This window comes from Durio zibethinus, chromosome 16, assembly GCF_047325235.1.
Source record: "Durio zibethinus cultivar Kanyao isolate XHJ-2024 chromosome 16, ASM4732523v1, whole genome shotgun sequence".
Taxonomy (NCBI): domain Eukaryota; kingdom Viridiplantae; phylum Streptophyta; class Magnoliopsida; order Malvales; family Malvaceae; genus Durio; species Durio zibethinus.
Genome location: NC_143177.1, coordinates 9,570,878 through 9,715,056, shown reverse-complemented (window position 1 = coordinate 9,715,056; position 144,179 = coordinate 9,570,878). Strand labels below are relative to the sequence as shown.

The 144,179-nt window shown below is 35.4% G+C and overlaps 2 protein-coding genes, 1 non-coding gene and 19 pseudogenes across 4 annotated transcripts; 4 read left to right on the top strand and 18 right to left on the bottom strand.

The window, feature by feature from the left end:
- Positions 1-29,062: 29,062 nt before the first annotated feature.
- Positions 29,063-30,836, top strand: LOC111298238 (LEAF RUST 10 DISEASE-RESISTANCE LOCUS RECEPTOR-LIKE PROTEIN KINASE-like 2.5; annotated as a pseudogene).
- A 1,804-nt stretch (positions 30,837-32,640) lies between these two features.
- On the bottom strand, positions 32,641-38,145 carry LOC111290550 (chloroplastic group IIA intron splicing facilitator CRS1, chloroplastic-like). Of its 2 annotated transcripts, XM_089745271.1 has the most exons (10): positions 37,323-38,145; positions 36,349-36,889; positions 35,838-35,966; positions 35,285-35,342; positions 34,992-35,168; positions 34,676-34,832; positions 34,208-34,500; positions 34,006-34,065; positions 33,732-33,867; positions 32,795-33,654 (listed from the first exon to the last, which is right to left on the bottom strand). In XM_089745271.1, the coding sequence occupies exons 1-3, from the start codon at positions 38,052-38,054 to the stop codon at positions 35,866-35,868; spliced, it is 1,374 nt and encodes a 457-aa protein (XP_089601397.1). In that variant the 5' UTR covers positions 38,055-38,145; the 3' UTR covers positions 32,795-33,654; positions 33,732-33,867; positions 34,006-34,065; positions 34,208-34,500; positions 34,676-34,832; positions 34,992-35,168; positions 35,285-35,342; positions 35,838-35,865. The 2 variants fall into 2 exon arrangements, with proteins under 2 accessions (XP_022737634.2, XP_089601397.1); XM_022881899.2 differs by having other exon boundaries at positions 32,641-33,654; positions 34,992-35,342.
- On the bottom strand, positions 33,811-35,855 carry LOC149514320 (chloroplastic group IIA intron splicing facilitator CRS1, chloroplastic-like). Its single transcript, XM_089744956.1, has 8 exons — positions 35,838-35,855; positions 35,660-35,791; positions 35,450-35,511; positions 34,992-35,286; positions 34,676-34,832; positions 34,208-34,500; positions 34,006-34,065; positions 33,811-33,867 (listed from the first exon to the last, which is right to left on the bottom strand). The coding sequence occupies exons 1-8, from the start codon at positions 35,853-35,855 to the stop codon at positions 33,811-33,813; spliced, it is 1,074 nt and encodes a 357-aa protein (XP_089601082.1).
- A 14,664-nt stretch (positions 38,146-52,809) lies between the features above and the next one.
- On the top strand, positions 52,810-55,774 carry LOC149514319 (25S ribosomal RNA; annotated as a pseudogene).
- Positions 55,775-66,638: 10,864 nt separating this feature from the next.
- LOC149514318 (18S ribosomal RNA) lies at positions 66,639-68,285 on the top strand (annotated as a pseudogene).
- Positions 68,286-72,079: 3,794 nt separating this feature from the next.
- LOC149514317 (5.8S ribosomal RNA) lies at positions 72,080-72,227 on the top strand (annotated as a pseudogene).
- A 5-nt stretch (positions 72,228-72,232) lies between these two features.
- LOC149514316 (25S ribosomal RNA) lies at positions 72,233-73,015 on the bottom strand (annotated as a pseudogene; the record flags this gene model as incomplete).
- Positions 73,016-73,906: 891 nt separating this feature from the next.
- On the bottom strand, positions 73,907-74,060 carry LOC149514315 (5.8S ribosomal RNA; annotated as a pseudogene).
- A 290-nt stretch (positions 74,061-74,350) lies between these two features.
- LOC149514314 (18S ribosomal RNA) lies at positions 74,351-75,591 on the bottom strand (annotated as a pseudogene).
- Positions 75,592-79,844: 4,253 nt separating this feature from the next.
- On the bottom strand, positions 79,845-82,811 carry LOC149514313 (25S ribosomal RNA; annotated as a pseudogene).
- Positions 82,812-83,040: 229 nt separating this feature from the next.
- LOC149514312 (5.8S ribosomal RNA) lies at positions 83,041-83,196 on the bottom strand (annotated as a pseudogene).
- Positions 83,197-86,400: 3,204 nt separating this feature from the next.
- On the bottom strand, positions 86,401-87,758 carry LOC149514311 (25S ribosomal RNA; annotated as a pseudogene).
- A 4,095-nt stretch (positions 87,759-91,853) lies between these two features.
- LOC149514310 (25S ribosomal RNA) lies at positions 91,854-93,194 on the bottom strand (annotated as a pseudogene).
- A 3,764-nt stretch (positions 93,195-96,958) lies between these two features.
- On the bottom strand, positions 96,959-100,345 carry LOC149514309 (25S ribosomal RNA). Its single transcript, XR_016328881.1, has one exon. It is a non-coding gene; the product is annotated as a 25S ribosomal RNA (ribosomal RNA).
- A 229-nt stretch (positions 100,346-100,574) lies between these two features.
- On the bottom strand, positions 100,575-100,730 carry LOC149514308 (5.8S ribosomal RNA; annotated as a pseudogene).
- Positions 100,731-101,021: 291 nt separating this feature from the next.
- LOC149514307 (18S ribosomal RNA) lies at positions 101,022-102,825 on the bottom strand (annotated as a pseudogene).
- Positions 102,826-108,081: 5,256 nt separating this feature from the next.
- LOC149514306 (25S ribosomal RNA) lies at positions 108,082-111,173 on the bottom strand (annotated as a pseudogene).
- Positions 111,174-111,402: 229 nt separating this feature from the next.
- Positions 111,403-111,558, bottom strand: LOC149514305 (5.8S ribosomal RNA; annotated as a pseudogene).
- A 298-nt stretch (positions 111,559-111,856) lies between these two features.
- Positions 111,857-113,656, bottom strand: LOC149514304 (18S ribosomal RNA; annotated as a pseudogene).
- Positions 113,657-120,432: 6,776 nt separating this feature from the next.
- LOC149514303 (25S ribosomal RNA) lies at positions 120,433-123,781 on the bottom strand (annotated as a pseudogene).
- Positions 123,782-136,645: 12,864 nt separating this feature from the next.
- On the bottom strand, positions 136,646-136,800 carry LOC149514302 (5.8S ribosomal RNA; annotated as a pseudogene).
- A 291-nt stretch (positions 136,801-137,091) lies between these two features.
- Positions 137,092-138,857, bottom strand: LOC149514301 (18S ribosomal RNA; annotated as a pseudogene).
- Between the last annotated feature and the right edge of the window lie 5,322 nt (positions 138,858-144,179).

Genomic DNA, 144,179 nt, shown 5'->3' with positions numbered 1-144,179 from the left:
TACTAAATAATCCCCTGTGAAATTAAGAAAATACCCTTTTTCCATTATATGATAAGAAATTGATATTTGATCTAATGGATCACTATGCCATCATACCATAATTATGAAAATAACCTTTCTTTACATAATTATTGACTAAACAATCCCTCAAGAAATTACTAAGATGCATTTTCCATCAAATAGTAAAAAATTGATATGTGGTGAAATTGACTATTATTCTCTTATATGATAATTATGAAAATACCCTTCCCTTATAATTATTTACTAATTAATCCCCTATGAACTTACCAAATTACCATTTCCATTTTATGATAAAAAGAATTAACATGTGGCAAATTAAACTATTATTCCCTCGTCCTGTAACTACAAAATACCCTTTTCTTTTATAATTGTTACCAAATAATCCCTTATTAAATTACAAAATATCATTCCCATTATATTATAAGAATTTTAGATGTGGCCAAATAGACTATCATGCCCTCATACCATAATTACAGAAAAACCTATCTCATAAAATTATTTACTAAATAATCACATATGAAATTACCAAAATATCTTTTTAATATTTGATAAGAAATTGTCATGTGTCCAAATAAGCTATTATGCCTTCATACAATAATTACAAAAATACCACTTCTTTTATAGTTATTTACTAAATAATCCCATATGAAATTATCAAAATACCTTTTCCACTACATGATAAGAGGTTACACGTGGCCATATTGACTATTATGCATTCATACCATAATTAGGAAAATGCCTTTACTCTTATAATTATTTACTAAATAATCTCCTAGAAAATTTCCAAAATCTTTTTCCATTATATGATATGAAATTTACAAAAGGCCAAATTGACTATTATGCCCTTATATCATAATTATGAAAATAACCCTTTTCTTCTAATTATTTACTAGATAATGCCCCAAAAATTACTAAAATACCATTTTCATTATATGATAAGAAATTGATATGTGGTCAGATGGACTATTATTCCCTCTTACTATAATTATGAAAATACCCCATCTCTTATAATTGTTTAGTAAATAATCCCATATAAAAATACTAAAATGCCTTTTACATTGTTTGAAAAAATATTTACATGTGGCCAAATTGACTATTATGTCCTCACATCATAATTACAAAAATACCTTTTCTCTTATACTTATTTACTAAATAATCCCCTATGAAATTACCATAATGCCCTTTCCATTGTATGATATGAAATTCATATGAGGCCAAATTAACTATTATGCCCTTATATCATAATTACAAAAAAAAAGCTTTCTCTAATAATTATTTACTAAATAATCTCTCGTGAAATTACTGAAAGATCCTTTCCATTATATGATTTCTATAGCCAAATGAACTTTAATTCTCTCATACCATAATTATGAAAACACCCTTTCTCTTATAGTTATTACTAAATAATCTCATATTAAATTACCGAAATATCCTTTCCCTTGTAAGATAAGAAATTTATATGTGGCAAAGTAGACTATTATGCCCTGATACTATAATTACAAAAATACCCTTTCTCTTATAATTATTTACCAAGTAATCCATATGAAATTACCAAAATATCCTTTTTATTATATGATATACATTAAAGAATCATGTACCAAATTAGAAAATTGCTTATCCTATTATTTGATGAGAAAGTGACATGTGGCTATATGTACTATTACACCCTAATATCATAATTACGAAAGTGCCCATTCTTTTAGAATTATCTACAAAAAAATACCCTTGAAAATTATCAAAATGCCCTTCCCATCATACAAGCAGAAATTGGCATGCGACTAAATCAACAATTTTGTGCTCATATCATAATTACTAAAATACATATTTTCTTAGAATTATTTACTAAATAGCCCTTATGAAATTACCAAAATACCTTTTTCATTATATGATAAGAAATTGACATGTGACCAAATGGACTACTATGCCTTTATACCTTAATTACGAAGATACCTTTTTTCTTATACTTATTTACTAAATAATCCCCTATGAATTACCAAAATACCTTTTGCTTTATATGATAGGAAATTGACATAAGACCAAATGGACTATTATGTCCTTATCAAATACCAAAATACCACTCTCATTATATGATAAGAAATTCACATGTGGCCAAATCTGTTATTATTTTTTCAAACCATAATTACGAAAATACCTTCTCTTATAATTATTTACTAAATATTTACTAAAATATCCCTTATGAAATTACCAAAATACCTTTTCATTATATGATAAGAAATCAACATGTAACCAAATGGATTATTATACCCTGATCACATAATTACAAAAATACCATTCTCTTATAATTAATTACTAAATAATCCCCTAGCTAATTACGAAAATGCCTTTTCCATTATATGATAGGAAATTGACATATGGTCAAATTGACAATTACGCTTTCATACCATAATTACCAAAATACCCTTCTCTCATAGTTATTTACTAAATAATCTCTTATAAAATTAAGAAAATACCATTTCCATTATATGATAAGAAATTGACATGTGGTCAAATGGACTACCATGCCATCATACTATAATTATGAAAATAACCTTTCTCTTATAACTATTTACTAAACAATCACTTAAAAAATTACTAAAATGCCATTTCAATCAATGATAAAAAATTGAGATGTTACCAAATTGAATTTTATGCCCTTATATGATAATTATGAAAATACCCATTTTCTTATAATTATTTTCTAATTAATCCCCTATGAAATTACCACAATATCATTTCCATTATATGTTAAAAAATTTAATATATGGCCAAATAACTATTATTCTCTCATATCGTAATTACAAAATACCCTTTCTCTTATAATTATTACCATATAATCCCATATTAAATTACCAAAATACCTTTTTCATTATATGAAAAGAAGTTTGCATGTGGCCAAATGGGCTATTATGCCCTCATACAATAATTACAAAATAACCTTTCTCTTATAATTATTTACTAAATAATCCTTATGAAATTACCAAAATACCCTTTCCATTATATGATATACATTAAAAGAATCCCTTACCAAATTATAAAATTGCACATCCCATTATTTGATGAGAAAGTGACACATGTCTAAATGTACTATTATGCCTTAATATCATAATTATGAAAATATCCATTCTCTTGCAATTATTTACTAAATAATCTCCTACAAAATTACCAAAATGCCTTTTCAAATTATAGTAAGAAATTGACATGTGGTCATTTGACAAATATGCGCTTATATCATGATTACAAAAGTACCCATTTTATAATTATTTGCTAAACAATGCCCTACGAAATCACCCAAATACCCCTTCCATTACATGATAAGAAAGTGACATGTGACCAAATGGACTATTATCCTCTTATACCATAATTACGAAAATACCTTTTTATAATTATTTACTAAATAAGCCCCTATTAAATTATCAAAATTCCTTTTCTATTATATGATAAGAAATTGACTTGTACCTAAATGGACTATTATGCCATCATTCCATAATTATGAAAATGCACCTTCTCTTATAATTATTTACAAAGTAATCCCTAAATAAATTATCAAAATGCCCTTTTCCGTTACATGACAAGAAATTGACATGTGCTAAAATTGACAATTACATCTTCATATCATAATTACAAAAATACCATTTCTTTTAGAATTTATTTACTAAATAATCCCCTATAAAATTAAGAAAATACCCTTTTCCATTATATTATAAGAAATTGACATGTGGTCAAATGGATTATTATGACCTTATAAAATAATTATGAAAATACCCATTCTCTTACATTTATTTACTAAATAATACCCTAAGAGATTACCAAAATGCCTTTTTCATTTTATCATATAAAATTTACATGTGGTGAAATTAACTATTATGTCTTCATATAATAATTATAAAAATACTCTTTTCTTATAATTATTTACTAAATAAGCTGTTATGAAATTACCAAAATACCATTTCCATTATATGATAAGAAATTAATATGTGGCCAACTGGACTATTATTTTGTAGTACCATAATTATGAAAATACCCTTCTTTTTATAATTATTTACAAGATATTTTCAAAAAATCTCATACAAAATTACCAAAATACCATTTTTTTAAGTGATAAAAAATTGACATGTAGCCAAATGAACTATTATGGCCTTATGCAATAATAACAAAATGCCTTTCTCATATAATTAGTTACAAAATAATCCCCTAATAACTTACCAAATTGCCCTTTTAATTATATGATAGGAAATTAACATGTAGTCAAATTAACAATTATGCACTCATATCATAATTACGAACATACCCCTTCTCTTATAATTATTTTCTAAGTAATCCCTTATTAAATTAAGAAAATATATTTTCCATTATATGAAAAGAAATTGACATGTGGTTAAATGGACTATTATGCCATCATACATAATTACGAAAATAACCCTTCCCTCATAATTATTTACTAAATAATCCTTCAAAAAATTACTAAAATTCCCTTTACACTATATGATAAGAAATTGACATGTGGCCAAATTGACTACTATGCCCTCATATCATAATTACGAAAATATTGCTTCTCTTATAATTATTTACTAAATAATCCCCTATGAAATTAAGAAAATACACTCTCCGTTAAATGATAAGAAATTGACATATGGTCAAATAGGCTATTATGCCATTATACCATAATTATGAAAATAATCCTTATCTTATAATTACTTTCTAACAATCCCTCAAGAAATTACAAAAATGCCGTCTCCATTAAATGGTAAAAATTGACTTGTGGCCTAATAAATTTTTAATTACAAAAATACCGCTTCTTTTATAATTGTTAAATAATTAATCCCCTATGAAATTACCAAAATACCTTGTCTATTATATGATAAAAAATTCCTAGGTGGCCAAATGGACTATTGTGCCTTCATACAATAATTATGAAAATACCACTTCTCCTCTAATTATTTACTAAATAATCTCATATGAAATTACCAAAATACCCCTTTCATTACATGATAAGAAGTTAACAAGTGCCCATATTGACTATTATGCCTTCATTCCATAATTATGAAAATGTCATTCCTCTTCCAAAAATTTACTAAATAATCCCCTAAGAAATTTTCAAAATGCCCTTTCTATCATATGATATGAAATTTAGATGTGGCCAAATTGACTATTATGTCCTCATATCTTAATTACAAAAATAACCCTTTTCTTATAATTATTTACTAGATAATCCCTTAGAAAATTACAAAAATGCATTTTCCATTATATGATAACAAATTTATATGTGGCCAAATGGACTATTTTGCCCTCGTACTATAATTACTAAAATACCCTTTTTTAAAATTATTTAGTAAATATCCCCTACGAAACATACTAAAATGCTTATTAAATTGTATGATAAGAAATTTACATGTGGTCAAATTGACTATTATGCCTTTATATCATAATTATGAAAAAAAATCCTTTCTTTTACAATTATTTACTAAATAATCCCCTATGAAATTACCCAAATATCATATAGCCAAATGGACTATAATTCTCTCATAACATAATTATGAAAATGCCCTTTCTCTTATAATTATTAGTAAATAATCCCATATTAAATTATTGAAAATACCTTGTCTATTATATGATAAGAATTTTACATGTGGCAAAATATACTACTATGTCCTCATACCATAACTACAAAAATATCTCTTCTCTTATAATTATTTACCAAATAATCCTTATGAAATTACCAAAATATCTTTTCCATTTTATGATATACAAAAAAAAATCACTTAGCAAATAAGAAAATTGCCTATCCCATTATTTGATGAGAAAGTTACATGTGGCCAAATGTACTATTACGTTCTAATATCAAAATTATGAAAATACCCAATCTTTTGGAATTATTTAGTAAATAATCCCTTAAAAAATTATCAAAATACCTTTTCCATATTATATAAGCAGAAATTGACATGCAACCAAATTGACAATTTTGCCCTCATATTATAATTACTAAAATACTATTTTTTATAATTATTTACTAAATAATCCCTTATGAAATTACCAAAATACCCTTTTTCATTATGTGATAAGAAATTGACATGTGACCAATTGGACTATTATGCCTTTATACCTTAATTACAAAAATACCCTTCTTTTATAATTATTTACTAAATAATGCCCTATGAAATTACCAAAATACCCTTTGCATTATATGATAAGCAATTGACATGTGACCAAATGGACTATTCTACCCTTATACTATAATTACAAAAATACCCATTCTTTTTAATTATTTACTTCATAATCCCCTAAAAATTTACCAAAATACCATGTCCAATATATGATAATAAATTGACATGTAGGCAAATGGACTATTATGCCCTCATACAATAATTACAAAAATACCATTTCTTTTGTAATTATTTACTAAACAATCTCATATGAAATTACCAAAATACCCTTTCCATTACATGATAAGAAGTTAACATGTGGCCATATTGACTATTATGCCTTCATATCATAATTATGAAAATGCCCTTGCTCTTATAGTTATTTACTAAATAATCCCCTAAGGAATTTCCAAAATGCCCTTTCCATTGTTGATATGAAATTTACATGTGGGCAAATTGATTGTTATGCCCTTATATCATAATTATAAAAATAACCGTTCTCTTATAATTATTTACTAGATAATCCCCCAAAATATTACTAAAATGCCTTTTCCATTATATGATAAGAAATTGATATGTGGCCAAATGGACTATTATGCCCTCATACTATAATTATGAAAATACTCATTCTTTTTTAATTATTTAGTAAATAATCTTCTACGAAAATACTAAAATGCCCTTTACATTGTACGATTAGAAATTTACATGTGGTCAAATTGACTATTATGCCTTCATATCATAATTATGAAAATACCCTTTTTATAATTATTTACTAAATAATCACTAAAAAATTACCAAAATGCTTTTTCCGTTGTATGATATAAAATTCACATGTGGCCAAATTAACTATTATGCCTTTATATTATAATTATAAAAAACCGTTTCTCTTACAATAATTTACTAAATAATCCCCTATGAAATTACCAAAATATCATTTTCGGTATATGATAAGAAATTCATATATACCCAAATAGACTATAGTTCCCTCATACCATAATGACAAAAATACCCATTCTCTTATAATTATTACTAAATAATCCCAAATTAAATTACCAAAATGCCTTTTCCGTTATATGATATGAAATTCACATGTGGCCAAATTAACTATTATGCCTTTATATTATAATTACAAAAAACCCTTTCTCTTACAATAATTTACTAAATAATCCCCTATGAAATTACCAAAATATCATTTTCGATATTTGATAAGAAATTCACATATACCCAAATGGACTATAATTCCCTCATACCATAATTACAAAAGTACCCATTCTCTTATAATTATTACTAAATAATCTCAAATTAAATTACCTTAATACCATTTTCCTTTTGATGCCATGAATTGATGGTTGAAATGTTAAAGATTAATTGTAAATAGAAAAACTAACAAAGAAGACAACTCACAAGAATTTGAATAATGATAGAATATTATTGTTGGATTAAAATGATAGAAGTTCACTACCAAGACTAGACACTAAGGGATATAGAAACACCACTCTAAGAATTCTAATCAAGGATACAGAACTATCAAAGTTCACCACTCTAAGAAATCACCTAAGAGACACAAAACTTGAAAATAGTCTAAAAGATTGCTTAAGGATAAAACAAAATCTATTTTGCCTTCTACAAAGAATAACAGAAAATAAATAGGCTAGAAACATCCCTTTAAGCATATGAGGTTCAAAGATTTTTGGATTGCTGAATTGATAGGATTGCCTTCAATCTGGTCTTGCTAAAATGGTAACTAAAATAATGAGATTTGCATGTGAACACAATAATTTGTAGTGTGAACACAATTAGATTCTCATTTATTGCTACAAATTATAGCCTTGTACATTGATAATGTGCTTAATATTTGGTGTCTAGGTTCATCCATGAATCTAACCATAGTCCCATCTATCTTCATGCTCCTTTTTTCCAGCTAGTGCGAACACAATCTCTCTATTCTAGTCCACCTTATTTTTACATTTGTTTAGTGGATTTAGACCAAGGATAGGCCCACCTTAATTTTGGATAAGTCATTCTTAATCTTAACCCAAGTTGTAAGATGTGTTGACACTCTGGTGTTACCTTTATATGATAATAAATTTACATGTGGCAAAATAGACTATTATGCCCTTATACCATTATTACGAAAATACCCTTTTTTCTTAAATTATTTACCAAATAATCCCTATGAAATTAGTAAAATACCTTTTCCATTATACAATATACATTAAAGAATCACTTATTAAAATACAAAATACCTATTCTTCTGGAATTATTTACTAAATTATCCCCTAAGAAATTATTGAAAAGCCTTTTCTATTATACAAGCAGAAAAGACATGCAGCCAAATTGATAATTTTGCACTCATATCATTATTATTAAAATACCCATTTTTTATAATTATTTACTAAATCATCCTCTATGAAATTACCAAAATACCCTTTCCATTATATGATAAAAAATTGACATGTGACCAAATAGACTATTATGCCCTTATAGCTTAATTATGAAAATACCTTTCTCTTCTAATTATTTACCAAATAATCACCTATGAAATTACCAAAATACCCTTTACGTTATATGATAAGAAATTGACATGTGACCAAATGAACTATTATGCCCTTATACCATAATTATGAAAATACCTTTCTCTCATAATAATTTACTAAATAATCCATCCTAAAATTACCAAAATACCTTTTTTATTATATGATGACATTTGGCCAAATGGACTATTATCTTTTCATACCATAATTATGAAAATACCCTTCTCTTATAATTATTTACTAAAAATCTCTTATGAAATTACAAAAATGCCTTTTTCGTTATATGACAAAAAATTGACATGCTCCCAAATGGATTTATGCCCTAATGCCATAATTACAAAAATTCCCTTTATCTTATAATTAGTTACTAAATAATCTCTTAGCAATTTAAATAATGCCTTTTTCATTATAAGATAGGAAATTGACATGTGGTCAAATTGACAATTACGCTTTCATACAATAGTTATGAAATTACCCTCTTATAGTTATTTACTAAATAAACCTTTATAAAATTAAAATACCCTTTCCATTATATAATAAGAAATTGACATGTGGTCAAATGGACTACTCTACCATTTTACCATAATTATGAAAATAACCTTTCACATATAATTATTTACTAAACAATCCCACAAGAAATTACTAAAATGCCCTGTCCATAAAATGGCAAAAAATTGATATGTGGCCAAATTGACAACTATGCCCTCATATGATACTTATGAAAATACCTTTCCCCTATAATAATTTACTAATTGAACCTCTATGAAATTACTAAAATACCATTTGCATTATATGATAAAAAATTGATATGTAGCCAATTGAACTATTATTCTCCCATACCATAATTACAAAATACCTTTTCTCTTATAATTGTTACCAAATAATCCTTTCCGAAATTACCAAAATATCTTTTCCATTATATGATAAGAAGTTTACATATGACCAAATAGACTATTATGCTTGCATACAATAATTACAAAAATAACCTTCTCTTATAACTATTTCCTAAATAATGCTATATAAAATTACCAAAATACATTTTCCATTATATGATATACATTAAAAAAAAATCCCTTACCAAATTACAAAATTACTCATCCCATTATTTGATGAAAAAGTGACATGTGTCCAAATGTACTATTGTGTTCTAATATCATAATTATGAAAATACCCATTCTCTTGCAATTATTTACTAAATAATCCCCTAAAAATTTACCAAAATACCGTTTCCAATATTTGATAAGAAATTGACATGTAAGCCAATGTACTATTATGCCTTCATATAATAATTATGAAAATATCACTTCTCTTATAATTATTTATTAAAAAATCCCATATAAATTTACCAAAATACCATTTCCATAACATTATTAAAAGTTAACATATGGCCATATTGAGTATCATGCCCTCATACTATAATTATGAAAATACCTTTGCTCTTATAATTAGTTTCTAAATAATCACCTAAGGAATTATGCCCTTTTCCATTGTATGATATGAAATTTACATGTGGCGAAATTGATTAGTATGCCCTCATATCATAATTATGAAAATAACCCTTCTTTTATAATTATTTACTAGATAATCCCCCAAAAGATTACTAAAATGCCTTTTTCTATTTTATGATAAGAAATTGATATGTGGCTAAATGGATTATTATGCCCTCAAACTATAATTATAAAAACACCCCTTCACTTTAAATTATTTAGTAAATAAACCCCTACAAAAATACTAAAATGCCCTTTACCTTGTATGATAAGAAATTTACATGTAGCCAAATTGAGTATTATGCCTTCATATCATAATTACAAAAATACCCTTTCTCTTATAATTATTTACTAAATAATCCCTTAAGAAATTACCAAAATGCCATTTCCATTGTATGATATGAAATTCATAAGTGGCAAAATTGACTCTTATGCCCTTATATCATAATAACGCAAAAACCTTTTCTTTTAGAATAATTTACTAAATAATCCCTTGTGAAATTACCAAAATATCATTTCCATTATATGATAAGAAATTCATGTATACCAAATGGACTATAAATCCCTCATGCCATAATTACGAAATTACCCATTTGCTTATTTACTAAATAATCCCATATCAAATTACCCTAATACCCTTTCCCTTATATGATAAGACATTTACTTGTGGTGAAATTGACTACTATGCCCTTATTTTATAATTATGAAAATACCCCTTCTCTTATAATCATTTACCAAATAATCCATATGAAATTACCAAAATACATTTTTCATTATTCGATATACATTAAAAAATCACTTACCAAATTACAAAATTGTCCTTCCCATTTTTTGATGAGAAAGTGATTTATGGCCAAATGTACTATTACACCCTAATATCATAATTATGAAAATACCCATTCTTTTGGAATTATTTACTAAATAATCCCCTAAAAAATTACCGAAATGCCTTTTCCATTATACAAGCAGAAATTGAAATGCGGCCAAATTGGCAATTTTACGCTTATATCATTATTACTAAAATACTGATTTTCTTATAATTATTTACTAAATATTGTTTTATGAAATCACCAAAATACCTTTTTCATTATATGATAAGAAATTGACAAGTGACCAAATGGAATATTATGCCCATATACCTTAATTACAAAAATACCCTTCTTTTATAATTATTTAATAAATAATCCCATATGAAATTACCAAAATACCCTTTGTGTTATATGATAAGAAATTGATATATGACCAAATGGACTATTATGCCCTTATATTGTAATTACAAAAATAGTTTTCTCTTATAATTATTTACTAAATAATCCCCTATAAAATTACTAAAATACCTTTTTCATTATATGAGAAGAAATTGATATGTAGCCGAATGGACTATTCTTTTTTCATACCATAATTATGAAAATACCCTTCTCCTATAATTATTTACTAAAATTTACTAAAAATCTTTTATAAAATTACCCAAATGCCTTTTTCATCATATGATTAGGAATTGACATGCATTCAAACAGACTATTATGCTCTAATGCCATAATTATGAAAATTCCCCTTCTCTTATAATTAATTACTAAATAATCCCTTAGCAAATTATGAAAATGTCTTTTCCATTATATGATAGGAATTTGACACGTGATCAAATTGACAATTAAACTTTCATATAATATTTACAAAAATGCCTTTCTTTTATAGTTATTAACTGAATAATCCCCTATGAAACAACGAAAATACCCTTTCCATTATATGATAAGAAATTGACATGTAGTCAAATAGACTACTATGCTATGATACCATAAATATGAAAATAACCTTTCTCATAAAATTATTTACTAAACAATCCTTTAAGACATTACTAAAATGCCCTTTCCATCAAATGGCAGAAAATTGATATATGACCAAATTGACTATTATGCCCTCATATGATAATTATGAAAATACATTTTCCTTATAATTATTTACAAATTAATCCCTTATGAAATTACCAAAATACCATTTTCGCTATATGATAAAAAATTAACATGTGACCAATTGAACTATTATTCTCTCATACCATAATTACAAAATATCCTTTCTCTTATAATTGTTACCAAATAAAAATACCCTTTCTATTATATTATAATAAGTTTACATGTAGCCAAATGGACTATTATGCCTTCATACAATAATTACAAAAATAACTCTTCTCTTATAATTATTTTCTAAATAATCCCATATGAAATTACTAAAATACACTTTCCATTATATGATATACATTAAAAAAATCTCTTACCAAATTACAAAATTGCCCATCCCACTATTTGATGAGAAAGTGACATATGTCCAAATGTACTATTCTATCCTAATATAATAATTAAGAAAATACACATTCTCTTGTAATTATTTACTGAATAATCCCTTAAAAAATTACCAAAATACCCTTTCTAATAAATGATAAGAAATTTACATTTAGGCAAATGGACTATTATGCCTTCACACAATAATTACGAAAAGACCTCTTCTTTTACAATTATTTACTAAATAATCCCATATGAAATTATCGAAATACCCTTTTTATTACTTGATAAAAAGTTAACAGTGGCCATATTGACTGTTATGCCTTCATACCATAATCAAGAAAATGCCCATGCTCTTATAATTATTTAGTAAATAATCCCCTAAGGAATTTCTAAATGCCCTTTCCATTATATGGTATGAAATTTACATGTAACAAAATTAACTATTATGCCCTCATAGCATAATTACAAAAATGCCCTTTTTTTTATAATTATTTTTCAAATAATCCCTATGAATTACCAAAATACCCTTTCCATTATCTGATATACATTAAAGAATCACTTACCAAAATTACAAAATTGCCTATCCCATTTTTGATGAGAAAGTGATATGTGACCAAATGTACTATTACACCCTAATATCATAATTACAAAAATACCCATTCTTTTAAAATTATTTACTAAATAATCCTATACAAAATTATCGAAATGTCTTTTTTATTATATAAGCAGAAATTGACATGCGGCCAAATTGATAATTTTGCATTCATATCATTATTACTAAAATGCCTATTTTCTTTTAATTATTTACTAAATAATGCGCTATGAAATTACCAAAATACCTTTTTCTATTATATGATAAGAAATTGACATGTGACCAAATAGAATATTATGCTCTTATACATTAATTACGAAAAAGCCCTTCTCTTATAATTATTTACTAAATAATCCCTTATAAAATTACCAAAATACCTTATGAGTTATATAATAAGAAATTGACATGTGATCAAATAAACTATTATGCCCTTATACAGTAATTACGAAAATACACTTCTTTTATAATTATTTACTAAGTAATCCCAATTGAAATTACCAAAATACATTTTTCATTATATGATAAGAAATTGACATGTGACCAAATGGACTATTATTTTTTCATACCATAATTACAAAAACACTCTTCTCTTATAATTATTTACTAAATATTTATTAAAAAATCTCTTACAAAATTATGAAAATGCCCTTTTCATTGTATGATAAGAAACTAACAATCACCTAAATGGACTATTATGCTCGAATGCCATAATTATGAAAATTCCCCTCCTTTTATAATTAGTTACTAAATAATCCCCTAGCAAATTACAAAAATACATTTTCCATTATATGATTGGATATTGACATGTCGTCAAATTGACATGTCGTCAAATTGACAATTACACTTTCATACTATAATTACGAAAATACCTTTTCTCTTATAGTTATTTACTAAACAATCTCCTATGAAATTAAAAAAATACCCTCTCTATTATACGATCAAAAATTGATGTGTGGTCAAATGGACTACTATACTATGATACCATAATTATGAAAATAACCCTTCCCATATAATTATTTACTAAACAATCCCCTAAGAAATTACTAAAATGCCTTTTCCATCAAATGGTAAAAAATTAATATGTGGCCAAATTTACTATCATGCCCTCATATGATAATTATGAAAATACCCTTCCCTTATAATTATTCACTAATTAACTCCCTATGAAATTACCAAAATACCATTTTCATTATATGATAAAAAATTAACATGTGGCCAATTGAACTATTATTCCTTCGTACAATATTACAAAATATCCTTTCTCTTATAATTGTTACCAAATAATCCTTTATTAAATTACCAAAATACCCTTTTTCATTATATTATAAGAAGTTTACATGTGGCCAAATGGACTATTATGCCCTCATACAATAATTAGAAAAATAACTCTTCTCTTATAATTATTTACTAAATAATCCCATATGAAATTACCAAAATACACTTTCCATTATATGATATACATTAAAAAAATCCCTAGCCAAATTACAAAATTACCTATCACATTATTTGATGAGAAAGTGACATGTGTCCAAATGTACTATTATGTCCAAATATCATAACTATGAAAATACCTATTATCTTGTAATTATTTACTAAATAATCCCCTAGAAAATTACCAAAATAGCCTTTCCAATATATGATAAGAAATTGACATGTAGGCAAATGGACTATTATGCCCTCACATAATGATTATGAAAATACCACTTTTCTTCTAATTATGTACAAAACGATCCCATATGAAATTACCAAAATACCCATTCTATTATTTGATAAGAAGTTAACATGTAGCGATGTTGACTATTATGCCTTCATACCATATTACAAAAATGCCCCTACTCTTATAATTATTTAGCAAATAATCTTCTAGGGAATTTCCAAAATGCCATTTCCATTGTATGATATGAAATTTACCTATGGCAAAATTGACTATTATACCTTCACATTATAATTATAAAATACCCCTTCTCTTATAATTATTTACAAAATAATCTTTGTGAAATTACCAATATACCCTTTCCCTTATCCAATACATTAAAGAAACATTTAACAAATAACAAAATTTCCCATCCCATTTTTTTTTATGAGAAAATGATATGTGACCAAATGTACTATTATGCCATAGTATCATAATTACGAAAATTCTCATTCTTTTGAAATTATTTGTTAAATAATCCTTTAAGAAATTATCGAAATGCCTTTTCCATTATATAGGCAAAAATTGACATGCGACCAAATTGATAGTTTTGTGCTCATATCATTATTACTAAAATACCCATTTTCTTATAATTATTTACTAAATAATGCCCTATGAAACTACCAAAATACCATTTCCATTATATGATAAGCAATTGACATGTGACCAAATGGAATATTATGCCCTTATACCTTAATTATGAAAATACCCTTCTCTTATAATTATTTACTAAATAATCTCCTATGAAATTACCAAAATACCCTTTGTGTATATGATAAGGAATTAACATGTGACCAAATGGACTATTATGCCCTTAAAATGTAAATATGAAAATACCCTTCTCCTATAATTATTTACTAAATATTTACCCAAAGAGCTCTTACGAAATTACCAAAATGCCTTTTTCGTTTTATGATAAGAAATTTACATGCACCCAAATGGACCATTATGTTACCTTTCTCTTATAATTAGTTACTAAATAATTCCTTAGCAAATTACGAAAATGCCTTTTCCATTATATGTTAGGAAATTGACATGTGATCAAATTGACAATTACGCTACCATACAATAATTATGAAAATACCCTTTCTTTTATATTTATTTACTAAATAATCCCCTGTGAAATTAAGAAAATACCCTTTCCATTATATGATAAGAAATTCACATGTGGTCAAATGGACTACTATGCTATAATACCATAATTATGAAAATAACCTTTCTTATATAATTATTTACTAAACAATCCCTTAAGAAATTACTAAAATGCCTTTTCCATCAAATGGCAAAATTTTGATATGTGACCAAATTGACTATTACGCCCTTATATGATAATTATGAAAATACCTTTCCCTTATAGTTATCTAGTAATTAATCTCCTATGAAATTACCAAAATACCATTTCCATTATATGTTAAAAAATTAACATGTGGCCAATTGAATTATTATTTCTTCATACCATAATTACAAAATACCTTTTCTCTTATAATTGTTACTAAATAATCTTTTATCAAATTACCAAAATACCCTTTCCAATATATTATAAGAAGTTTGCATGTTGCCAAATGGACTTTTATGCCCTTATACAATAATTACGAAAATAACTATTCTCTTATAATTATTTACTAAATAATCTCATAAGAAATTCTAAAAATACAGTTTCCATTATATGATATATATTAAAAGAATCCTTTACCAGATTACAAAATTGCCCATCCCATTTTTTATGAGAAAGTGACATGTGTCAAAATGTGCTATTCTACCCTAATATCATAATTACAAAAATAACCATTCTCTTGTAATTATTTGCTAAATAATCCCTTATAAAATTACCAAAATACCTTTTCCAAAATATGGTAAGAAATTGACATGTAGGCAAATGGACTATTATGCCCTCACACAATAATTATAAACATACCACTTCTCTTATAATTATTTACTAAACAATCTCATATGAAATTATCAAAATACCTTTTCTATTACCTAATAAGAAGTTAAATTGTGGCCATATTGACTATTATGCCTTCATACCATAATTATGAAAATGCACTTGCTCTTATAGTTATTTAGTAAATAATCCTTTAAGGAATTTCCAAAATGCCCTTTCCATTCTATGATATGAAATTTACATGTGGTGAAATTGACTATTATGCCCTCATATCATAATTACAAAAATAACCTTTATCTTATAATTATTTACTAGATAATCCCCCAAAAGATTACTAAAATACCTTTTTCATTATATGATAAGAAATTCATATGTGGCCAAATAGACTATTATACCTTCATATTATAATTATGAAAGTACCCCTTCTATTACAATTATTTAGTAAATAATCCCTTACGAAAATACTAAAAGGCCCTTTACATTGTACAATAAGAAATTTTAATGTGGCCAAATTGACTATTATGCCTTCAAATCATAATTATAAAAATACCTTTTCTTTTATAATTATTTAGTAAATAATCCCTAATGAAATGACCAAAATGCCCTTTTCATTGTATGATATAAAATTCACATGTGGCCAAATTGACTATTATGTCCCTATACTATAATTATGAAAATACCCTTCGCTTATAATTATTTACTAAATAATCCCTTATGAAATTAACAAAATACCTTTTTCATTATATGATAAGAAATTGACAAGTGACCAAATGGACTATTATTTTTCATACGTAATAATGAAAATACCTTTCTCTAATAATTATTTACTAAATATTTACCAAAAATCCCTTATAAAATTATCGAAATGCCCTTTTTCATTATATGATAAGAAATTGACATGTAGCCAAACAGATTATTATACCATCATGCCATAATTACAAAATACCCCTTCTCTTATAATTAGTTACTAAATAATCGTCTAGCAAATTATGAAAATGATATTTTTATTATATGATATGAAATCGACATGTGGTGAAATTGACAATTACGTTTTCATAACATAATTACAAAAATACCCTTCTCTTATAATTATTTACTAAATATTCTCATACAAAATTACCAAAATACCATTTCCTTTATATGATAAAAAATTGACATGTAGCCAAATAGACTCTTATGCCTTCATGGAATAATTAAGAAAATACATTTTCTCATATAATTAGTTACTAAATAATCCCCTAAGAAATTACTAAATTTCCTTTTTCATTATATGATAGGAAATTGACATGTGATCAAATTGACAATTATGTCCTCATATCACAATTATGAACATACCCCTTCTCTTATAATTATTTACTAAATAATCCCCTATGAAAGTAAAAAAATGCCTTATCTATTATATCATAAGTAATTGACACGTGATCAAATTGATTATTATGCCATCATACCATAATTATGAAAATAACCCTTCTTTCATAATTATTTACTAAGTAATCTTTCAAGAAATTACTAAAATGTTGTTTACATTATATGATAAGAAATTGACATGAAGCCAAATCAACTATTACGCCCTCATATCATATTTATGACAACATGGCTTCATTTATAATTACTTACTAAGTAATCCACTATTAAATTACCAAAATTTCCTTTTCCATTATCTGATAAGAAATTGACATGATGCCAAATTGACTATTATACCTTCATAGTATAATTATGAAAATACCAATTCTCTTATAATCATTTACTAAATAATCTTCTATGAAATTACCAAAATACCTTATCCAATAAATGATAAGATATTAACATGTGGCCAAATGGACAATTATTCTCACATATCATAATTATGAAAATACCATCTTATAATTATGTACTAAATAATCTCTTATAAAATTATCGAAATACCCTTGCCATTTTATGATAATCAATTGACATGTGGTCAAATGTACTATTATTTTCTTATACCATGGTTACGAAAATACCCTTATCTAATAATTATTTACTAAAAAATCCCTTATGAAGTTTCCAAAATGCCCTTTCTGTTATATGATAAGAAATTGACATGTAGCCGAATGGACTTTTACATCTTTATATCATAATTATAAAAATACCCCTTCTCTTATAATTATTTCTAACTAAGAAATTGACATGTGGTCAAAGTTACAATTACGCCCACATATCATAATTATGAAAATGCCCATTCCCTTATAATTATTTACTAATTAATCCCATATGAAATTATCAAAATGCCCTTTTCTTTTATATGATAAGAAATTGACATGTGGCCAAATAGACTATTATTCCCTCGAACCATAATTACAAAATACCCCTTCTCTAATAATTATTACTAAATTATCTCTTACTAAATGACCAAAATACCCTTTTCCATTATATTATAAGAAGTTTATGTGTGGCCAAATGGTTTATTATGCTCTCGTACCATAATTATGAAAAACCTTATCTCATATAATTATTTACAAAATAATCCTTTATAAAATTATCAAAACACCCTTTCCAATATATGATAAGAAATTGATATGTCGCCAAATAGACTACTATGCCATCATGCCATAATTACGAAAATACTACTTCTCTTATAATTATTTACTAAATAATCACTTATTAAATTACCAAAATAACCTTTTTCATTACATGATAAGAAGTTAACATGTTGCCATATTGACTATCATGCCTTCATACCATAATTATGAAAATACCCTTTGTCTTAAATTATGTACTAAATAACATGTTAAGAAATTACCAAAATGCCTGTTCTATTGGATGATATTGAATTTTCATGTGGCAAAATTGACTATTATACCCTAATATCATAATAACGAAAATAACTCTTCTCTTGTAATTATTTCATAAGAAACAAATATTATGACCTTTTGCTTTACTGGTTCTGTTAATGCAAGCTTATTTTGAATAAAATAATAAAAATTTATTAATATTTCAAAAATTAATAAGTAAAAGATTTAAAAAATAAATTTATTTACTGAGCAAATTTAAATAGTTATGACTATTTGAATAATCATTTATTTCAAATTGTTATGATATTTTGTTTTGTCTCAAAATAATTATTTCTATTCATACAATTTTATTTGAAATAAAATAATACTAATTTATTAATATTATAAAAATTAATAAGTTGGAGACTTAAAAAATATATCTATTTATGAAACAAGGTCAAATAGTCATGTCTATTTGAACTATCATCTATTCCAAATTGTTATGACACTTTGTTTTGTCGTAAAATAATTATTTCTATTTATACAAAATAATTCAGAATAAAATAATACTAATTTTTTAATAGTTCAAAAATTAATAAAAGATTTAAAAACTAAATTTGTTTATTGATAGATCAAATCGTTATGATCTTTATCTTGTCATAAAACAATTGTTTCTATTCATATAAGCTTATTTGGAGTAAAGTATTGCTAAATTAATAATATTCTAAAAATTAATAAGTAAGAGATTTAAAAAATAGATGTGCTTGCTTAACCAAAATAGTTAAAACTATTAGGATAGTTATATATTTCAAATCATTATGACATTTTGTTTAGTCATAAAATATTTTTTTAGTTCATACATGCTTATTTGAAATAAAATAATACTAATTTATTAACATTTAGAAAATTAATACACAAGAAATTTAAAAAATAAATTTGTTTACTGAAAAAGTTTAAATAGTTATGACTATTTAAACAATTATCTATTTAAAATAAAAATGACCTTTGTTTTCTCATAAAACAATTGTTTCAGTTCATAAAAGTTTATCCGAAATAAAATAATATTACTTTATTAATATTTCAAAAATTGATAAGTTAAAGATTTAAAAAATAAGTCAATTTATCAAATCAGTTCAAATAATTATGGCCATTTAATTATCTATTTCAAACCATTACGAACTTTTGTTTTATCATAAAACAATTGTTTTTCATCATACAAGCCTATTTAGAATAAAATAATACTAATTTATTAATATTTCAAAAATTAATATGTAGCAGATTTAAAAAATAAATCTGTTTACCAAAATAGTTCCTATTTGAACAATTATCTATTTCAAATCATTATAACCTTTTATTTTGTTATAAAATAATTGTTTCAATTCATATAAACTTATTTAGAATAAAATGATACTAATTTAATAATATTTCAAAAATTAATAACCAAGAGATTTAAAAAATAAATCTATTCATCAAACAGTTTAAACAGTTAAGACTATTTGAACAATTATCTATTTTAAATCGTTATGGCTTTTTTTTTTGTCATAAAATAATACTAATTATTAATATTCTAAAAATTAATAAGTAAGTGATTTAAAAAGTGAATCCGTTTACCAAATCAGTTCAAATAATTATGGCCATTTCAACAATTATCTATTTCAAATCGTTATTACCTTTTGTTTGTCATATAACAATTCTTTTTTATCATACAAGTTTATTCGAAATAAAATAATACTAATTTATTAATCTTTCAAAAATTAATAAGTAAGAGATTTAAAAAATAAATCTGCTTACCGAACTAGTTTGAATATTATGACTATTTGAATAATTGTATACTTCAAATCATTATAACCTTGTGTTCTATTTTAAAATAATTATTTTTATTCAAAAAAACTTATTTGAAATAAAATAATACTAATATAATAGTATTTCAAAAATTAATAACAAAGATATTTAAAAAATAAATTTGTTTCTCAAACTAATTCTAATAGTTAAGACTATATGAACAATTATCTATTTCAAATCATTTTTGTTGTGTCATAAAATAATTTTTTAATTCATACTAGCTTATTCAAAATTAAATAAAATGAATTTATTAGTATTTCAAAAATTAATATGTAAGGAATTTAAAAAATAAATTTATTTTCCTAACCAGCTTAAATAATTATGACTATTTGAGCAATTATCTATTTCAAATCATTATGACTTTTTGTTTTGTCATAAAACAAATATTTTTATTCATATAAGTTTGTTAGGAAAAAATTAATCATATATTAATATTTCAAAAATTAATAAGAGATTTAAAAAATAAATTTGTTTATCAATCCAATTCAAATAGTAATAACTATTTCAGCAATTATTTTTTTTAAATTGTTATAACTTTTTATTTTGTTATAAAACAATAGTTTCTATTCATACAAACTTATTCGGATTAAAACAATACTAATTTATTAATATTTTGATAATAAATAACCAAAAAAAAAATATATATATATATATATTTACTGAACTAGAGCAAATAGTCATGACTATTTGAATAAATATTTAGTCGAAATCATTGGGACCTTTTGTTTTAGCATAAAAAATTATTTCAGTTCATAGAAACTTATTCAAAATAAAATAATACTAAGTTAATAATATTCTAAAAATTAATAATTATGAGATTTAAAAAATGAATATGTTTACCAAACAAGTTTAAATAATTATGACTATTTCAATAATTATCTATTTGAAATTGCTATAACCTTTTGTTTTGCCATAAAATGATTTATTCTATTCTTACAAGCTTATTTTGAAAAAAAATAAGACAAATTTATTAATATTAAGACAATTAATAAGTAAAAGATTTAAAAAATAAATTTGTTCACTGAACAAGTTCAAATCTTTATGACTATTTGAACAATTATTTATTTCAAATTGTTATGACTTTTTGTTTTGTCATAAAACAATTGTTTTTGTTCATACAAGGTTATTCATAATAAAATAATATTAATTTATTAATATTTCAACAATTAATAAGTAAAAAAGTTAAAAAATAAATATATTTTTCGAACAAGTTCAAGGAGTCATGATTATTTGAATAATTATCTATTTCAAATAAAAGTATGCTAATTTATTAATATTTCAAATATTAATAAGTAAAAATCTAAAAAGTAAATATGTTTTCTTAATACGTTTAAATAGTTATGACTATTTGAAGAATTGTCTATTTTAAATCATCATGACCTTTTGTTTTGTCATAAATCAATTATTTCTGTTCATAAAAGCTTATTTGAAATAAAACAATACTAATTTATTAAATTTTCAAAAATTAATAAGTAAAAGATTTAAAAAATAAATCTGTTTACTAAGTGAATTTAAATAGTTATGACTATTTGAATAATTATTTATTTCAAACTGTTATAATCTTTTGTTTTGTCATAAAACATTTGTTTCTATTCATAAAATAATACTAATTTATTTATATTTTAAAAATTAATAAGTTAAAAATTTAAAAAATAAATTTGTCTACCGAACAAGTTCAAATAGTCATGTCCATTTAAACTATCATTTATTTTAAATTGTTATGACATTTTATTTTGTTATAAAACAATTGTGTATACTTATACAAAATTATTCAAAATAAAATAATAATAAATTTTAATATTTGAAAAATTACTAAAAGATTTAAAAACTAAATCCATTTATGGAACCAGTTCAAATCGTTATGATCTTTGTTTTGTCATAAAATAATTGTTTTTGTTCATATAAGCTTATTTAGGGTAAAATATTGCTAAATTAATAAGTAAAAAATTTAAAATATAAATGTGTTTGCTGAATCAGTTTAAATAGTTAAGACTATTAGAACAATTATCTATTTCAAACCATTCTGACCTTTTATTTAGTCATAAAATAATTTTTCAATTCAGACATGCTTATTTGAAATAAAATAATACTAATTTATTAACATTCAAAAAATTAATACATAAGAAATTTTAAAAAATAAATATGTTTATTAAACAGTGCAAATAGTTATGACTATTTGAACAATTATCCATTTAAAATAAATATGACCTTCTATTTTATCATAAAATAATTGTTGTAGTTCATAAAAGCTGATCCAAAATAAAATAATATTACTTTATAAATATTTCAAAAATTGATAAGTTAGAGATTTAAAAAATAAGTTAGTTTATTAAGTCAGCTCAAATAATTATGGCCATTTGAGTAATTATCTATTTTAAATCGTTATGAAATTTTGTTTTGTCATAAAACAATAGTTTTTATCATAATGCCTATTTGGAATAAAATAATACTAATTTATTAATATTTCAAATATTTATAAGTAGGTGATTTAAAAAATAAATCTGTTTATCGAACCAGTTTCTATTTGAACAATTATCTATTTTAAATCATTATAACATTAAGTTTTATTATAAAATAATTGTTTTAGTTTGTATAAGCTTATTTGAAATAAAATAATACTAATTTAATAATATTCCAAAAATTAATAACTAAGAGATTTGAAAAATAAATTTGTTTGCTAAAATAGTTCAAACAGTTAAGACTATATGAATAATTATCTATTTCAAATCATTATGACCTTTTGTCTTGTCATAAAATGATCGTTTCAGATCACGCAAGTTTATTCAAAACAAAATAAAATTAATTTATTAATATTCCAAAATTTAATAAGTAAATGATTTAAAAAGTGAATCTGTTTATCGAATTAGTTCAAATAATTATGGCCATGTCAATAATTATCTATTTTAAATTGTTATTCCCTTTTGTTTCATCATATAAGAATTCTATTTGAAAATTCAAGCTTATCCAGAATAAAATAATACTAATTTATTAATCTTTCAGAAGTCTATACGAGATTTAAAAAATAAATCTTTTTACCAAACTAGTTCAAATAGTTATGACTATTTGAACAATTGTAACCTTCAAATCTTATAACCTTTTGTTTTGTCATAAAATAATTTTTTTGTTCATACAAGTTTATTCGAAATAAAATAACACTAATCTAATAGTATTTCAAAAATTAATAACTAAGAGAATTAAAAAATAAATTTATTTATCGAACCATTTCAAATATTTAAAACTATATGAACAATTATCTATTTTAAATTATTATGACCCTTTGTTTCTTCATAAAATAGGTTTTTTTTTTGAATTTATACTAGCTTTTTTGGAATAAAATAAAATGAATTTATTAATATTTCAAAAATTAATAAATAAGAGATTTAGAAAATGATTTTGTTTACCTAAACAGTTTAAAAAATTATGACTATATTTCAAATCATTATGACATTTTGTTTTGTCATAAAACAAATGTTTTTGTTCATAGAAGTTTGTTGAGAATAAAGTAATACTAATCTATTAATATTTTAAAAATTAATAAGAGATTTAAAAAATATATCTATTTATCGAACCAATTCAAATAGTTATAAATATTTAAGTAATTATTTATTTCAAATCATTATGACTTTTTATTTTGTTATAAGACAATAGTTTCTGTTCATACAAGCTTATTCAGATTAAAATAATACTAATTTATTAATATTTTGACAATTAATAAGTAAAAAATTAAAAATAAATAAATATGTTTACCAAACTAAATTAAATAATCATGGCTATTTGAATAATTATCTATTTTAAATTGTTATGACCTTTTGTTTTGTCATAAAAGAATTGTTTCAATTCATATAAGCTTATTTAAAATAAAATAATACTAATTTATTAATAATCCAAAAATTAATAATAAAGAGATTTAAAAAATAAATCTGTTTACTGAACAAATTTAATTATGACTGTTTGAATAATTATCTATTTGAAATAGCTATTACCTTTTGTTTTGTCATAAATTTTTTTTTTCTATTCATCCAAGCTTATTTCAAATAAAATAATATAAAATTATTAATATTCAGACAATTAATAAGTAAAATATTTAAAAATAAATCTGTTTACGAAATAAGTTCAAATCGTTATGACCATTTAAGCAATTATTTATTTCAACTTGTTATGACTTTTTGTTTTGTCATAAAATAATTATTTATATTCATATAAGTTTATTCATATTAAAATAAAATTAATTTATAAATACTTTTACAATTAATAAATAAAATATTTAAAAAATAAATATAATTACTGAACAAGTTTAAATAATCATGACTATTTGAATAATTATCTATTTCAAATCATTATGATATTTTCTTTTATAATAGAATATTTGTTTCAGTTTATATAAGCTTATTTGAAGTAATATAATATTAATTTATTAATATTTCAAAAAATAATGAGTAAGAGAATTAAAAAAAAGAGTATGTTTAACAAAAAAAGTTTAGATAGTTATGACTATCTTAATAATTATCTATTTCAAAACATTATGACAATTTGTTTTGTCATAAACCAATTGTTTCTATTCATAAAAGCTTTTTTGAAATAAAATAATACTAATTTATTAAATTTTCAAAAATTAATAAGTAAAAGATTTAAAAAATAAATTTATTTAACGAGTAAGTTCAAAAAGTTATGACTATTTGAGCAATTATTTATTTCAAATTGTTATGACTATTTGTTTTGTCATAAAATAATTATTTCTATTCATACAATTTTATTCAAAATAAAATAATAGTAATTTATTAGTATTCTAAAAATTAATAAGTTTGAGATTTAAAAAATAAATCTGTTTACCGAACAAGTTCAAATAGTCATGTCTATTTGAATTATTATCTATTTCAAATCGTAATAACATTTCGTTTCATCGTAAAACAATTGTTTTTATTTATGCAAAATTATTTAGAATAAAATAATATTGTTCTATTAATATTTTGATAATTAATAAGAGATTTAATAACGAAATATATTTACAAAAACAGTTCAAATAGTTATGATTATTTAAAGAATTATCTATTACAAATCGTTATGACCTTTTGTTTTGTCATAAACCAATTGTTTCTACTCACAAAAGCTTTTTTGAAATAAAATAATATTAATTTATTAAAATTTCAAAAATTAATAAGTAAAAGATTTGAAAAATATATCTATTTACCGAGTAAGTTCAAATACTTATCACTATTTCAATAATTATATATTTTAAATCGTTATAATCTTTTGTTTTGTCATAAAATAATTATTTCTATTCATACAATTTTATTCAAAATAAAATAATACTAATTTATTAATATTCTAAAATTAATAAGTTTGGGATTTAAAAAATAAATTTGTTTACCGAATAAGTTCAAATAGTCATGTCCATTTGAACTATTATCGATTTCAAATCGTAATGACATTTTATTTTATTGTAAAATAATTATTTCATGCAAAATTATTTAAAATAAAATAATATTGATCTATTAATATTTTGATAATTAATAAGAGATTTAAAAATGAAATTTATTTATCAAAACAGTTCAAATAGTTATGACTATTTGAACAATTATCTATCTCAAATCTTTATGATCTTTGTTTTGTCATCAAATAATTGTTTCTTTTTATACAAGTTTATTCATATTAAAATAATACTAATTTAATAATATTCCAAAAATTAGTAGGTAAGAGATTTAAAAACTAAATGTGTTTATCGAACCAGTTTAAATAGTTAAGACTATTAGAATAATTATCTATTTCAAATCGTTTTAACCTTTTGTTTTGTCATAAAATAATTATTTCAGTTCATACAAGCTTATTCAAAGTAAAATAGTACTAATTTATTAACATTCAAAAAATTAATGAGCAAGATATTTTAAAAAAATAAATTTGTTTACTAAATAAGTTAAAATAGATTTGACTATTTGAACAATTATTTATTTAAAGTGTTATGACCTTTTGTTTTGTCATGAAATAATTGTTTCAATTCATAAAAACTTATATGAAATAAAATAATTCTACTTTATTTCAAAAATTAATAAGCAAGAGATTTAAAAACTAAAGTTGTTTTTTCAAACCACTTCAAATAGTTATGACTATTTGAACAAATATCAATATCAAATAGTTATGATCTTTCTTTTCTCATAAAACAATTGTTTTTTATCATCAAGCTTATTTGGATAAAAATAATACTAATTGAATAATATTCTAAAAATTAATAAGAGATTTAGAAAATAAATGGTTTGTCGAACCAGTTTAAATAGTTAAGATTATTAGAGTAATTATCTATTTTAAATCATTTTAACTTTTTATTTAGTCATATAATAATTATTTCAGTTCGTACAAAGTTATTTGGAATAAAATAATACTAATTTATTGACATTCAAAAAATTAATAAACATGAGATTTGAGAAAATAAATCTGTTTACAGAACAAGTTCAAATAGTTATAACTATTTCATCAATTATTGATTTAAAATCCTTATGACCATTTGTTTTGTCATAAAATAATTGTTTTATTTTATAAAAGCTTATCAAAAATAAAATAATACTACTTTATTAATATTTTCAAAATTAATAAGCAAAAGATTTAAAAAATAAATTAATTTATCCAATCAGTTCAAATAATCATAACCATTTAAACAACTATCTATTTTAAATTGTTATTACCTTTTGTTTTGTCATAAAACAATTATTTTTTAGCATACAAGCTTTTTCAAAATAAAATAATACTACTTTATTAATATTTTAAGAATTAATAAGAGATTTAAAAAAAAATTATTTGCTGAACCAGTTCAAATAGTTATAACTATTTGAACAATTATCTATTTCAAATTGTTATAACCTTTGTTCTATCATAAAATAATTATTTCTATTCATATAAGTTTATTCAAAATAAAATAATAATAATTTAGTAATATTCTGAAAATTAATAATTATGAGATTTAAAAAATAAATTCGTTTACCGAACTAGTTCAAACAATTAAGACTATATGAATAATTATTTATTTCAAATATTTATAACTTTTTGTTTTGTCATAAAACAATTATTTCAACTTATACAAGCTTATTCGGATTAGAATAAAATTAATTTATTAATATTTGAAAATTTTATAAGTAAGAGATTAAGAAAATAATTCTATTTACAAAACCGGTTCAAATAATTATAACTATTTGCATAATCATTATTATTTTTTGTTTTATCATAAAATAATTATTTTTGTTAATATAAGTTTATTCGAAATAAAATAATATTAATTTATTAATATTTGAAAAATTAATCAATAAGAGATTTAAAAAGTAAATCTACTTGACAAACCAATTCAAATAGTTTTGACTATTTGAATAATTATCTATTTCAAATTATTATAACTTTTTATTTTGTCATCAAATAATTAGTTCTATCTATACTCTATTATTTGAAATAAAACAATGCAAATTTAATAATGTTCTAATACTTGATAACCAAACAAAATTAAAAAATAAATGTAATTACCAAACCTATTCAAATATTTAAGATTATATGAATGATTATTTATTTCAAATCATTATAACTTTTTCTTTTGTCATAAAATAATTATTTTATTCATACAAGTTTATTTCGATTAAAATAATACTAATTTCATAATATTTTAAAATCTAATAAGTAAGATATTTAAAAAATAAATTTATTTATCGAATCATTTCAAATGGTTAAAACTATTAGAATAATTATATACTTTAAATCATTCTGACATTTTGTTTAATCATAAAATAATTGTTTCAATTCAAACAAGTTTATTCAAAATAAATTAATACTAATTAATTAATATTTCAAAAATTATTTCAAACTTTTATATTTATTTTTGCCTTTAATTTGCTGCAAATATGTCTCAAGGTTTCAGGATCCTTCCCCTTGCTAGGCTACTCACAATCTTTTTGTCTATACAAGTTTGGTGTGTTTGTTCAGCAGCGACGATAAGAAAATCCCTAGAATACAACAAACTATTTCATTGTGGAATCATCCAAAAGCTCGGTTATCCTCTTCGGCAACGGGGTAGGCCAGAGTATTGTGGCGAACAGGGATGTGAGTTATGCTGTGAGGGTGGTAATCCCACGATTACAGTTAGTTCACAAAATTACCTAGTTCTTGTATTCAATTTGTCCCTTCGATCTTTCAATGTTGCTCCAATGGATAGTTCTTATAATGTGTTTTGTCCCCGGCACCTCGTCAACACCTTTTCGAATCTTAGCCCTTTCCACACAGCTCCGAGTACCAAGAACATAACACTTTATTATGATTGTCCAACGAATGCAAATCAGTTGATAGGACTTTCAAATCATCAGTTCAATTGCACCAAGAATGGAACTGACATCATGGGCTACTTCGTGGCCACATCTGCCTTTTACAACCTCTCAACTGCAGCAAAGGATACGTTGAGATCATGTCGTAGCAGTGTTATTCTTCCAGCATTTACTTCAATTTTCCAGGTTTTGGAAAACAACCCAAGTTCAGCAACTCTGCGTGTGACCCTTGTTAATGGCTTTGGGTTTCTATGGAGTGAAAATGATTCCCTTTCTGGTATGATTGCCAACAGAACAAGAAATACATTAATAATCTGCGTTGGAGTTTTCTTTATAAAGGTAAATTACCTGATGGCCGATTGGTTGCAGTAAAAGTCCGCAGTGAATCCAAGGTAAGTGGAAAGGAAATTGTTAATGAAGTAGCTAGCATTAGCAGAACCTCCCAAGCCAATATAGTGGCATTCGTCGGTTTCAGCTATGAGATCTCAATAAGAGATCTAATCTGCGAATTCATGCCCAATGGCTGGTTGGATAAATTCATTTGCCATTGAATAAATTCATTTGCCATTGAACATCTCCGGATAAATCCCGTCAACTAGGGGTGAAAACATTGTATGACATCGCAATCGGCATTGCTAGAGGATTAGAATACTTACATCAAGGTTGTAACACTAGGATTTTACACTTTGACATAAAGCCACACAATACCCCCTAGATGAGAGATTTTGCCACAAAAATTCGGTTTCGATCTTGCAAAATTATTTGAGTGGAAGGATAGTACTATTTCTACCATAAATGCTAGAGGAACTATTGGATATATTGCTCTGGAGGTATTTTGCCAAAGTTTCAGAGTAATCTCTCGTATCCGATGTTTATAGCTATGAGATGATAGTCCTTGAAATGGTTGGAGAAAAAGAAAATATTCATAATCCTACTAGTAAAGCGAATTTTTCTTTATGGATTTACAAGCGACTGAAAGAAGCAAATTTGAAACTTAAAGAAATGACAATTGAAAATGAAGAACTAACGAGAAAGATGATCATAGTGAGTTTGGGTGCATTCAAAGTAATCTATCGGATCGACCATCAATTACGAAGGCAAAGAGATGTTACAAGGAAGAATTGAATCTGTCAATTCCACCAACACCTTTCCTGTTTTCTCCTCCAAGATCACCTGAAAACTCGCAAGCAACATCTTTGCTCGCACGATCAACTCACATGGATGACAATGAATATAGTTCATCTAGTGTATGAAAAAAAGTATGTGTAATCAGACCCAGCTAGTGAACTTCTTAAATCATATTCAGTACTAAATTCATGGCTGTCAAATATCTGGCTACAGTCTCCAATATATGTTCTGCTATTTGCAAGTTGAATTTGGATATATTTCAAGAATCTAATAAATTTCAAACTTCGGGGATTAATTAAAATTAGAGAGAATCCCTATGCACAGTTCAAACCCTTGGAACAAACTTGCCTTCGGGAACTGCTTTGAGTCAATATTCCTATTTGAGACAAAATTCTTAACAGCAATAAGCATTAATCAAGAAGCATTTAAGAAACTGAATGGAGGCATGTTTACTACTTATATTATAACAAGGCGGCAAAACAGCTGTTAGTTTTATCAAATGGAAGGTGATCACCAAAGAATATTATGTCGGCTCTTTAAATTTTTAGTTTTTCTCATTTTCTTTTTTCTTTCATTTTTCAGCCTGCAGGTACTGATTTTATGCACTCCCAGCTAGAAATCATATGGCCGGTTAGCTATGCAAGTTCTTATGGTATATAATAAGTTTGCATATAAGACAGCGGTCAACATCCATATCGATTGAGAGCCAATCCTTGGAAAATGGATATATAAATAAGCTGATCGTATTGAGGTTGGAGCAATTAAAGAACCTTTACTAAGTAAAAGCGACACCTATCAAAGACAGTTAAATCAAATTGCATAAAAAGACGAAATTCAATACTAACAATGCCAACAATCAACGAAAACCCCAACTTCCATATATAAACACTCATGCTTACTATTTGAAACAATTACTGAGAAACATAAATCAAAATATGGAAAAATAAGGTATGCATGAAAGATCTTAAACGGTGTGAGTATCGACTATCTTATCAAGTAGATTTACAAGCAACCTATACAGGTTAAGGTGTCATATAGGCCGGGCAGTTAATGGCATGATATGGCTCGGCAAGGTGTGGTTTGTGCTTGGCAAGACACGCTGTGAAGCAACCGGGCTGGGCCGAGCATGACACGTGTGCTTTGCTGGGCTATCAAGACAGTGAAATACAAAGACAAAATTCAATGCTTACAATCAACAAAAACCCCCACTTCCATATATCCTTTCTCCAGAAGCACTTCTGCTTGCCATTTGAAACAATTAATGACAAAACATAATGAGAATCTTATGAGCAAGTAATCAAAATATGGAAAAGTAAGGCATGCAAGCTTCTTACTGATACTTGAGCTGCTAGAAGGATCCTAAACAGAAATGTATCGACGAACTTATCAAGAAGATTTAAAGCAAGCTGTATAAGTAAAAGACAAGACTTCCAGCCAAAGGGGAAATAGAGTGGTTGCAAACTACCATATCAATTATGAAGAACCAATACAAGGACCATCTTCTCATGGAAATGCACCTTATATGTTAGAGCCATTGCCTACATCTATGGCAGAAATGCCACATTCCTACTATAATAAAACAGCTATTCTTAGTAAATGAATTCAGAAACACTCATGCAAACCAAGTTTCTTCTTGTGATAACTTTTTTGTAGCTATCAAACTAGACTGACTAAACCAATATCATAACAACCAAATGGCAGATTGAGAAGCCACTTTATCTTCCTACAGGAATCATCTGCAACTTCGAAGTTCATAGTTCATCAACCTATTCCTTCAATTTCCATCCCTCTCCCTTTTTCTCATTTCATAATAACAATAAATGACGCCAGAAGGTGAAAATCCTGTGATGCAAACAGTCTCCAATATGTTGAGGAATGGATTAGAATTGTTAAGCGTAATAACAGTCATGCCAGAGTCAACAATAATAATAGTAATATTGCATGAATAATTAAAGCATCAGAACCATATACCAATCAAATGAACCTAACTAAATCATAAATTAATCTTTACATAGCGGGTAAGCAGAGGACCAAAGAATCCGGGAAAATTACACTCTGATTATTCTGTCTACAAGGCAATGAAGTATCCCTTACATCATAATTAGTTATACTTAATCCAAATAATTATTAACCATTGTCATTTAGTGGCATTGTGTTTTTCGCAGGCAACAAATGATAGCAAGATTGTCAACAGGTTAACTTTGAACTAGTTAGAAATATACGAGAAATGTGCAACTGAAGCTAACTGTTACAGCATAAAGATGGGATATCAATTTTCTTCACATGTGCTTCTCCAAGTAGGAGTGCAATTCTTGTCCTAGATGAAAGTTGAAGTGTCATTCCTGAAATTGCTTCTCTAAATAGGAATGTTGTTCATTGTTCTAGCTCACTACTTAATGCCACTAAATGTTGAAAATCTACTCCTGCACCCAAAGCATGCCATCTAAGAGATGCCAAAAGCTTCTCAAATAGTCCACTGTCAGATTCAGCTCAGTTTGTGGATCTGGTGTTATATCACGATTATTCAGTGGCTACCATGATTGGAAGTGGAACAAATGTACTTGAGTGCCAGAATGGATACTGAGATACTGTCCTCTCAACTGTAGCATTTCAACATGAACCATGCAGATAGAAACCTGCACACCAACCCCTGCTGGTCCATAAGTTGCACCAGATATTGACTAATTAGTGACTTCAACCAAGTAAGAAAAATCAATTGGCTGCACGACTATATGGGAATAAGGTGTAACACCATTGAGGAACACGTGGCATAATCAGGGCTGACCAGTCCTGCCTTGGATTCAGGATATCGTGTTATATCATCACCTGAATAAGTGTTTGCAACTGTTTTTTCTGTGTACCATCTCAAGCTTAAAATGTCTGAATCAACACTTACAAGAAGTAGAAAGAAATCTTGTCTGAATTTCCCCAGGAGGGGCAGTCAAGAGCTTGGCTAACTTGCTACACTGTTACTATAGTGATGCACACAAGCATGTGCAACCATCTCATCTAGGAGTCTTTCTCCATTTTTGCCTGCATACATAATAAACTTGAATCAAGACCCAAAAATGGAATATTACATAATTCAAAATTTTCAATTTGCGAGATACCAAGAGCCATCGTCAAATAATATTGATGATTGATTACAGTAGAAACTTCCAGTGGACATCACAATTCATAGAACATCCGTTAGTCAGCAGCTTGCCACCCTTGCAGAGTACCAACTCTTCTTTTCTTTAGCTCGGCCTAAAGTTTCAGTACATCAGTTTAAAAGGTAAATAAGAAAATATGGGTAAGCTTTGCTTTACTGGAGTTTACAAGGTTTCACAAGCTATTTTAAGATGTAGGTGTATCACTGATGAGAATAAAAAACTTTATCCTTACCAGTTTGAGTTTCGAATCTAAGATTGCCTGTCGTCGTTGGTAAGCAAAAAACTTCAATGACTGATACCCAAAAAAAAAACAGAAAGAGATCATGTTTCAGCCTAGAAACGAACAGTGGACAAAGAGATTAAATAGAAAATTTCTGTAGAATGGTAAGAACAGTAAACTTGTGAGAGAGAAGAAAAAAATAAAAAGAGCTTACTCCAATTTTCTGCAATTCGATAGACCTTTGTAATGCTTCCCTCTTAGTTAGAAGATTGTCAGTCATTAGCTTCAAAGGGCGTCGATAATTTTTTCCTCGGTATATGATTATAGCATGGCCATCGTTTAGCTTCTCAATTGAAACCAAAATCCCACCACTCTCTGCTACAAGCAATTTTGCAGTATGGATGACTCGTACAAACACTCTCTGCATTGTGATTATCTTGACGACTTCTCTGTGCTTCCAATGTTGATGTACTCCTTCTATGACGCCATTAAAGACCCCACGCCGACCTGAACATATTTAAACAAAAGATAAATCAAGAGAGAGAGAAACTGATATCTGGGCAAGATCGGTGAATTTAGATGGTGGAAATATCAGCATAAAAGCTATCAAAAATTTTCAAATCAATAGATTTGAAAGCAAAAAAGATTCAATTGGCAACTAGAAGAGCAGTCTTTCCCTTACCAAGTACCAAGCAACTATGGAGTTTCAGTCCTATCTTCCGCAAGCATTCTCTCTCCTCCTCAGCAATTATTTCAAGATCCACATCCAGCTCAGCAGGTTGCCACGAAGAATTCAACTTTGCTAGCTTTTTAGCTGACTTCTCTATCTTTATGTTAAGCTGCAAAGTCAAATAAGATTGTGTCAGCAAACAGCACTCCCAAATGAAACAATATGATGTTAAGCATGAAAGCGACAAGTTTAAACAGGTGAAAATGGTGTAGGAGGTTTAATGATTCAGAACAAGTTAAAAAAAAAAACAAAGAGGAAGGGATCTTACAATTGATAGCTTGCGTTCTTGGTTCCTCAATTCCCTCTCTAAGTTTTCCTTTTGAGCTTCCAATTGAAGTTCAAATTCATTATTTTCTTTTTCCAGGTCTCCAAATTTCGCCTGGATATCATGAAAATCTGATAAAGTTCCTACAGTGCTACTCTTAGCCAAAGGTTCATCATCAACCTGAAAGGTTTCAGCCACTTTCACTCTAGCACCTTCTTCATTAAGTTGGCATCTTCTGAGTGCCATTTCTCTCTCAACTACCAAATTAGCAACACCTTGAGGAAGGAAATCCTTACCCCTATAAAATATTATTAGGAACTTATTGCGTAATAACAAAATTCCTCCTGTGAGATTCTGCATAATCAGATGTATTAGTCATCATAAATTTAATATATTTAGCTGTTCATAATCATAAATGGCAAGCATAGATGTGCATGCATGTCATGCCGATAGGGCTATACCAGATTTCAAGGCATGGAAGGCTACCAGTGAACCTTCCAAAAGCCTTAGTTTCAATAAAGACCTAAATTCACCTACACAGGGTTTTTTATGATCAAATCATAATAGCAATGCTATCAGAGCCACTGTACCCAATAATATCATGGATTCAAGCATGGGATTGATCAGAAAATTTTTATCCTTAAACCAAAAGAATTTCAAGTCAGGCTAACAAAGAGGTCCATCATATTGTTCTCTAAAGACATGACACTTAAACCACCCTGATGCAACTTAGTGATGGCACAAATCAAGTTTGTTGACCATATAAACACAGATTTGCCCATGTTTTTAATAAATAGAGCAAACTTCAGAGACCATGATTGTAACAGGTCAAAAGAATTATAGACTTACCTTGAGATCATATGCCATTTGCTCATTGTCAATATTTTGAATCCCCCCATTTTATAGCAATCTTTGCTATGAGACTTTTTTCCCATAATTTCAAGATAGCAGCCAAGCCTTCAAGGTTCCTATTCCTCCCTTCAGCAAGAAGAAGAAACCAGAATCAAGAATTTTGAAAAGTGCAAACATTAGTGAAACACAAAGCAGCAGAGCATAGCCCAGCACATCATTTGTTATACAAAATTTAAAACATCAAGAGTGTTGTCAATGAATTAGTACTAATGTATAATGTGGAATTGCAGATTTACCCTCAAAATAACTTCTCAGTAATTACAGAGGCAAATGTTTTTCCAGATAGACTAGATTATTTTCCCTTCCCTTATTGTCTATGGTAGTTACTTAATGGTAGGAATAATACATGCATATGCCATATGTCTACCACAATGCACAAATGCCCATGCCAACACTGAGGTGCATGTGTAAATTCTAGCCAATAAGTTTACAATAGACAAGGTGGTACCGAGAGCAAAATGAAAAGGTAAAGGATGAGCAAGCTTTCTCAAATATGTCAACTCTGCTTCATTCAATTTTGATCTAGTGTTTGGAGGAGAAAGCCTTAATGGAGGCCTAAATCCAGGAACCACTTCTGGAAGCAAGTCTGCATCAACTGGTAGTGGCTCTCGCATCCACCAGTCAATAAAGCGAGGTCCTAAACCATCCAATAATCTATCAGTTTCTCTCTCATACAATGACCCAACAACTGTTCGGTTATTTTCATCTCCTTTGATAGAGATGCTGGTTGGCGTAGACTCCTTTTCTCTGTCTTCTCTATACAAACTTCTCCCCAAAGCACGTAGATTAGATTTTTCTTGAGACATATTAATAGTATTGCCTGAAGTAAGGTGACTGACTCTAGATGAAGATATTTCTTGACCACTGGCAAAACATGATGAATACTCCATTAGAGAAAATTTTGAAGTCAGCCCATGTATCCAAGTCCAACCTCTGTATACAACCAGAATATCTTTCTTGCTCCATACAACCAAGCCCCCAGTCTTCATCTGTTATGAAAAGATTTAACCATCAGAAAGTTTGATATGGTTATATCCAAAATGTGCCGATTTATCTATGTTTGAAACATAACAAACAATAATCTTAAATGATTATTTATAATCGACTAATCATTAAAAAACACATAAAAATTGTTATTATTTGCATATGAAGAGAGAAAATGTTACCTTAAAATACCCTTTCATGCAATAATCCTCTTCCTTAATACATGAATATTCCTATCAAGTATTCTTTTCTAGAATTGAATTGTAATGAATCCTATTTTCATTTGGTTCTAAACATATTGTAACCTTTTCAAATTATAAAAGATATATGACCAACAATAAACAGCCTTGAAACTTCTAACATAAAACAAAAAACTATCAATAAAAAGAAGAATCCTCAAGAAAACAAAAACGCAAAAGAAATCAACAGAAAACAAACCTCAACAATTTCTCTTGCTCTATCCATATTTCTACACAAAGGGACGCCAAATTTCACCATTACAAGCTCATTCTTCCCCCAAGCCAACCTTATCTCATCAACAACAGCCTGAGTTACACCAGCTTTCATCACCTTAACCCATTTCCTCATTCTCATAGCCTTCCTTCTCAATCTCTCAAGCAAATCCTCATCAAGACTAATCTCAGCCTGAGTCAAAACTTTCTCCTTTTTCATCCTCCTAAACATAACTTTCTCTTCTTCTCTCAACCAAGGCATTTTTGCATCATATTTCTTCGCTTCTCCATCTCTTCCAATCTCCTCCAACCAATTCCCCAGCTCGAATTCTTCACAAATCCCAATCTGGGTATCTTCCAAAACAGCATTTCTTTGTAGCTTTTCCACGTTTCTAATGATCTTTTTCATCACTTTCTTCTCTCTAACCCCACTTTCCTTAGCAAACAATGCCTTGTCAGGTGCCTTAGCATTTCTGTTTGAGCACTTTTTAGTGGTGGGTTTTGAAGGGTTTAACACTTCACGGGGTTGGAGAAGGAGAGGAGCCTTCATCCACGGAGCTGTAGGCATCTTAATGGGGCCATTATTGGGGTTTTCCGAGATAGAGAATTCAAAATTTTTGTTAAAAGAGGGATTTCCTCTTAGGGTTTTGGAAGGATTTTGGTTTGAGTTCAAGGAAGAAGATAAAGGAATGAGAGAAGTTAAGACAGCGGCGAGCATGAGTGGTTATGGAAGAGCGAGTTACCTGAACTTAGATCACCAGAGATGTAAGCCCATCGTCTAAATATCGCCAACCAATTGCAATTGACTCAAAAGCCGTAATGATCATTCTATTTTTAAACGTAATTTCGTAAGTTAATATTTTCGAAATCGATTTTTTTTGAAAATTTTTCATATTATATTTTTAAAATATTTAATGATTTTTAGAGTATTCAAAATTATGAAGCATTTTCAAAAGTATAAAATTACAAAAATAAAATATTTTATAATTTGACTTTTAGGAGATTAAATTTTCACATAATTTTTAAATTTTAATTTTATATTATTTTATAATTTTTTTGTGTTTTAAAATTACAAAAATTAACACAAGAGCTTCGTTTTTCAATAAAATGATTTAAAGATTGAAAACTTTGTATTTGAGGTAAAAATAATATTTTTACTTAGATGCAAAAGTTTTAAAAATCATATCTTTGGTAATAAACAATTTTGAACGTTGGATCACATTGAAAATTTTGATCAAAAGGTAAAAGTTTGCTATTTCAAACAAAAATAAAGGTGAATTTTGGATCCTTGGATGAATTTGTGACAATAAAATTGGAACCAATGTTGATTAAAATTGAAGTTTATGATTTTAAAGTATTAAAAACTTTATTGCATTTCGAATAAGTAAAATTACCAAAATACACTTTGATGATATTTTCATAATTTAATCTTCTCGAAGCCAAATTTTTGTTAAAATTTTCTAATCATAATTGAATTTTTTTAGGATTTTTTATGCATTAAAAACCTAGATCACACCATCGAAGGTGTGAAATTACAAAAATACCTTTAAAGATATTTTCATAATTTAACTTTCTTAAGGTTGAAATTTCACAAAATGCTCTAAAGAATAGTTTACTATTATTTGATGATTTTTAGAATTTTAAAAACTTTGATTGCACCTTAAAATGTGTGAAATTATCAAAATACCTCTTAAAAGTAATTTCGTAATTTAAGCTTCCCAAGATCGATTTTTCGTGAAACTTTTCATATCATACTTTTAAAATATTTGATAATTTTTTGTAAATTCAAAACTATGGCTGCACTTTTGGGATGTATGAAATTACCAAAATATTTTTTAGGGATAATTTCGTAATTTGATATTTTCGATGTCGAATTTTCATGAAATTTTTTATATTTTAATTTCATATTATTTTATGATTTTTTTGTAGCTTCTATCACAAAAATGAACACAGGAGTATCGATTTCCAAGAAAATACTCTAAAATTGAAAACTTTGTAATAGGGATAAAATGGTCTTTTTACATGATTTAAGAGCTTTAAAAATCACTTATTTGGCAGTAAATAATTTGGACCATTGGATTACGTTAGGAATCTTGATACAAGAATGAAAATTTATTCTTTAAAACAAAAACAAATGTGAATTTTGGACCCCTAGATGAAATTGTGATAATCATATTAGAACAAATGTATATTAAGATTGAAATTTGTGATTTTGAAGCACTAAAAACTTTGATTGCACTTTGAGAAAGGTAAAATTACCAAAATATCATTTAGAGATATTTTCATAATTTGGCCTTCTCAAAGTCAATTTTTTGTAAAAATTTTCAGATTATAATTGAATTTTTTTAAGGATTTTTTATACATTAAAAACCTAGATCATACCTTGAAAAAATGTAAAATTACAAAAATACCCTTGGGGTGTTTTTGTAAGTTAACCTTTGTAAGGTTAGAATTTCACGAAATGCTCTAGATTATGATTTGAAAACCTTGATCACGTCTTAGAATGTGTGAAATTACTAAAATACATTATAAGGATAATTTTGTGATTTGACTTTTCCAAGGTTGAATTTTCACAAAACTTTCTAAATCATGCTTTTATTTGATGATATTTGGAGCATTCAAAACAATCATTGCACCTTGGGATGTGTAAATTATCAAAATAACCTTCAAGGGTAATTTCATAATTTGACATTTCTCAGGTCGGATTTTCACGAAACTTTTTAGATTTTAGTTTCATATTATTTTATGATTTTTGGTGCTTTAAAGTCACAAAAATGAATATGAAAGCATCGATTTTGAAAAAAATGGCCTAAAGATTGAAAACTATGTATTAAGGGCAAAATAATATTTTCATTTGGTCCAAAAGCTTTTAAAATCACTTATTTAGTAGTAAATAATTTGGACCGTTAGATCATACTGGGAATCTTGATCCAATGGTGAAAGTTTGTTCTTTGAAACAAAAACAAAAGTGAATTTTGGACCCTTAGATGAATTTGTGAGAATGAAATTGGAACTAATGTGGATTAAGATTGAAGTTTGTGATTTTAAGGCATTGAAAAACTCGATTGCATTTCGAGAAGTGTAAAATTACTAAACTATCTTTTAGGAGTATTTTCGTAATTTGACTTTCTCGGAGTCGACTTTTCATGAAAATTTTTAAATATGAAAAATTTCAAATCATAATTGCATATTTTTTAAAATTTTTATGCAATAAAAACCCAAATCACACATTGAGATATGTGAAATTACAAAAATACCTTTAGGGGTATTTTCATAATTTGACTTTCTCAAGATTGAAATTTTGTGAAATGTTCCAAATCAAGGTTTGATATTATTTGATAATTTTTAAAATTTTGAAAACCTTAATCGCACCTTAGAAGGTATGAAATTACCAAAATATCCTTGAAGGATAATTTCATAATTGGACTTTTTCGAGGTTAGTCTTTTGCAAAATTTTTTAGATCATGCTTTTAAAATATTTGATGATTTTTGGAGTATTCAAAACCATGACAGCACCTTGGGCAGTGTGAAATTACCAAAATAGGATAATTTCGTAATTTGACCTTTTTGATATCTAATTTTCATGAAGCTTTTAAGATTTTATTTTCATATTGTTTCATATTTTTAATGGTTTAAAATCACAAAAATGAACATAAGAGCATCAATTTTAAAAAAAAATGGCCTAAAGAACGAAAACTTTGTTTTATGGGCCAAATGGTTTTTCATCTGATCCAAAATCTTTCAAAATTACATCTTAGGCAGTAACAATCTAGACCATTGATCACATTGGGAATCTTGATCTAAAGGTGAAAGTTTGCTCATTGAAATAAAAACAAGGGTGAATTTTGGAGCTTTGGATGAATTTGTGACAATCAAATTGGAACCAATGTAGATTAAGATTGAATTTTGTAATTTTAAAGCTTTAAAAACCTTAATCGCACTTCAAGAAAGATAAAATTACCAAAATATCTTTTAGCAGTATTTTTGTAATTTGACTTTTTTGGAGTTAAATTTTCATGAAAATTTATAGATCATAATTGAATTTTTTTTAGGATTTTTGATTCATAAAAAACCCAAATCACTCATTAGAAGGTGTGAAATTACAAAAATACCTTTAGGGGTAATTTTGTCATTTTACCTTTCCAAGGTTGAAATTTTGGAAAATGCTCTAGATCATGGTTTGATATTATTTGATGACTTTTAGAATTTTGAAAACATTAATCATGCCTTGGAAGATGTGAAATTAGCAAATAACCTTTAAAGGTAATTTGATCATTTGACCTTCTCAAAATCGATTTTTCATGAACTTTCTAGGTCATGCTTTTAAAATATTGATGACTTTTGATGCATTTAAAATCATGGTAGCACCTTGAAATGTGTGAAATTATCAAAATACTTATTAGAGGTAATTTGTAATTTGACCTTCCCAATGTTAGATTTTTACAAAACTTTTCAGATTTAGTTTCATATTATTTTATGATTTTTAGTGCTTTAAAATCATAAAAAAATGAACACAAAAGTATCAACTTCCAAGAAAATGGCCTAAACACCGAAAACTTTATATTTTAGGCAAAATGATCTTTTTGCTTGATTCAAGAGTTATCAAAATCACATCTTTGGTAGTAAACAATATGGACTGTTGGATCACATTGGGAATCTTGATCCAAGGGTGTAAGTTTGCTACGTGAAACAAAAACAAGGGTGAATTTTGGACCCTTAGATGAATTTGTGATAGTAATTTATCATTTTAAAGCATTAAAAACCTTAATTGCATTTTGAAAAACGTAAAATTTTCAAAATACCATTAGGAGTATTTTCGTAATTTAACCTTTTTAAAGTTAAATTTTTGTGAAAATTTTAATATCATAGTTGAATTTTTTTTTAGGATTTTTGATGCATTAAAAATTGAGATCACACTTTGGGTGGTGTGAAATTAACCCTTAAAGGTAATTTTGTAATTTGACCTTCCCAAGGTCAATTTTTTGTGAAACTTTTCAGATTATATTTTTAAAATATTTCATAATTTTTTGTGCATTCAAAACCATAATAGCACACGAAAGGTGCAAAATTACCAAAATACTTTTTATTGGTAATTTCATAATTTGACTTTCCTATAGTCAAATTTTCATGAAACCTTCTAGATTTTAGTCTCATATTATTTCATATTTTTTGTACTTTAAAATCATAAAAGTGAACACGAGAACTTTAATTTCAAAGAAAATAGCTTAAAGACTGAAAACTTTGTATTAAGGGTGAAATGATCTTTTCATGTGATCTAAGAATTTTGAAAAGTACATATTTGACAGTAAACAATCTAGACCATTGGGTCACATTGGAAATTTGATCCAAGGGTGAAAGTTTGATCCTTGAAACAAAAACAAGGGTGAATTTTGGATTTGGATGAATTTGTGATATTCAAATTGGAACCAATGTCGATTAAAATTGAAATTTGTAATTTTAAAGCACTAGAAACCTTGATTGCACTTCGAGAAGCGTAAAATTACCAAAATTCATTTTAAGAGTATTTTTGTATTTTGACCTTTTCAAAAACGAATTGTAGTGATAATTTACAGATCATAATTACATATTTTTTGAGAATTTCTTATGCATTGGAAACCCAGATCACACCTTGGAGGTGTGAAATTATAAAAATACCCTAAAAGGTATTTTTATAATTTGACCTTCCTAAGGCTAGATTTTTGTGAAATGCTTTAGATCATGAGAGCATTGATTTCTAGGAAAATGGCCTAAAGAAGAAAAACTTTGTATTAGAGGTAAAATAATCTTTTCATTTGATCTAAGAGCTTTCAAAATTACATCTTTGGCAGTAAATTATTTGGACCATTGATCACATTGGGAATCTTGATCTAAAGGTGAAAGTTTGCTCCTTGAAACAAAAATAAAGGTAAATTTTAGACCCTTGGATGAATTTGTGATAATCAAATTGGAACTAATATGGATTAAGATTGAATTTAGTAATTTTAAAGCCCCAAAAACTTTGATTGCACTTTGAGATGGTAAAATTACCAAAATACATTTTAGGGATATTTTTATAATTTAGCCTTCTCAAAGTCAAATTTTTGTGAAAATTTGTAGATCATAATTGATTTTTTTTTAGGATTTTTGATGTATTAAAACCTAGATCACACCTTAAGAGGTGTTAAATTATAAAAATAACTTAGGGGTATTTTTATCATTTTACTTTCCCAAGGTCAAAATTTCACAAAATGGTCTAGATCATTGTTTGATATTATTTGATGATTTTTAGAATTTTGAAAACCCTGATTGCACCTTGAAAGATGTGAAATTAGCAAAATACACCTTAAGGGTATTTTCGTAATTTATCTTTCATGAAGTCGATTTTTCGTGAAACTTTTCAGATCATGCTTTTAAAATATTTGATGATTTTTTATGCATTCAAAAGCTTGGTAGCACCTTGAAAGGTATGTAGTTACTAAAATACTCATTAGAGGTAATTTTCTAATTTGACCTTTCGAGATTGAATTTTCATGAAACTTTTTAGATTTTAGTTTCATATTATTTTATGATTTTTGGTGCTTTAAAATCACAAAAATGAACACAAGAGTATTGATTTCCAAAAAAATAGCCTAAAGATTGAAAACTTTATATTAGTGGCAAAATGGTTTTTTTACTTGATTCAAGAGCTTTAAAAATCACAACTTTGGAAGTAGACAATCTAGACCATTGGAACACATTGGGAATACTGATCTAAGTGTGAAAATTTGCTCTGAGTTGAAGGTCAACTTTGAAACCAAACAAAATGAATAGGAGAAATGCTTTTTTTTTGGCAAACAAAAGCAACAATATCATGTATCCCAATGGTTACAAACTTATTTGGTTGGTACTTTGTCTAAAGAACTTATATTTTTACAATGGAGGAAGTTTGAAAGAGTTGAAAGACTAACTTTGGAACCAAACAAAATGAATAGGAGAAATGCTTTTCATGGTAAACAAAAGCAACAATATCGTGTATTCGAATGGGACCTATATATTTTGCTTGGTATTTTGTGAAAAAAAAAACTTATACTTTTAAGAAGAAAGAAGTTTGAACCAGTTAGAGGACCAACTTTGAAACAAAACAAAATGAATGGGAGAAAATGCTTTTTTTGGTAACCAAAAGCAATAAATCGTGCATCCCAATGGTAACAAACTATTTCACATGGTAATTTGTGAAAAGAACTTATACATTTATGATGGAGGAAGTTTGAACTAGTTGAAGGACCAACTTTGAAACCAAGCAAAATGTAAAGGATAAATGCTTTTTTTTGGTAAATGAAAGCAACAATATCTAGTATCCTAATGAGAACTATTTATTTTGCTTGGCACTTTGTGAAAACAATTGCCACACAAATCATGGATTTTAATAATTGATAGAATGCTCTTTTAGATTGTAAATTATGGGAAACAGTGGTTTAAATGCAAAGAGTGAATTATTGGAGAATCCCATGATTTACGCAAATCAAGGAAATTAGGTCTTAAATGTTGATTTGTTGATGGTTAACCGAAATCCCTTCTTAGATAGTAAATTATGAGTGGTAATGGTAATAAAGGTAAGAGCAAGATTAGGATCAATCAAATTCATGGATAATCCCTAAATTAGTGGAAATGTAATTGATTACTTGCCAAAGTCAAGTGTGTCCAAATTCATCTTTCAATAAATAGGCCATGCATCTCACTTGTAAATAGAGAGGATTCCACAACCCACTCTTTTCCCTTTTTCTCTTGTCTTTTCCTTTTATGGTTTCACTTAGTTTTCATTGTAAATTGACTAAGGTGATAGAATAGTCTAGATCTTTTGTTATTTCTTTTACTCTTGGCTAAGGTGACAGACTCTCTATTGTTTTATTTTCCAAAGCTATTGCTTTTAATACAAGTTTATTTTCACTCAAATCTCTTTTTCTCACTTTGCATGCCCAACTTTCTTTTGCAAGCTTTCAAGATTCAAATTTGTTCTTTTATGCTCTCTTTTACTTTCAGCCAACATTCAAGCTTTCAACTTTCTTTTATTTTCTAGTATAATAGGCCTACCCTTTAAGCTACCAAATGGTAGTTGGTTAGCTTGGCTTTTGGCCTATACATTTATAATTTCCATTCTTTCATTTTTGCTTTCAACCAATTGACCATTTTATCTATCTAAATATAAAGTAAGAAAGAACTTCATTTGGTACTTGGTTTTGCACCCTAACATAATCTGTGTAGGATCGACAACCTTACTCACATTTTATTACTTGGTTGCAACCTGTGCACTTGCAGCCTAAAAAAAAAGAGCAACCAGTAACAAACTATCTAGCTTTTTAACTTTGTGCAAACAACCTATAATTTTATGATCAAGGAAGTTTGAACAAGTTGATGACCAACTTTGAAACAAAACAAAATGAAAGGGAGAAAAACTTTTTTTGGTAAAAGAAAACATCAATATCATGTATCCCAATAGTAAAGAACTATTTTGCTTGGTACTTTATGAAAAGAATGTACACTTTTACAATGGATAAAGTTTAAATTAGTTAAAGGACCAACTTTAAAACCAAATAGAATGAAAGGGAGAAATGCTTTTTTTTTTTTGTAAACAAAAGCAACAATTTATTGTATCCCAATAGGAACTATCTATTTTGCTTGATACTTTGTGCAAAGAAATTATACTTTTATGATTGAGGAAGTTTGAATGAGTTGAAAGACTAACTTTGAAACCAAACAAAATGAAAGGAAGAAATGCTTTTTTTGGTAAATAAAAGCAACAATATCTTGTCTCCTAACAAGAACTATCTATTTTTCTTGATATTTTGTGAAAAGAACTTATATTTTTACGATAGATGAAGTTTGAATAAGTTAAAGGACCAACTTTGAAACCAAATAAAATGAAAGGCACAAATGCTTTTTTTGGTAAACAAAAGCAAGAATATTATGTATCCTAATGGTAACAAATTATACTACTTGGTACTTTGTGAAAAGGATTTACATTTTTACAACAGAGGAAGTTTGAATGAGTTGAAGGACCTACTTTGAAACCAAACAAAATGAATAAAAGCTTCTTTTGGTAAACAAAAGCAACAATATCATTTATCCCTATTATAACAAATTATTTTGCTTGGTATTTTGTGAAAAGAACCTATACTTTTACGGTGAAGGAAGTTTGAACAAGTTGAAGGGCTAACTTTGAAACCAAACAAAATAAAAGGGAGAAATACCTTTTTTGGTAAACAAAGCAACAATATCATGTATCCTTATAGGAACTATGCATTTTGCTTGATACTTTGTGAAAAGAACTTATATGATCGAGGAAGTTTGAATGAGTTAAATGACCAACTTTGAAACCAAACAAAATGAAAGGGAGAAATGCTTTTTTTGGTAAACAAAAGCAACAATATTTGTCTCCCAATGGTAACAAACTATTTTGCTTGTTACTTTGTGAAAAGATCTTATACTTTTACGATAGAGGAAATTTGAATGAGTTAAAGGACCAACTTTGAAATCGAACAAATGGGTGAAATACGTTTTATGGCAAACAAAAGCAACAATGTCATATATCCCAATGAATGGGAGAATTGCTTCTTTTGGAAAATGAAAGCAACAATATCTTGTATCCCAGGGGGAGCTATATATTTTGCTTGATAGTTTTGGAAAAAAACTTATACTTTTATGATGAAGGAAGTTTGAATACGTTGAAGGACCAACTTTGAAACCAAACAAAATGAAAGGGAAAAATGCATTTTTTTGGTAAACCAAAGCAGCAATATCTTGTATCCCAATAGGAACTATCTATTTTGCTTGACATTATTATGAAAAGAATATATACATTTACGATGGAAGAAATTTGAATGAGTTAAAAGCCCAACTTTGAAACCATATAAAATGAAAGGGAGAAATGATTTTTTTGGCAAACAAAAGCAACAATTTCTTGTATCCCAATAAGAGCTATCTATTTTGGTTGGTAATTTATGAAAATAACTTGTACCTTTATGATGAAGGAAGTTTGAACGAGTTGAAAGACCAACTTTGAAAGCAAACAAAAAAAAAAGGAGAAATGCCTTATTTGTAAACAAAAGCAACAATATCTTGTATCCTAATAGGGAATATCTATTTTACTTGGTGCTTTGTGAATAAAACTTATATTTTACGATGTAGGAAGTTTGAACGAGTTGAAGGATCAACTTTGAAACCAAACATAATGAAAGGGTATAAGGCTTTTTTTGGTAAACAAAAGCAACAATATCTTGTATTCCAATAGGAACTATCCACTTTGCTTGGTACTTTATCAAAAGAACTTATATTTTACGATGGAGCAAGGTTGAATGAGATGAAGGACCAAATTTGAAACCAAACAAACTGAAAGGGAAAAATGCTTTTTTTGGTAAACAAAAACAACAATATCTTATATCCTAATGGAAACTATCTATTTTGCTTGATCTTTTTTAAATGAACTTATACTTATATGATGGATGAAATTTGAACAAGTTAAAGGACCAACTTTGAAACCAAATAGAATGAAAGGGAGAAATACTTTTGTTTGGTAAAAAAAGCAAAAATATCATGTATTGCAACAGTCAAAGACTATTTTTCTTGGTACTTTGTGAAAAGAACTTATACTTTTACAATGGAGGAAGTTTGAACGAGTTGAAGGATTAACTTTAAAACCAAACAAAAGTACTTTGTGAAAAGACTTATGGTTTTACAATCAAGGGAGTCTGAATGAGTGAAAGACCAAATTTACAACCAAACTAAATGAATGGGAGAAATGTTTTTTTTTTGGTAAACAAAAGCAATAATACCATGTATCCCAATGGTAACAAACTATTTTTCATGGTACTTTGTGAAAAAAACCTATTCTTTTACGATCGAGGAATTTTGAACGAGTTGTAGGACTAACTTGGAAATCAAACAAAATGAAAGGGAGATAGTTTTTTTGGTAAACAAAAGTAATAATATCATGTATCCAAAAGGTAGCAAACTATTTTGCTTAGCACTTTTTCAAAAGAACCTATACTTTTACGATGAAGAAAGTTTGAACAAGTGGACCAACTATGAAACCAAATAAAATGAAAGGGAGAAATGTTTTTTTTGGTAAACCAAAGCAATGATATATTGTATCCCAATAGAAACTATATATATATATATTTTATACTTTGTGAAATGAACATATACTTTTAAGATGGAGGAAGTTTAAATGAGTTAAAGGACCAACTTTGAAACCAAAAAAAATGAAAAGATAAAATTGTTTTTTTGGTAAACAAAAGAAAAAATATTGCGTACCCCAATGGTAACAAACTAATTTGCTTAGTACTTTGTGAAAAGAACTTATACCTTTACGATATAGGAAGTTTGAACAAGTTGAAGGATCAGCTTTGAAACCAAACAAAATGAAAGGGAGAAAATATTTTTTGGTAACCAAAAGCAACAATAACTTGTATTCTAACTCTATTTTATTTGGTACTTTGTGAAAAAAACTTATACAATTACAATGTAGAAAGTTTGAAAAAGTTAAAGGATGAACTTTGAGACCAAATAAAATGACAGAGTTAAATGTTTTTTATGGAAAACGAAAACAACAATATCTTGTATCCCAATGGGAACTATCTATTTTGCTTGATATTTTGTCCAAAGAACATATACTTTTACAATAAAGGAAGTTTAATAAAGTGAATGACCAATTTTGAAACCAAACAAAAAGAGTGGGAGAAATACTTCTTTTGGTAAACAAAAGCTCCAATATCGTGTATTTCAATGGTAACAGACTATTTTGCTTGGTACTTTGTGTATACTTTTACAATGAAGTCTGAACGAGTTTAAGGATGTATACTTTGAAATGAATGTAAACTTTGTGAAAAGAACATATACTTTGAAATCAAACAAAATGAATAGGAGAAATGCTTTTTGTGGTAAACAAAGGCAATAATATCTTGTATTCCATCAGGAACTATCTATTTTGCTTGATATTTTGTAGAAAGAACTTATACTTTTATGATTAAGAAAGTTTGAATGAGTTAAAGGACCAACTTTGAGACCAAACAAAATGAAATGGAGAAATACTTTCTTGGGTAAACAAAAGTAACAATATCTTGTATCCCAATGATAACTATCTATTGTGCTTTATACTTTGTGAAAAGAACTTATACTTTTACGATGGAGGAAGTTTGAACAAGTTGAAGGACCAACTTTGAAACTAAACAAAATGAAAGGAGAAATGCACTTTTTGGCAAACAAAAGCAAAAATATCATGTATCCCAATAGTAACAAACTATTTTGTTTGGTACTTTGTGAAAAGAACTTATTCTTTTACAATGAAGGAAGTTTAAAAGAGTTGAAGGACCAACTTTGAAACCAAATAGAATGAAAGGGAGAAATCATTTTTTTGGTAAAAAAAGGCAACAATATCTTGTATTCTAATGGGAACTATCTATTTTGCTCGGTAATTTGTGAAAAGAACTTATATTTTATGATGGAGGAAGTATGAATGAGTTGAAGGACCAACTTTGAAACAAAACAAAAAGAAAGGGCCGAATGCTTATTTTGGTAAATGAAGGCAATGATATCTTTTATCCCAATGGGAACAATCTATTTTGCTTTTTACTTTGTCAAAATAACTTATATTTTATGATGGAGGAAGGTTGAATAAAATGAAGGACCAACTTTAAAACCAAACAAAATGAAAGGGAGAAATACTTTTTAGGTAAACAAAAGCAACAACATCTTGTATCCTAAAGGACACTATCTATTTTGCTGCATACCATGTGAAAAGAACTTATACTTTTATGATGGATGAAGTTTGAATGACTTAAAGGACCAACTTTGAAATAAAAAAAAAAATGAATGGAGAAATGCTTTTTTTGGTAAATAAAAGTAGAATATCATATATGGCAATGGTACAAACTATTTTGCTTGGTGCTTTATGAAAAGAACCTATAGTTTTATGATAGAGGACGTTTGAATGATTTTAAGGACCAATTTTGAAACCAAACAAAATGAATGGGAGAAAAGCTTCTTTTGGTAAACAAAAGCAACAATATTGTTTATCACCATGGCAATAAATCATTTTGTTTGCTACTTTATAAAAGAACCTATACCATTACAGTGGAGGAAGTTTGAATGAGTTGAATGACCAACTATGAACCTAAACAAATTGAAAGGGGGAAATACTTTTTTTTGGTAAACAAAAGTAATAATATCATATATCCCAATGGGAACTATGCATTTTTCTTGATACTTTGTGAAAAGAACTTATAATTTATGATAGAGGAAGTTTGAACGAATTGAAATACCAACTTTGAAATGAAACAACATGAATGGGAGAAGGGCATTCTTTGGTAAACAAAAGCAATAGTATCATGTGTCCTAATGGTAGCAAACTATTTTACTTGGTACTTTGTGAAAAGATCTTATACTTTTATGATGGATGAAGTTTGAACAAGTTGAAGGATAAACTTTGAAATCAAACAAAATGATGGGTGAAATGCTTTTTTTGGCAAACAAAAGCAACAATATCATGTATGCAAATGAATGGAAGAAATGCTTCTTTAGGAAAATGAAAGCAATAATATCTTGTATTCTAGCAGGAACTATATATTTTGCTTTGTAGTTTGTGAAAGAAACTTGCACTCTTATAATGGAGGAAGTTTGAAAGCATTGCAGAATCAATTTTGAAGCCAAACAAAATGAATGGGAGAAATGTTTTTTCTTTTTGGCAAACGAAAGTAACAATATCATTTATCCCAGTCGTAACAAAAATAATTTTGCTTGGTACTTTTTGAAATTAACTTAGACTTTTATGATGCAAAAAGTTTAAATGAGTTAAAAAACCAATTTTGAAGCAAAATAAAATGAAAGAAAGAAAAAAATTTTTTTTGAATGAAAGCAACAATATCATGTGTCCCAATGGTAACAAACTATTTTCCTTGATACCTTGTGAAAAGAACTTATACTTTTTTGATAGAGGAAGTTTGAATGAGTTAAAGGATGAACTTTGAAAGCAAATAGAATAAAAGGCAGAAATACTTTTTTTGTCAAATAAAAGCAACAATATCATGTATCCTGATGGAAACTATCTATTTTGCTTGGTACTATGTGAAAAGAACTTATACTTTTACATTGGAGGAAGTTTGAATAAGTTGAAGGACCAACTTTGGAACCAAAGAAAATATAGGGAGAAATGATTTTTTATATCTTGTATCCCAATGGTGACTATCTATTTTGCTTGGTACTGTGTGAAAAATCTTATACTTTTATGATGGAGGAAGTTTGAATGAGTTGAAGGAACAATTTGAAATTGAACAAAATTAAAAGGTTAAATGCTTTTCTTGGTAATCAAAAGCAACAATATCATGTATTCCAATGGTAACAAACTACTTTTCTTGGTACTTTGTGAGAATAAACTTTTACAATGGAGAAAGTTTGTACAAGTTGTAGGACCAACTTTGAAACCAAGCAAAATGTATGGGACAAATACTTTTTAGGTAAACGAAGCAATAATATCATGGATCCTAAAGGTAACAAACTATTTTGCTTGGTACTTCATCAAAAGAACCTATACTTTTAGGACAAAGGAAATTTGAACGAGTTGAGAGATGAATTCTAGAACCAAGTAAAATGAATGGGAGAAATGCTTTTTTTGGCAAACAAAAGCAACAATATTATGTACCCCAATGGTTACAAACTACTTTGCTAGGTATTTTATGAAAAGAACTTATAATTTTATGATGGATAAAGTTTGAATGAATTGAATGACCAATTTTGAAACCAAAGAAAATGAATGGGAGAAATGCTTTTTTTGCTAAACAAAAGCAACAATATTGTGTATGCAAATGAGAACTATCTATTTTGCTTGGTACTTTGAGAAAAATACTTATACATTTATGATTGAGGAAGTTTGAACCAGTTGGTAGACCAACTTTGAAACCAAACATAATGAATGGGAGAAATGTGTTTTTTGGTAAATAAAAACAATAATATTGTATATCCCAATGGTAACAAACTATTTTGCTTGGTAATTTGTGAAAAGAACTTATACTTTTATGATGGAAGAAGTTTGAACGAGTTGATGGACCAACTTTGAAACGAAATGAAATGTAAGGGCTAAATGCTATTTTCTTTTTGTAAACTAAAGCAACAATATTTAACAATGGGAACTATTTATTTTGCTTGGTGTGAATTACAGAATCTCATGAACCATCAAGTCTTTGAATACAAGTTGTGCCCTAAGCCATTAGGCCAAGGGCAAGCCTGCTTGGGTATCTTGCATCATCATCTTTTAACCCCCCACCTATCGGGCTTTGAGTGAGGGGTGAAAGATGGCATTCCATGATCTCGTCGATCATGGTTGGCCCAAAAGTGAGTCCTTAGCAATGATAGCACCGCGATGTCGGTGGTAAAGCTCACTGCATGCCTCATCTCCGGTGATGTGCGCTCGTTATCCATCCGAACCCCATTGTGCCCCTTACATCACTTGATTGATACTCCCATTGTGACTTTAGGTCAAGTGGGATTACCCTATTAGTTTAAGCATATCAATAAGTGTAGGAAAAGAAACTTACCAAGATTACCCTAGTAATAGTGAGTGAACCAGAAAGAGCCTAGCTTGAGAATTAGACTCCTCAGATGTCTAAATTATAGTTTGGAGAAGTATCCTCAGTGACAAACTGAGCCTAAGTCTCCTAAAAAGAGGTGCAGGAAAGGGTGAGAGCCCCATTATGCTTGGATATTGTCACACCATGAGGCACTATTTACGAGTCAGTTTGTTTGGGAATACAGCCCCAATCGAGCTATAAATTTCATCCAAGGCTGAATACGAGTAAGAGACTGATAGCAAACAAGTACTATAAGGGAAAAATGAAAAGGACTTTGAAAAAAAAGTCAAAGAGTGATTGAAATTATCGAAAGGGAAGTAGATGGGGTCGATGATACACCTCAATTGGATGTGGAATGGTGAGAGCTAGTTTTTTTATCAACTTAAGGCATGGACTGACATGGGTTATGGTAGAAGCCTAAGCCCAGGATTTTGATATGCTCGTGGAGACAGCATCACCATGATCATGGAATGCAGTATGTGCTATCTCAACATGCATTAGCACTTGCATGCTCCAATCATGCCTTCAAGCTTTCCATCTGACCCATCTTGAAACACAGACTAAAGAGTCTAACATGTGTGCAAGTCAATGGGTTAGGAAACCTATAAGGTGCATGGAAGCTGAATAGCGGGATCTATCATGGGTGCACCTGGGATTGACCTTGATCTTTTAAGAAGGGTTTGAATACGAGCATGCCTGTCAAGGCCCAAAAGATGGTGAACTATGTTTAAGCAGGGCGAAGCCAAAAAAACTCTGGTGGAGGCCCGTAGTAATACTAACAGGCAAATCATTCATCTGATTTGGGTATAGGGGTGAAAGACTAATCGAACTATCTAGTTGATAGTTCCCTTCAAAGTTTTGTTCAGGATAATTGGAGCCTTTAGCGAGTTCTATTAGGGAAAGACAATGGTTAGAGACATTGAGGGTGTAATGCCCTTGACCTATTTTTAAACTTTAAATAGGCAAAATGGTGTGGTTGCTTCGTTGGGCCATGCCATGGAATCGAGAGCTCTAAGTAGGCCATTTTTTATAAGCAAAATAGGTAATGCAAGATGAACTGAAAGTCAGGTTATGGTGCCTAATTGCACATTAACTAATAACCCATAAAGGGTATTGGTTGATTAAGATAGTAGGACGGTGGTCATAGAAGTTAAAATCCACTAAGTAGTGTGTAACAACTCACTTGCCGAATCAACTAGCCTCGAAAATGGATGGCACTTAATCACATGACCCATTCCTGGCCATCAGGGTAAGGGCCAGGCCCTAATAAGTAGAAGGGCATGGTGGTCACTATAAAACTTATGGCATGAGCTAGGGCAAAGAAGCTATCAGTACAGATCTTAGTGGTAGTAGCAAATATTCAAATGAAAACTTTGAAGGCTAAAATGGGGAAAGGTTCCATGTGAACAATGCTTGCACATGGGTTAGTCAATCCTAAGGGATAGGGGAAGCCCATCTGACAATACATCTAGTACAAACTTCGAAAGGGAATTGGGTTAAAATTCTTGAACTGAGATGCGATGACTGACGATAATGTTAATGAGTCCAGAGACATCAGTGGGGGCCTTAAGAATAGTTATCTTTTCTGTTGAATGGCTTGCCCACCCTGGAAATGACTAAGCTGAAGGAAGGGTCCAATGGATGCTCACGTAATATGATTTCTACCAAGTGTTTTGAATGTCAAAGTAAAGAAATTCTACTAAGTGTGGGTAAATAGCGGGAGTAACTATGACTCTTTTAAGGTAGCCAAATGCCTCATCCTCTAATTAGTGACATGCATGAATGGATTAATGAGATTTCCACTATCTTTATCTACTAAGCAATGAAACCACAGCTAAGGGAATAGACTTGGCAAAATCAGCAGGGAAAAAAGATCTTATTGAGTTGAACTCTAGTCTGACTTTGTGAAATGACTTGAGAGGTGTAGGATATGTAAGAGCCATCAGGCAAAATTAAAATACCACTACTTTTAATGTTAGTTTACTCATTCTAGGAATCAGAGGTAGGGCACGACCCTTTTTTTAGACCTTAAGCCAGCCTTGGTCAGTTGATCTGAGTGAAAGACATTGTTAGGTGAAGAGTTTGGCTAGGGAGGCATATCTATTAAAAGATAACACAAGTGTCCTAAGATAAGCTTAACGAAAACATAAATCTTATGTGGAATAAAGGGTTAAATCTTATTTGACTCTAATTTTCAGTAGGAATACAAACTATGAAAGTGTGGCTTATCAATCTTTTAGACCTTCAAAATTTAAAGCTAAAGGTGTCAAAAAAGTTACCACAGGGATAACTAGCTTTGGCAACCAAGTGTTCATAGCGATTTTGCTTTTTGATCCTTTGATGTCGACTTTTCCTATCATTGTGAAGTAGAATTCACCAAGGGTTGGATTGTTCACCCACTAATAGGGAATGTGAGTTGGGTTTAGACCATTTTGAGATAAGTTAGTTTTACCTTACTAATGGTAGTGTTGTAATAGTAATTTAACTTAGTATGAGAAGAATATTGATTCGCACAATTGGTCAACGCTCTTGGTTAAAAAGCCAGTGGTGCAAAGCTACCATACATTAGATTATGACTGAATGCCTCTAAGTCAGAATCCAGGCTAGAAGTGATGCATGCACCTACCACTAAATTGTTGACTCATAGTAGGGGCCCATGGGCCCCAAAGGCATGTGTCATAGGTGCAGCCCTTATGGTGGACAAGCTACGCGAACCTTCTTAGAGCTCAATTCCCATCGAGCGAGAATAATCCTTTACAAAAGACTTAAATATGCGATAGGGTATTGCAAGTGGTTGTGTGGCCTTGCTACCATGATGCTGCCATGATCCACTGAGATTTAGCCCTTTGTTGCTTCGATTTATCCTTCATCCCTCACATTTATTGAAGTTGTCTCACTTTATTTTTTTTACACCAAACCCCTCTAGGGTTGGAGATGAATGGAGTTCCCCATTGCAATTGATTCAGATCGGTGATAACATCCCTCCCTCAAGTATCTGAGTAAATGATAGCCAAATGCCCTTGGTGTTTGTTAGAAGGATGGGCTTACCCTCGGTGCAGGCACTTGCCTTGATCTTTATCGGCACATGCTAGCCCCTGGTGTGGGTTGTTGCCTCAAATGTAATCAATTGCATCTAGCCCTTGATTATTGCATGGGCAAATGCACCCAACACCATTGGCAAATGCCGTCTTGTTCTTGCCTTGGACACCATCACAAAATGCTAGCAATGTTTGAACGAGTGCTTACCTTGACCACTGTCGGCACAAATAGGCTTTTAGTGTGGCTTGTTGCCTTGGACACCTCTTTGGGGGATGTTGACACTTGGTGTAGCATGTGTACTATAACCCTCCCACCTAAGGCACTTATTAGCCCTTTGATCACCATTGGCACAAAATGATGGTTAATGCATATGTCATGGGCTCCGATCTTAAGTTGAACTCTGTGTGGCCTTGGACAGGGAATTGACTCCATGTGCCTAAGTTAGCCTATAAAACACAAGTGCTCATCATAATTCTAGCTTGTCAAAGATTATGCTGCATATTTGGCCTTCTAGAAGTCCACAAATCTAATCCTTCTAAGATTGTGTTCAAGCATGCTCACACCTAGGTCTAATCATATGCCTACACCTCGGTCATTAGTGCCCGCACCTGGGTTTGACCGTGCATCCATGCATCGCTCACTAGCACCCGCACCTAGAACTAGCTAAATTTTGCCAAACCTAAACATCATGTCTAAGCCTTTGGAATCTTGATCATGGGTTATACCACTGTTCTAGGCTTGTTCCCTATGACCTGGGCTTGCAGTAAGCCTCAAGGCCTAGTTTTCTTGGCTGTCGGCCTGTTTTGCTAGAACTGGAATTGCTCATTGACTTAGAGAGAACGTTCAAGCTTGGACTAGTTTATGGATCGTGATACATGCATATGCCTCATCCACCATCAGGGCATGTTGGCCCTTGGTCTTGGCATATGCTTTGACCACCATTGACACATGTAGGCCCTTTACGTGGTCAGTTCCCTCAAACAACATTAGCACATGCTAGGCTGCACACCACGTGAAGGTATCTTGGGCCTAGGCTATACACCATGTTCACCATGACCAGACAGTAGGTGAGTTTAAGCATATTTTCATATTTTTGCTAAGACAATGGTGTTTTTATGGCTTGTAATTTCATATAAATGCTCACTAGTGCCCACACCTGGGCTTGGCTCAAATATGTCAAACTTGAACACCGTGCCTAAGCCTCTGGTGATTTGATCATTGCCCATACTACTATTTTAGGCTACTTCCTTTTGACATGAGCCTCCAGTAAGCCTCAAGGCTTGGTCCTTCTGGTTTTCAAACCTTGTCCCACTAGAACCAAAATTGTTCATTGACTCAGAGAAAACCCCTAGGCCTGGACTAGCATACGGATCATGACACATGCACATGTTTCGACCACCATCAAGATGTGTTAGCCCTTAGTCATGGCATATGCTTTGACCATTATTAACACATGCTGGCCTTTTGTACAGGTAGTTCCCTCAAACACCATTGGTAAATGTTAGGCCACGCGCCACGCAAGGGCATCCTGGGCTCAAGCCATCTGCCATGCACCCCACAACCAAGCAGTAGGTGGATTTAGGCACATGTTCATATTTCTATGATGCCAATGCCATTTTTATGGCTTGTAAATTCATATGAGCACTCGCTAGTGCTTGCACCTAGTGCTAGCTTAATTTTGTCAAACCTGAATACTATGCTTGAGCCTCTTGAGTCTTTATTAATGCCAATACCACAATTATGAGCTAGTACCCCATGACTTGGGCCTCTAGTAAACCTCAAGGCTTGGCCCCCTAGTTGTCAAACCCTATCTCCTTAGAACCGGAGCTACTCCTTGACTCGGAAAAAACCCCTAGGCTTAGACTAGCATGCAAACTATGACACATGCACAAGCCTTGATAACCATCGAGACATGTTGGCCCTTGGTCTCAGCACATGCTGGCCTTTTGTGCAGGTAGTTCCCTTGAACACCATCAACACATCCTAGGTGTCATGAGCCAACCTTGTATAGGGCCATGATCGGGACTTAGGTTGCCATGAGCCACCCATGTATAGGGCCATGGTCGGGTAGATCCCTTGTGCTAGGAAAAGTGTCCCCATTTCAAACATTGTAATGGTTACTGGTAGTATAGCTCTAAAATCTCTAAAGCTCTTTAGAGGGGTGAGCCGACAGCGTAGTGTTAGGCTGTCTCACCAGTTGCTATGCGAGCTTAGGCCACCCACCAAGGGCTGCCCCCTGGCCCTGGTGACGGTGGGAGGTCCCGATGTATGATTCCCGTTAATAATAAAACTCACCCCGATTGAATGTCCCGATTGTTGTCTCGATATGTTTTTCTTTTTCTCGATGCGAATATGCCTTCTTGTGTGTGTGCTTGAGATTGATCTCGATATGTTGTGCCTTATTGTGAATGCTTGTGGCTAACCATGGTTTATGGTTATTTGTTCAGATATCGATCTATTGAAGGCTGACTTGGTTGGGAGTGCCCATTCAAGTGCCGCACGGTCTATTGCTTATTGAGAGAAAGCTTAGTTCGTGACACGTGGTATCAGAGCACGGTTGAGAAGTGCTAGAAAAATGGATGAGATGGCCACAAGTGGTGGATCGGATCATCAACAGAGAATTGAGGAACTTGAGGTCGCGGCGACAGCAATAAAAACTCATATGGTGATGAAAGACCGAGTGAGGGAGATCGAGACAACCCAATGGGAGTTGTCCGATACTCTCCATAATGTGAGCGAAGAGGCTAGAGATGCCTTGAACATTCTCCAATAGGAGTTTGAGGAGCTTAGAGCCTAGGTGAGCATCCTACAAATGGCTGTGGCTAGATCGGGTTCGAGCTCGATGGACAGGGGACAAAGGCCCAACATGCCAGAACCTCGATGCTATGAGGGGGCAAGGGATGCTAAGGAACTTGAAAATTTCCTGTTTGACATGGAACAATACTTTCGAGCTGTACACACGAGTTCAGAGGAAGACAAGGTGACAATGGAGTCAATGTACCTCGCAGGGGATGCCAAGCTGTGGTGGCACTCCAAGTTTGTCGATGACGAGTGCCTGATTAAGACTTGGATGGATCTGAAGCGAGAATTGAAAAACCAGTTTTTTCTAAAGAATGTGGAGTATATGGCTCGAAGGAGACTCGAGAGTTGGTGCAAACTGGAACGGTGTGAGAGTTCATAAGGAACTTTTTTACCCTGATGCTGGATATTCGGGACATGTCCGAAAAAGACAAGATGTTCTATTTTCTTGAGGGCCTCAAGCCTTGGGTGAGGACAGAACTATAAAGGCAGAAAGTGCAAGATGTGGCCACGGCTATGGCTACAGCTGAACGTCTTCACGTTTACAATGATGGCTCCTCAAAATGGAAAAATCCTCCATCAACTGGCAGTAGCTTTAACTTTAGGAGTGAGGGAAAGATGACTAGGTTGGATCGACCCTTCAGTGGGGGATCAGACAGGAGGTTCTTTGGTCGAGATAGCACCCAGCCCAAGACAAGCAACCTAGGGATTTTCAAGCCTAGGCAATCGCTAGCTTGCTTTCTTTGCAAGGGGCTACATCGAGTGACTGAATGCCCGCACCGGAGAGCCCTTAATGCCTTAAGAACCTCATCCCAAGAGTCTGTAAAAGTGCCAGAGAGCATTGAAGAAGCTGAAGAGGAGCCAGCCATGATGGGTTCAATAAGGTTTCTCAATGCCCTCCGCACCCAATTGAACACTATAAAAAAAGTGCAAAGTAGAGGCTTGATGTACGTGAACTTGACGATCAATGAGAAAGCCACCAAGGCCATGGTGGATACGAGTGCAACCGACACTTTCATCACACTAAAAGAAGCAAAAAGGTGTGGTCTTCAGATTAGTAAAGATTGTCGACGAATGAAGGCAGTCAATTCGCCAGCCTTTACGATCAGTGGAAGCTCCAAAAGTGTCACAACCCGATTAGGGCCATGGAAAGGGAAGGTAGATTTTACAGTTTCCCTCATGGATGACTTTGATGTTGTCCTCGGATTAGACTTCATGATGTTGGCTCAGGTCATCCCTATCCCTACTGCTAGCTGCTTGTTGTTCTTAGGGGAACACCCATGTGTGGTGCCAGCTAACATCTTACCAAAGAGTGGGAAGAAAATGATTTCAGCTTTGCAATTCAAGAAAGGGGTAAAGAGAGGAAAACCCTCCTTTGTGGCGGTGCCGATTTACAAAGAAGGATCAGAAGTAGAACCAATACCTGATAGGGTGGGAAAAGTGTTGGAAGAATTCGAAGAGGTGATGCCAGAGATGTTGCCTAAAGTTTTACCCCCTCGATGAGCAGTGGACCATGAAATTAAGCTCCTCTCAAGAGTGAAACCCCCTGCTAGAGCACCCTACCGCATGGCCCCGCCAGAGTTGGCCGAACTAAGAAAGCAGTTAGATGAGTTGCTACAAGTCGGGTTCATCAGATCATCAAAGGCTTCTTTCGGAGCGCCAGTGCTATTTCAAAAGAAGCACGATAGAAGTTTGCGATTATGTGTGGACTACAGGGCCCTGAACAAAATCACCGTAAGAAACAAATATCCCATTCCCCTTATAGCAGACCTGTTTGATCAACTGAGCCGGGCCAAGTACTTCTCTAAATTGGACTTGAGATCTGGCTACCATCAGGTCAGAATCATTGAGGGAGATGAGCTAAAGACCACTTGTGTGACACGGTATGGTGCATTTGAATTTCTTGTTATGCCTTTTGGACTGACCAATGCTCTTGCCACATTTTGTACATTGATGAATCAGGTGTTCCATGACTACCTAGACAAATTTATAGTCATCTATTTAGATGATGTAGTGGTATATAGCTCCACCTTGGAAGAGCATCAAGAGTACCTGTGCCAGGTACTTCAAAGATTACATGACCACCAGTTATACGTAAAAAGAGAGAAGTGTGCATTTGCTCAGACCCAAATCCATTTTCTCGGTCATATTGTCGAACGTGGCCACATTCGAATGGACATGGAAAAGGTTAGAGCCATCAAGGAGTGGACAACACCGAAGAACGTTAGTGAACTCCGCTCATTTTTGGGACTAGCCAACTACTATAGAAGGTTTGTGGAAGGGTACTCTCGTAAGATCACGGCCCTCATGGAACTATTAAAGAAGGAGCGTAAATGGTGTTGGATGAGTGAGTGCCAAGAGGCCTTCGAGGGATTGAAGGATGCTATTATGAAGGATCCCATCTTAGCTCTCCCTGATATTGAAAAGCCCTTTGAAGTTCAGACGGATGCATCCAATTTTGCTATTGGAGGAGTGCTTTTGCAATAACATCACCCGGTAGCATTTGAAAGTAGGAAGCTAAGTGAAGTTGAAAGGAAATATACAGCCCAAGAAAAAGAACTCTTGGTGGTGGTCCACTGCTTGAGGGCTTGGCGACATTACTTGTTGGGTTCACACTTTGTCGTGAAGACAGACAATACGGTCGTTAGCCATTTTCTCACCCAACCAAGGCTTACGGTAAAACAAGCTAGGTGGCAGGAATTTTTAGCGAAATTCAACTTTTGTTTTGAGCACACCACGGGAAAAACCAATCAAGTGGCTGATGCATTGAGCAGGCGAGTAGATCTAGCGGCCCTTAGAAGAATTGCCCCAATGGCGGCTAGTAGAGCCACTACAGACATTCACAAGTTGATTAGAGATCACTTAGGGAAGGACCTACAAGCTTGTACCATCCTGAAGCTAGTGGATGAAGGGAAGTCCAAGTACTTCTGGCAAGAAAATAGGGCTTATGGACCAAGGGACCTCGAGTATTTGTGCCAAGAGCAGAAGGTCTGTGACAGATGCTAATGAGGGAATGTTATGACACACCATGGGTGGGACACCTAGGTTGGCAACGCACTTTGGCGTTATTGAAACAAGGATACTATTGGCCTCACATGCGACAAGATGTGATGGACTACACAAAGACTTGCCTCATTTGCCAACAAGACAAAGTTGAAAGGAGGAAACCTGCAGGCATGCTTGAACCACTACCAGTACCCACCAGACCGTGGGAAAGCATCTCCCTCGATTTCATTTCGAGCCTACCCAAGGTTGGTGACCTTGGAGCTATTTTGGTAGTAATTGATCGGTTCTTTAAGTATGCCACATTCATTCCCGCTTATAAGTATTACACTGTGGAAGACACAGCTCGACTATTGTTCAAACATGTGGTCAAATACTAGGGCCTCCCTCAAAACATTATCAGTGATCAAGATCCAAGATTTATGGGGTCCTTTTGGAGAGAACTTTTCAAGATATTGGGGTCCCAGCTCAACATCTCCTCAAGCTATCACCCTCAAACCGATGGTTAGACGGAACGGTTCAACGGATTATTAGAGGAATACTTGAGGCATTTTGTTCAAGCCAATCAGAAAGACTGGCCTTCATTATTGGACGTGGCTCAACTCTGCTTTAACTCCAACAAAAGCTCTTCCACCAACAAGAGCCCATTTAAGGTGGTCACCGAATAATTACCAAGGCTATCCCATACTTTCTTGGAACAATATGGAGGAAAGAATTCGAGAGCCTTCAATCTCAGCAAAGAGTGGAAACAAAACACAGAGATTGCACAAGCCTACTTGGAGAAAGCATCAAAACGGATGAAGAAATGGGCAGACAAGGGTCATAGAGCTCAATAATTTTGAGTTGGTGATTTGGTTCTTGTCCGACTAGTTCCTGAACAAACCAGGTTCCTGAGAAAGAGAGATCATAAACTGGTGCACAAATATGAAGGTCCAGTAAGGGTCCTTTCCAAGGTGGGGAATGCTTCTTACAAAATTGACCCACCAAAGTGGATGAAGGTGCACCCAGTATTTCATGTGAGCAACTTGAAACCTTTCCATGCAGATCCTACAGATGCTAGTCGAAGGGAGCCAACCAGAGCCACCATCACCATGAAGCCACCCTCAGAGCGTCGAGTCGAAGAGATCTTAGCTGACAGGGAAACCAAGATATCTTGAAGACTAGTTCGGGAATACTTAGTGAAGTGGGAGGGATTAGGACTAGAAAAAACCAGTTAGGAGAGAGAGCACGACCTCCAGAGATTTCAAAGGAAGATTGAAGAATTTCAAGCCAGCAAGTCGACGAGGACGTCGATAGAATAGGTGGGGGGAAGATGTCATGAGCCAACCTTGTATAGGGCCATGATCGGGACTTAGGTTGCCATGAGCCACCCATGTATAGGGCCATGGCCATGTAGATCCCTTATGCTAGGAAAAGTGTCCCCATTTCAAACATTGTAATGGTTACTGGTAGCATAGCTCTAAAATCTCTAAGGCTCTTTAAGGGGGTGAACCGGCAGCATAGTGTTGGGCTGTCTCACTGGTTACTATGCGAGCTTAGGCCACCCACCAAGGGCTGCCCCCTTGGCCTTGGTGATGGTGGGAGGTCCCGATGTATGATTCTCGTTAATAATAAAACTCACCCCAATTGAATGTCCCGATTGTTGTCTCGATGTGTTTTCCTTTTTCTCGATGCGAATATGCCTTCTTGTGTGTGTGCTTGAGATTGATCTCGATATGTTGTGCCTTATTGTGAATGCTTATGACTAACCATGGTTTATGGTTATTTGTTCAAATATCAATCTATTGAAGGCTGACTTGGTTAGGAGCGCCCATTCAAGTGCCGCACGGTCTATTGCTTGTTGAGAGAAAGCTTAGTCCGTGACACTAGGCCTCGCACCACGTAAGGGCATGTTAGACCTGAGCCACACACCATTTGTACCATGACCAAGTAGTAGGTAGCCATATTTCTGCCATGCCAATGCCATTTTTATGGCTTGTAAATTCATATAAGTGCTCACCAATGCCCATACCTAGAGTTGGCTCAATTTTGCCAAACTAGAACATCGTGCCTGACACTTTGAAATCTTGATCACTACCAATACCATTGTTTTATGCTAGTTCCCTATGACCTGGGCCTCCAGCAGGCCTTAAAGCCTAGTCCTCCTAGCTATATAGCCATTATCCCTCTAGAACCAAAACTATTCCTTGACTCAGAGAGAACCCCTAGGTTGAAACCAGTATATGAACCATTACACATACATATGCTTTGATCACCATCTGCACCACAACCGGGCAGTAGGTGGGTTAGGCACATTTTCATATTTCTACCATTCCACTACCATTTTTATGGCTTGTAAATTCATATAAACACTCATCAGAGTTGCACTTGGGGCTATTCTGTCGAACCTGAACATCGTGCTTGAGACTTTCAAGTCTTGATCACTACTAATACCATTGGTTTAGGCTAGTTCCTCATGACTTGGGCCTCTAATAGGCCCTAAGCCCTGGTCCCCTAGCTGTCGAACCTAATTCTCTTAGAACCAAAACTGCTTCTCAATTTGGAAAGAACCTTTAGGCCTGGACCAGCATGTGAATTGTGACACATGCAAAGGCTTCAACCATCATGAGACATGTTGGCCCTTGGTCTTAGCACATGCTGGCCCTTTGTGCAGGCAATTTCCTTAAACACCATTGGCACATGCTGGGTCACGTACCACATGAGGGTATCTTGGGCCTAGGTCACGCACCATGCTCACCACGATCGGACAGTAGGTGGGTTTGAGCACATCTTTATATTTTTGCCATGCTAATGCCATTTTTATGGCTTGTAAATTCATATAACGGTCCCCTAAACATTCATGTGAAGTTTCATGGCAAGATAACTCATTTTTTATTTTTCATGATTTTTAAAATTGTTCATAGTTTGAAATTTTTTGAATTTTGTAAAAAGGAGTTTTGGCCCTAAATTTGGTATACATGATCCTTGTATTTTTGTTGGCATCCACAAAAAAAAAATTCAGCTAAAAAATTTGAAGTGTAAAAAGATTTTATGGCCATTTGAAAAATGCATCCTTATTTCAAACACTTAAATAGCTACTGGCTGCAAACCTATAAAAGCTCTTATGTTTTTTAAGGGGGTGTGAGTAATTGAGGTTCTTTGAGGGATAGAGGGCTAATATAAAGGCCAAGGACAAGCATCCATTACAAATCTTGTGCGCATACCCCCACCCCTCTTTCCCAATTGTTGGAACCCCTAATGTCACTAGTTAGATTCTCCAATGATGCTCCAACAATGGTGCCCTAGGCAAAAAAATATGGCACTAGTATATGCCTGAGCCCAGTGTGTGCATCATTGCCTAGAATCAAACTTTAACCAAGGCCTTGACCATTATTGGCATATGCTAGGACTTGGTATGGGCACATGCTTGGACTGTTATCAGTATAAACTGGCCTTTGGTATGAGCACTTACCTTGACCACCACCGACACATGCTAGTCTATGGTGTGGGCACATGCCTTGATCAACATTAGAAGAAGATGGCCTTTCATGCGAGCAGTTACCTTAAATAGCATTGGCATATGCTGGCCCTTACTATGGACACTTACCTTGAACGCCATTGACATATGCTAGGCTTGGTATGAGCACATGTCTTGACCACCACCAATACTTACGAAGCCATGATGCAAGATGTGCCTATTTGAAGAAGTGTCCCCATGTCAGACACTTTAATGTTTTCTATTAGTATATCTTTAAAGTCTTTTATGCTCTTTAAAGGGTGATTGTCAAGGCAGCCCCCTCCCTTCGTGGGAAAAATAGGTGTGCATGATGGGCCTCTCATTGCGTACATCCACGACAACATCCCTGGGGTAAAATCCAAGCCGTGCTATCTAAAAACTAGTTGTTCCAGTGACCCGTAGGAAACCATGGCTTCAATCAATTGGTACACACACAAGAAAGGTTGAGCTCAAGCTCGTGCCTGTAATTGATGTTGCCTTATGCCTCAAAACCAAGTCCTTGAATTAGGCAATGGCTTATTGGGGTGGTGCAAATAAAAGTTGTAGTTGTGAGCTTGGTTTTACCAAGTTTTTTAGGTATTTGGTAATCTCGTGGTCCCTTTTCATTGACCCTAAAAAATGCCTCAGCCTAGCCAAGCTTGTGCATGTAGCCAATGTTGCCCAAGACCCTAGGAATAAGTCCTTAAATCAGGTAATGTCCCTAATGGGGCAATGGTAGTAGAGTTTGCATGTGCAGTCCTAACCAGACCAAGCATTAGTGGCATCATGTTGTTGCCTATTAGATGGCAAGGGCAGTCTTGTGACCCTTGCTTGTGTTTTTCTTATGCCAAGCAATTATGGCATGGCCTTGTGCATCATTTCCTATGCTCGATTGTAGAGTAATCGATTGGGTGGGTTATGGACTGGTGTGCATGGATGCTGCCACTTGTATGCAATTGGCATATGAGTGGTGCTATGGTTGTGTGTGTTGGCAAACTTTATTCTCGATGCATTGGACTATCGACTTATCATCCTCTTCAATCTCTACCTATATGGTCATTGTACCTTGAAAGTGTGATCGAGATCCTATGCTGCGTACTTAAATCAATGGAAATTGGATGTCTTACAATCCCTCATCTTTCTTGTGTCTTTAGGGGCTATGGGTCAAACCTTAATTGTGCCTTATGTCCCAAGTGTGCCACCCAAACCCCTATGGCTATATTAGTGCACTGATGTTCGATTGTGCTTTCGATGAGGAATGTTTTATGGGCATGGGTCCTCGGCCCTTGTTCATTTGATGCTATGCATTTTACATGCTCGACATGCACATTGCTTATGCTCCATGTTGGCTCTTTTTGCTGCTCTATCAATGCATTGAGGCCCATATGATGCCAGCATCCCAAAGGAATGCTACCTGGTTGATCTTGCCAGTAGTCATATATGTATCTCAAAGATTAAGCCATGCATGTGTAAGTATGAACAAATTCAAACTGTGAAATTAAGAATGGCTCATTAAATCAGTTATAGTTTTTTTAATGGTATCACTACTAGAATAACCATAGAAATTCTAGAGCTAATAGTTGTAATAAACCCAACTTTTAAAGGGATGCATTTATTAGATAACAGGTCAACAAGGGCTTTACCCATTGCTTTGATGATTCATGATAACTCGATGGATCACATGGCCTCTGTGCTAGTGATGCATTATTCAAAATTTTGCCCTGTTAACTTTCAATGGTAAGATAGTGGCCTATTATGGTGGTGACAAGTGATGGAGAATTAGGGTTTGATTTTGGAGAAAGAGCTTAAGAAATGGCTACCACATCCAAGTAAGGTAGTACACACATAAATTACCCAATCTTGACATAGAAAAGTAGTGACAATAAATAACAATACCGAGTTCTATGAGTTTGGTAATTAGAATGAATACAATTTAAATCCCTTAATGAGGATCCATTAGAGGGTAAGTCTGGTGCCAATAGTCATGGTAATTCCAGCTCCAATAGCATATATTTAAGTTGTTGTAGTTAAAAAGCTTATAGTTGAAACTAGGGTTGGGTCATCCAGTTTACCTCATGGTGAGCATCAGTCTACTCATCCCTACTGCTAATGATACACTCCTAACCTTATCTAGTTGGGTCATTCCTTTGACACTGTTACTTTGAAGAAATTAGAGTACTTAAAGTAGGCCTATGCTTATATACATTAGCATGGGATAACATCATAGGATTTTAGTCTTATGGAGTTAGCCTTCGGGATCGTAGTAATGGTTAACAGGGATAGTCGGTGGCATTCACATTTCATAGTCAAAGGTGAAATTCTTAGATTTATGAAAGATGAACAACTACGAAAGTAGTTCCCAAGGATGTTTTCATTAATCAAGAATGAAAGTTGGGGGTTGCAAGAGGATCAGATATCGTCCTAGTCTTAACCATAAATGATGCTGACTAGGGATCAACAGACGTTACTTTTAAGACTCTACCAGCACCTTATAAGAAATCAAAGTCTTTGAGTTTTACGGGGAGTATGGTCACAAGTCTGAAACTTAATGGAAATGACAAAAAGGCACCACCAGGAATAGAGCCTGTGGCTTAATTTGACTGAACACGAGGAAACTTACTAGGTCCAGACATAGTAAGGATTGACAGACTGAGAGTTCTTTCTTGATTCTATGGGTGACGGTACATAGCCATTCTTAGTTGGTGGAGCAATTTGTCTAGTTAATTTTATTAGTGAATGAGACCTCAACCTGCTAACTAGCTACACAGAAGTGATGCTTCGTGGCTAGCTTCTTTGAGGGACTATGGCTACTTAGGCTAAAAAAGTTTGAGGCAATAACAGGTCTATGATGCCCTTAGATGTTTTACATCGCACGTGTGCTACACTAATGTATTCAACAAGTATATAGCCTTGGCTAACAGGACTGGGTAATTTTTGAAATTTCATCTTGATGGGGATAAATCATTACAGTTATTGGTTTTCAATAAAGAATTCCTAGAAAGCATGAGTCATCAGCTTATGTTGACTGTGTCCTTGTGTCACGTCTACAAGATGGTCTAGTCTTAAAGGTTTTCCCAAGTTAGCTAGCACTTCAAGTTCTAGCGAGATAGAGTCTAACAACTAAGGGGACTAGGCCTTAAGGCACACTAGAGGTCTAGGTCATAGGAAACTAACCGATAAAAATGGGATGGGTAGTGATCAAGACTCCAGAGGCCTAGAGAAGGTGTTTAGGTTTGGTAGGATTTAGTTAGGCCCAAGGGTAGGTGCTGGTGAGCATTGCATGGGCAACTAGTTAGACCCAAGAGAGAGCACTGTGGGTCAAGGAATGGGTGCACGGTCGGGCCTAAGTGTGGGTGAACTTGAACATAACTCTGGGAGGATTAGATTTAAGGGCTTCTAGAAAACCTAATGCTCAGCATGATTTTAGCAAGTCAGATTGGGCAGTAGCACCAAATCCCTTAGAATCAGGAATTTTATCTTAGCTTCTAGAATCTTAGGATTCAAACTAGTGTTATCCCTAGTGTTTAGTAATGTATCTTGGCACTGATTGTAATGGGGACTCAATTATAAATAGAGAGTCCCCCACCCTCATTATACATACACTAGAACCACTGAGTAATAACATCCTTACTCTTGCCTTAAACTTTCTATTGTTCTTTTACTAGCCTTTCTTTAAGCACTAGTTATGCCTTTTTATTTTATAGTGTACTAGGTGGCTAAGCCCTACAGTCTAGAGTGTTTGTGCATCATTTCTTGTGTTAGGCTAATTTGGGATGTGAAAGAGTCCATTCTCATGTCTTGGAGCCATGTGAGCTTGAAGCTTTAATCTCGACCTATGAAAAATAGTATTAGAGCCTGGTTTAAAGGAGCTAAGAGTAGGCAATAAAACCAAATACTATGAGGTATCGGAGCCTGGCTCAGACCAGAGGTGGTGACCAAAGCCTTAGTTTGGAGTGTGCAACAGATCCCTACTCGTGATAAGAGGAGCTAGAGTTATCGAGAGAGCTAGAATTGGTTGGAAAGCTAGAGTTAGCATTACAGTAGGTTAGTTGACTTGTGTGTAGGCATCCTAGTGTGGTGTACGGGCATTATGGTGAGTTATGCAAATATCTTATTGTGAGTGCGAACATTAGGCTATGTGGTGCAAGCAGTTTGCTGCTTGGTGCAAACAACCTAGAAGGGCTATTGTGCTCGTGTGCTGGTGAAACACTTTTGGTGTGCTAGGTATAGGCATGCTAGTGTGTAGGATAGGTGCTTGACAAGGTGTTACTATGTGTTATGAGTGTGCTAGGCATGATGTGTAGTTATGCAGGCTAGTACCTAACTAAGAGGTTAGTGAGTTAAGCTAGTGTCTAGACTAGTGCCCAATAATGTGTGCTTTGCTAACAGATTAGTATGTTGGTTTGTGAGAACCAGAATCTGATCACTTGAGTGCCTATTAAAGTTGAGATAGTCCTTTGGTTTGTGCATTTGTGGTATAATAGTTTGTCTATTTTATGCCGTGGCATGGCTAGGGAAAATTAGATAGAGAGCCTAAGTGAGGTGCTCGAGGAGCACCCACGTACAAACTAATGGGGAAAAGCTTCAATAGGATTGTGCCGACAAGCACTCAATTAACGATGTGTAAGGAGGCCATTCTTTAGATGATAGATTGGTTCAAGGACATTAAAAGATCCTCAAATAAGGTAATGGAGAAGCTCATGCAGCGTAATGAGGCATTAGAGTCTATGGTGTCAACCTAGTGAGAGGAGTTAGCTAGGCTCAAGGTTTACCATGTTGCATTACGAACTGCCATGGTTGTTGGTACAGGCTTGGGACCAAGAGTGGAGGTGCCTAAGGATTTTAGTGATGGAGTAAAGCCATGGGTAAGGGGCAAGACACAAAGAAAAGGTGTGCATGAGTTGAGTTAGGCAAGAGTTGTTGTGAAATTGATTGCTCAAGTTGAGTGCACCAAGTTTCCAAGGTCAAAGGGAAATGAATAGAGTGAGGGAGACACCAATGGTAATTCTTTAGGGGAGGAAAGGGTAGTGGGGAAGCCCAAATTTGGTAAGGCTGATAGAGCCATCAGCAGGGCAAATGGCACTTGAGTTGCTATTTTTGTGTCGGTACACATTAGGTTAGGGAGTGCCTAAAGCTTTTAGCCATTAAATGGGTAGAGGGGTTGTCTAAAGGCAAGAGTGGCAGAGGGGCTGTCTAAAGGCAGATGGGCTATACAACACCAAAATGAGCCAAAAGAGGTATGACCAGGTGCTAGTTAAGACTACTAAGGGGTTAGGACCTCTCGAGGAGCTGATGAAGGGAAACTAGTGGCAGCAGAGTGCCATAGCATGAGTCCCATAATGTAGCCAAAGTTTTTACAAAAAAAGGTGTTGCAAGTAACTCATAGGAAGCACAAAAAGCATTGGCAATGTAGGCAGAAGGGACCATGGCAGCAAAGTGCTAAAAAACTTTAGATTGAAAGTAATAGAAGCTAGCAAAGTACATGTTCGAGTATAAGACTGAAATGTTAGAAAATTGGTATGCAGAGCAAGAGTTGGAATTGGACGTAAGGTGGGTGCATCATCCCTCTAGCAACAAGGGCATTGTTAGAATGATAGGGGAAAATGTCACAGTCTATAAGCTAGTCCAAGCTAAGGGGTTATCTTCAAGTTGGGTAGCAGTTTAAGTTCTAGCAAGATAAAGTCTGATAGCTAAGGGGATGAGGCTTTGAGGTGCACTAGAGGTCTAGGTCATGGGGAACTAGCCAGAACAATGAAACAGGTAGTGATCAAGATTTTAGATGCCCAAGAAAGGTGTTCAGGGTTGACAGGATTGAGCTAAGCCTAGGGATGAAGACTAGTGAGCATTGTGCAAGCACTTAATTGACCCAGGTAAGAGCACTGATGGTTAAGGTGTAGGCACACGGTCGGGCTTAGGTGTAGTTTTTCTTAGACATAGCCTTAGGAGATTTAGATTTAGGTGATTCTAGAAGGCCCAATGCTTAGTATGATTTTAACAAGTCAAATTAGGAAGTAGCACCAAATCCCTTAAAATTAAGAATTGTATCTTAGCTCTTAGAATCATGAGATTCAAACCAATGTAATCTCTAGAGATTTGGAATGTATCTTGGCACTAATCATAAGGGTCCCTCATTGTGCACACACCAGAACCATTGAGTAATAACATCCTTTCTCTTTTCTTAAACTTTTTATTATTTTTTTGCTAGCCTTTCTTCAAGCTTTGGCTATGCCCTCTCATTTTGCAATGTACTAGGTGGTGCCCCATAGTCTAGAATGTCTATGCACCATTTTTTATGTTAAGCTGATTTAGGATATAAAAGAGTCCATTCCCATGTCCTAGAGCCACTCGAGCCTGGAGCTTGAGTCTTGACTTATGACACCTACCCTTTACACACACCACTCATCACTTCTTTCGATTGAATGGTCCGATGAAATGTTTAGATCATGGTGATGTGGATAGTTTGCTGCCCGTGGTGTCACAAGAAGTCCAGTGAACCTTATCATTTAAAAGATGGAAAAGTCATAACAAGGTTTCTATAGGTGAACCTGTGGAAGGATCATTGTCAAAACAAGCTCAACCAATGATCCACGAATGCATTAATGAATCATCAAGGGGGCAAAGGTGCCTTCATGCCTCGAGCCCTTTCAGCATAAAGTGTGTGTGATGGTCACTTCATTTTGCCTCCTGGGCAGATGAAATGTATAGCATCATTGCCTACAGTTGAATAATGAACCCTTGGTGCAAATCACTCTAAGGAATCAGAATGAAAAAAAGCACATGTGCTATCACCATCCCATTTGGGGTGTATGCGTGGGTGGCACCATGGCTACTTTTTTCATGAAAAACCAAAATGACCCTTAACAATGGATAACTTGGCTCTCGAATCAATGAAGAATGTAGCAAAATGTGATACTTGGTGTGAATTGTAGAATGTTATGAATGGATAACATGGAATCTTTCCTTTCTTTAGCCTTCAAAGTTCTCATTTGAATATGTGCTACTATCACCAATATCAGCATCGATGACCACTTAGCTCAGGCTCATACCTTAGGTTTTATGATGATCACCATGCCTTCCTACTGACCGGGGCTGACTTTTCCTTGATGGTTGAGTTTGGGTCGCATGCTTAATCGCCATACATTTTTGGGACTAGTTGATTCAATAAGTGAGTTGTTACACACTTCTTAGTGGATTTTGACTTCCTTGACCACCATCTTACTATCTTAATTGACCAATCCCTTATAGGTTCTAGGTTAATGGATAGTTAGGCACCATAGTTGGGCTTTTGGTTCATCCTGCATCACCAGTTTTGCATACAAAAAATGGCCCACTTGGAGCTCTCGATTCCATGATGTAGCTTAATAAAATAGCTGTGCCATCCTACCTATTTAAAGTTTGAGAATAGGTAGAGGGTGTTGTGCCCTTGATGCCTCTAATCATTTACTTTACCCAATAGAACTTGCTAAGGGCTTTAACTATCCTAAGGGAAACTTCAGAGGGAATCAATTACTAGATAGTTCAATTAGTCTTTTGCCCTTATACCCAAGTCAAATGAATAATTTGCATGTTAGTATCACTGCGGGCCTCTACCATAGTTTTTTCTAGCTTTGCCCTGTTCAGGGATAGTTCACCATCATTCAGGTTCTGATAGGCATGCTCACATTTGAACCCTTTTCAGAAGATCAAGCTTGGTAGGTAATGTACCCATGAAAGATCTTGCCAATCAACTTCTTTGCACCTTACTGGTTTCCTAGCTTGTTGACTCATACACATGTCAGACTCTTTGGTTCGTGTTTCAAGATGGGTTGGATGAGAGCCCATAGGCTAACACTGGGAGCACACAGGTGCCGAGGCATATTGAGATGGTGCATTTTGTATTCCATGATCATGATGATGATGTCTTAATAGGCATATTAAAAGCCTTGGCTAGGGCCTCCACCATGACCCGCATCAATCCATGCCTCAAATCAATCAACGAACAGGCTCTCGTCATTCTACATCTAATCGAGGTGCATCATTGACCCCCATCTACTTCCTTCCAACAATTTCAACTACTCTGACTTTTTTTCAAAGTCTTTTTCATTTTCCATTTGTGGTACTTGTTTTTTATCCTCCTCTTGCCTATATTCAACTTTGGATGGAATTTATTGCCCAATATGTGTTATATTCCCAAACAACTTGACTTGTAGATAGTGCCCCATGGTGCGATAGGGTCCAGGCATAATGGGGTTCTCACCCTCTCTAGCACCCCCTTTCCAAGGGACTTGGGCCTGGTCCATTGCAAAGAACACCCCTCCAGACAACAATTTAGATGTCGGGGGTGCCTAATTCTTAAGCTAGGCTTTTCTTGGTTTTTTTGCCTTACTAGGGGAATCTTGGCAAATTTTTTTTCCTCCATTTATTGATATGATTAAACTTAATGGGTAATCCCACTTGACCTGGGGTCATGATGCAAGTATCAACCAAGTGATATAGGGGGTTCTAAAGGGTCTGGATGGACAATGTGCACATGTTATTAGAGATGAGGCATGCAATAAGCTTTACCACTGATGGTTATAATGCTATCATTGCCAGAAACTCACTTTTGGGCTAACCATGATAGACGAGATCATAAGAGGCCATCTTCTGCCCCCTCACCTAGAGCCTAATGGGCCAAAGGTTAGGGTGGGTGATAATGCGTGACACCCAAGCAGGTGTGCCCTCAGCCTAATGCCTTAAGGTGCAACATGCATTCAAAATTCGATGGTTCATGGGATTTTTCAATTCACACCAAAATTGCATTTTCCTATGTTTTTCATCGATGTGAGAGTTGGGATGTCTATTGTCGAGAGTCATTTTGGTTTTTCATGACAAAAGGAACCGCGGTGCTGCTTGTGCATGCATTGCAAATAGGATGGTGATGCCACACATGCTGTTTTTCATTTTGGTTCTTTGGTGCAATTTGTGCCTGGGATTTGTTATTTGGCTACAAGAGATGATGTTGATCATTTCATTTGCATGGGAGGTGGAACGAAGTGACCATTATGCACACTTAAGGCTAGAAAGGGCTCAGGGCATGGAGGCACCCTCACCCCCTTAGTGTTTCGTTAACCCATTGTGGGTTGTTCGTTTAGCTTGTTTCGACAATGATCTTTCTATAAGTTCACCTACAGAAACCTTGTTACAACTTTTCCTTTCTCTAAATGATAAAGTTAAGTGGACTTTTTGCAACATCATAGGTAGTGAACCATCCGCGTCACTGCGATGGGACCATTCAATTAGTAAAAGCGATAGGCAGTGTGTACAAAAGGTAAGGACATAGTTAACGCTAGTTGATGACTAGTGCTTGCTAGGAATTCCCCATTAAAGACCAACAATTACAATGATCTATCCCTAACATGAAGAAATTTCAAAGATTACCAAGCCCTATTGGCCAAGGTTATAGACTCATAGAATACATTAGTGTAGTGCATGTGTAGGCCAAAACATCTAAGGGCAATACAGACCTGTTATTACCTCAAACTTTATTGGCTTAAGTGGCCATAGTCCCTCTAAGAAGCTAGCCACAAAGGATCACCCCCAATAGCTAGTTAGTAGGCTAAAGTCTTGTTCGTTAATGAAATTAACAAGATAAATTGCTCCATCAACTAAGAATGATCATGCACCATCATGCATAGAGTCAAGAAAGAGCTCTTAGTCTGTCAATCTTTACTATGTTTGGACCTTGTAAGTTTCCTCATGTTGAGTCAAATTAAGCCACAAGCTCTACTTTTAGTGGTGCCTTTCCATCAATTCCTTTAAGTTTCAACCTTGCGACCGTGCTTCCTTAGAACCTAAACACTTTGATATCTCATAAGGTGTTGATAGAGTCCTAAAAGTAACATTCACCAATCCTTGGTCGGCATCATTTACGGTTGAGAATAAGATGGCATTTGATCATCTTTAAGCCTCCGACTTTTGTTATTGATTAATGAAAACATCTTTGGCAAATGCTTTCATAGTTGTTTGTCTTTCATAAATCCAAGAATTTCACCTCTACCTATGAAATACAAATGCCCCCGACTGTCCCTGTTAATCATTACTTTGATCCCAAAGGCCAACATAATAGGATCAAAGATGATGACTACATGGGGGAAATTGATGAAATTGATGGGTCAATAGTTTGATGTATTGAGCATGGAGCCTGTCAACATGCACAACTATATCACCACTCTTATGCCCATTATGTATAAATGACAACATCCATGCACATTGATCCATAACCCACCCAATCAATTACTTGATGAGAAAGTGAACGAAATGACACACTAGGCCATGCCACAACTGCTTGGCATGGGAAAAACACAAGCAAGGGCCATGAGACTGCCCTTACCATCCAATAAACAATAATGGCATGACACTACCAATGCTTGGTTTGGTCAGAACTGTACATGCAAACTCTACTATCATCACCCCAAAGGTTTTTGCCTAATTCAAGGACTTGTTCTTGGGGTCTTAGGTAGCATTGACAGCATGCACGGGCTTAGCCATGCCATGGCATTTTTGGGGTCAATAAGAAGGGACCACAAGACTAGCAAATACTTAAGAAACTTGGCTAAACCATGCTCATGACCATAGTTACTGCTTGCACCACCTTAAATAACCATTGCTCAATTTAAAACTTGGTATAGGGATGTAAAGTAGGATCAACCATAGGCACAGGCTTTAGCTTGGCTTTTTTAAGTGTATGCTAACTAGTTCAAGCCATGGGCTCTTACGGGCCACTAGAGCAACCAGTCTCTAGACATAATGGCTAGAAGGCATGCACGGCTTTGATTTTGCGTAAAAGACATTGTTGTGGATGTAAACAATGAGAGGCCTATGACGCACACCTATTCCTCTTATGGGGGGAGAGGGGGTGCCCAAACAACCAACCTCTAAAAAGCATAAGAGATTTTACAGATGTGTTAGTAGTAGACATTAAAGTGTATGAACTGGGGACATATTTTTCAAATGAGCATATCACATACCAAGGGTCCACAGGTGCTGGTGGTGGTCAAGGCATATGCTTGCACCAAGGCCCAGTAGGTGCTGATGGTGTTTGAGGTAACTACTCATAATATGGGCTATCTTCTTTTGATGCTAATTAAGGCATGTGCCTATAGCAAGGGCTAGCATGTGCCAATGGTAGTGAGGTAAGTGCCTATACTAAAGGCCAGCTTATACCAATGGTGGTCGAGGTAAGTGCCCTTACCAAAAGGCAACTTGTGTTGACGATGGTCGAGGGCTTGGCTAAAATTCAATTATGGGCTATGGTGCACAAATTGGGCTCAAGCATGTATTGGTGTGGCATTTTTTTACTTAGGGCACCATCATCAAAGCATTGTCGAATAACCTGATCAGAGGCATCAGGGGTTTCGATGATTATGGAAGGGGATTAGGGGGTGTGCACACATGATATGCAATGGGTGTTAGCCCTTGGTCCTTATATTGGCCCTCTATCCCCCAAGCAACCTTTACTACTTACACCTCTTTAAAGAGCAAAAGAGCTTTTATAGGTTTGTAGCTAATAGCCATTCAAGTGTTTACAATAGGGACACTTTTTTTAAATGGCCATAAAATTTCTACACTTTGATATTTTAGCTAAAGTTTTTTGTGGATGCCAACAAAAATACAAGGATCACGTATACCAAATTTGGGGCTAAAACTCCTTTTAAAAAGTTTAAAAAAATCCTGAACTATGAAAAATTCTAAAAATCATGAAAAATAGAAAATGAGTCATCTTGCCATGAAACATCTTACAAATGCTTAGGGGATCACTATATGAATTTACAAGCCATAAAAATGGCATTGGCATGGCAAAAATATGAAGATGTGCCTAAACCCACCTATTGCCTGGTCGTGGTGTGCATGGTGCATGGCCCAAGCCTAAAATAGCCTTACACGGTGTGTGACTTAGCATGTACTAATGGTGTTAAAGGAAACTACCCACACAAAAGGGCTAGCATGTGCTGAGACCAAGAGCCAACATGTCTCGATGGTGGTTAAGGCATGTGTATGTGTCATGGTCCACATATTGGTCCAAGTTGATTTTTTTCAAGTTAAGAAAATGTTTTGGTTCTAGGGGGATGGGGTCCGACAGCCAAGAGGACCAGGCCTTGAGGCCTACTGGAGACCAAGGTCATAGGGAGCTAGCCTAAAACAATGGTATTGGCAATAATCAAGGCTTGAGAGGCTCAGGTATGGTGTTAAGGTTTAGCAAAATTAAGCTAGGTACGGGCATTGGTGAATGCTTATATAAATTTACAAGCCATAAAAATGGCATTAGCATGGTAGAAATTTGAAGATGAGCCTAAACCCACCTACTGCCCGATCGTGGTATGTATGTTATGTGGCTTCGACCCAGGATACCTTTGCATGATGCGTGGTCTAGCATGTGCCAATGCTATTTGATGGAATTGCTCACACAAAGGGCTAGCATGTATTGATAGTGGTTGAAACATGTACCAAGAACAAGGGCTAACATGTCCTGATAGTGGTCAAGGTAAGTGTATGCGTCATAATCTGCATGTTAGTCTAAGTTTAGAGGTTTTTTCGAGTCAATGAGCAATTACGGTTCTAGGGAAACACGATTCAACAACCAGTAAGACCAGGCCTTGAGGCCCGTTGAGGCCCGCTGAGGCCCATGTCATGGGGAACTAGCCTAGAATAGTGTGGTATTGGCAGTGATCAACACTCCAAACGCTTAGGCATAGTGTTTTGGTCTGATAGAATTGAGCCAGCCCCAAGTGTAGGCACTAGTGAACACTTATATGAATTTACAAGCTAGAAAAATGGCATTAGCATGGAAAAAATAAGAAGATATGCTTAAACCCACCTACTACCCGATCATGGTGTGCATGGTGTGTGGGCTAGGCCTAGGATACCCATGCGTAATGCACAGCTTAGCATGTGCCAATGGTGTTTGAGGAAACTGCCCACACAAAGGGCCAGTATGTACCAATGGTGGTCGAAGTATGTGTTGAGACCAAAGGCCAACATGTCTCAATGGTGGTTGAGGCAAGTGCATTTGTCATGGTTTTTATGCTAGTTTAGGCCCAGGCATTCTTTCTAAGTTAAGAAGTAGTTTTGGTTCTAACGAGATAGGGTCTGATAGCCAAAAAGACTAAGCTTGAGGCCTACTAGAAGCTCAAGTCCTGGGGAATTGGCTCAAAACACTGGTATGGGTAGTGATCAAGTCTTCAAAAGCTCAGGCACAGTGTTGAGGTTAGACATAATTGATCCAGGCTCAGGTGTGGGCACTAGTAAGCACTTATATGAATTTACAAGCCACAAAAATGCCACTTGCAAAGCAGAAATATAAAGATGTGCTTAAACACACCTACTACCTAATTATGGTATGCATGGTATGTGACTTAGTCCTAGGATACCCTTGCATGGTGTGTGGCCTCACATGTGCTAATGGTGTTCATGGGAGCTACCAGTACAAAGGGCCAACATGTGCCAATGGTGGTTAAAGCATGTGTTGAGACCAAGGGCCAACATGCCTTAATGGTGGTTGAGGCATATGCATGTATCATAGTCTACAAACTAGTTCAGGCCTAGGGTTTTTCTCTGAGTTGAGGAAGAGTTCTAGTTTTAGCAGGACAAGGTTTAAAAGTTATGAGGACTAGGCCTTGAGGCCTACTATAGGCCCAGGTCATAAGAAACTAGCCCAGAATAATGTATAGGCAGTGATCAAGACTCCAAAGGCTTAAGCACGGTGTTCAAGTTTGGTAGAATTAAGCCAAGCCCAAGTACGAGAGTTGGTGATGATGCACGGGCACATGGTCAAACCCAAGTGTGAGCATTGATAATCGAGGTGTGAGTGCATGATGATATACATGTGGAGGCATGCTTAAACACAGTCTTGGAAGGATCAAATTTGTAGGCTTTTAGAAGGCCCAGTATAGTAGCACGATCTTTAACAAGCTAGAATTATGATGAGTAGTTGAGTTTTGTAGGTTGACTTAAGCACATAGAGTCAATTCCTTGTCTAAGGTTGCATGGAGTTTGGCTAAAGACCAGAGCCCATGACACATGGACCAAGTGTTATTTCATGCCAATGGCAATAAAGGGGCAGACAAGTGCCTTGGGTTGGAGGGTCATGGTACACATGCTACACCAAGTGTCAGCATTTGCCAAAGAGGTGTTTGAGGTAACAACTCACACCATGGGCTCACTTATGTTGATAGTGGTCAAGGTAAATGCTCACTCAAATGTCACCAGCATCTGGTAATCGTGTCCAAGGCAACATCCTACATGAAACGATTAGCATCTACTGATGGTTTTCAAGGCAAGAACTAGCTAGCATTTGCCAATGGTGTTGGATGCAATTACCTACATAACAATCGAGGGCCTGGTGTAATCGATGGCATTCGAGGCAACAACTTACACTAAGGGCAGCATATGCCAATAGAGGTCAAGGCAAGTGTTCTCACCGAGGGTGAGCCATCTCTAAAACAAATACTGAGGACATTTGGTTGCCATTTACTTGGATGCCTGAGGGAGGGATGTCATCATCCAACTGAATTAGTTGCAATGGGGAACACGATTCATCCAAATGGCTATGGTGTAAAAAATTGAAGTGAGAAGGCTTCAGAAGGTGTGGAAAGGGATGGTGAATCAAAGTGACAAAGGGTAGAATCTTAGTGGATTATGGTAGTAAGGCCAGTTTGCCACTTATAATACCTCATTGCATATTTAAGTCATCTATAAAAGATTTTACCTACTGCTCAGTGAGAATTAAGCTCCAAGGAGGCTTACATGGCTTGTCCACCGTAGGGGCTGCACCTACGACATGTGCCCTTGGGGGCCTGCAGGTCAAAAATTAGGTGATGGGCACGTGCATTGCTTTTTGCTGGGATTCTAACTTAAAGGCGTTCAGTCATAATCCAATGCATGGTAGCTTCATGCTACTGGCTTTTCAACCAAGTGTGATGACCAATTGTGTGAATTAATGATTCTTCTCGTACTAGGTTGAATTACTATTGTGATGCTACCATTAGTAAGGTAAAACTAACTTGTCTCATGACGGTCTAAACTACACTCACGTTCCTTATTGGTGGGTGAACAATCCAATACCTGGTGGATTCTACTTCATAATGATAGAAAGAGCCGACATCAAAGGATTAAAAAGCAACATCACTATGAATGCTTGGCTACCACAAGCTAGTTATCCCTATGGTAACTTTTTTGACACCTCTAGCTTTAAATTTCAAAGGTCTAAAGGATCGATAGGCCATGCTTTCATGGTTCGTATTCATATTGGAAATCAGAATCAAATGAGGTTTTACCCTTTTGTTCCATATGAGATTTTTGTTCTCATTGAGCTCATTGTAGGACACATGCATTATCTTTTAACAGATGTGCTAGCCTAGCCAAACTCCCTACCTAGCAATGTCTTTTGCTAGATTGATCGACCAATGCTAGCCTTGGGTCTAAAAGAAAGGGTCATGCCCTACCTCTGATTCATAGAATAAGTAAAATAATGTTAAAAGTAGTGGTATTTCAATTTCACCTGATGGCTCTAGCTTATCCTACACCTCTCAAGTCATTTCACAAAGTCAGACTAAATTTAAGCTTAATAGGGTCTTCTTTCCTTATTGATTCTGCCAAGTTCATTCCTTTGGATATGGTTTTGCTAGATAGTAGATAAGGTAACAAAAATCTTGTTAATCCATTCATGCGTGTCAATAATTATATGACGAGGCATTTGGCTACCTTAAGAGAGTCATAGTTATTCCCATCATTTGCCTGCACTTGGTTGAATTTCCTCACTTTGGCATTTAAAGCATTAGGTAAAAATTGCATTATGTGAGTATTTGGAGGGATCGTCGCAATGCTTTGTTTTAATTAAATAGTCGGATTCCTATTGTTTGTACCAGTTTTGAGTGACTATTCATCACCTGAGGAAGGCTTTTAATCAAGTCATTCCCAGTTCGTACATTGATCGACAAGTGGCAACCTCCTCTTATTGCGAAAGTAGCTTGAGTAGTGCACTAGCAGTTGATGGGTTCAAGACTGGGGCTCTTATGCCCAGCCCTCAGAGCTAATCCTTTTCTCAAGGTTATGGATCCATTTTACTGACTATCTTTGCCTACATTATTCCATCAACCAAAGGCTATTCACTTTAGAGACCTGATGTGGTTATAAGTATGATTGAGTGTGGACAACACTTAGTCCTTTGAATTTTCAAGGGTTATTGGGACTGCACGAGACACAACTAGACGTACGGTACTTTTTTGGTTGCTAAACCCTACCTCTGGTTGAGCCATTGCTAAGGTAGGTAGGTCATTAAACAAAAAGGATAACTCTTCTTAAAGCCCCCACCAATGTCTTTGGATTCCTTATTATTGCTATCAGCTGTCATGCTTTGGTTTAAGATTTTTAACTTAATTTCCTTTTGAAGCTCACACTAGACATGCTGTCAAATGAGCTTCCCCTATCTCTTAGGATTGACTAACTCTTGTACAAGTGTTGTTTACATGGAACCTATCCCCATTTTGGCCTTTAAAATTCTCATTCGAATATTTGCTACTACCATTAAGATATACACTGATGGCCATTCTGCTGGGGTTTACGCATGAGTTTTGTGATGATTGTTGCATCCTCCTACTCATTAGGGCCTAGCCTTTGCCCTGATTACCAAGTATGGGTTACACATTTAAGTGCCATCCATTTTTGGGGCTAGTTGATTTGGCAAGTGAGTTGTTACCCATTCCTTAGTGGATTTTGATTTCCATGATTGCCTCGTATAAGTGTAGTTCACCATCTTTTGGGTCCTAACAAGCATGCTCATACACGAACCCTTCTCATAAGATCAAAGTCGATTGGTGGTGCTCTTGTAAAAGATCCCACCATCAGCTTCCTTGCATCTTATGAGTTTCCTAGCCTGTTGATTGGTACACATGTCAAACTCTTTGGTCTATGTTTCAAGATGGGTCGGATGGGGAGCCCACAAGTCGATGATGAAAGCACACGAGTGTCAAGGCATGCCGAGATGGTGTTTGCTATGTTCTATGATCATGACGATGATATCTCTATGGGCATATCAAAAGCCTAGGCTTTGGTTGTTGCCATGACTCATGTCAATCCATGCCCTAAGCAGATTGGTGGATTGGCTCTCACCATTCCATATCCAACTAAGGCTCATCATTGACCCCCATCCACTTCCCTCCTAACAATTTCAAGCACTCTTTAACTCTCTTTTCAAAGTCTTTTCTTCTTTCCCTCGTAGTGCTTGTTCGCTATCAGTCTCTTACCTGTATTTACCTTGGATGGAATTTATCGCCTGATTGGGGCTATATTCCCAAAACCTGACTTGTAAATAGTGCCTTGTGGTGTGACAAGGTCTAAGCACAACAGGGCTCTTACCCTTTTTGGCACCTCTTTCTAGGGGACTTAGGCCTCGTCCACCACTGAGGATGCTTGTCTAGACTATAATTTGGATGCTGGGGGTGCTCGATTCTCAAGCTAGGCTTTCTTTGATTTGTTCATTGTTACTAGGGGAATCTTGGCAAGCTTCTTTTTCTTTGCTTATTGATATGCTTAAACTCAATAGGTAATCCTACCTGACCTAGGGTCATGATGTGAGTATTGATCATGCGATGCGAGGGTTTTGATGGAGTCTGAATAGGCAATGAGCACACGTCACCGGAGATAAAGCATTTAGTGAGGTTTACCATTGACGATCATGGCGCTATCATTGTAGGGGACTCATTTTTGGGCTACCACGATCAACAAGATCATAGATGGCCATCTTCTACCTCATTAACTAGAGCTTGATAGGTAAGGGCTTGGGGGGTGATGATGCATGACACCCAAGCTAGCATCCCTTTGATTTAGTGGCTTAAGGCATACCTTACTTGCAAGGACTCGATGGTTCACGGGATTCTACATTTCACACCAAGCATCGCATTATGCTATGTTCTTTATCGATGTGAAAGTTGAGATATTCATTACTAAGAGTCATTTTGGTTTTTCACAACAAAAAGAGCCATGGTGCCGTCAATGCATGCATCACGAATAGGATGGTGACAGCACGTGTGCTTTTTTTCATTCTGGTTCCTTAGAGGGATTCCTAAAATGGGTCTTTATTCAGTAATGAGCAATGATGCTGATAATTTCATTCACTCAAAAGGCAAAATTAAGTGACTGTCTTGCACACCTGGGGCCAAAAGGGGCTTGGGGCACGAAAGAACCCTTGCCCCCTTGGTGTGTCATTAATACATTCGTGGGTCATTCATTGAGCTGGTTTTGACAATGATTCTTCTGTAGGTTCACCTATAAAAACCTTGTTATAACTTTTCCTTCCTTTAAATGATAAGGTTTAGTGGACTTCTTGTGTCATCATAGGCAGTGAACCATCCACGCTGTCACAATCCAAACACTTCATCGTTGAAGCATCATCAAAGAACCTGACCAATGGCATTTAGTGTTTCGATGATTGGGGAAGGGAGTGGGGGTGTGTACATATGATGTATGATGGGTGTTGGTCTTTGGCCCTTATATTGGCCCCTATCCCCTAGGCAACCTCAACTACTCACACCTCCTTAAAAAGCATAAGAGCTTTTATAGGTTTGCAGAAGTAGCCATTCAAATGTTTAAAATAGGGATGCTTTTTTCAAATCGCCATAAAATCTTCTACAATTTGAGTTTTTAGTTGATTTTTTTTATGGATGCCAACAAAAATACAGGGATCACATATACCAAATTTAAGGCTAAAACACCTTCTAAAAAAATTTAAAAAAATCTTGAATCACAAAATATTTTGAAAATCATGGAAAATAGAATACAAGTCTTCTTGCCATGAAACTTCACATGAAGGCTTAGGGGACCGTTATATGAATTTACAAGCCATAAAAATGGCACTGCATGGTAGAAATATAAGGATGTGCCCAAACCCACCTACTACCTAGTTATGGTGCACATGGTGCCCAGTTCGGGCCTTGGTACCCTTGCGTGGTGTATGACCTAATAGGTATAGATGATGTTCAAGGGAACTATCCACACAAAGGGCCAACATGTACTGAGACCAAGGGCCAACATGTCTTGATGGTGGTCAAGGCATGTGTATATGTTATGGTCCGCATGCTGGATCAAGCCTAAGGGTTTTCTTTTGAGTTGATGAGCATTTTCAGTTCTTGGGGGATAGGGTCTGACAGTTAGGGGGCCAGGCCTTGAGGCCTACTGAAGGCCCAGGTCATGGAGAACTAGCCTATAATAGTGGTATTGGTAGTGATCAACACTCAAGAGGCTTAGACACAGTGCTCAGGTTCAACAAAATTAAGCCAACTTTAGGTGCAGGCACTAGTGAGCACTTATATGAATTTACAAGCCATAAAATGGCATTAGAATGGTAGAAATATGAAGATGTTCTTGAACCCACCTACTACCTGATCATAGTGCACATTGTGCATGGCCTGGGACCAAGAGACCTTTGTATGGTACATAGCCTAGTATGTGCTAAGGGTGTTCGAGGGAACTACTCGTGAAAAAGGCTAGCATGTACCGATAGTGGTTAAAGCATTTGCTGAGACCAAGGGCCAACATGTCCTAATGGTGGTCGAAGCTTATGCATGTGTCATGGTTTTCATGCTAGTTAAGGCCTAGGGGTTCTCTTTGATTTGAAAAGCAATTTTGGTTTTAGTGGGATAGGGTTTGACAACCAAAGGGACTAGGCCTTGAGGCATACTGGAGGCTCAGGTCATGGGGAACTAGCCTAGAATAATGGTATGGATAGTGGTCAAGACTCTAAAGGCTTAGGCATGGTGTTCAAGTCTGACGTAATTGACCCAGGCCTAGGTATGGGCGTTGGTGAGCACTTATATGAATTTACAAGCCATAAAAATGCCAATGGCATGACAAAAATATTAAGGTGTGCCAAAACCTTCCTACTGCCTGGTCATGGTATGCATGGTATGCAGCCCAAGCCTATGATAGCATTGTGTGGTGTGTGACCAAGCATGTGTCGATGGTGTTTGAGGGAACTTTCTGTATAAAAGGCCATCATGTGCCAATGGTGGTCGAAGGATGACCAAGGGCCAGCATGCTTAGATGGTGGTTAAGGCATTTACATGTATCACGATTTGTAAGTTGGTTAAGGCCTAAAAGTTCTTTCTTAGTCAAAGAGCAATTCCAGTTTTAGCGAGATAAGGTCTAATAGCCATGGGATTAGGACATGAGGCCTACTATAGGCTAAAGTCACTAGGAACTAGCCTAGAATAGTGGTATGGATAGTGATAAAGACTCCAGAGGCTTAGTCATGGTGTTTAGGTATGGTAGAATTGAGCTAGGCCCAGGTGTGGGCACTGGTGAGTGATGTATAGGCACACAATCAAAGCCAAATGTAGGTATTGATGATAGAGGTGTGGGTGCACAGTCAGACCTAGGTGTGGGCATGCCTAAAAACATTTTTAGAAGGATTAGATTTATGGGCTTTTAGAATGCCTAATACTATAGCACAATCTTTGACAAGACAGAATTATGATGAGCACTTGAGTTTTATAGGCTGACTTAGGCACACGGAGTCGATCTCTTATCCAAGGCCGCACAAAGTTTGGCTTAGGATCAAAGCCCATGACACATGCACTAATTATCATTTCATGCCAATGGTGATCGAGAGGTGATAAGTGCCTTGGGTGGGAGGGTCACAATACACATACTTCACCAAGTGTCAACATTTGTCCAAGAGGTGTTCGAAGTAACCACTTACACCAAGGGCCCTCTTTTACTAATAGTGGTCAAGGCTAGTGCCTACTCAAACATTGCCAGTATCTAGCGATGGTGTCTAAGGTAACATCTAGCATGAAGGGGTTAGAATCAGCTAATGATGTTCAAGGCAAAAATGGGTAAGCATTTGCTGATAGTGTTAGACATGATTGTCTGTACAGCAATTGAAGGCTAGATGTGGTTGATGGCATTCGAGACAACAACCTATATCGGGGGCCAGCATGTGTCAATGGAGATTGAGGCAAGTGCGTACAACAAAGGTGAGCTGTCCCTATAACAAATACCCAAGGCATTTGGTTGCCATTTACTTGGACACCTAAATGAGGGATGTCATTGCCTGATCGAATGGGTTGCAATAGGGAACACAATTCATCTTTAACCCCATAGGAGTATGCTGTAAAAAAATGAAGTGAGAAGGCTTTAGTGGGTGCAGAGGGAGGGACAAATCAAAGTAACAAACGGATGAATCTTAGTGGATCATGGTAGCAAGGCCACTCTACCACTAACAATACCCTATTGCATATTTAAGTCATATGTAAAAGATTTTACCTGTCACTTGGTGGGAATTGAGCTCTAAGAGGCTCAGATGGCTTGTCTACCATGAGGGCTACACCTATGACACGTGCCTTTGGGGGTCATGGACCTTTACTATGGGTTGGCAATTAGGCGACGGGTGCATGCATTGCTTCTAGTCGTAATTCTAACTTAGAGGCATTCAGTTATAATCTAGCACATGGTAGCTTAGCACCATTGGCTTTTCAATAAAGTGCGATGACCAATAACATGAATCAATAATTCCTTTCATACTAGGTTGAATTACTATTGCAATGCTACCATCAGTAGGGTAAAACTAACCTATCTCATGATGGTCTAAACCCAACTCATGTTCCCTATTGATGGGTAAACAATCCAACACTTGGTGAATTCTGCTTCATAATGATAGGAAGAGCCGACATCAGAAGATAAAAAAGCAACATCGCTATGAATGCTTAGCTGCCACTATCCACTTATCCTTTGGTAACTTTTCTAACACCTCTAGCTTCAAATTTTAAAGGTCTAAAGGATTGATCAGGCTTTCATGCTTCGTATTCATATTGGAAATCAAAATCAAACAGGCTTTTACCCTTTTATTCTACATGAGATTTCTATTCTCGTTAAGCACATCTTAGGACACCTGCGTTGTCCTTTAACAGATGTGCCACCCTAGCCAAACTCCCCACCTGACAATGTCTTTTGCCTGGATTGATCGACTGAGGCCAGCCTTGGGTCTAAAAAAAGGGATCGTGGCTCACTTCTGATTCATAAAATAAGTAAAATAACATTAAAAGTAATGGTATTTCAATTTTGCCTTATGGTTTCCACTTATCCTACACCTTTCAAGTTAATTCATAAAGTTAGACTAGAGTAAAGCTCAACAAGGTCTTCTTTCCCTTTTGATTTCACTATGCTTGTCCCCCTAGTTGTCATTTCATTGGATAGTAGACAGTGATAGTAGGAATCTCATTAATCCGATCATGCATGTCACTAATTAGATGGCGAGGCATTTGGCTACCTTAAAAGAGTCATAGTTACCCTTGTCGCACTTGGTTGAATTTCTTCACTTTGACATTTAGAGCATTGGGCAAAAATCACATAATGGCTGAAAGCTTTGGGCATTCCCCGACTCTATGTGGACTGGCATAAAAATAGTAACTCAAGGCCCCTTTGCCCATAGTGGTGGCTCTAAAGGCCCTATGAAATCTAGGCTTCCTGTAGCCTTTTCCTCCCCTAAGGAATTACCACCAGTGTCTCCTCTACTCTGGCCTTTCCCCTTTGACCTTGGAGACTTGGTGCACTCAACCTAAGCAATCAATTCAGCAGCAACTTTAGCCCAACTTGACTCCTACATACCTATTCATTGCAACTTGACCTTTACCCATAGCTTTACTCCATCCATGAAATGCTTAGGCATCTCCACTCTCAGTCCTAAGCTTACACCAACAACCACGGTAGCTCATAATATAGCATGGTCAACCTTTAGCCTGGCTAGCTCCTTCTGTAAGGTTGACACCATGGACTCCAATGCCTCATTATGCTGAATGAGATTCTCCATTGCCTTATTCAAAGATTCCTCAACATATTTGAACCAATCTATTATCTATAGAATAGCCCCCTATTTAGTTTTCCCTAGCCATACCATAGCCCAAAACACATAAATTGTTAAACCACAAATGCACAAAACAAAGGATTACCTTAACTCTAGTAGGCACTTAAGTGATCTAGTTCTAGCTCCCACAAACCAACACACCAATTTGTTAGCATGGCACACTAGTATAGCACACACTATTAGGCTGTAGTTTGTACATTTGCTTAACACACCAACCTCTAAGTTTGGCACCAGTCTGCATACCCACACACCCACACAGCACGCCTAGCACACCTACAGCATATAGCAACACTTTGTCAAGCACTTGTCCTATATTCTAGCATGGTTGTACCTAGCACATCAGGAACATTTCAATAGCACACGAGCACAGCAGCCATTCTAGGATGCTCGCACCTAGTAGCAAACTACCTGCACCACACAATCTAATGTCTACACACATAGTAAGATGTTTGCATAACTCACTACAATGCCTACACACCACACTAAGATGCCCTCACGTAAGTCCTTTAACCTGTATCAATGACAACTTTGGCTTCCTAGCCAACTCTAGCTCCTCTTGTCATGAGCAAGGATCTATTACACACTCCAAACCAAGGCTTTGGTCACCACTTCTAGTTTGATCTAGGCTTTAATACCCTATGGTATTTGGTTTTATCACCTACTCCTAGCTCTCCTAAACTAGGCTTTGATACCACTTGTCATAGGTTGAGACTCAAACTCTAAGCTTACGCAGCTCTAGGACATGGGAATAGACTCTTCCATGTCCCAGATCAGCCTAACACAAGAAAAGGTGCACGAACACTTTAGACTATAAGGCTTGGCCACCTAGTGCACTATAAAAAGAAAGGGCATAGCAAGTGCTTGAAGAAAGGCTAAAGGAATAATAAAAAGTTTAAGGCAAGAGTAAATATGTTATTATGTAATGGTTCTAGTGTGTGTACAACAAGAGTGGGGAACTCTTTATTTATAGTTGAGTCTCACTTACAATCAGTGCCAAGATACATTCCCAAACTTTAGGGATTACACAAGTTTGAATCCCATAATACTTGAAGCTAAGATACAATTCCTGATTTTAGAAGATTTGGTGTTGCTGCACAATCTGACTTGCTAAAATCATGCTAAGCATCAGGCCTTCTAGAAACCCTCAAATCTTATCCTCCTAGGGTTATGTTCAGGCTTGCCTAGACCTAGCTCGACCATGCACCTACACCTTGACCATTAATGCTCTCGCTTGGGTCTGATTGGGTGCCCACGTAATGCTTACCAGTGCCCACTCTTGGGCCTGGCTCAATCCTACCAAACCTAAACACTTTTCTTGGGCCTCTGAAGCCTTGATCATTGCCTGCCCTATTATTTTGGGCTAGTTCCCTATGACTTGGATCTCTAGTACACGTTAGGGCCTAGTCCCCTTGACTGTCAAACCATGTTCCGCTAGAACTTAAACTATTACCACCTTGGAGAGAACCCCTAAGCCTAGACAAACTTGCAAATCATGACACTTGAACCCACCTATTACTCGATTGTGGTACATATGGTGCACAACCCAAGCCAAGGTTACCCTCGCGTGGTGTACAGCCCAGCATATGTCAATGGTGTTCAAGGAAACTACCCATACAAAGGGCCAACATGTGCCGAGACCAAAGGCCAACATGTCTTGATGGTAGTCGAGCATGTGCATGTGTCACGATTTGAATGCTGGTCTAAGACCAGGGGTTCTCTTTGAGTCAAGGAATAGTTTTGGTCCAAGAGGGCCAGGGCTTGATAACTAGGGGGACCAAGCAATGAAGCTTACTAGAGGCCTAGGTGATGGGGAACTAGCCTAGAATAGTGGTATTGGTAGTGATCAAGACTCGAGAGGCTCAGGCACAATGCTCAGGTTTGGTAAAATTGAGCCAACCCTAAGTACGGGTGTTGGTGAGTGCTTTTATGAATTTACAAGCCATAAAAATGGCCTTGGCATGCCAGAAATATGAAGACATACCTAAACCTACCTACTACCTGATCGTGGTGCGCATGGTATGCTACTCGAGCTTAGGATATCCTTACGTGGTGCATGGCCTACCATGTGCTAATGGTCTTCAAGGGAACTACCCACCTAAAGGGCCATCACATGTCGATGATGGTTGAAGCATGTGCTAAAAGCAAGGGCTACATGTCTCAATGGTGGTCGAGGCATGTCCATATGTCACGGTCCGCATGTTGGTCTAGGCCCAAGTGTTCTTTTTGAGTCGAATAGTTTTGATTCTGGTAAAATAGGGTCCAGCAGCTAGGGGGACTAGGCCTTGAGGCCTACTAGAGGCTCAGGACATGCAAAACTATCCTAAAATTGTGGTATGAGAAGTGATCAAGTCTCCAAAGGCTCAGGCACAGTATTTAGGTTCAACATAATTGATCCAGGCCTAGGTGCAAGCATTGATGAGCACTTATATGAATTTACAAGCTGTAGAAATACCACTAGCATGGTAGAAATATGAAGATATGCCTGAACCCACCTACTACCCACTCGTGGTGTGCATGGTAAGTGGCCTAAGCCTAGGATACCCTCGCATGGTGCATGGCCCAGATTGTGCCAATGGTGTTTAAGGGAACTGCTTGTATAAAGGGCCAGCATGTGTCGATGGTGGTCGAAGCATGTTCTAAGACCAAGGGCCAACATGCCCCAATGGTGGTCAAGGTGTGTGCATGTATCATAGTTCACAAGTTAGTCAAGGCCTAGGGATTCTATCTAAGTCAAAGAGCATTTCTAGTTCTTGTAGGATAGGGTTAGATAGCCAAGGGGACTAGGCCCAAGTCATGGGGAACTAGCCTAGAATAGTGGTATGGGTAGTGATCAAGACTCTAGAGGCTCAGGCATGGTATTCAAGTTTGGTAGAATTGAGCCAAGACCAAGTGTGGGCATTAGTGAGTGATGCGCGGGCACATGTCAGACCCAGGTACAAGCACTGATGATCAAGGTGTAAGTGCACGGTCAAACCTAGGTGCAAGAACACCTGAACACAATCATGGGAAAATATATTTGTGGGCTTTTAGAAGGCCCAGTATTATAGCATAATCTTTGACAAGCTAGAATGATGAGCACTTGAGTTTTATAGGTTGACTTAGGCACATAGAGTTAATTTCTTGTCTAAAGCTGCACAAAGTTTGACTTAAGACTAGAGCCCATAACACATGCATCGAGCATCATTTCATGCCAATGGTGATTGAAAAGCAGACAAATGCCTTAGATGGGAGGGTCATGGTACACATGCCACACCAAGTGTTAGCATTTGGCAAAAAGGTGTCTAAGGCAACAATCTATACTAAGGGCCTAATTGTGTTGACTATGGTTAAGGCAAGTGCCTACTTACACATTGCCAACATTTAGCAATGGTGTTTGAGGCAACATCCCAAATGAAGGGGTCAACATCTACTCAATGCAAAAAGGGGCTAACATATACTAATGGTGTTGGATGTGATTATCTACATAGCAACCGAGGTATGCGGTTGATGGCATTCAAGGTAACAACCCACACCGGAGGCTAGCATGTGCCAATGGAGATCAAGTCAAGTGCCCACACCAAGGGCAAACCTATCCCTATAACAAATGCTAAGGACATTTGGTTGCCATTGACTTGGACACCTGAGGGAGAGATGTCATCGCCCGATCGAATTGGTTGCAATGGGGAATACCATTCATCCCCAACCTTAGAGGGGTGTAATGTAAAAAAAAATGAAGTGACAGGGCTTCGGTGGGTGCGAGATGAGAGGGATGAATCAAAGTGACAAAGGGCTGAATCTTAGTAGATTATGGCAACAGGGCCACTCTGCCACTTACAATACCCCATCACACATTTAAGTTGTATACAAAGCATTCTACTTATCACTCGATGGGAATTAAGCTGCAAGAAGGCTCACGTAACTTTTTCTCTTGGGGGTTGCACCTACAATATGTGCCCTTAGGGCCATGGGCCCCTACTACTGGTTGGCTATTGGGTGGCAGGTGCGTGGGTCATTTATAGCCTAGATTTTAGCTAAAAGGCATTCAGTCATAATCTAGCACATGGTAGCTCTGTGCCACTAGCTTTTCTACCAAGTACGATGACCAATTGTGCAAATCAATGGTTTCTCTCATACTAGGTTGAATTACTATTATGACATTGCCATTAGTAGGGTAATAGTAACTTGTCTCATGATGGTTTAAGCCCAGCTTATGTTCCTTATTGGTGAGTGAACAATCCAACACTTGGTGTATTTTTCTTCATAATGATGGGAAGAGCTAACATCGAACGATAAAAAAGTAACATCACTATGAATGCTTGGCTGCCACAAGCCAGTAATCCCTGTGGTATCCTTTCTAACACCATTAGCTTCAAATTTTAAAGGTCTAAAGGATCGATAGGCCACACTTTCATGATTCATATTCATACTAGAAATCAAAATCAAATGAACTTCTACCTTTTTGTTCCACACTAGATTTCTATTCTCGTTGAGCTCATCTTAGGACACTTGCATTATCTTTTAACAGATGTGCCACCTCTGCCAAACTCCCTACCTAATAATGTCTTCCACCTGGATCAACTAATCAAGGTTGGCCTTGGGTCCAAAAGAAAGGGTCGTGCCCCATCTCGGATTCATGAAATAAGTAAAATATCATTAAAATTAGTGGTATTTCAATTTTGCTCGAGGGTTTCCACTTATCTTACACCTCTTAAGTCAACTTACAAAGTTGAAGTAGAGTAAAGCTCAATAAGGTCTTTTTTCCCCATTGATTCCATCAAGCCCATTCCCTTGGCTGTGGTTTCAGTAGATAGAAGATAAGGATAGTGGGAATCTCGTTAATCCATTCATGCATGTCACTAATTAGATGATAAGGCATTTGGTTACATTAAAAGAGTCATAGTTACTCCTACTATTTATCTATGCTTGGTTGAATTTCTTCAATTTAACATTTAGAACTCTACATAGAAATCACATTGTGTGAGTATCCATAGGGACCATCACAATGCCAAGTTAGCACATAGTTGAAATTTTCAATTAGCATGCAATTGGGTACTGTAGCCAAGCTTTTGGTTCATCTTGCATTGCTAGTTCTGCTTACCAAAAATATCCCATGCTAATGTATACAAGCATAGGCCTATTTTGAGCACTCTAATTTCTTCAAAGTAACAATGCTTGAGAAACAACCCAGCCAGTTAAGGCTAGGAGTGCATCATCGATAGTAAGGACGAGTAGACTGGTGCTTACTATGAGGTAGTTTGGATGAACCAACCTTAGTTCTAACAACGAGCTTTTTAATTGTAACAACTTAAATATATGTAGTTGGAGTTGGAATTACTGTGGCTATTGGCACCAGACTTACCCTCTAATGGAATCTCATTAAGAGATTTAGATTGTACTCATTCCAATTACCAGACTCTATATTGTTATTTATTGTCACTACCTCCCTATGTCAGGATTGGATAATTTGCATGCCAATTGCTTTCCTTGGATGTAGTAGCCATTTCTCAAGCTCTTTCTCCAAAATTGAACCCTAATTCTCTATCACCCATCACTACCATAGTAGGCCACTATCTTACCATTGAAAGTTGATAGGGTAAATATTTGAATGATACGTCATCGGCACAAAGGTCATGTGATCCATTGAGTTATCATGAATCATCAGAGGAATGGGTAAAGCCTACATCAACATTTTATCTAATAAATGTGTCCCTTCCAAAAGTAAGGGTTTGTTGCATGTATTAGCTCTAGAATCACTACAGTTATTTGAATAGTAGATACCATCAAACAAACTATTACTAATTTAATGAGCCATTCATAGTTTCACAGTCTGAATTAGTTTATACTTACACATGCATGGCTTAATCTTTGAGACAAGCATATAAGTATTGGTAGGATCACCGGGTAGCATTCCTTAAAGACATTAGCACTACATGGGCCTCAATACACTGACTGAGAGACAAAGAGAGCCAACATAGAGCACAAGCATTATGCATATCTAGCATGTAAAATGCATAGCATCATACAAACAAGAGCCAAGGGCTCATGCCTACAAAATGTTTTGCATCTGAGAGCACGATCAAACACCAGTGCCCAATGCCCTTGTGAGGGTTTAGGTGGCACACTTAGGACACGGGGCACAATTGAGGTCAGACCCATAGCCTTTAAGGATAAGAGGCATATGAGGGATGGCAAGACATCTGGTTTCCATTAATTTAGGTAAACAGTACAGGATCCTGATAGCACCCTAGGGTATGATGACCACATGTGGGAGATTGAAGAGGATGATAGGCCAATAGTTCAATACATCGAGCATAGAGCATGCTAACATGCACAACCATAACACCACTCATATACCTATTGTATGCATGTGGTAGCATCCATGCACACTAGTCTACAACCCACCCAATCAATTACTTGATGAGTAAGTAGATGAAATAATACATAAGGCCATGCCACAATTGCTTGGCATGAGAAAAGCACAAGTAAGGGCCACATGACTACCCCTACCATCTAACAGGCAATAATGTCATAACACCACCTATGCTTGGTCTAGTTGGGATCACACACACAAACTCTGCTGTCACCACCCTAGAGGGACATTGCCTAATTCAAGGACTTGTTCCTAGGGTCTTGGTCAGCATTGGCTACATGCATAGGCTTGGCCAAGCAAGGCATTTATAGGGTTGACAAGAAGGGACCACAAGACTACCAAATAACTTAGAGACCTGGCCAAACCAAGCCCACGATCGTAGCTTTTGCTTGCACTACCCCAAAGAGCCATTGCTCAATTCAAGGACTTGGTCTTGGGGTATAGGGTAACATCGGTAGTAGGCATGGGCTTCAGCTTGGCCTTTCCTAAGTGTATGCCAACCAATCGAGGACATAGGCTCCTACGAGTCATCGAAGTAACCAGTCTCTAAACAACATGGCTGGAATGCATGCATGGCTTAGATTTTGCTCTAGGGATGTTGCCATGGATGTATGCAATGAGAGGCATATCATGCAAACCTATTTTTTCCGTCGAGGAGAGAGGGGGTCCCCGAACAACTTCCCTTTAAAGAGCATAAGAGATTTTTGCCTAGGGTACCATCACTGGAGAACTTGACCAACAGCATTGGGAGTTTTAGCAATTGGGGAAGGTTAGGGGGTTTGCGCATATGATGTGTTATGGGTGCTAGTCCTTGGCCCTTATATTGGACCCCTATCCCTCCAACAACCTCAACTACTCACATCCCCTTAAAAGGCACACCCCCTTAAAAAGCATAAGAGTTTTAATAGGTTTATAGCTAATAGCCATTCAAGTGTAAAAAAAGGGGGTGCTTTTTCAGATGGCAACAAAATCTTTGACACTTCAAATTTTTAGCTAAAATTTTTTATTGATGCCAACAAAAATACAAGGATCACATATAACAATTTTGGGGCTAAAACTCTAAAAAAATTTTAAAAAAATATTGAACCATTAAAAATTTTTAAAATCATGAAAAAAAAAGTGTGTCATCTTGTCATAAAACTTCACATGAAAGCTCAGGGGACTATTATATGAATTTACAAACCATAAAAATGGTATTGGCATAGTAGAAATATGAAGATGTGCTTGAACCTACCTATAGATTGGTCATGGTGCACATGGTGCATGGCCCAAGCCCAACACAGTGTATGGCCTAGCATGTGCTGATAGTATTCAAAGGAACTACCTACACAAAGGGCCAACATGTGCCGATGGTGGTTAAAGTATATCTCGAGACTAAGGCTCAACATGCCTCGATGGTGGTGGAGGCATGTAGATGTATCAAGTTTTGTAAGCTGGTTTAGGCCGATGGGTTCTCTTTGAGTCGTAGTTTTGATTCTAGCAAGACAGAGTTTGACAGCCAGAAAGACCAAGTCTTACGGCGTATTGTAGGCCTAGGTCATGGGGAACTAGGCCAAAATAGTGGCATAGGCAGTGATCAAGACTCCAAAGGCTTAGGCATGGTGTTTAGGTTTGGCAAAATTAAACCCAACCTTGGTATAAGTGCTAGTAAGTAATGTATAGGCACACGGTCAAACCAAGGTTTGGGCACTGACAACTAAGGTGCAGGTGCATGATTAGACCCAGGTGTGAGCACGTCTGAACACAATTCTAGGAGGATCAAATTTGTGAGTTTTTAGAAGGCCCAGCACTGCAACATAATATTTGACAAGCTAGGATAATGATGAGCACTTGAGTTTTGTAGGGTGACTTAAGCACACAGAGCCAATTCCTTATCCAAGTCCATATGAAGTTCAACTTAAGACTAGAGCTAGTGACACATGCATTGAGCTTCATTTCATGCCAATGGCGATCGAGCGGTAGACAAGTGCCATAGGTTAGAGGGTCATAGTACACATGCGGTACTAAGTGTCAGCATCTGCCAAAGAGGTGTTTGAGGTAACAACCTATACCAATAACCCATTTATGCTGATGGTGGTCGAGGCAAGTGCCTGCTCAAACATTGCTAGCATCTGATGATGGTGTTTGAGGCAACATCTTACACGAAAGGGTCAATACTTGCTATGAGTGTTTGAAGAAAGAATAGGCTAGCATCTGCTGACATTGTTGGATGTGATTGTCCACATAGTAACCAAGGGCCAGATGTGATCGATGGCATTGAAGGCAACAACTTGCACTAGGGTCTAGATTGTGGCAATGGAGATTAAGGTAAGTACCTGTACTAAGGGTGAGCCCATCCTTATAACAAATATTGAGGGCATTTGGTTGCCATTTACTTAGATGCCTAATGGATGGATGTTATTGCCAAACTAAATCTATTGTAATGGGAAACACCATTCATCCCTAACCCTAAAGGGGTGCGATGCAAAAAAAATGAAGTGAGAGGGCTTTGGTGGGTGTAGGGGGGATGAATCAAAGTGACAAACGTTTGACTCTTAGTGGATCATGGCACCAAGGCCACTTTGCCACTTACAATACCCTTTCACGTATTTAAGTTTTTTACAAAGGATTCTACCCATCGCTTGATGGGAATTGAGATCCAAAGAGGCCCACAAAGATTGTCCACCATAGGGTTTGCACCTATGACGCATGCCCTTGGGGGCCATAAGCCCTACTATGGGTTAGCAATCGAGCAGAAGACATGTGTGTCACTTCTAGCCCAAATTCTAACTTAAAGGTATTTAATCACAATCTAACACATGGTAGCTTCATGCCACTGGTTTTTCAACCATGTGTGATGACCAATTGGCTGAATTAATTATTCCTCTCATACTAGGTTGAATTATTCTTACGATGCTACCATCAGTAAGGTAAACTGACCTGTCTCACGATGGTCTAGACCCAACTCACATTCCCTATTGGTAGGTGAACAATCCAAACTTGGTGAATTCTGCTTAACAATGATAGGAAGAGCCAATATCGAAGGATAAAAAAGCAACATTGTTATGAATGCCTGTCTGCCACAAGCCAATTATCCTTGTGGTAACTTTTTTGACTCTTTAGCTTTAAATTCTAAAGGTCTACAAGATCAATAGGCCATGATTTTACTATTTGTATTCATACTGGAAATTAGAATCAAATGAGCTTTTACCCTTTATTGCACATGAGATTTCTGCTCTTATTGAGCTCATCTTAGGACACTTGTGTTATCTTTTAATAGATGTGTTACCTTAGCCAAACTCCCCACCTGACAATGTCTTCCACCTAAATTGATAGATTGTAGCTAGCCTTGAGTCCAAAAGAAAGGGTCGTGAACTGCCTCTAATTCATGGAATAAGTAAAATAACATTAAAAGTAGTGATATTTCATTTTCACCTAAGGGCTCCCACTTATCCTACACCTCTCAAGTCATTTCACAAAGTTAGACTAAAGTTAAGCTCAACAAGGTCTTCTTTCATCACTAATTTTACTAAGCCTATTGCCTTGGAGTGGTTTCACTGGATAGTAGACAAGGACAATAGGAATCTCATTAATCCATTCATGCGTGTCACTATTAAGATGATAAGGCATTTGGCTAGGTTCAGAGAGTCATAGTTACTCTTGCCATTTACTCATGCTTGGTTGAATTTATTCAATTTGACATTTACAGCACTGGGTAGAAATCACATTGCATGAGCATCCATAGGGATCATCACAATGCTTTGTTTTAATTAAATAGTTGGATTCCTCTTATTCATAATAGTTTTGAGTTAACTGTTTGTCACTCGAGGAAAGCTCCCGAGGGAGCTATTCCCAATCCATCCCTCAATCAGCATACAATGACCCATTCTTATTGTAGAAGAAGCTCGAATAGTTCACCAGTAACCAATGGGTTCAAGACTGGGACCCATGTGCCTAGCCTTTAAAGCCAATCCTTTTATCGAGGTTAGAAATCCATTTTGCTAACTACTTTTGCCTACATTGTTCCATCAACTAGAGGCTGCTCACCTTGGAGACTTGATGTGGCTCTAAATATAACTGGGTGTGAATGGCCCTTGATCCTCTAAATTTTCAAAGGCCAATGAGGGTGTACCGAACATCAAGTGACACCCGATACTCTTCTAGCCACTGGACCCTACCTTCGGCTAAGTCATTTCTTAGATGGGTAGGTCATTAAATAGACAAGATAACTTTTTCCAAGGCCCCCACCAACATCTTTGAACTCTTTAATATTGTCGTAAGCTGTTGCATCTCGGTTTAAAAATTTTAACCTGATTCCATCTAAAAGCTCATGCTAGACGTACTGTCAGATAGTCTTCCCCTATCTCTTAGGATTGACTAGCCCATGTGCAAGTGCCATTCACATGGAACCTTTTCCCCTTTTCGACCTTCAAAGTTCTTATTTGAATATTTACTACTACCATCAAAATCTACATTAATAGCTGCTTTGCTTAGGCTCATGTCTTGGATTTTACGATGATCGTTATGCCCTCTTACTCATCAGGGCTTGGCCCTTGCCTTGACTCTCCAGTATGGGTCACCACTTAAGTGCCATCCATTTTCAAGGCCAGTTGATTTGACACATTAATTGTTATACATTTCTTAGCAGATTTCAACTTTCATGACCACCATCTTACTGTCTTAATCGACCAACACCCTTTGTGGGTTTTAGGTTAGCGCGTAGTTGGGCACCATAACTTGGCTTTCGATTCATCCTGCATCACTAGTTTTACTTACCAAAAATGGCCCACTTGGAGCTCTCGATTAAGTGGCACGACTTAATAAAGTAGCTGTGTCATCCTACTTATTTAAAGTTTGAAAATAGTTTGAGAGTGTTGCACCTTTGATGCCTTTAATGATTGGCTTTACCTAATAGAACTTGCTAAGGGCTCTAGCTATCTTGAAGGAAACTTTAGAAGGAACCAATTACTAGATGGTTTGATTAGTCTTTCACCCTAATACCCAAGTCAGATGAATGATTTACATGTCAGTATCGCTGCGAGCCTCCACCAAAGTTTCCTCTGGTTTTACCCTTCTCAGGCATAGTTCACCATCTTTTAGGTCCTAACAATCATGCTTGCATTCAAACCCTTCTTCTTAGAAAATCAAGGTAGGTCAGTGATGCACCCATGAAAGATCTTGCCAATCAACTTCTTTATGCCTAATGGGTTTCCTAGCCCATTGACTAAAACACATGTCAGACTCCTTGGCCCATGTTTTAAGATGGGTCGGATGGAAAGCCCATAGGCTGGCACCAAGATTACACAGGTGCTAAGGCATGCCTAGACTGTACATGCTACATTCTATGATCATGGCAATGATGCCTTTATGGGCATATCAAAAGCCTAAGCTTGGGACTCCACTACAACCTATATCTATCCACGACCAAAGCCAACTGGTGGACCAGCTTTCACCATTTAACATCTAATCAGGATGCATCATCGGCCCCGATCTGCTTACTTTTTAACAATTTCAAGCACTCTTTGACTCTCTTTTCAAAGTCCTTTTCATCTTTCCCTCATGGTACTTTTTCACTATCAGTTTCTCACTCATATTTAGCCTTGGATAGAATTTATTACTTGATTAGGGCTTTACTCCCAAACAACTTGACTTATAGACCATGCCTTATGGTATGACAGGGTCCAAGCATAATGGGGCTCTCACCTTTTCTAGTACCCTTTTCCAGGGGACTTTGTCCCATTCCATCATTGAGGACACTTCTCCATACTATAATTCAAATACCAGGGGAGCTCGATTCTCAAGATGGGCTCTTTCCAATTTGCTCACTATTACTAAGGGAATCTTAGCAAGTTTATTTTCCTTTGCTTATTAATATGCTTAAATTCAATGGGTAATCTCGCCTGACCTGAGGTTATGATGCAAGCATCGATTGAAATATGTAAGGGGTCTATAGGGTTCAGATGGACAATGAGTGCACATCACCAGAGACAAGGCATGCAATGAGCTTTACCACTGATGGTCATGGTGTTATCATTGCCAGGTACTCACTTTTGGTCTAACCATGACCGATAAGATTACACAAGGCCATGTTTTGCCCCTTCACTTGAAGCCTAATGGGCAGGGGGTTATGGGGTGATGATGCAAGACATTTAGTCAGATGTGCCATCAGCTTAATGGCCTGAAGTGCAACTTGCATTCAAAGACTCGATGGTTCATAGGATTTTACAATTCACACCAAGTATTGCATTTTACTATGTTCTTCATTGGTGTGAGAGCCAGGATATTCATTATTGAGAGTCATTTTGTTTTTTTATGACTAAAGGAGCCACGGTACTACTTGCGCATGCACTGTGAATGGGATGGTGATGGCACACATGCTATTTTTCATTTAAGTTCCATGGCATGATTTACTTCGAAGGTTTGTTATTTGGCCATGCATGATGATACCGATCATTTCATCTGCCTAGGAGGAATAACAAAGTGAAAGTCATACACACTCGGGGTCAAAAAGGGCTCAGGGCACGGAGGCATCCTTGCCTCCTCATTATTTTATTAGCATATTGATGGGTCATTCATTAAGCTGGTTTCAACAATGATCCTTTCGCAAGTTCACCTATAAAAACCTTGTTATGACTTCTACTTCTTCTAAATAATAACCTTCAGTGGACTTCTCATGATGTCAAAGGTAGTGAACTATCCTTGTCACTACAATTTGAACATTTCACCAAATCATTCAATCAGTAAGAGTAGTGAGAGGTGTATACAGAGGGCAGGAACATAGTCAACATGAGCTAATAACTCGTACTTACTAGGAATTCCTCATTGAAAACCAACAATTGCAATGATCTATCCCCATCGTAATGAAATTTCAAAGATTACTTAGGCTAATTGGCCAAGGCTATAGACTCATTAAATACATCAGTGTAGCGCATGTGTGGGCCAAAACATCTAAGGGAATCATAGACCTATTATTGCCTCAAACTTTCTTGGTCTAAGTAGCCACAGTCCCTTTAAAAAGCTAACCATGAAGGATCACCTCCGCGTAGCTAGTTAGCAAGCTAAAGTCTTGTTAATTAATGGAATTAACTAGAAAAATTACTCCACCAACTAAAAACGACCATACACCACCACCCATAGAATCAGGAAAGAGCTCTCAGTATGTCAATGCCTACTATGTCTAGATATGGGAAGTTTCCTTGTATTGTGTCAAATTAAGCCATAGGCTCCACTTTTGGTGGTGTGCTTCCATCAATTCATTTAAGTTTTAGCCTTGTGACCATACTCCTTCAAGAACCCAAAAACTTTGATTTCTCATAGGATGCAATGGAGTCGTAAAAGTAACATCCGCCAATCCTGGTCAATAGCATCTATGGTTGAGACTAGGATGATATCCGATCATCTTCAAGCCCCCAACTTTTATTCTTGATTAATGAAAACATCCTTGGTAAATGCTTTCACAATTGTTCATCTTTCATAAATCCAAGAATTTCACCTCTGACTATGAAATATGAATGCCCTTTATTGTCTTTGTTAATCATTATTACAATCCTGAGGGCTAACATAATAGGACCAAAATCCTGTGATTTTATCCTATGCTAATGTATACAAGCATAGGCCTGCTTTAAGCACTCTAATTTCTTCAAAGTAACAGTGCTTGAGGAATGACTTGGCTAGTTAAGGCCATGAGCACATTATTGATAGTAGGAATGAGTAGACCGATGCTCATTGTAAGATGTACTGGACAACCCAACCCCTGTTCCATCCATGAGCTTTTTAACTATAACAACTTAAATATATGCTATTAGAGCTGGAATTATTGTAGCTGCTAGCACCAAACTTGCCCTCTAATGGATTCTTATTAAGGGGTTTAGATTATACTCATTCTATTTACCAGACTCATAGAGCTCGATATTATTATTTATTTTGACTACTTCTCCATGCCAAGATTGGGTAATTTGCATGCCTGTTGCCCTCCATGGATGTGGTAGCTATCTCTCAGGCTCCCTATTTGCAATAAAACCCTAATTCTCCATCACCCATCACCACTATAGTAGGCTATTACCCTACCATCGAAAGTTAATAGGGCAAAAATTTAAATGATGCATCACCAAATTAAAAGCTATGCGTCTATCGAGTTATCATGAATCATTAGAGTAATGGGCAAAGCCCATGTTGACCTTTTATCTAATAAATGCATCCCATCTAGAAGTTTGGGTTTGTTGCATGTATTAGTTCTAGAATTACTATGGCTATTTGAGTAGTAGATACCATCAAACAAATTGTACCTGATTTAATGAGCCATTTGTAATTTTGCCATCTAAATTAGTTTAAACTTACACAAGCATAGCTTAATCTTTAAGGCAAGCAATGACTATTGGCAGGATCAACCAGGTAGGATTCCTTTAGGATGTTGGCACCACATGGGCCCAACACATTGACTAAGTGATGGAGAAAGCCAACATGAAGCATGAGCATTATGCGTGTCGAGCACATAAAATGCATAGCATCGAATGAACAAGGGTCAAGGGCCTACACCCATAAAATGTTCTACATCTAAAAGCATGATAAAACAATAATGCACCACTGTGTACACAAGGATTTGGGTAGCACACTTATAACACGGGGCATAATTGAGGTCCAACCTTAGCCTTTAAAGACATAAGGCGAATGAAAGATGGTAAGATAGCAATTTCGGTATGTAGCACAAGATCCTAATCATACCTTTAAGCTACAATAACCATATAGGGGAAGATTGAAGAGGATGATGGGTGGACAGTTCAATCCATGGAGACTACCAATACCACAATTATAGCACTACTCATGCTTATTGTGTACAAGTGGCAACATCCATGCACATCGATCCATAACCCACTCAATTGATTACTCAACGAGCAAGTGAAAAAAATGATGCACGAGGCCATGCCATAACCACTTGGTAAGGGAAAAATGCAAGCAAGGGCCATGAGACTGCTTTTGCTATCCAACAGGCAATAATGGTACAACACCACCAATACTTGGTTTGGCCTGGCCTGTACAAGCAAACTTTGCTATTACCACTTCAAGGAGACATTACTCGATTCAAAGACTTATTCCTAGGGTCTTGGGTAGCATTGACTTCATGCACAAACTTAGTCATGCCAAGGCATTTTTAGGGTCAATGAGAAGGGACCATGAGATTGCCAAATACCCAAGAGACTTGGCCAGACCAAGCCTATGCCTTCAGCTTTTACTTGCACCACCCTCGGGAGCCATTGCCTGATTTAAAAACTTGGTCTTAGGGTATGAGGCAGCATCAGTTGTAGACATGGGCTTGAGCTTGACTTTTTCATAGTGCACACCAATCGGTTAAGGCTATGGGCTTTTACGGGTCATTGGAGCAACCAATATCTAGACAACATGGCCAAAAGGCATGCACGACTTAGATTTTGCTCCAAAGACATTGCTAACAATGTACACAATGAGAGGCTAATCACACACACCTATTACCTTCGTGGGGGGGAGAGGGGGCACCTGGACAACCAACGCTTAAAGAGCATATGAGATTTTATAGATATGCTAGTAGTAGACATTAAAGTGTTTGAAATGGGGATGCTTTTTTCAAATGGGCATATCTCACACCAAAGGTCTACAGGTGCCAGTGGTGGTCAAGGCATGTACCTACACCAAGGCCTAGTATATGTCAATGGTGTGCCTGTAATAAGGGCTAGCATGTGCTGATACTGTTTAAGGTAACTGCTCGTATGAAGGGCCATTTTCTTCTATTACAAATTGAGGCATGTGCCCACAACAAAGGCCAGCATATGTCGATGGTGATTGAGGTAAGTGCCATACTAAAAGCCAATTTTTATCAATGGTGGTTGAGGTAAATGCCCATACTAAAGGCCAACTTGTGTCAATGATGGTCGAGGCATGTGCTCGCACCATGTGCCAGCATGTGTTGATGATGGTCGAGGCTTTAGCCAAAGTTTGATTCTAGATGTTGCATACATTAGGCTTGGACATGTGTTGATGCCACATTTTTTTGCCTAGGGCACCATCACTAGAGAACATGATTGGTAGCATTAGGGGTTTTGACGATTTGGCAAGGGGGCTAGGGGTGTGCATGCATAATATGTGATAGGTATTGGTCCTTGGCCTTTATATTGGCTCTCTATCCCCTAAACAACCTTAACTACTCACACCTCCTTAAAGAGCATAAGAGCTTTTACAAGTTTATAGCCAAAGCCATTCAAGTGTTTGAAATAAGGACTCTTTTTTTTTCAAATGGCCACAAAATCTTCTACACCTTGACTTTTTAGCTGAATTTTTTCATGGACACAAAAAAAAATTCAAGAATCACATATACCAAATTTGGGGCCAAAACTCATTCTAAAAAAATTTCAAAAAAATCCCTAACTACAAAAAATTTTGAAAATTATGAAAAGTAGAAAATGAGTCATTTTGCCATGAAAGTTTACATGAAGGCTTAGAGGACTGTTATATGAATTTACAAGCCATAACAATGGCATTAGTAGGGTAGAAATATGAAAATGTGCCTGAACCCACCTATTGCCTAGTCATGGTACGCATGGTACATGGCTTAGGCCCAGGATACCCTCACGTGGTACACGACCCAGCATGTGCCAATGATGTTCGAGGGAACTACCCACATAAAGGGCCAGCATGTACCAAGACCAAACACCAACATGTCTTGATGATGGTATAAGCATTTGTATGTGTCATGGCTCACATGCTGGTGTAGGCCTAGACATTCTTTTCAAGTCGAGGAGTAGTTTTGATTCTAGGGGGACAAGGTCTGATAGCTAGGGGAACTAGCCTTTGAGGGCTATTGGAGGCCCAGATCATCAGAAACTAGCCTAAAATAGTGGTATTAGCAATAGTGAAGACTTGAAAGGCTCAGGCATGGTGTTTAGGTTTGACAGAATTGTGCCAGCCCCAGGTGCGAGCACTGGTGAGCACTTATATGAACTTACAAGCCACAAAAATGGCATTGGCATGGAAGAAATATGAAAATATGCTTAAACCCACCCATTGCCTGGGCATCGTATGCGTGGTGCATAGCCTAAGCTTAGGATACCCTCGTATGGTGCACAGCCTAGCATGTGCCAATAGTGTTTAAGGGAACTAACCACATAAAAGGTTAGCATGTGTCAATGATGGTCGAAGCATATACCAAGACTGAGGGCCAACTTGTCTCGAAGGAGGTTGAGGCATATGCATGTGTCACGATCTGCAAGTTGGTTCAAGCTTAGAGGTTCTCGCCAAGTTAAGGAGTAGCTCCGATTCTAGGGGTCAAATAGCCAAGGGGACCAGGCCTTAAGGCCTAGTAGAGGCTTAAATCATGGGGAACTAGCCCAAAACAATGATATTGGTAGTGATGAAGACTCCAAAGGCTCAAGCACAGTGTTTTGGAGAAAATACTAAGTTAGGAAAATCCTAAAAAGGGAATTTCCTTAATTAGATTGCAACTATTCTTGATTTACTTAAAGGTCTAACCTAGATCTTGAAAAATGAATTTAGTGGAAGAATGGATGAAGCTAATCTAAATAGTGAAGCTTAATACATTCTCTCTAAATTAAAACTTTGTAACATCAGAAACCTTGATGATTACTCAAAAAAATATATGAGTGAATATCAAAAATTGGATGAAGAATGTTTAGCATTTTGGAAAGAACAATATTTCCATAAACTTCCCTCACCATGGGATGAATTATTTTACTTAGAATTATGGATAAAAAAGTCTAGTAATTCAAGTAGTACTTCTAATAATATTGCTTTATACAACACTCTTGGCAATAGAGTTAATTATATTCAAAAACAAGTTATAAAAAACTGTCTTAAACAAAAGGCAGCAAAATAAGTCAAAAGCAACCTTAGTGAGAAACAATGCACTAAGATTTTGGAAAATGAATTCAAATTTGGCTATAACCACAGACCAAAAATTATTTTCAAAAAAACAAAAATCATTGATATATTATGAGAAAATGGAAACCTAAAAACAAGGTTACCAAAGGAAATAAAATTGTTTTTAGAAGAAAACCTTCTAATAAACAAAAATGCAAATGATTTATTTGTGATGAACTAGGTTATATTGCACCAAACTGTCCAAAAAAAAGCAAGAGTGCAAAAAAGGTTATCAAAACTCTTGAACAATGAGATTTAGAAATTTGTTTTGAAAAAGATTTATCTGATGAAGAAATCTTTTTATGAACTAATTTCTAAATCAGAGTTGGATAGTTCTGATAGAGAAAAAGAATATATTTTTATGATAAATACTTCATCTAATCAAGATGTTGTATCAAAAACATCTTTTGTTACTAATTGGTAGAATTGAGCTAGCACTAGGTGCCGATGTTGGTGAGCATTATATGAATTCACAAGCCATAAAAATGGCATTAGCATGGCAAAAATATGAAGATGTGCCTGAACCTACCTACTACCTAGTCGTGGTACACATGATGCATGGCCTGGGCCTAGGATACCCTAGCATGGTGCATGGCCTAACATGTGTTGATGGTGTTCGAGGGAACTACCCGCACAAAGTGCTAGCATGTGCTGATGGTGGTCAAAGCATGTGCCAAGACTAAAGGCTAACATGTCTTGACGGTGGTTAAGGCATGTGCATGTGTCACGATCTACATGCTAGTCTAGGCCTAGCGGTTCTCTCCGAGTTAAGGAGCAATTCTAGTTTTAGGGGGATAGGATTCGACAGCCATGGAGACCAGGACTTGAGGCCTACTAGAGGCTTAGGTAATAGGGAACTAGCCCAAAATAGAGGTATGGGTAATGATCAAGTCTCTAGAGGTTCAAGCATGGTGTTCAGATTTGATATAATTGAACCAGGCTTAGGTGTGGCTGCTGATGAGCACTTATATGAATTTACAAGCCATAAAAATACCACTTACATGGTAGAAATATGAACATGTGCTAAACCCACCTGCTATCCGATCATGGTGTGCATGGTGCATGGTGCATGGCTTGAGCCTAGGATATCCTCGTGTTGTGCACGGCCCAACATACGCTGATGTCATTCAAGGGAATTGCCCGTATAATGGGCTAACATGTACCGATGGTGGTTGAAGCATGTGCTAAGACCAAGGGACAACATGTCCTAATAATGGTCAAGGCATGCACATGTATCACATTTTGCAAGATGGTCCGAGCTTAAGGGTTCTATTAGAGTTGAGAAGTAGTTCCAATTCTTGTAAGATAGGGTTCGATAGCTAGAAAGACTAGGCCTTGAGGCCTACTACAGGCTCAGGTCATAGTAGAATCCTTGTGCTAGTGGTTGAGGTAATTGCCCATTCAAACATTACTAGTATTTGGAGATAGTGTCCAAGGCAACATCTCGCAAAAAGGGGTTAGCATTTACTGATGGTGTCTAAGGCAAGAATGGGCCAACACTTTCCCATAGTGTTGGTTGCAATTACCCATGAAGCAACTAAGGGCCAAATGCGATCTATGGCATTCGAGGTAGCAACTCACACCAGGTGCTAATGTGTGTTGATAGAGATTGAGGCAAGTGCCCACACTAAGGGTGAGCTCATCCTATAACAAATATTGAGGGCATTTGGTTGCCGTTTACTTGGATGCCTAAAAGGTGCGGTGTATAAAAATTTGGAAAGGCTTTAGTAGGTGTGGGGGAGAGTAAGAAATCAAAGCGACAAAGGGCTAAATCTCAATGGATCATGGTAGCAATGCCACTCTACCACTTACAATACTCTATCACATATTTAAGTCATCTACAAAGGATTCTACCAGCCGTTCAGTGGCAATTGAGCTCAAAGAGGCCTAAGCAGCTTGTCCACTATGGGGGCTGCACCTACGACACATGCCCTTATTGGTGGGTGAACAATCCAACACTTGATGAATTTTATTTCACAATGATCGAAAGAGTCGACATCGAATGATCAAAAAGCAATGTCGGTATGAGCACTTGGCTACCACTAGCTAGTTATCCTTGTGGTAGCTTTTCTAACACCTTTAGCTTCAATTTTTAAAGGTTTAAAGATTAATACGCCATGTCTTTATGGTTCGTATTCATACTGGAAATCAAAATCAAATGATCTTTTACCCTTTTGTTTCACATGAAATTTCTATTATTGTTGAGCTCATTTTAGGACACCTATATTATCTTTTAATAGATGTACTACCCTAGCCAAACTCTCCACCTAACAATGTCTTTCACTCGGATTGATTGACCAAGTTGAGTTTGGGTCCAAAAAAAAGGGTCGTGCCCTGCCTCTGATTTATGGAATAAGTAAAATAATGTTAAAAGTTGTGATGTTTCAATTTTGCTTGAGGGCTCCCACTTATTCTACGCCTCTCAAGTTATTTCACAAAGTCAAACTAAAGTCAAGCTCAATAGGGTCTTCTTTCCTCATTGATTCTGCCAAGCCCATTCCCTTGGCTATGGTTTCACTGAAAAGTAGATAGGGATAATGGGAATCTTATTAATCCATTCATGCGCATCACTAATTAGATGATAAGGCATTTGGCTACCTTAAGAGAGTCATAGTTACTCCCACCATTTACCTGCTCTTGGTTGAATTTCTTCACTTTAACATTTAGGGCACTGGATAGAAATCACATTGCATGAGTATCCATAAGGACCTTTGCAATGCTTTGTTTTAATTAAATAGTTAGATTCCCCTTATCTGTACTAGTTTTGACTCGACTGTTCATTGCTTGGGAAAGGCCCCCATGGGAGCTATTCCTAGTTTGCCCTCTAGTCAACACACGGTGACCCACTCTTACTGTGAAAGTAGCTCAAGCACTGCACCAATAGCTGATGGGTTTAAGACTAAGACCCCCGTGTGTAGCCCTCAAAGCCAATCCTTTTCTTGAGGTTACAGATCCTTTTTGCCAACTTCTCTTGCCTACATTATTCCATCAACCATAGGCTATTCACCTTGGAGAACTAATGTAGTTATGAGTATGAACGAATGTAAATGACACTCAGTCTTTTGGATTTTCAAGGGCTATAAGGGCTGTACCTAACATCATGCAACATGTGGTGCTCTTCTGACCGCTTGACCCCACCTCTAATTGAGTAATTTCTAGAGTAGGTAGGTTGTTAAACAGAAAATATAACTCTTCTCGAGGCCCTCACCAATGTCTCTAGACTCTTTAATGTTATTGTCAGCCATTACATCTTGGTTTAGGAATTTTAAACCAATTCCTTTTTGAAGCTCAAGCTGGATGCACTGTGGGATGGGCTTCCTTTATATCTTAGGATTGACTAACACATGTGCAAGTGCCATTCATATGGAAACTTTCCCCTTTTTAGCCTTCAAAGTTCTTATTTGAATATTTGCCAATGATTACTTTGCCCAAGCTCGCACCTGAGGTTTTATGGCGATTATTGTGCTCTCCTACTCATCGAGGCTTGGCCCTTACCCTGACGACTGGGTATGGTTCTCACACTTGAGCACCATCCATTTTTAAGGTTAATTGATTTGGCAGGTGAGTTATTACACACCCCTTAGTGGATTTCAACTTCATGACCATCATCATGCTATCTTAATCGACCAACACCCTTTGTAGGTTTTAGTTTAGCATGTAGTAGGGCACCATAACCTAGCTTTCGGTTCATCTTGCATCACCAATTTTGCTTACCAAAAATGGCCTACTTGGGGCTTTTGATTCTATGGCATAGCTCAATGAAGAAGTCGTGCCATCCTACCTATTTAAAATTTGTAAATAAGTTAAGGGCATTGTGCCCCTAATGCCTCTAATCAATGGCTTTACCTGATAGAACTCTTTAAGATCTTTAGCTATCCTAAGGGAAACTTTGGAGGGAACTAGCTACTAAATGCTTTGATTAGTCTTTCACTCTTATGCCCAAGTCAAACAAACAATTTGCATGTTAGTATCACTACAAGCCTCCACCAAAGTTTCCTCTAGCTTCACCCTACTCAATCATAGTTCAACATCATTTAGGTCTCGACAAGCATGCTTGCACTCAAACCTTTCTCAAAAGATCAAGGTTGGTTGGCATTGCACTTGTGAGGGATCCTGCTAATCAACTTCCTTGCACCTTACAGGTTTCTTAGCTCGTTGACTTCATACATGTCAAACTCATTGGTCCGTGTTTCAAGATAGGGAGCTCGTAGGCTGATGTAAAGAGCAAGAAGGTGTCGAGGCATGCTAAAATAGTGAATGGTACATTTCAAGATCATGGCAATGATGTCTCCCCTAGCATATTGAATGCTTGAGCTTGGGGTACCTCTGTGACTCGCATTGGTCCTTAGCTCGAACCAATCAATAGATCGGCTCTCACCATTCCACATTCGATCGAGCCATATCACTAGCCCCTATTTGCTTTTCTCCTAACAATTTCAAGCACTATTTGACTTTATTTTCAAAGTCTTTTTCATCTTTCCTTTATGGTACTTGTTCACTATTAGTCTCTTGCTCATATTTAACCTTGGACAAAATTTACTACCTGATTGGGGCTGCATTCCCTAATAACCTAACTTGCAGATGGTGGCTCATAGTGTAATAGGGCTAGGCATAACAAGGCTCTCACCCTCTCTGGCACCCCTTTCTAGGGGACTTGGTTCTAATCTGCCACTAAAGATGATTCTCTATACAACAATTCCGATGTTGAGGGTGCTTGATTCTCAAGCTGGGCTTTTTTTGGTTTGCTCACCGTTACTAGGGGAATCTTAGTAAGTTATTTTTCCTCTACTTATTGATATGCTTAAACTCAGTGGGTAATCCCACCTGACTTAGGGTCATGATGCAAACATGATCAAGCCATACGGGGGGTCTAATGGGGTTTGGATGGAAAACAAGCATGCATCACCAGAGATAAGGCATGCAGTGAGCTTTACCACTGACTATCACAATGATATCATTGATGGGGGCTCACTTTTAGGCCAACCATGATTGATGAGATCATAGGAGGTAATCTGCCACCATCTCACCTAAAGTTTGATGAGTAAGGGGTTAGGGGGTGACAATGGATGACACCTAGGCTGACCTGCCTTTGACCTAATGACTTAGGGTGTAACTTGTTTTTAAAGACTCGATGGTTTGTGAGATTATGCAATTCACATAAAGTATTGCATTTTACTATGTTCTTCATTAATGCTAGAGCTGAGATATTCGATGTCAAGAGACATTTTGGTTTTTCATGACAAAAGGAGCCACGGTGCTACCAGAACACTAATCATAAATATGATGGCAATGGCAGTTATGCACTTTTTCATTTTAGTTTCTTAGTGTGATTCATGCCAGGGGTTTATTATATGGCTACAGGCAACAATGCTGATTGTTTCATCCACCTGATAGGTGGAACGAAGTAGCTATTACACATGCTCAAGGCTAGAAGGGGCTCGGGGCTCAAGGCATGGATGTACCCTCGCCCCCTTGGTGTTTTGTTAATGCATTTGTAGGTCATTTGGTGAGCTAGCTTCGACAATGATCCTTTCATATATAGAAACTTTATTACAACTTCTCTTTCCTCTAAATATAAGGTTCAGTGGACTTCTTGCAATGTCACAGGCAGCGAACTATCCATGTTACCATGATTCGAACACTTCACCAGACTATTCAATTGGTTGGAGTGATGAGCAGTGTGTACAAAGGGCAAGGATGTAGTCAGTACAAGCTGATGATGACTTGTGCATACTAGGAATTCCTCGTTGAAGACTAACAGTTGCAATGATCGATCCCTATTATAATGAAATTTCAAAGATTACCCAAGCCTGTCGGCCAAGGCTATGGACTCCTTGAATACATTAGAGCAGTGCACATGTAGCCCAGAACATCTAAGGTCATAACAGACCTATTATTGCCTCAAACTTCCTTAGCTTAAGTAGCCATAATCTCTCTAAAAAGCTAGCCATGAAGTATCACCTTCGCATAGCTAGTTAGCAAGCTGAGGTTTCATTAGTTAACAAAATTATCTAGACAAATTGCTCCACCAACTAAGAATAGCCATGCACCACCACCAATAGAATCAAGAAAAAGGTCTCAGTCTGCCAATCCTTACTATGTCTAGACCTAGTAAGTTTTCTCATGTTGTGTCAATTTAAGCCATAGGCTTCACTCCTAGTTGTGCCCTTCCATCAATTCTTTTAAGTTTCAACCTTGCGACCCTACTCCCTTTGGAACCCAAAGACTTTGAATTCTAATAAAGAGCCAATGGAGTCCTAAAAGTAACATCCGTCAATCCTTGGTCAGCATCATTTATGGTTGAGACTAGGATAGTATTTGATCATCTTTGAGCCCCCAACTTTTATTCTTGATTAATGTAAACATCCTTGGCAAATGCTTTCGCAATTGTTCATCATTCATAAATCTAAGAATTTTACCTTTGACTATGTAATATGAATGCCTCCAACTGCCTCTATTAATCATTACTCTTATCCCGAATGCCAATACAATAAGACCAAAATTGTATGATGTTATCCCATGATAATGTATACAAGTGTAGGCCTACTTTGAGCACTCTAATTTCTTCAAAATAATAGTGTCAGAGGAACGACCTGGCTAGTTAAGGCAAAGAGCACATTGTTGATAGTAGAGATGAGTAGACTAGTGCTCACCGTTAGGTAAATTGGATAACCCAACCCTAGTTCCAACTACAAGGTTTTTAACTATAACAACTTAAATATATGCTATTAAAGTTGGAATTACCATGGTTGCTAGTGCCAGACTTGCCCTTAAATGGATCCTTGCTAAGGGATTTAGATTGTATTCATTCCAATTACCAAACTCATAGAGCCCGGTATTTTATTTATTGTCACTACCTTATCATGTCAGGATTGGGTAATTTACGCTCCTAATGGCTTCCTTAGATGTGATAGCCATTTCTTAGGCTCTTTTTTTATAATCAAACCCTAATTCTCCATCATCCATACCATTATAATAGGCCACTATCCTCCCATCAAAAGTTGATAGGGCAAAAATTTGAATGATGCATTACCAGTTCAAAGGTCATGCGATCCATCGAGTTATCATGAATAATTAGAGCAATGGGTAAAGCCCACATTGACTTTTTATCTAATAAATGTATCCCTTCCAAAAGTTGGGGTTTGTTTCACATATTAGCTTTAGAATTATTATGGTTATCCAAGTAATAGATACCATCAAACAAACTATAACTAATTTAATGAGCCATTCATAGTTTCACCATCTTAATTTGTTGATACTTACACATGCATAGCTTAATCTTTGAGACAAGCATATAACTACTCGCAGGATCAACTAGGTAGCATTTCTTTGGGATGTTGGCACTACAAAGGCCTCAAACACACCGATTGAAGGACTAAGAGAGCCAACATGAAGCACAAGCATCGTACGTGTCGAGCACATAAAATGCATAGCATTGGACAAACAAGGGCCAAGGGCTTGCACCCACAAAACATTTCGCATTCAAGAGCATGACCAAACATTGGTGTATTGATGTGGCCACAGGGTTTTGGTTGGCACACTTGGGACACAGAGCATGATTAATATCTGACCCATAGCCTTAAGGATGCAAAGTGAATGAAGGATGGTAATATATCCAATTTCCATTGATTTAGGTATGTAGCATAGGATCTTGATCGCACCACTAAGGAACGATGACCATATGAGGGGAGATTGAAAAGGATGACAAGTTGATAGTTCGATGCATTGAGCATGGAGCCTTCCAACATGCAGAACCACAATAGCACTCATATCCCTATTGCATACAAGTGACAACATCCACTTACACCAATCAACAACCCACCCAATCGATAACTCGATGAGTGAGTGAACAAAATGACACATAAGGCCATGCCATAACCGCTTGGCATAGGAAACACACAAGTGAGGGCCACAAGACTACCATTTTCATCTAACGAGCAACACCGGCATGCCACCACTAATGCTTGGTCTGGACAAGATCGCAGTCATAAAATCTATTGTCACCACCCTAGGGGGACATTCTCTAATTTAAGGACTTGCTCTTGAGGTATTGGGTAGTATTCGCTACATGCACAAGCTTGGCTATGTCAAGACATTTTTAGGGTCGATGAAAAAGGATCATAAGATTGTAAAATACCTAAGAGACTTGGCCAAACCAAGCCTATGAGCGCAGCTTTTGCTTGCATCAGCCCTGGGAGCCATTACCCTATTCAGGGACTTAGTCTTGGGGTATATGGCAGCATTAGCCATAGTTATGGGCTTGAGCTCGACCTTTTTTAAGTGCACACCAATCGATTAAAGCCATGGGCTCCTGCAGGTCATTGGAGCAACTAGTCTCTACACAACATAGCTAGAAGGCATGCGCAGCCTATATTTTGCCCTAGGGACATTACTATGGATGTATGCAATAAGAGGCCCATCATATACACCTACTCCCCTTGTGGGGAGGAGAGGGGGTGCCCAAACAACCACCTTTTCAAAAGCATAAGAGATTTTATAGATATGCTAGCAGTAGACATTAAAATGTCTATAATGGGGATAGTTTTTTCAAATTTGCATATTCCACACCAAGGGTCCACGGTGCTAATAGTGGTTGAGGCATGTGCCCGCACCAAGGCCTAAGACGTGCCGATGGTGTTTAAGGTGATTGCTAGCATGAAAGACCATTTTATTCTGATGCTAATTAAAGTATGTACCTATACCAAGGGCTAGCATGTGCCAATGGTGGTCAAGGTAAATGCCCATACCAAAGGCCAGCTTGTGCCAATGGTGGTTGAGGCAAGTGCCCCTACCAAAGGCCAACTTATACTGATGATGGTCGAGGCATATGTCTACACCATGTACTAGCTTGTACTGATGATGGTAAAGGCCTTGGCCAAAGTTCAATTTTTGGTCATAGTGCATACGAGGGGCTCTGGTATGTGCTAGTGCCATAATTTTTTGCCTAAGGCTCCATTATTAGAGCATCGATAGAGAACCTGATCGATATCATTGATGGTTTCAGCAATTGAATAAGAGGGCCAAAAGGTGTGCACACATGATGTGTGATACGTGATGGTCGTTGGCCTTTATATTGGCCCCCTATCCCTCAAGCAATCTCAACTACTCACACCCTTTTAAAGAGTATAAGAGCTTTTATAGGTTTGTAGCCAGTAGCCATTCAAGTGTCTAAAATAAAAATGTTTTTCTAAAATGGCCACAAAATCTTCTACACTTTGATTTTTTACCTGAATTTTTTATGGATGCCAATAAAAATAAAAAGATCACATATACCAAATTTGGGACCAAAACTCCATATAAAAAATTTTCAAAAAATCCTAAAACATGAAAAATTTTGAAAATTATGAAAAATAAAAAATAAGTCATCTTGCCATGAAACTTTACATGAAAGATTGCTATAAGAATTTACAAGCGATAAAAATGGTATTGGCATGGCTAAAATATAAAGATGTGCCCAAACCAACCTACTACCTAGTCATAGTGCATATGGTAGGTGGTTCAAGCCCAGGATACCCTCACGTGGTGTGTGGCCCAGTATATGCCAGTGGTGGTTAAGGAAATTGCTTGTGCAAGAGGCTAGCATATGCTAATACTAAGGGCCAATATCTCTCGATAGTGGTTGAGGCATGTGCATGTGTCACAATCTGCATGTTGGTCCAGGGTTAGAGATTTTTGCTAAGTTAAGGAGCAATTTTGGTTCTAGGGGGACAAGGTCTAACAGCCAAGGGGACCAGGCCTTGAAGCCTATTGGATGCCCAAGTCTTGGGGAACTAGCCCGAAACAATAGTATTGGTAGTGATTAAGACTCAAGAGGCTTAAGCAAGATGTTTAGGTTTGGCAGAATTGAGCTAGCCTTAGGTGTGGGTGCTGTGAGCACTTATATGAATTTACAAGCCATAAAAATGGTATTGGCATGATAGAAATATGAAGATGTGCTTGAACCCACCTATTGTTTAGTCATGGTGTGCATGATGCATGGCCCAGGCCCAGGATACCCTCACATCATGCATAATGCAACATGTGCTAATGGTGCTTGAGGGAACTACCTAGACAAAGGGCTAGCATGTGCTAAGAGCAAGGGACAACATGTCTTGATGGTGGTCAAGGTATGTGCATGTTCATGGTTTGCATACTGCTCTATGCTTAGGGGTTTTCATTGAGTTGAGGAATAGCTCCAATTCTGGGGGGATAGGGTCCAACAGTTAAGGGGACCAAGCCTTGAGGCCTATTGGAGGCCTAGGTCATGGGAAACTAGCCTAAAACAGTGGTATTGGTAGTAATCAAGACTCAAGAGGCTTAGACATAGTGTTCTAGTTTGGTAGAGTTGAGCCAGCCTGAGGTACAAGCATTAGTGAGTGCTTATATGAATTTACAAGCCATAAAAAGGGCATTGGCATTGTAAAAATATGAAGATGTGCCTGTGTCATAGGTCAAAACTCAAGCTTGAGGCTCGTGTGGCTCCAAGACATGAGAATGGACTCTTTTGCATCCCAGATCAGCCTAACACAAGAAATAGTGCATAGGCACTCTAAATGCAAGGCTTGGTTACCTAGTATGCTATTAAAGCAAAAGGCATAGCAAGTGCTTGAAGAAAGGCTAAAGGAACGATAGAAAGTTTAAGGCAAGAGTAAGGATGTTATTACTCAATGGTTCTAGTGTATGTACAATAAAGGTGGGGGACTCTCTATTTATAGTTGAGTCCCCCTCACAATCAATGCCAAGATACATTCATAAACTTTAGGGATTACATTGGTTTGAATCCCATGATTCTAGGAGCTAAGATACAATTCTTGATTCTAGGGGATTTGGTGCAGCTATACAATCTAACTTGCTAAAATCATGTTGGGCACTGGGTTTTCTAAAAGCCCTCAAATCTAATCCTCCCAGAGCTATGTTCAGGTGTGTCGACAACTAGGCCTAACAATACACCTACACCTTGACCATCAGTGCTTCCTCATTGGTCTAACTTGGTGCCTATGCAATGCTCACCAGTGCCTGCCTCTGGGCATGGCTCAATCCTATTGAATTAGAACACCTCATTGAGCCTCTAAAGTCTTGATCACTACTCACCACATTGTTTTGGGCTAGTTCTCCATGACCTAGACATCTAGTACACCTCAAGGCTTGGTCCCTTTAGCTATTAGACTTTGTCCTGCTAGAACTTGAATTGCTACCCACCTTGGAAAGAACCCTTGGGCCTAGACTAGTTTGCAAGCTGTGACACCTGAACCCACTTACTACTCAATCATGGTGTGTATGGTGCACGGCTTGGGCCCAAGTTACCCTCACGTGGTGTACGACCTAGCCTATGCTGATGGTATACAAGGGAACTACCTATATAAAGAGCCAGGATATGCTGAGACCAATGGCCAACATGTCTCAGTGGTGATCGAGGCACGTGCATGTGTCATTGTCGACATGCTGGTCTAGTTCTAAGGGTTCTCTTCAAGTTAAGTAGCAGTTTTGGTTCTAAGGGGATAGGGTCCGACAGCCAGGGAGACTAGGCATTAAGGCCTACTGAAGGTCTAGGTCATAAAAAACTAGCCTAAAATAGTGGTATTGACAGCAATCAAGATTTAATAGGCTTAGGCATAGTGTTCAAGTTTGGTAGAATAGAGCCAGCCTTAAGTGCGAGTGTTGGTGACTGCTTATATGAATTTACAAGCTATAAAAATAGCAATAGTATGGCAAAAATATGAAGATATGTCTAAACCCACCTACTTTTCGATCGTGGTGTGCATGGTGTGTGGCCCGAGCCTAGGATACCCTTTCTTGGTGCATGGTCTTACATGAATCGATGGTTTTCAAGGGACTTACCCACACAAAGGGTTAAAATGTGCCATTGGTAGTTGATGCATATGTCGAGACCAAGGACCAACATCTTCTAATGGTGGTTAAGGCATATGTATGTGTCATGGCCCACATACTGGTCTAGACCCAAAGGTTTTCTACAATTTGAGGAACAATTTTGGTTCAAGTGAGACAAGGCCAACAATAGGGCGACTAGGCCTACTGGAGGCTCAGGTCTCAAGGAACTAGTCCAAAATAGTGGTATGAGTAATGATCAAGTCTCCAAAGGCTTAAGTACGGTGTTTAAGTTTGACATAATTAAGCCAGGCCTAGGTGCAGGTGTTGGTGAGCACTTATACAAATTTAGAAGCTATAAAAATGCCACTAGCATGGTAAAAATATGAAGATATACCTAAACCCACCTACTACCCGATCATGGTATGCATGGTGCATGGCTGGGCCAAGGATACCCTCGCATAGTGTGCGACCCAAAATGTGTCGATGGTGTTTGAGGGAACTACATGCAAAAAGGGTAAGCATGTGCCTATGGTGGTCAAAACATGCGTCAAGAATAAAGGCCAACATGCCCTGATAGTGGTTAAGGCATGTGCATGTATCACTGTCCATAAGCTGATCTAGGCCCACGGGTTCTCTCCAAGTTGTGGAGTAGTTCTAATTCTTGAGGGATAGTGTCCAACAGCTATAAGGACTAAGGCCTTGAGGCCTACTATAGGCCCAGGTCATGGGAAACTAGCCCAGAATAATGTTATGGGCAATGATCAAGACTCCAGAGGCTCAGGCACGGTGTTCAAGTTTGGTAGAATTGAGCTAGGCCTAGGTACAAGCACTGGTAAGTGATGCACAGGCACATGATTAGACCCTAGTGTAGGCACTGATGATTAAGGTGCGAAGTGCAGGTGCAGGGTCAAACTGAAGTGCAAGCATGCTTGAACATAGTCGTAGGAGGATCAGATTTATAGGCTTTCAGAAGGCCTAATACTATAGCATAATCTTCGATAAGCTACAATTATGATGAGCATTTAAGTTTTATAGGCTGACTTAGGCACATGGTATCAATTCCTTATCCAAGGCTGTATAAAGTTTGGCTTAGGGCTAGAGCTTATGACACATGCATTAAGCATCTCTTCGTGCCAATGGTGATTGAGGGGTAGACAAGTGCCTTAAGTGGGAAAGCCATGGTACATATGCCACATAAAGTGTCAGCATCTTCCAAATAGGTGTTTGAGGTAACAATCCATACCAAAGGCCTACTTAGGCTGACAGTGGTTAAGGCAAGTGCCCACTCAAACATCGCCAGCATTTAGTGATGGTGTTGGAGGCAACATCTTGCACAATGGGGTTAGCACCTGCTAACAATGTCTGAGGAAAAAATGGGTTAACATCTATTTTGAGTGCTAGATATGATCAATGGCGTTCAAGGCAACAACCCACACTCAGGGCCAATGTATGCTGATGGAGATCAAGGCAAGTGCCCATACCAAGGGTGAGCCTATCTTTATAACAAATACTAAGGGCATTTGGATGCCGTTCACTTGGACACTCAAAAAAAGGATATCATCACTTTATTGAATCAATTGCAATGGGGAACACTATTCATCCCCAACCCCAAAAAGGTGCAGTGTAAAAAATTTAAGTGAGAGGGCTTCGGTGGGTGGGGGGAAGGATGAATCAAAGTGATAAAAGGCTAAATCTTAGTGGATCATGTCAACCAGGCCACTCTACCGCTTGTGATTGAGGGGCAGACAAGTGCTTTAGGTGGGAAGGTCATGGCACATATGCCACATGAAGTGTCAGCATCTGCCAAATAGGTGTTTATGGCAACAATCCATACCAAAGGCCTACTTATGTTGATAGTGGTTAAGGCAAGTGCCCACTCAAACATCGCCAGCATTTGGTGATGGTGTCCCAGGCAACATCTTGCATAATAGGGTCTGTACCTACTAAAAGTGTCTGAAGAAAGAATGGGTTAGCATCTATCGGTGATGTTGGATGTGATTGCTCATGTAGCAATTGAGTGCTAGATATGATCAATGGCATTCAAGGCAACAACCCATACTGAGGGCCAATGTGTGCTGATGGAGATCAAGGTAAGTGCCCATACCAAGGGTGAGCCTGTCCCTATAATAAATACTAAGGGCATTTGGATGCCATTCACTTAGACACTCGAGGAAGGGATATCATCACTTGATTGAATTAGTTGCAATGGGGAATACTATTCATCCCCAACCCCAGAAAGGTACAATGTAAAAAAATTAAGTGAGAGGGCTTCGGTGGTTGGGGGGAGGGATGAATCAAAGCAACAAAAGGCTAAATCTTAGTGGATTATGTCGACAAGGCCACTCTACCACTTGCAATACCTTATCACATTTTTAAGTCATCTACAAAGGATTCTACCTGTCGCTCCATGGGAATTGAGCTTTAAGAATGTGTGTTGCTTGGCTACCATGAAGGCTACACTTATAACATATGCCCTTGAAAGCCATGGGCCCCTATTGGGGGTTGGCAATCGAGTGGCAAGTGTGTGCATCACGTTTAGCCTGGATTTTGACTTAGATGTGTTCATTCATAATCTAGTGTATGGTAGCTTTGTGCCATTGGCTTTTCAACCATGCCTGATGACCAATTGTGTGAATCAGTTGTTCCTTTCATACTAGGTTGAGTTACCATTATGATGCTACCATTAGTAGGGTAAAACTAAGCTATCTCATGAAGGTCTAAACCTAGCTCACATTCTTTATTTGTGGGTGAACAATCCAACACTTGGTGAATTCTACTTCATAATGATAGGAAGAGCCAACATTGAAGGATGCAAAAGGCAATGTCGCTATGAATGGATGGCTGCCACAAGCCAGTTATCCTTGCGGTAACTTTTTTGATACCTCTAGCTTCAAATTCCAAAGGTTTAAAGGATCGATAGGTTACATTTTCACGGTTCGTATTCGTATTGGAAATCAAAATAAAATGATCTTTTACCCTTTTACTCTACACAAGATTTTTGTTCTTGTAAAGCTCATCTTAGGACACTTACGTTATCTTTTAATGGATATGCTACCCTAGCCAAACTCCCCACCTAACAATGTTTTCCACCCATATCAGATTATTAAGGCCAACTTTTAGTCTAAAAGAATGAGTCATGCCCCACCTATGATTCATGAAATAAATAAAATAACGTTAAAAGTAGTGATATTTCAATTTCACCTGAGGGCTCCCACTTATCCTATACCTCTCAAGTCATTTCACAACATTGAACTATAATCAAGCTCAACAGGGTTTTCTTCCCCACTGATTCCACCAAGCCGATTCACTTAGCTTTGGTTTTGCTAGATAGTAGACAGGGATAGTGGGAATCTCCTTAATCCATTCATGCACATCACTAATTAGATGATTAAGCATTTGGCTACCTCAAGAGAGTTATAGTTACTCCCACCGTTTACCCATGCTTTGTTGAATTTCTTCACATTGACATTCAGAACACTGGCCATAAATCACACTGCATTAGCATCTACAGGGACCATCACAATGTTTTGTTTTAATTAAATAGTCAAATTTCCCTTATCCATACCAGTTCTGAGTCGACAGTTCATTGCCCGAGAAAGGTCTTCGAAAGAGCCATTCCCAGTCTATCCCTAATTCGCATATGATGATCAACTCTTGTTGTGGGAGCAGCTTGAGTGGTGCACCAACTACCGATGGGTTTGAGACTAGGATCCTTAAGCCTAGCGCTTAGAGACAATCTTTTTCCCAAGGTTATGGATCCATTTTGTCGACTTTCTTTGCCTATATTGTTCCATCTACAAGAGGCTATTCACCTTGGAGATCTAATATGGTCATGAGTATGACCAAGCATGGATAGCACTCGATCCTTCAAATTTTGAAAGGTCACCGGAGGTGGACCAGACACCATATGATGTGTGGTGCTTTTCCAAGCACTAGACCCTACCTTCGACTGAGACATTTCTAGGGTGGACAGGCTGTTAAATAGAAAAGATAACTCTTTTCGAGGCCCCTGTCGATATCTCTAGACTCCCTAAAATTGCTACCAATCATCACATCCTGATTCAAGAATTTTTAACTAGATTCCCTTTTGAAGCTTGTACTAGACATGTTGCCAGATGGGCTTCCCCTATCCTTTAGGATTGACTAACCTATGGGCAAGTGCTATTTACTTGGAAACTTTCCCCTCTTCGGCCTTCAAAGTTTTCATTTGAATATTTGCTACTACCACTAAGATCTACATTGATGGTTGCTTTGCCCAGGCTTGTGCCTTGGATTTTGCAATGATTGGCTTGCCTTCCTACTCATCGAGGCCCAGCCCTTGCCTCGACAATAAAGAATGGGTCATGCACTTAAGCGCCATCTATTTTCAGGGCTAGTTGACTTGGCAGGTGAGTTGTTACACACTCCTTAATGGATTTCAACTTCCATAACCACCATCTTATTGTCTTAATTGACCAACACCATTTATGGGTTCTAGGTTAGTGCACAGTTGAGCACCATAACCCAACTTCTAATTAATCCCGCACCGTCAGTTTTGCTTACCAAAAATAGCCCACTTGGAGCTCTTGATTTTATGGTATGGCTAGACAAAGTAGCCGTGCCGTCCTACTTATTTAAAGTTTGATAATTGGTCAAGGGTGTTGCACCCTCGATGCCTTTAATCATTGGCTTGACCTAATAGAACTCGTTAAAGGCTCCTGTTATCTTGAGGGAAACTTTGGAGTGAACTAGCTACTAGATAGTTCGATTAATCTTTTACCCCTATACCCAAGTCAAATGAACGATTTGTATATTAGTATTACTGTAGGCCTTCATCAGAGTTTCCTCTAGCTTTGCCTCGCACAAGCATAGTTCACCATCTTTCAAGTCCTAATAGGTATGCTCACACTCAAACTTTTCCTAGAAGATCAAGGTCGATCGGTGGTGCACCCATGAAGGATCCTGCCAATCAGCTTCCTTGTGCCTTACGAGTTTCCTAGCCTATTGACTCACACACATGTCAAGCTTTTTAGTCCGTGTTTCAAAACTATCATAATTTATAGATCCATAAATCTATAGCTAGACTTAATAAGAGAAGTTGCCACTAATCTTTTTTAACTAGGTGTGATTGGCCACCTATTGAACCTATCTTTTTAAGGAGCTCTTAAGCTTGACTAAGTGTCACTAAAAGAATAGATTCTGGTCTTCTAATCAAAACAAGGTTCAGGAGTTTGGTTACATATGGAGACTGTTATAGCACCCCCACATGCCAATCCAAAGGATAGTACCATTTTATTTTAAATTATCCTAAGGTCTTGATTCTAATGGTCTTAAATTTAATATTGGAAATAATTTTTAAGATTTCTCCATCAATCTGTTAGAACTCATAAAAATATTCCCTCTTCAAGAGTATTTAAAAATCCATTTATTTTTTCGAAGAGGCTCTGTCGTCAGAAAAAGGTTTAATCCTTTTTTATTTTAGTTTTTTTATTAAAAATATATCTAATTATTCCACTATTTAGGCCAAATTAGAAATATCTTCTCACCTAGAAATTTCTTAAATAATCATCCATTTGTGATTACTAAAAATTTCATCATCAAAATTTATTTTATTTTTTATTTTTTTTAATTTTCCATCATTTGGGTCAATTTAGAAATTTTTTTTGTTTTTTTTTCTTTGGAAAGAAAATAATTTGACAATTATTTTTATTTACTTTCATTTAAATTCTTCCACCATTTAGGACAAATTTAAAGAAAATTTTCACCTAGAGATTTCTTAGAAAATTTACCATTTGAAATTTCTAAGATTCTCATTCTTACATAATTGTCTAATATTTTCAACCATAATTTTTATTTGGAAAAGAATACAATTACTTTTATTGAAATTTCATCTAAATTATTCCACCATTTGGGACAAATTTAGAGAAATTTCTCACCTAGAGATTTCTTAAAAAATTTATCATTTAAAATTTCTAAGAATCTCATCCTTGGCTAATTAATATTTAATTCCAAAATTTTTTATTAAATTTTTTATTTTTATTTTTTTAAAAAATAAAAATAAAAATAAATTATTGTTATTGAAACTTTATCTAAATTATTCCATTATTTGACACAAATTTAGCAAAAATTTTTCGCCTAGAAATTTCTTAGAAATTTATCATTTGAAATTTCTAGTTATTCTATCATTGGATAATTATTATTTATTCTCAAAATTTTTTAAAAAAGAAACTCTCTAATTTTTCTTAAAATTTAATCATGCAAAAATACTTTAAAAATAAATAAAATAACTAAATAATAACTAAACAAGATCAGCTCGGCTTGATGACTGGAACGGCTTTGCTATAGACATAGATGGCAGCTCCAAAGACATGGCTTGGTAGCTCAATGTAGCTTAGCTTAGCTAAAGGACTCAACTAGAATGCGTGTCAAAAGCAGTGTTAGCATTACGGATTAGACCTCCAGGCAGTAAAATGCACGGATCTTGGGCTAAGTTAAATGCCAAAATGAACTTGTTTTGATGGGGTATAAATGGCAAAAAATCTTTTTCCTCAAATTTCTCCTTCTCCATCTCTCTTATTTTTTTTCCTCTATTCTCTCTCTAAACCTCTGATGAACTCCAATTGAATCTTCACCAGATTTTAAAAATTTAGGTCAAAATCTGGGTTGAGTCATTGAAAGTTTGCCAAAATCTATAAAACCCACCAAAATATCACCAGAATATAGATTTCTTCACTGAAAAAGATGAATCTTGCTAGAAACTTTCGTTGAAATCTAGATTTTTTCAAAAAATTTCCAAAAAACAACTTTTTTTCAAACTAAAAATTTCCCTAAAAATTTTATACCTTTTAACTGCTTTTATGTATGTTTTATTTCTTTGATCTCTCTATGTGTTTTTTTTTTTAAGCTTGATGCAAGTTTGTATTTATAGGGTCTCAATCCAAAAAACCCTAAACCAAACTAGATTTGGACTCCTTTTAAATTCTAACTTCAAACCTTAAACCCAACTCAAACTTTATAGTCCAATCAAATGAGTTCACACAAATTCAACCACCTAGTTTTTTTTTTCTTTTTTTTTATTTTTTCATTATTTATTTTTTTAATTAATAGTAATAAGTAGAACCCTGGATAGATTGGGATGTCTATAATTGCCCCTCTTTACGTATTTTTTGTGAAACAAGAATTGTGAAAAGATGCAGACAACCCAATCAAGAATAAACTCGACACATTTTTCTTTTTTCTTTTTTTTTCTTAGCATACTAAGATTTCTTGAATAACATATAAACTATTCTAAATAGAGGTTTAACACTTTAAGAAATAAATAAAGTTGTTTTAAGCAGGGGCTCAACAACTTCTGAAAAAAATAAATAAAACTCTTTTAAACAGAGGCTCAATGACTTCTGAAAAAAATTAAATAAGTCTCCTCTAAATAAAGGCTCGACGACTTCTGAAAAATAAATAAAGCTCTTCTAAGTAGAAGCTTAACAAGTTCTAAAAAATAAATAAAACTCCTTTAAGAAGAGGCTCAACAACTTTTGAAAATAAATAAAGCTCTTCTAAACAGAGGCTCAATGACTTTTAAAAAGAAATAAAGCTCCTATAAACAAATAAATAAGGCTCAATGACTTGAAAAATTAAATAAAGCTCCTCTAAACAAATAAATAAGGCTCCTCTAAACAGAGGCTCAATGACTAAAAAAAGTAAATAAATAAACCTCCTCTAAACAAAGGCCCAATGAATTGAAAAAGTAAATAAAGCTCCTTTAAATAGAGGCTCAAAAACTTTTGAAAATAAATAAAGCTCCTTTAAGCAAAGGCTTAACGACTTTTAAAAATAACTAAGGCACTTTTAAGCAGAGACTCAACAACTTTTGATAAAGTAAATAAGGCTCCCCTAGGTAGAAGCTCAATAACTTTTAATAAAGTTAATAAGGGTCCTCTAAATAGAGACTCAACAACTTTTGAAATGTAAATAAGGCTCCCCTAAACAGAGGCTCAACAATTTTGAAAAGTAAATAAGGCTCCCATAAACAGAGGCTCAACAACTTAGAAAATAAAGCTCCCTAAAAATCATGTCTAGAGGTCTTATAAATCATTAGAATAAATTACAGGAGATTATGCTCATAGGTTTTACAAATCGTTCCTAATATTGAGAAATACCTTTTTCTAAGGATTAGAACCTTACCTCAGAGGTCTTTTTTTTTTTTCAAATGAGAATTTGGAATTCTTTCATTAGAAAGTCTTCATATATATCTTCTCCATGTGGGATCTAGAAATATCGCTACTTCCTAAATTCATGCACTAGATATTCTCAAATACAATGCATACTATGCACTAGCCATTCAGAAATGCAATGCATGCTATGCAAATTTCAATTAATTAATTTTTTTTCAATTGTAGTACTTAAGTTTCTCAAGCTTTTTCCTTGGATCTTGAACTCTTCAATCTTCAAGTACTAAGACCAAATCGATTTAATTTTCAATCATCCCTCTCATTTAACTCTCATATTTTCTTATTAAAGAAATCTTTTTTTCCCTAAATTTAATGTCCTTACTAGGAACTGAACATTTCATATTTGCCTTTATCACTCTCAAACTTTCCAAGGTAATATAGAAATTTTTCATGCCATTATTCATTTATCAATCATTATTTCAATTTCAAAAAGTAAAAATTGCAATCACACATTTTTTCCATTGCAAGATATTTAAAGGAAAATCCAAGGGATGGATTAGGAGTAGATAGAAAATAGTCAACAAAAGAGAGGCACAAGGAATGAAATGAAATGGTAGAACAACTTTGGTCATTAACAAGAAAGAATGGATACAAAGATGGGTATGGGGTAACAATGCCTAAAATAAATAATCAAATAATCATGATAACATATCTTGAAGATTTTTTAAAAAATCAGTCACATAATGCACCTGACAACTTAGAGCTCATCAGAGCATGCTAGCCTGTATGTTGATGAATTCTTAAATTCAATGTTGTAGCCCCTTATCTAAGCCACTTTTTCAAATTTTCAACTTAAATAAACCTCTTTGACTTAAACTGCCCATTTGGGTTTTCAATTTGACTCATCTTTTTTTTCATTTTTCTTTTTTTTTTCTTCTTTTTTCTTTTAAACATAGTATTTCTTCATCGCATTAGAATTTATAAGATTAAGCAAATCATCTCCATCCATCTTTGCTAATATTAATGCTTCACCTAAGAAAGCTCTTTTCACTACATGTGGCCCTTCTCAATTCGAAGTTCACTTTCCTATATTATCATGCTAGCTTAGAAAAATTCATTTCAAAACCAACTCCCTTTCTTAAAAACAATAAAGTTAAACTTTTTTATTATGAGCTCTCATTATTCTTCTCTGATATAACTGACCATGGCATAGTGCTGTCAACATCTTTTTTTTAATGAAATTCAACTACTCGTAATGCTCTCAAACCCATTCAACCTTTTTCCAATTCAAACTCCTTTAGAATTTTCAAGGATGGGATTTCTACTTCCATTAGTAATACAGCTTCCATCCTATAGACCAAGAAAAATGGTGTTGCTCTAGTAGAGGTACACATTGATGTTCAATAAGCATGCAGTACAAATGGTAACTTTTCATGAGAGTCTTCATAAGTCTCGGTCATCTTCTCAAGAATTCTTTTTATATTCTTGTTTGTCACCTCCACTACCCCATTCATTTTTGGGTGGTATGGTACCAAATTATGATGGTTGATCTTATATTGAGCATATTTTTGCTACATCATCTTACTATTCAAATTTTTGCATTATCTAAAATGATTCATTTTGGAAATCTATATCTATAATGATCTCTCTTTTTATGAACTTGCAGAGTAAGATCATGTCACATATTCAATTGAAGCTACTTCCACCCATTTCATGAAATAATCTATCATCATGAAAATGAACCTATGCCCATTAGAAGCCTTTGGGGTAATAGGACTAATGACATCCATGCCCCACATAAAGAATGGTCAAAGTGGTGCCAAAACATGTAAAGTAGTCAGTGAAGCATGGATCTTATAAGCATAGATCTGGCATTTATGAAATTTTTGATCATAGTCAATGCAGTCATTCTTCATTGTTAATCAATAGTACCTTGCTCTCATGATCTATCTTGCCATCATATGTTTATTTGCATGTGCCCCATATATTCTATCATGCACTTCTTTAATAATTTTTCTCACCTCAATAGCATTTATATATCTCAATAATACTTGATCACGACTCTTTTTATATAAGACATCTCCATCTAGGAAGAAACTTATAGCTAGTCTTCGGATAACTTTTTTATCATTCTCAGTTGCTTGGTATGGGTATTATTGATTCTTAATGTACTACAATATATCATAATACCATGGTTTTCCATCTTTCTCCCCTTTTACATTAGAATAATGAATTGGCATATTCTTAACATCTAGCTTGATGGGCTGAATATAAGTATTATCATTTATTCAAATCATTGCTACCATAATAGCCAAGGCATCAGTAATCAAATTCTTCTCACAAGGCACATTATCAACCTAAATATCTTCAAACTGCTTGATCAACTCTAAAATATACTTATGATAGTAGATTGAGTTTTGAATCTCTTATCTTTTGTTCTCCTTTCAATTGATATATAACTAGCGTTGAGTCCCAAACACTTTTAATGCTCTAACGTTTCTGTCTATAGTAGCTTGTAAACCCATGACATAGGCCTTATATTCAACAATGTTATTTGAGCAATTGAAATTTAACCCCATTGTTATAGAATAATGGCATTCTTCTAAAAAAATAAAAATTGCTCCAATTCCATGTCCCAAGGCATTTGTAGCTCCATCAACGTACATTCTCCAACATTTCTCATTATGCCTCTCTTTTTCAAGTTAGGAAATAGCAATCAAATCTTCATTAGGAAATTTTAACTTTATTAGCTTATAATCTTTAGTAGCACGATTAGTGAGAAACACGATTATAAAGAATATATCCATGATATCATATTCTAAAAGCATCACTTACCATCTAGCAATTCTTTCAGATAATGAGGGCTTCTTAAAGATATATTTGATTGGATCCAGTTTCACTATAAGCCAAGTAATATGATAAAGCATATACTATCTGAATCTTTTGGCAGTCCAAGCTAATGCATAACACATTTTCTCTAAAGAAGAATACTTGGACTCATATTCTATAAACTTTTTACTTAGTAGTAAATAGCTATTTTTTTTTGTAGACTCATCTTGTTATCCCAACATATCCCATTGACTTCTTGTACACTATTAGGTATAAGATTAAAAGTCTTTTTGGAACAGATAGCACCAGCACTAGAGATTTGACAAGTATTGCTTAACTTTATCAAAAACCTCTTGGCATGCCTCATTCCATTCTTTAAGATTATTCTTACGAAAAAGCTTAAAAATGGGATCACACTTATAGGTAAGCTGAGAAATGAATCGAGAAATGTAGTTCAATCTACCAAAAAAACCTTAAACTTCTTTTAGTGTGCTTAGAGGTGACAAATTTTAAATAGCTCGTATTTTGTTTGGATTGACTTTAATCCCTATTTCACTGATCACAAAGTCTAGCAACCTTTTTAACTTTGCCCCAAATGTACACTTGGTCGAGTTCAGCTTAAGTTGAAATTTTCTCAACCTTTCAAACAATGTTTTAAGGTTGGTGACATGATCTGTGTCTTCATGAGATTTTGTAATCATATCATCTACATACACCTTGATCTCTTTGTGCATCATGTTATGGAAGAGTGTTACCATGGCTCTTTGATATGTTACCCTAACATTCTTTAAACCAAAAGGCATAACTTTATAGCAAAATGTACCCCATAAAGTCACAAAAGTAGTTTTTTCCATGTCGTCTTTAACCATCTTTATTTGATTATACCCTGAGAACCCATCCATGAAGGAAAACATAGAATGCATGGCCATATTGTCCACCAGTGTGTCAATATAAGGTAAAGAAAAGTTATCTTTTGGGTTAGCCCAATTCAAGTCAAATAATCTACATACATTCACACCTTCCCATGTTTCTTAATGATTGGTACTATGTTGGCTACCCATTCTGGATACTTAGCCACTTGTAGAAAACTTGCATCAAACTGCTTCTTCACTTATTTTTTAATCTTTAACAGCATCTCAAGCTTCATTCACCTTAGTTTTTATTGGACTGGTTTACATTTTGGCTTTAGGGGCAATTTACTTTCCACTATTTCTATGTTAAGCCTAGACATATCCTGATAAGACTAATCAAATACATCTACAAATATTTAGAATAGGTTTTCCCATCTTTATCTATTTGTCAATGAAAGTGAGGTGCCAATTTTAACCTATTTCTTATTCTTATCATCTCCTAAGTTCACCATTTTAGTTACCTCATAACGAGGCTCAATTGGTTTATTTTCTTGCTCAATTAATCTCATTAGGTCTGAAAGAAGGGCATATTCCTCAACCATCTTCATTATCAAGTTCATAAGTGTTAATCAAATTTTTAAAATTAACCCTTTGATTGTTATCATGATTATCCTCATGTTAATTTAAGGACCTGAAATTGAATGAAATTAGATATACTAGCAAGATGCGTGAAGAAAATGGAAAATGAGAGCAATAGAAGAAATTAATGAAAATGCATCATTCTTAATCTTTATTGAAATAATAATGAATAAATGGCATATGCATAAAAGATCATCCTAATGTTTTTGGGCATAAACTATTAGGATGTACAATTACATTGAATCGGTCTCAAGGATAGCAATCATTTCGATGATGCTCCAACTATTCAGCTCATACATTGGTAGACAAGGTGGACCAACATTTCTTGTTAATGCTAATTTTCATCTTCAATTGCATGAATGGACAACTCAGCACTTCTTGAAGTCTTCTCTTCTTCACAAAACTCAATTTGATAAGAATCCATATGCTTTTGTACCTTTTGGCAAAATTGTTCATAGGTTTCAATAGAATGGCCAATTACCTCACTATGGTACTTGTAGCTTTTACCTGATACATATACTCAATGATAATTACATGAACTCCTTGGCTATATTATGTCAACTTTATACAAAGCATCAAATAGCTAACTAAGAGAATGCTTGATTTCTTCCACTTTCTTTTTCACATGACGCTCTCAACCCTTACTTAAAGCATTCACATTGTGGTTAGGCAAAAGATTGCTACTAACATTAGGTGTTGCTATCCCTTCAGTATCAAAGTTTATCATTCCATCTTTGATCAATCGTTGCACCTTATGCTTTAGGGCAATGCAATTGTCAATGGAATGACCTACAATTCCATAGTGGTAATCACAATGAGCTGTAGGATCATACAACTTAGGATAAGGTGGCTTGAGTGGCTTCAGATGGCTGGGGCAATCAAGTGGTTATTATAAAGCTTTTGGTACAATTCTATATAAGTTATGGGGATTGGGTCAAATACAAGTTTTTCTCGAGTAGTTCGTAATTCTCGTGAATGATTTATTGGGCTAGTAGGATGGATCTGAGATCTTGTGGGAGGTTAAGTGTTAGGACAATACATGGTAGTTTAGGGTCTAAAAGTAGGCTAATATGTTGGTGGGTAAGATGGTTATGTGGTAGGCTGATATGGATAGGGTGAGATATTATTCACTGTAAAGTAGTATCTGGAGTAAACTTATGATGGATAAGGTTGATAACCCCTAAACTATTATTTCTCAAAACCTATAGCTTAAGCTTTAGTTTTTTTCTTTGGGTGCTTTCTTGGTGAAAGCTTCTTCTCCTTTCAACTTGCCATACTTAATGGCATTCTCAATGATTTTGCCCGAGATCACCATGTTGGCAAAATTTTTTGTTGCATTCCCTATCAACTTTTCATAATAGAGAGATTTTAAAATGTTGACAAACAACACTGTGATCTCTTTCTTAGTTAGAGGAGGCTGCACTTGAATAGTTTTATCCTTCCACCTTTGGGCATGTTCTTTGAATGATTCAATTGACTTTTTCTCCATATTCTACAAAGAAAGGCAATCAAGAGATAAATCTATGATATGCTAATATTAACTAATTAAGTTGTGGGCCTATCACTCCAAGATTGAATGCAAGTTTAGTCTAGCTGGATATACCATCTAGCAGCAGAGCTGGTAAGGCTGTCTTAGAATATATGCATTAACAGCTTCTCATTATTAGCATGAGTAGCCATTTTTTGGTAGTACATAGTAGTATCGATCTTTGGACATTTTGTACCATCGTATTTTTCAAAGTCTAGTACTTTGAACTTCAGAGGAATAACAACATTTGGGACTAAATAAATCCTAACAGCATCCACAGAACCATAAAAATCAATTCCTTCTATTGTTCACAACTTTTTCTCAAGCATATGCATCTTTCCTTTAACTATTGAGTCCTCTACCAACTCACCCCTTTTTGGTGTTAATTTTTTTTTCTTTTGGATCATCTAGATCAGGCACCTGAATCGGTTCCACTACTTTTTTAGTAAAGACAGGATTTATATAGCTCTGGTAATGCCCCAAATTTGAAGCTGATGGCATTCTGAAGTATGTATACCCTATAAGGTATGTGAATTGTTGTAGTAGTGCATCTTGTATAGATTGGGCTTGTTATGACGTTAAATTAGGAGGGTACAGAGGGCAATCACCTCTTATGATGGATGGTCTTGTTGACTAGTATTTTCTTTTATTCCCTTTCCTTTATTTAAGTTGTTCAAAGCCTCCAAAATCTTACTCAACTCACTTTCAAGCCTCACTTAAGCTTTTTCTATCTTCTTGAGATGAATGGAATTTTTTTGTTCCATTTGTCTAGCTTGAGCTCTTGTATTGTATTGATTAGTTGATTGTGTGGGGTTCTTGCTTGGTGGAGCTATCCTTGAACCTTAAGTACCATAATTGCATTATTATTAGAAATGCTATAGTTTATGTTTGGTTTTTTAATGTGTGAATGGAATGTACTAATATTATGCAGGTATGAGATCTGATTTATCAATAACTAATATGTGGCAAATATTTCCTATATGATGCAAATGCACAATGTTAAATATGAGAATGAAAATGATGCATGGAATTAAATGCTAATGCAAACACTAATTAAAATAATGTAAATGCACAAAGTCAAACAAACAAAATGGTTAGATCATAAAATGTTCCTTTTTGTGTCCTCATTTTGAGGTACATCTATCATCGGGTAGGAATGGTTCTATCTTACGGCTTGCCTCTTAAGTGTAGATTATATGTGAGGTTTAGTGATTTTGACCACTAAAGGTTCCTAAATTGTTTCTTATATCATTATCCATCACAGACTAGTAAGACATTCGAATCTTCTCCTATCACAGGATACCAACATAAATGATTAAATTTGAGTGGGAGCATTTCACTAGCCATTGCGAAGATTATCATCTCACGAGAGTGTAGGTACTTTACTCTTTCCTATGAGGGATGGAGCTCAGGTAAGGAGCTCTTGTAATACAAATGCATGTGGTAGTGTGTCTAAGGGAACATATAGGTTTCAAACCCCATACATAAAATAAAAGAAAAAAATGTTAGTAAACAAATAACGTAATCTTTACAATGTAAAACCATTAGCTCAAAGAATAGGATAAATTTAAAGTTTATGGCTTGACTCTCAACATAAACTCTAGTAGAGTTGCCAAACTATTATAACATCTGGATCTGTAAATCTATAAATAGACTTAACAAGAGGAGTCACCACAAATCTTTTTTAACTAGGTGTTATTGGCCACCTAATGAATCTATCCTTTTAAGAAGCCCCTAAGCTTGACCAAGAGTCCATAAAAGAATAGGTTTTGGTCTACTAATCAGAACAGGGTTTAGGAGTTCAGTTACATATGAGAAAAGTTATAGCATCCCTACATGCCCATGCAAAGAATGGTACCATTTTATTTTAAATTATCCTAAGGTCTTGATTCTAATGGTCTTAAATTTAATATTGAAAATAATTATTACAATTTCTCCATCAATCTGGTTGTACTCTTAAAAATATTCCCTCTTCAAGAGTATTCATGAATCCCATTTGTTTTCTTGAAGAGACTCGGTCATTAGAAAAAGGTTTAATCCTTTTCTTATTTTGGTTTTTTTATTGAAAATATATCTAATTATCCTACTATTTGGGCCAAATTAGAAATATCTTCTCACCTAAAAATTTGTTAGATAATCATTAATTTGCAATTACTAAGAATTTCATCATTAGAATTTATTTTACTTTTTTTTTTCTAAATTTTCCACCATTTGGTTTAATTTAGAAATTCTTTTTTTTTTTAAAGAAAATATGACAATTAATTTTTTTTTGAAGTTTCATTTAAATTCTTCCACCATTTGCGACAAATTTAAAGAAATTTCTCATCTAGAGATTCCTTAGGAAATTTACCATTGAAATTTCAAAGATTCTCGTCTTTGGATAACTGTTAAATATTTTCAATCAAAATTTTTATTTGAAAAAGAATACAATTACTTTTATTGAAATTTCATCTAAATTATTCCACCATTTGGGACAAATATAGAGAAATTTCTCACCTAGAGATTTCTTAAAAGATTTACCATTTAAAATTTCTAAAATCCTCAATATTGGCTAATTAGTATTTAATTCCAAAAAGTTTTATTAAAAGTTTTATTTTTTTATTTTTTTAAATTGAAAATAAAATATTAATTATTATTATTGAAATTTTATCTAAATTATTCCACCATTTGAGACAAATTTAGAAAAAATTTCTCACCTAGGAATTTCTTAGAAATTTACCATTTGAAAATTTTAATTATTCCATCATTGGGTAATTATTATTTATTCTAAAAAATAAAAAAAAACTCTATAATATTTTTTAAAATTTAAACATGCAAAAATACTTTAAAAATAAATAAAATAACTAAATAAATAAATAAATAAAATAATTAAAAAACAAATAGGATCGGCTCGACTTGATAGCTGGAACGATTCTAGAGACATGGCTTGGTAGCATGATGTAGCTCAGCTCAGCGAAAGGGCTTTGCTGGAATGTGGGTCAAAAGTGGATCAGCACTATAGGTCGAACCTTTAGGAGGTAAAATGCATGGGTCTTAGGCTGAGTTAAATGCCAAAACGATGTCGTTTCAATGGGGTATAAAAGGCAAAAAATCCTCTTTTTCCTTAGATTTCTCCTTATCCTTTTTTCTCCTCTTTTTTCTTTCTCTATTCCCTCTCAAGCCCTCGATGAACTTTAGTTGAATCTTTACTAGATTCTATAAATTCATGCCAGAATCTGGGTTAAGTCACTAAAAGTTTGCTAGAATCTGCAAAACCTACCAAAATATTGCCGAAATCTAGATTTCTTTGTCGAAAAAGATGAATCTCACTGGAAACTTTCACCAGAATCTGGATTTTTCTAGAAAATTTCTTCAAAAAAACTTTTTTTCAAACCAAAATTTCCCTAAAAATTTAATACCTTATAACTACTTTCATGTATGTTTTTTTATCTTTGATCTCTGTATATTTTTTTTTAGGCTTGATGTAGGTCTATATTTATAGGGTTTCAATCTAGAAAACCCTAAACCAAAAAGAATTTTGATTCCTTTTAAATTCTAACGTCAAACCTTAAACCCAACTCAAACTTTACAGTCCAATCAAACAATTTCACACAAATTCAACCACCTATTTTTTTCTTTTTTTATTTTTCGTTATTTATTTTTTTAATTAGCAACAACAAGTAAAACTCCAGACAAATTGAGATGTCTACAAAGATGGGTCGGATGGGGAGCTTACAGGCTGACAAAGGGAGCATGCAGGCTTGAGGCATGCTAAGATAGTACGTGTTGTATTCCATGATCATTGTGACGATGTCTCCATGGGCATATCAAAAGCTCGAGCTTTGGCTACTATTACAACCTATGTTAGTCTATGCCCCAAACCAATTGGTGGACTAGCTCTCGTTGTTTCACATCTAATAGGAGCACATCATTGGCTCCCATCTATTTCCCTCATAATAATTTAATGCACTTTTTGAACTTTTTTCAAAGTCCTTTTCATCTTCTTCATGGTAAATGTTCATTATCGGTTTCTTACTTGTATTTAGCCTTGGATGAAATTTACCAGTTGATTGGGGTTGCATTCTTAAACAACCTAACTCATAGATAGTGCCTCATGGTGCAACGAGGTCCAGGCACAACAGGGCACTCACCCTTTATGGTGACCCTTTCTAGTGGACTTGGGCTTAGTTCGCTGTTGAAGATGTTTATCCGAACTATAATTCAGACACTAAGTGTGCCCAATTCTCAAGCTGGACCTTTCTTGATTCACTCACCATTATTAAGGGAATCCTTTGCTTATTAATATGCTTAAACTTAGTGGGTAATCTTGCCTGACTTGGGGTTGTGATGCAAGAATCGATTGAGCAATACAGAGGGTTTGATGGGGTCCGGATGGACAATGAGCATGCATCACTAGAGACAAGGCATATAGTGAACTTTACCACTAATAGTCATAGTGCTATCATTGTTGGGGACTCACTTTTGGGCCAACCACGATCGATGAGATCACGAGAGGCCACCTTCCACCCTCACACCTAGGTAGACGTGCCTTGGCCTAATGGCTTATGGCATAACTTGCATTCAAAGACTTGATGGTTCACAAGATTCCGTAACTCACACCAAGTATCATATTTCACTACATTCTTCATCAATGCAAGAGTGGAGATATCCATTACCAAGAGTCGTTTTGGTTTTTCATGACAAAAAGAGCCATAGTACCGCCCGTGCATGTACTGCAAATAGGATGGCAATGGCACACATGCTCTTTTTAATTCTAGTTCATTGGCATGATTCACACCAGAGGTTTGTTCTTCAACCATGAGTGATGATGTCGATCTTTTCATTTGCCAAAGAGCCAAAATGAATTGACCGTCATGCATGTTTAAGGTCAAAAAGGGCTCAGGGCATGAAGGCACTATCACCCTCTTGATGTTTCATTAATGCATTCACAGGTCATTTGTTGAGCTAGTTTTGATAATGATCCTTTTGTAGATCCACCTATGGAACCCTTGTTATGACTTATCCTTTCTCTAAATGATAAGGTTTAGTGGACTTCTCGTGACATCATGAATAGCAAACCATCCACATCATCGCAATCCAAACACTTTACTAGACCATTCAATCGGTAGGAGCAATGGGTGGTTATACAAAGGGCAAGGACGTAGTCAATGCAAGCTGATGACTCATGCTTACTAGGAATTCCTTGTTGAAAACCAACAATTGCAATGATCAATCCTCATCATGATGAAATTTTAAAGATTACTCGAGCTTGTTGACTAAGGTTATAGACTCATTGAAATACATCATTAGTGCGCATGCGGCCCAAAATATCAAAGACCTATTATTGCCTCAAACTTCTTGGCCTAGGAGGTCGTAGTCCCTCTAAAAAACTAGCTATAAAAGATCACCTCCATATAGCTAGTTAATAGGCTAAGGTGTTATTTGTTAATGGAATTTACCAGACAAATTGTTCCACCAACTAAGAACGACCATGCACCATTACCCATAAAATCTAGAAAGTGTTCTTAGTCTATTAATCTTTACAAAGTCTAGACCTAGTAAGTTTCCCCTTGTTATGTTAAATTGAGTTGCTGGCTTCACTCTTGGTGGTGCCCTTCCATCAATTCCTTTAAGTTTCAACCTAGTGACCATACTCCCCCCAAAACCTAAAGTCTTTGATTTCTCATATGGTATTAACAAAGTTCTAAAAGTAACATTCATCGATCCTTAGTCAGCATCATTTATGGTTGAGACTAGGATGGTGTCTAATCATTTTGGAGCCCTTAACTTTCATTCTTATTTAATAAAAACATCCTTGGCAAATGCTTTCACAATTGTTCATCTTTAATAAATCTAGGAATTTCATCTTTAACTATGAAATATGAATGCCCTCAATTGTCCTTATTAATCAATACTTCAATGCTGAAAGCCAACACAATAGGATTGAAATCCTATGATGTTATCCCATGCTAATGTATACAAGCATAGGCCTACTTTAAGCACTATAATTTCTTCAAAGTAATAGCATCAGAGGAATGACTCAGCTAGTTAAGTCCAGGAGTGCATCACTGGTAATAGGGATAAGTAGATCGATGTTTATCGTGAGACAGACCAGATGACCCAACTCTAGTTCCAACTATGAGCTTTTTAATTGCACCAACTTAAATGATGCTATTGAAATAGGAATTATCGTAGCTGCTGGCACCAAATTTACCCTCTAATGGATCATCATTAAGGGATTTAGATTGTACTCATTCTAATTACTAGACTCATAGAGCCTAGTATTATTATTTATTGTCACTACCGCCCTATGTCAAGATTGGGTAATTTGCATGCCTATTGCCTTCCTTGGATGTGGTAGTTGTTTCTTAAACTCTCTCTCTGGAGTCAAACCTTAATTCTCTGTCATCCTACCATCGAAAGTTGATAGGGTTGAAATTTGAATGACGCATCGTCGGCACAAAGGCTATACGATCTGTCAAGTTATCACGAATCATTATAGCAATAGGCAAAGCCCACTTGCCCGTTTATGTAATAAATGCATCCCATTGAGAAATTAGGGTTTGTTGCACATATTAGCTCAAGAATTATTACGCTTATCTAAGAAATAGATAACATCAAACAAACTATAATTGATTTAACGAGCCATTCACAATTTCACAACCTATATTAGTTTATACTTACACATGTATGGCTTAATCTTTGAGACAAGTATATGACATTAGTAGGATCAACTAGGTAGCATTCTTTTGGGACATTGGCACCGTATGGGCTTTAATTCACTGTCTGAGCAACAGAGAGAACCAACATAAAGCACAAGTGTCATGTGTGTCAAGCATGTAAAATGCATATCATTAGATGAACAAGGGCCGAAGGCCCACACCCATAAAATGTTCTTTATCTAAGAGCATGATCGAACATTAATGCACCAATGTGGCCACAAGAGCTTGGGTGGCACACTTAGGACATAAGACATGATTGAGGTTTGACTTGTAGCCCCTATGGACACAAGGTAGATAAAGGATGGCAAGACATCTAGTTTCCATCGATTTGGCATGTAGCATAGGATCCCAATCGCACCCCTAGGGTACGATGACCATATGGGGGGAGATTGAAAAGGATGACAGGTCAAGTGCAGCCATGGGGGTTTGGGTGCACACTTGGTAAATGGGGCATGATTGAGGTATGACCCATAGCCCTTAAGGACACAATGTGAATGAGGGATGAAAAGACATCTAGTTTCCATCAATTTAGGTATGCAGCATAGGATCTCAATCGTACCTTTAGGGTATGATGACCACATGAAGGGAGATTGAAGATGATGATGGGTTGATAGTTCAATGCATCGAGCATGAAGCCTACCAACACATACAACCATAACACAACTCATATGCCTATTGTGTACAAGTGGCAGCATCCATGCATACTGGTCCATAATCTACCTAATCGATTACTCAATGAGTAAGTAAAGAAATGATGCACGAGGCCACGCCACAACCACTCGGCATAGGAAAAGTACAAACAAGGACCATGAGACTGCCTATGCCATCCAACATGTAACAATGGCATAATACCACCAATGCTTGGTCTAGCCAAGACTACACATGCAAACTTTATTGTCACTACCCTAGAGGGATGTTACCCAATTTAGGAACTTGTTCCTAGGGTCTTGGTTAGCATCGACTGCATGCATGGGCTTGGCTAGGCCAAGGCATTTTTGGGTTGATGAGAAAAGACCATAAGACTACCAAATACCTGAGAGACTTGGCCAGACCAAGCCTGCAATCGTAGCTTCTACTTATAGCACCCCAAGGAGCCATTACCCGATTCAAGAACTTAGTCTTAGGGTATGGGGCAGCATCAATTGTAGGTGCAAGCTTGAGCTCGACCTTTTTTGAGTGCATGCCAATCGATTAGGGCTATAGGCTCTAACGGGTCACCAAAGCAACCAATCTCTAGATAATATTGTCAAAAAGCATGCATAGCCTAGATTTTACCCCATGGACATTATCGTGGATGTATGCATTGAGAGGCCCATCACGTATACCTACTCTCTCAGTGGAAGGGAGAGGGGACACCTGAACAACCACCTCATAAAGAGCATACGAAATTTTATAGATATGATAGCAGTAGACATTAAAGTGTTTGAAATAGGGATATTTTTTTCAAATAGACATATCTCACACCAAGGGTCTATATATGCCAATGGTGGTTAAGGCATGTGTCGGCACCAAGGCCTAGCATTTATTAATGGTGTTTGAGGTAACTGCCCTCATGAAAGGCCATCTTCGTCTGATGCTAATTGAGGCATGTGCCTACACCAAGGGCTAGCATTTATTGATGGTGGTTAAGATAAGTGCCCACATCAAAGGCCAACTAGTGCCAATGGTGGTCAAGGCAAATGCCCATACCAAAGGCCAACTTATGCCAATGATAGTTAAGGCTTGTGCTCGCTCCATGCATCAGCATGTACTGATGATGGTGAAGGCCTTAGCTAAAATTTAATTTTGGGTAATGATGCACACACTGGGCTCAAGCATGTGCTACTGCCACTTTTTTTTGCCTAGGGCACCATTGGTGAATCATTGTCAGAGAACTTGACCGGTGGTATTGAGGGTTCTAATGATTGAGGGATAAAGGCTGGGGGTGTGCACACATAATTTGCAATGGCTGCTAGCCTTTGGTGCTTATATTTGCCCCTATCTCCCAAGCAACCTCAACTGCTCACACCCCGTAAATAGCATAAGAGCTTTTACAAGTTTATGGCTAGTAGCCATTCAATTGTTTGAAATGAGGATACCTTTTTCAAATGGCCACAAAATCTTCTACACTTAGATTTCTGAGTTGAATTTTTGTGTGGATGCCAATAAATATACAAGGATCATGCATACCAAATTTGGGGCCACAACTCCTTCTAAAAAAATTTCAAAAATTCTCAAACTACAAAAAAATCTAAAAATCATGAAAAAAAAATGAGTCATCATGCCTTGAAACTTTGCACGAATGCTTATGGGACTGTTATATGAATTTACATGCCATAAAAATGGCATTGGCATGGGAAAAGTATGAAGATGAACCCACCTATTGCCCGATCACGTTGCGTATGGTGTATGGCTCGGGCCAAAGATACCCTTGCATAGTGTAAGACCTAGCATGTGCTAATGGTGTTCAAGAAAACTACCCACATGAAAGGATAATATGTGTTGAGACCAAGGACCAACATGTCTTGATGGTGGTCGAGGCTTGTGCATGTGTCATGGTCTACATATTGGTCTAGGCCTAGAAGTTCTTTTCGAGTCAAAGAGTAGTTTTGGTTCTAAAGGGCAGTGTCCAATAGCCAAGGTGACTAGGCCTTGAGGCCTATTAGAGGCCTAGGTCATAAGGAAATAGCCTAAAATAGTGGTTTTGAAAGTGATTAAGACTCAAGAGACTCAGGCATGATATTTTAGTTTGGCAAAATTGAGCCTACCTCAAACGTAGGTGCTAGTGAGCACTTATATGAATTTACAAGCCATAAAAATGGCATTGGCATGGCAAAAACATGAAGATGTGCTTAAACGCACTTACTGCCCAATTGTGGTACCCACGTGTAGTGTGCAACCTAGCATGTACCAATGGTGTTTAAGGGAACTACCTATACAAAGGGCCAACATGTGCTGATGATGGTTGAAACAAGTGCCATGAGCAAGGGCCAATATGTCTCAATGGTGGTTGAGTTATGTGCATGTCTCACGGTTCGCATGTTGGTCCAAGTTAAGGGTTTTCTCTAAGTCAATAAGTAGTTCTGGTTCTAGGGAGATAGGGTCTCATAACCAGAAAGACCAAGCCTTGATGCCTATTTAAGGCCAAGGTCATAGGAAACTAGCCTAGAATAGTGGTATTAGTAGTAATCAAGACTCTAAAGGCTCAAACATAGTGTTTTAGTTTAGTAGAATTGAGCCAACCTTAGGTACTAGTATTGGTGGGCACTTATATGAATTTAGAAGCCATAAAAATGGCATTGGCATAGCACAAATATGAAGATGTGCCTAAAGCCACCTACTGTTTGGTTATGGTGCAAATGTTATATAGCCTGGGCCTAGGATACCATCATGTGTAAATTGTGTTCAAGGGAACTTCCTACACAAAGGGCCAACATGTGCCAAGACCAAAGGCTAACATGTCTTAATGGTGGTCGAGGCATATGCAAGTGTCATAGTCTATGGGCTATTCCAAGCCTAAGGGTTCTCTCTGAGTTAAGGAGCAATTATGGTTCTAAGGGGATAAGGTTTGACAACCAAGATGACCAAGCCTTGATGCTTATTGAAGGCCCAAGTTATAGGGAACAAGCATAGAATAGTCATATTAACGATGATCAAGACTTGAGAGGTTCTAATAGCTTTGGCAAAATTAAGCCAGCCCTAGTTGTAGGTGTTGGTGAGCGTTTATATGAATTTAGAAGCCATAAAAATGACATTGGCATTTTAGAAATATAAATATGTGCCTGAACCCACCTACTACCCGATTGTGGTGTGCAACTTGAGCTTAAGATACCTTTACATGGTGTGTGACCCAGCATATGTCGATGGTGTTCTAAGGATTTGCCCATGCAATGGGCTAGCATGAATCGATGGTGGTCGAAGCATATGTCAAGACCAAGGGCCAACATGTCCTGATGGTGGTTGAGTCATGTGTAAATATCACAGTCCACATGCTGGTCCAAGCCTAAGGCTTCTCTCTAAATTGAGGAATAGTTTCGATGCTAGTGAAATAGGGTCCAACAACTAGGAAGACTAGGCCTTAAGGCCTACTGGAGGCTTAGGTCTCGAGAAATTAGCCCAAAATAGTGGTATGGGCAGTTATCATGTCTCAAGAGGCTCAGACATAGTGTTAAGATTCAACATAATTATGTCAGGCCTAGGTGTAGGCACTAGTGAGTGCTTATATGAATTTACAAGCCATAAAAATGCCATTGTCATGGTAAAAATATGAAGATGTGCTAGAACATGCCTACTACCTTATCATGGTATGCATTATGCATGACTCGAGCTTAGGATACCCTTGTGTGGTTCATAGCCCAGCATGTGCTGATGGTGTTCAAGGGATCTGCCTACTCAAATTGCCAACATGTGTTGATGGTGGTTGAAGCATGTGCTAAGACCAAGGGCTAACATGTCCCAATAGTGGTCAAGGCATGTGCAAGTGTCATGGTCTGTATGTTGGTCCAGGCCCAGGGGTTCTCTCTAAGTCAAAGAATAGTTTTGATTCTAGTAGGATAGGGTCTAATAACTAGAATGATCAAGGAACTAGCCTAGAACAATGGTATTGGTAGTGATCAAGACTCTAAAGGCTTAGGCGTGGTGTTCTGGTTTGGCAGAGTTGAGCCAACCCCAAGTGCTGGCATTGGTGAGCATTTACATGAATTTACGAGCCACAAAAATAGCATTAGCATGGTAGGAATATGAAAGTGTGCTTGAACCCACCTATTGTTTGGTCATAGTGCGCATGGTGCATAACCTGAGACCAAGATAACCTCGTGTGGAGTTAGGCACAACATATGCCAATGGTGTTTGAGGAAACTCCTCGCTCAAAAGGCCAGCATGTGCTAAGACCAAGGGTTAGCATGTCTCGATAACCCAAGGGTTCTTTTTAAGTTAAGGAGCAATCTTAGTTCTAGTAGGACAGGGTTCGATAGCCAAAGGGACTAGACCTTAAGGCCTATAGCAAGCTTAAGTCATAAGGAATAAGCCCAAAATAGTGGTATGGGTAGTGATCAAGACTCCAGAGGCTCAAGCACGATGTTTAGGTTTGGCAAAATTAGGCCAGACCTAGGTATTGGTGCTAGTGAGTGATTTACAGGCACACTATCAGACCCAAGTGTGGGTACTAATGATCGAAATGTAAGCACAAGGTTAGACCTAGGTGCAGGCATTCCTGAACACAGTCTTGGAAGGATCAGATTTGTAGGCTTCTAAAAGTCTCGAATTATAGCACAATCTTTGATAAGCTAGAATTATGATGACCATTTTAGTTATGTAGGTTGACTTGGCACACGGAGTTTGGCTTAAGACTGGAGCCCATGGC

Coding starts and splice junctions, on each gene's coding strand:
- LOC149514320 (XM_089744956.1), bottom strand. Junction 35,512..35,659: donor ACAATATGATGGACCTCTTT/GTTAGCCTGACT, acceptor AGGTGAATTTAG/GTCTTTATTGAAACTAAGGC. Junction 34,501..34,675: donor CCATAGTTGCTTGGTACTTG/GTAAGGGAAAGA, acceptor AAATATGTTCAG/GTCGGCGTGGGGTCTTTAAT.
- LOC111290550 (XM_022881899.2), bottom strand. CDS start 38,054: ATGCTCGCCGCTGTCTTAACTTCTCTCATTCCTTTATCTTCTTCCTTG. Junction 36,890..37,322: donor GAGCAAGAGAAATTGTTGAG/GTTTGTTTTCTG, acceptor TTTTCATAACAG/ATGAAGACTGGGGGCTTGGT. Junction 35,967..36,348: donor ACCTTTTCATTTTGCTCTCG/GTACCACCTTGT, acceptor TTCTTGCTGAAG/GGAGGAATAGGAACCTTGAA.